The sequence below is a fragment of the Nicotiana tabacum genome, chromosome 12 (genome assembly GCF_000715075.1).
Source record: "Nicotiana tabacum cultivar K326 chromosome 12, ASM71507v2, whole genome shotgun sequence".
Lineage (NCBI taxonomy): Eukaryota > Viridiplantae > Streptophyta > Magnoliopsida > Solanales > Solanaceae > Nicotiana > Nicotiana tabacum.
The window spans coordinates 49,372,594-49,516,772 of record NC_134091.1 but is presented as its reverse complement, the minus strand read 5'-3'; the positions used below and the strand labels follow the sequence as shown (position 1 = coordinate 49,516,772).

The 144,179-nt window shown below is 35.9% G+C and overlaps 9 protein-coding genes and 1 non-coding gene across 15 annotated transcripts; 9 read left to right on the top strand and 1 right to left on the bottom strand.

Annotated features, from left to right (window-relative positions):
* Positions 1 to 29,725: 29,725 nt before the first annotated feature.
* Positions 29,726 to 38,044, top strand: LOC107766754 (uncharacterized protein At2g24330). 2 transcript variants are annotated; one of them, XM_016585595.2, is made up of 6 exons: positions 29,726 to 30,095; positions 31,372 to 31,647; positions 34,007 to 34,151; positions 36,631 to 36,740; positions 36,985 to 37,402; positions 37,499 to 38,044. In XM_016585595.2, exons 2-6 carry the CDS (start codon positions 31,375 to 31,377, stop codon positions 37,765 to 37,767), a joined length of 1,215 nt encoding a protein of 404 aa, XP_016441081.1. In that variant the 5' UTR covers positions 29,726 to 30,095; positions 31,372 to 31,374; the 3' UTR covers positions 37,768 to 38,044. The 2 variants fall into 2 exon arrangements, with proteins under 2 accessions (XP_016441081.1, XP_075082559.1); XM_075226458.1 differs by lacking the exon at positions 29,726 to 30,095 and adding an exon at positions 30,944 to 31,021.
* Positions 38,045 to 41,442: 3,398 nt separating this feature from the next.
* On the top strand, positions 41,443 to 54,179 carry LOC107766753 (vacuolar protein sorting-associated protein 45 homolog). 3 transcript variants are annotated; one of them, XR_001643779.2, is made up of 14 exons: positions 41,443 to 41,673; positions 45,050 to 45,251; positions 45,407 to 45,486; positions 45,711 to 45,938; positions 46,113 to 46,238; positions 46,403 to 46,483; positions 46,572 to 46,713; positions 46,836 to 47,014; positions 48,933 to 49,088; positions 49,691 to 49,798; positions 51,158 to 51,279; positions 53,324 to 53,455; positions 53,717 to 53,827; positions 53,916 to 54,179. XR_001643779.2 is itself a non-coding variant. In XM_016585594.2 (13 exons), the coding sequence occupies exons 1-13, from the start codon at positions 41,584 to 41,586 to the stop codon at positions 53,775 to 53,777; spliced, it is 1,707 nt and encodes a 568-aa protein (XP_016441080.1). In that variant the 5' UTR covers positions 41,443 to 41,583; the 3' UTR covers positions 53,778 to 53,898. The 3 variants fall into 3 exon arrangements, 1 of the variants encoding a protein (XP_016441080.1); XR_001643780.2 differs by having other exon boundaries at positions 53,923 to 54,061; XM_016585594.2 differs by lacking the exon at positions 53,916 to 54,179 and having other exon boundaries at positions 53,717 to 53,898.
* A 1,658-nt stretch (positions 54,180 to 55,837) lies between these two features.
* LOC107766756 (uncharacterized) lies at positions 55,838 to 63,675 on the bottom strand. Its single transcript, XM_016585597.2, has 6 exons — positions 63,645 to 63,675; positions 60,362 to 60,460; positions 60,023 to 60,109; positions 57,502 to 57,550; positions 57,051 to 57,080; positions 55,838 to 56,223 (listed from the first exon to the last, which is right to left on the bottom strand). Exons 1-6 carry the CDS (start codon positions 63,673 to 63,675, stop codon positions 56,199 to 56,201), a joined length of 321 nt encoding a protein of 106 aa, XP_016441083.2. The 3' UTR covers positions 55,838 to 56,198.
* Positions 61,769 to 80,861, top strand: LOC107766751 (protein LAZ1 homolog 1). 3 transcript variants are annotated; one of them, XM_016585590.2, is made up of 10 exons: positions 61,769 to 62,154; positions 62,907 to 62,998; positions 64,340 to 64,861; positions 65,078 to 65,134; positions 65,559 to 65,667; positions 66,037 to 66,221; positions 66,305 to 66,393; positions 66,578 to 66,833; positions 79,853 to 80,098; positions 80,198 to 80,861. In XM_016585590.2, exons 3-10 carry the CDS (start codon positions 64,646 to 64,648, stop codon positions 80,480 to 80,482), a joined length of 1,443 nt encoding a protein of 480 aa, XP_016441076.1. In that variant the 5' UTR covers positions 61,769 to 62,154; positions 62,907 to 62,998; positions 64,340 to 64,645; the 3' UTR covers positions 80,483 to 80,861. The 3 variants fall into 3 exon arrangements, with proteins under 3 accessions (XP_016441076.1, XP_016441073.1, XP_016441075.1); XM_016585587.2 differs by lacking the exon at positions 62,907 to 62,998; XM_016585589.2 differs by lacking the exon at positions 62,907 to 62,998 and having other exon boundaries at positions 61,769 to 62,159.
* Positions 80,862 to 95,298: 14,437 nt separating this feature from the next.
* Positions 95,299 to 95,385, top strand: LOC142167736 (small nucleolar RNA Z221/R21b). Its single transcript, XR_012697822.1, has one exon. It is a non-coding gene; the product is annotated as a small nucleolar RNA Z221/R21b (small nucleolar RNA).
* Positions 95,386 to 105,408: 10,023 nt separating this feature from the next.
* On the top strand, positions 105,409 to 106,818 carry LOC142166867 (pathogen-related protein-like). The gene is made up of 4 exons (XM_075226457.1): positions 105,409 to 105,683; positions 105,787 to 105,919; positions 106,131 to 106,432; positions 106,543 to 106,818. Exons 1-4 carry the CDS (start codon positions 105,549 to 105,551, stop codon positions 106,687 to 106,689), a joined length of 717 nt encoding a protein of 238 aa, XP_075082558.1. The 5' UTR covers positions 105,409 to 105,548; the 3' UTR covers positions 106,690 to 106,818.
* Positions 106,819 to 113,603: 6,785 nt separating this feature from the next.
* On the top strand, positions 113,604 to 115,000 carry LOC142166866 (pathogen-related protein-like). The gene is made up of 4 exons (XM_075226455.1): positions 113,604 to 113,865; positions 113,969 to 114,101; positions 114,313 to 114,614; positions 114,725 to 115,000. The coding sequence occupies exons 1-4, from the start codon at positions 113,731 to 113,733 to the stop codon at positions 114,869 to 114,871; spliced, it is 717 nt and encodes a 238-aa protein (XP_075082556.1). The 5' UTR covers positions 113,604 to 113,730; the 3' UTR covers positions 114,872 to 115,000.
* Positions 115,001 to 121,779: 6,779 nt separating this feature from the next.
* LOC142166865 (pathogen-related protein-like) lies at positions 121,780 to 123,176 on the top strand. Its single transcript, XM_075226454.1, has 4 exons — positions 121,780 to 122,041; positions 122,145 to 122,277; positions 122,489 to 122,790; positions 122,901 to 123,176. Exons 1-4 carry the CDS (start codon positions 121,907 to 121,909, stop codon positions 123,045 to 123,047), a joined length of 717 nt encoding a protein of 238 aa, XP_075082555.1. The 5' UTR covers positions 121,780 to 121,906; the 3' UTR covers positions 123,048 to 123,176.
* Positions 123,177 to 129,955: 6,779 nt separating this feature from the next.
* On the top strand, positions 129,956 to 131,352 carry LOC142161801 (pathogen-related protein-like). Its single transcript, XM_075226453.1, has 4 exons — positions 129,956 to 130,217; positions 130,321 to 130,453; positions 130,665 to 130,966; positions 131,077 to 131,352. The coding sequence occupies exons 1-4, from the start codon at positions 130,083 to 130,085 to the stop codon at positions 131,221 to 131,223; spliced, it is 717 nt and encodes a 238-aa protein (XP_075082554.1). The 5' UTR covers positions 129,956 to 130,082; the 3' UTR covers positions 131,224 to 131,352.
* Positions 131,353 to 138,129: 6,777 nt separating this feature from the next.
* LOC107826026 (pathogen-related protein) lies at positions 138,130 to 139,715 on the top strand. The gene is made up of 4 exons (XM_016652963.2): positions 138,130 to 138,391; positions 138,495 to 138,627; positions 138,839 to 139,140; positions 139,251 to 139,715. The coding sequence occupies exons 1-4, from the start codon at positions 138,257 to 138,259 to the stop codon at positions 139,395 to 139,397; spliced, it is 717 nt and encodes a 238-aa protein (XP_016508449.1). The 5' UTR covers positions 138,130 to 138,256; the 3' UTR covers positions 139,398 to 139,715.
* Positions 139,716 to 144,179: the final 4,464 nt, after the last annotated feature.

The following is a 144,179-nucleotide window of genomic DNA, read 5'->3' as shown; positions in this document are numbered from 1 at the left end:
ACATGCTCCGCGAACGCGACCAGCCCACTGCAAATGCGAAGAGCAAATATCACCTACCACAAAAATCCTCTCCGCGATCGCGTACAACACTAGAACACCAGAATACAGCAGCTCCAAAACAAAAGAAAATGGTCTGAAACCCATCTGAAACACACCCGAGGCCCTCTGGACCTCGTCCAATTACACCACCCAATCTCAAAACATAACATGGATCTATGATTAGCCTCAAATTATAGAAAATAATATCATAACCATGAATCGCACATCAATTAAAGCCTAAGGAACTAATCAAAATTTCCAAATTCAAAACTTACGTCGAACATGCCTAAACAACTCGGAATAACCTCAAATATACATTCACGTCCCAAATGACACAACGGACCTATTACCAACTCCCTAAACCACAATCCGAACATGTTATCATCAAAGTCAACTCTCGGTCAAACCTATCAAACTTCCAAACCTTCAACTTTTCAACTTTTGCCAAATAGAACCAAATCAACCTAGGAAACTCCAAATCCAAATCCGAACATATGCCTGATCACCATATGAAACTATTGGTACCATAAAAATACCATTCAGAGGTCGTCTACATAAAATTTAAATTGTGGTCAACCCTCACAAATTAAGCCTCCACCCAAGGAACTAAGTGTCCCAATTCAATCCAAAACTCCCCTGAAATCAAACCTACTATCACAACAAGTCACATGAACATAAATATTTATAGCATAAAATAGAGGAAACATACCTAAAATACTTAAAACGATCGATCGGGTCGTTAAATTCAACATTCTAACACGACTTTCCCCTTAGAAAAAGCTTCCAAATCACCCAAATCTTGTCAAATATTACTTAAATAAGTCAAAACAAGCTTTAAAAGTATACTAATATAAAAAAAGGTTCGATCTTTAATGTATTTGAAAAAGTCAACCCAGGCCTACATGGTCGAAATCTAATATTAAGATCAAATCCCGATTACCTATTCACCCTCGAGTCTAAATATGTGATTTGTTTAGAGATCTGATCACAATTTGAAGTCTAAATCTCAAATTTACAAAATCCTATATTTCTACCCAAAATCCCTAATTCTACTATATGAAATCTTAGATTTAACAGTGAAAATCCATGAAACAATAATAGAAATTGAACAAAAATAAGTTAAAGTCACTAACCTATAAAGTTGGGAAGAAATTGCTCTCCAAAATCTCCTCTATATGGAGTGTCTCAAAGATGGAATAAAACTAGCTAAGTTCCGAAATCCCAACAATTTACCCACTGCAGATATTGCAATTGCGAACTATGTTCGCAAAAGCGAACAACTGGTCGCAAATTCGAATAGTCCCTAAGCCCCTCTAATATCGCAAATGCAATAAAACCTTTGCATTTGCGAAGAACCAGCCCCTTGCAAATGAGAAGTTGCCCAGCCCCTACCCAGCAACACTCGCATTTGCGAAGAGACTTTCACAAATGCGAGGTCTGCAACAACAGGAAATCCTAATCCTAGCAAATCAATTCGGAACTTATTCGAAATTCATACGAACTTGATCGTAAGTTCAAATCATCAAAAGAACATCTAAAATCAAGAATCAAACACCAAAACTCAAAGAGATTCAAAGTTCATACTTTTAATTTCTAACTTTCACGTCAAACATCAAAATGACCTCGGGTCACCTGGGACCCTAATCAAATATGCGTACAAGTCCAAAATAATCATGCGAACCTACCGGAATCATCAAAATATCAATACGATGTCATTTACCAAAAATATTGAACGTGGTCAACTCTAACCATTTTCAAGTTCAAAATCAAGTTATCTTTAAAAATTCAATTTAGACTTTTCAAAAAATATGGACCACACAAGCAAGTCATAAGTCATCAATAGCGCTATGGAAGGTCTCAAATAATAACAAATGAAGCTAGTACCCAAAACGACCTCTGGGTCGTTATATATATTAACCGGTGAAGATATTAGCGATTCAGTTTCTTGATTTATGGGTTGGAACTGATTAGATTGAGGTTGATGTAGTGCTACGAGACTGGGATCGACTGACTTCAAGACTAGGTTGAGGCAAGGAATTCTCCTTTATGTGAAATGGACCAATATGAGATAGGAGGGGTTGTGATGGTTTTATGACAGAGATAGATCCAGTGTTGTGAGGCTGAGATTGATTGACTTCACGACTAGGTTGAAGCAAGAAATAATCATTTACATGAAGTGGTTCAGTATGAGATAAGAGGACCGTGATGGGATTATGGGAGAAAATTAAACTGGTTGTCGCTCTACGAAAGCTGACTTTCTTTTATATGATTTTCCTCCTTTACTGTAACGACCCAGTCGATCGTTTTGAGTATTTGCATTTCGTTTAGCTATTTAAAGTCTTGAGAAGTATCGTATAATGTATTATGACTTGTGTAAATCGTCGGTTTTGGTTTTTAGGTTATTCAGAATTGATTTGGAAGAATGATTCTCAACTAAGAAGCTTTAAGTTGAAAAAGTTAACCAAGTTTAACTTTTGTGTATTTGACCCCGGATCAGAATTTTGATGGTTCCCTTAGGTCCGGATGGTGATTTTGGACTCAGGCGTATGCCCGGATTTGCATTTGGATATTTCTAAAAGGATTCGGTACTATTTGGCGTAAGTTGGAAATTTGAAAGATTGGAATGTTAATAAGTTTGACTGACAGTTGACTTTGATGATATCTGATTAGGATTGTGGTTTCGGGAATTGGAATAGCTTTTTTTATGTCATTTGGGACTTGTGCGCAAAATTTGAGTTCATTCCGGGTTGATTTAATATGTTTCGGCACGAGTTTTGGAAATTGAAAGATTCAAAGTTCTTTATGTTTGATTTGAGGTGCGATTCGTCGTTTCGATGTTGTAATGCGTGATTTGAGGCCCGGAGTAGGTCCTATTATGGGACTTGTTGGCATATTTGGATGGGGTCCCGAGGGGCTCGGGTGAGTTTTGGATAATTTCCATGTTATTTCATACAGTTGATTTCTAGTGTTTCAGGCCTTATTCGTGATTGCGAAGATTGGGCCGCGATCACGTAGTGTATTATGGGAGTTGGCCTTTTTCCTTCTTCACGTTCGCGACTGTTCTACCGCATTCGCATACCTTTGGAGGCTTGAGCATGTTCGCATTGGTCAGCCCGCGTTCGCGTAGAGTTGAGTTGAGAAGCTGGGGGCTGGAGATTTTCTTCTTCGTGTTCGCATTGGTCTTGTCGCGATCACGTAGTGCAGTTGCACGTGGTATTTTTGGAGGCTGCTAAGTTTGTTCTTCGTGATCGCGAAGAATGTCCCACGATCGCGTAGGGTATTTCTGTCCAGTGATTATAAGTACTTTGTTTTTGGGGGTTTCAGTCATTTTAGCATATTTGGAGCTTGGGAACTCGGATTGAGGCGATTTTTAAATAGATTTTTACCACATGGATTGGGGTAAGTGTTCTACTTATTTATTATTACATTTCATGAATCTATCTTCGTTCTTTGGCAATTGATAGATGATTTCAAAAGAGAAATTGGGGGTTTTTATCTAAAATTTCATAAAGTGAATTTTTGAGTTTTGAGCATCGATTCGGAGTCGGATTTGACTGAAACTAGTATGGTTGGACTCGTAATTGAATAGGTTGTCGAATTTTATGAGCTTTATCAGATTCCTAGGTGCGGGCCCGGGTTTGACTTTTTGGTTGACTTTGGGCTATTGATTAAATAATCTACCTTTATCGATTGGGTTTGTTTCCTTTGGAATTATTTGATGTTCTTAAGTTGCTTTTGGCTAGTTTTGAGCCATTCGAAGGTCAGTATGCACGAGATGGCATTTTTGGAGCATTGTTTGGATTGCTCGATATTGGAATTGGCCTGTTTAAGGTAAGTAACACTTCTAAACTTGGTGTTGAGGGTATGAACCCCTAAATATATGTGTTATGTGTTCGGTGTTGAGGTGACGCACATGCTAGGTGATGGGCCTGTGGGCGTGCACCGTGTGAACTCGGTTGATTCTACGATACTGTGTAGCTACTTAATCTTATTTTTATCCATGAAATTTCTACGTGCTAGAATAATTGAGCTATGATTCATGTTAGAAACCATGTTTAGGCTAGATGTTTATTTTGTTAGGACCCACTGAGGCCATTTCTATTGTTGAGTTATTTGCTTAAATCACATTTACATACTCAGTCATATTCATTCATTTACATATAATATCTCAGTCTCTGTTATCATTTGTTGTCACGTCATGTTGTCATCATTATTTGGGCTATTTGGCATGATTTTTGTGAGCCCGGGAGACTGGAGAGATTAATGACTAAGTTGGGGCCTAATGACCGAATTGTGGGTGATATTGATGGGATCGGGCTGCACGCCGCAGCGAGTGCTATTGATTTATGATGGGATTAAGCTGCACGCCGCAACAGGTATTATTGATTCATGATGGGATCGGGCTGCACACCACAGGAGACACTATTGATTCATGATGGGATCGAGTTGCATGCCGCACCAGGCACTATTGATTAATGATAGGATCAAGATACAAGTTGTAATAGGTTATATTAGTGCTTGGGCAGGATCCGCCCCTCCGGAGTCTGCACACTCACAGTGAGCATAGTTATTATTGATTCATGATGGGATCGGGCTGCACGCCGTAGCAGGTATTGTAGAGTGTTGAGTGATTGAGTGTGCTGAGTGTTTGAGCGTGATGAGTGGGAGTGTGAGACTGTGATATTGAGTACTCTGAGAGTGTGAGTACATGAGTTCATCACTATGACGTATTGCATCTGACATGCATACTTGACATATATGCATAGAGATGTATTTCCTCATGTTACAAAGTTTTTTGACATTTATGACTTCACATGCACATTGACATGTAGGTATAGAGATATACTTTCCTCATACTATCTGACATTGAATCATTTTATCTGTTGTTGAAAGTTTATGGGAAAATCAAGGTTTCTGTGTTACTCATATTTTGGTGAAGGATTTGGGTTTTACTGTTACACTTGAAAAGCATGACTATTTTTCTGTAACTGTGAACTAGCTGAGCATCATATCTCTGAGTTATTTCTTGTACCACTTTTATTATATTGTTATGAACAGTTGTTGGCTATTGGTGTTGGACTCTGACCTTTGTCCCAGCTTGTCATTACTTTCAACCTAAGATTAGGTTTGTTACTTATTGAGTATATGGGGTCGGTTGTACTTATACTACATTTATGCACCTTGCGTGCAGATTTGGATGTTGATGTTGATGTGTATGGTGGGAGATGGCATTGAAGATGTACCTGCATTCAAGTCATAACCGCTTCTTGTTCTTGATAGCTTTGGAATTATTAATCTGTTCATGTATATTTCAAACAGATAATGTATTTATTTCATACCCGCTTTGTAAACTCTAAATCTTATAAGCTCATGATTTTTACTACCAGTCCTTGGAATCCTTTGTATAAAGTTCAGTTATTTCATCACTTATTTTCTCAGTAAATCTCATTTGAATTGGATTATTTCTAATTGGCTTACCTAGCGGGTTGGGTTAGATACCATCACGACTAATTGGTTTTGGGTCGTGACAAGCTGGTATCAAAGCTCTAGGTTCATAGGTTCTACGAGTCATGAGCAAGTGTCTAGTAGAGTCTTGCGGATCGGTATGATGACGTCTATACCTATCTTCGAGAGGCTACAGGATATTTAGGATAATTTCCCATCTTTCTTTCCTTGTCGTGCGAAATTGATTCAGCTTGAAACATAACGCTTTGAATTCAGTCCACTCACTCATATGCGTATGGAGCGCTCGATATCAGCTGTGCATCGACGGCTTGTGATTTCATGGAAGAGGTGCGAGATGTGATTTCTGTGTATTAGTGATGGGCCAGTCTAGAGGACTTTAGGCCAGGTTATAAATGTAGCTTGAGCGCGGGGATTTCGATTGTGTGAGCACGTGCTTTGGGACTTATATGTCTGGTAGTGTCCTTGTGAGTGGAATTTGTGACTCAATGAGGTTGGATGTCCTTGTGAGTGGATGTTTGATTTCTGTATTGATGTGTTATGTAGTCTCGAGTTATGATCGGGTTGAGGTATTCTTTCGTGTTATTTCATCTGTGGAACGAAGTAGATTCTTATGTCTTGTTGATAAAATCAGACTCAGAAAGATTAAGTGATTGCATGATGGTTGTGGCCATGGTAGGGCATAGTGAAATGCCAATTTGAGGCTAAGCATGTGGGTTATCTCCTGTGGGGTGGTCTATGGAGGTGTGATCCTTATGATGTTATGTGGAGGCTTTCTTTTCTACTGATGGATTATATATGTTGCAACTTGAGTTTGGATCGCTTGAAGAAATTGGATTGACGGTTACGAGGATGAATGCGAGCTTAGCAGATGATTTGAGGTGTTGTATGGTTTGTGTTACATGAGCTTATAAAGGATTTAGTTGAATCTCACTGCAGAATTATGGCAGTAATAAAGTATGGTCATTGTGAGTTATCGAGTGTTTTGATCTATGGCTTTGAGCCAAGTGGGGGAGTCTGCTATCGACGAGTTGATTGCACGGTTATGTGTTGTATTGGTTTTGGTCTAAGGCATACTTGTGGATCGGTTATGACTTGCAGATGTTGGTTTTGAGGACAACTTAAGCAAGGAAATTTCTAGATGCATGATGTATTACACTTTATGGGTATATGAGAATCATGGAATGATTAAGTGGTTATTCGTGAAGGATGTAGTGTGCATGGAGTAGGAATTTACTCGGTTGCTTAGAGGTGTGGATTACTTCTTTGGGTGTCATCGTGCTAATGGCGCACAAGTCGTTCGACCCGTTTGGGCGATGTAATTGAGATTTGAGCTGAGTGGATGACACTCGATAAGGTTCTAATGGATTAAGGATTTATATGTGGCAATTGAGAATTTTTCGGACTTATATATGGCTAGAATCTGAGATTTGCATCGGATGGTGTCGGGACCTGCGGTATTTCTATATCATTATGGATTATATATTTCAGTATCAGGAAGGTGAAAGAAACGACTTTAGATTCACATAAGGTCTCTTCAGAGTGGGTGGCTCGGTTGTGGTACTTTTGGGGCGCTTAAGAGGGAATACAACGGCTTATGGGACTTAGGGCGATGTAGTTTTATGCTAGGATATTTTATGGTGAGCTTCGGGTAAGTATCGTGGTGTTCTAGCAAGGGTAAGTGTCAACTTGAGGGTAATCCGAAAGGAACTCGGAGAAATAGGACAACTTGGTAGTAGGTTGGATCAGCACGGTAATGGATATGATCGGTTCTTTGGGTACTTATGATGTGGTGAGTCTCTATAGGTGTTTTGGGGCAATACTCTTGGGGTTTCGTGACCTGCGTGGTTTGGTTGAGTTAGAGAGATTCTGTTCTGATGGCTTGGTTATGTGCAAATAGGCTTCAAAGTGTTCTCGATGATTTCTGCCACAAATTTGAGATAGATATTATCTACAGGTATGAGGGGTATGTTGCGTGTTATAATTTTCTCACAGATAGGATAAAGTGGAAGGTTTCTGACTGATTGGGTATGTATTCTTCTTGTGACTCAGAGTTGTTAACGAGATTCTCGTGCTTATCATATGATGGCATGAGCGCGTCACGTGAGATTGAGATTTGTATGTGCAAGGTCACAATTCATTTTTGAATGGAAGGTCATGAATTCTTAAACAGCATGGACGGTTTTCGATATTTCGATGAATGCTATAACTACTTGGTAATGCTTGAGAGGGTGCACATTTCAGAATGCGCACTGTGTTTTGACTTACTGATGCTTCATTGGTATTGCGGTGCTCGCCTGGTTGATAGACTCATGATGTTCAGATTTTGCTATGTGGCGTGGAAGAATTATAGAAGAATTTCTCATGAGTATGTTTATGTATGAGAGATGTGTTAGTCATTCGAGTGGCTGAGTTGGTCTCAGCTATGGTGATTCGTGTGCTCTATAGACTTGGAGATTGGGAGTTCTTAGAAGCAAATTGTGTCGGGGCTGCGGACTGTGAAGGTGTGGCCAAAGTTATCTAGATGGTGGTATGTGTTATGGTTAGATCATTGTGGACTTTTGAAGGGCTATTTATTCATTTGAGGATGGCCGAAGTTGATTTGGGGGCCCATTAGTATGCCCGATGAGGATGTGTATTCTACACCTTGTCAGATTTGTTGACTCAGCATCATTATTATTGAAAAGTGTGGCATTCGGTTAGAGTTGAGCTTGTTAGTGTTCTGATATATTCTATGTGTTACCATTCTATGCTACGAGGGGTTGTGATTTGTTGGTTATATGCACACATGATGTGGTTCTGCTCGGGCCTTGTAGCGGAATTTAAGCGAGTTGGTTATTGGGGTGTTGAATGGTTGATTGCGCGTTGGTTATGTACTCTCTGGGCGATGGTATATTGTGTTATTTGCTTCACCATGGTTATGGTCATGCACTTCGCGTATTTGATGTCAGGTTGCTTATGGTTGTTAATTTTGAGCATTGGGGCTCGAGGTATTTCATATGGATCGGTGTTTGGATGGGTCACGTATTGCAACGGGGTTATGATGGGATATGATCCTTTGTGATAAATTCGTGTGTTTTGGTCCTACTGTGTGTGATGGGTTCTTAGCATTGCGTTGTGGTGGTACTTGTTGAGCTTGTGGAACGGTTCTCTCATTTGAGTCATTTTTCATTTTTGAGTGCATTTGAATTGTTGTGTATTGGTGCACAGATTGCACGGTTTGTGGCTCTAGGTAGTATTGGTGTGGCATGTCACTAGAGTATCTTGTATTTGATGAGATGACGTCTTTGGGCCTGAAGTGATTGCTATCGAATTTGATTACAGTATGTTTGGAAGAGTAATATTGGAGGTTAACTTAGAAGTTGGGGCTATAGTTCTGGTTAGGCTAGACGGCTCCATGACTTGTTGATCTGATGAGTGGTTATGAGTTTCTGCATGTTTCATTCACCATTTGCAGTATGCGAAGGGTTGGAACAAGGATTTAGTTTATATGAGGTTTGTTACCGGTGTCGCGCTTGTTTTAGGGAAGCTATTGTGGTCAGAAGTTATTGTTGTGAGTATGCGAGTTATATGGTATATCATGTGATTACATCTTGGTTTATGGTTATGACTCGATACATCTTGTTCAGACTTATACAATGTGTAGACATGAGATTCGGGTCTTGTAAGGAATTCTGGATGTTAGAAATTAGGTACCAAGGTTTATGGGTGTAACGACCCAATCGGTCGTTTTGAGTACTATAACCCCGTTCCCCCATTTACTGCTCAATTTGTGCTTTACAGTTTTTATATGACTTGCCGGGGTAATTAGTTTGGGTCCGGTGAGGTTTTGAAATGAATTGAAACACTTAGTTCCAAGGTTTAGAACTTAAGTTGAAAAGGTTGACCGGATGTGAATTTATGTGTAACGACCTCGGAGAATTTTATTTTGCTAAGAAAATTAAGGTTTTATGGTACCGATGTAGATCAATTATTAAAGATGCGCCGATGAATAAAGGAAAATGAGCAGCAGAATCACTCTGCGTTCCGCATAATGGCCGCAGAATGGGCAGAAGTTGGGCAGGTAAGGGTGCAAATTTGCGGTCGATTATGCGATCGCAGAACTATTTTGCGGTGCATTATGCGATCGCAGAACAGGTCTGGGGGCCGCATAGTGACCGCATACCAGGGCAAAAGATGCCCAATTCCGGAGGGCATTTTTGTGACCCATTATGCGGGCCGCATATCAATTCTGCGATCGCATATGCGACCGCAGAGTGTGTTTCGGGGCTTCATTTTTCTGGTTTTATAAACCCGACCCCATTCTTATAAAATACTATTGGGGGTCATTTTGAAAGGTTTCATCTAATAGTTTAGAGAGAGATGAGAACATCTTAGAGAAAGAAAGTGAAGACCAAACCATTTATCCATCAATTCTTATTCAATGTTTGAAGATTTCACAATGATCTTACTAGGGCTTCAAAAAGGTAGGAATTTCTTCCCCCAATTCTTCAATTTCGATTTTTAGGGTAAAAATATGGGAGATTAAGAGTATGATTCTTGGGTGTAAGAGTATCATTTATACATACACGTACCAATAAGGTTTGTGGAAAGATTATTGAGTTCAAATGGGTAAAGATTGGGTTGAAAATGGTAGAAATCTTCAAGGATTTTAATTGGAGATTTGAGGGTCGAGTTGATATCGGAATTTGGTGAAATTTGTATGGTTGGACTCGTGGTTGAATGGGCGTTCATATTTTATAACTTTTGTCGGATTCTGAGACGTGGGACCCATTGGGTGATATTTTAATGCAATTTGGAATTTTTATTGAAAATATAGTATTTTCATATGGAATTAATTCCTATAATTTGAATTGATTGAATCGAATTATTCGAGCCGTTTGGAAGTTGATACGCGCAGAATGAAATTTTTGGAGCATGGTTTAGCTTGCTCGACATTGGATTCGGCTTGTTCGAGGTAAGTAACATCTCTAATCTTGGAGCTGAGGGTATGAACCCTGATTATACGTGCTATGTGAATTGCTTGGAGGTGACGCACATGCTAGGTGATGGGTGTGTGGGCGTGCACCGTAGAAATTGAGACTCGGTTGATTTCGTAAAGCTTTATAGTAAATTAACTTGTATTTCTCCATGTATTTTTATGTGTTAAAGAAAAACTGAGTTGTGACTCATGTTAGAAATCATGCTTGGGCAAATGTTGGTATTATTGGGACCCACTAAGGTCTTTTCTGCTGTCGAATTATTTGTTTAAATTGTAACTTCATACTTAGTTATGGTCATTCATTTCATATCATCTCTCAGTCTCTGTTGCTATTTATTGATTCATCATATCATCATTTTGGGCTGATTTTCATGACATTGTGAGCCCGAGAGACTGGAGATATTGATGACTAAGTGAGGCCGAGGGCCTAATGGTGAGGATATATATGGGATCGGGCTGTGCATCGCAGCATGTTTTATTGATTGATGCCATGATTGGCTTTATATAGTGCTTGGGCTGAAGGAGCCCCTCCGGAGTATGTACACACCCCCAGTGAGCGCAGGTACCTACTGAGTGCGAGTACCGAGTGCGAGTGCCAAGCGATTGGGAGGATTGAGTTATTGTAAGGACTGAGTGACTGTGAGGACTGAGTGAATTGATACTCTGAGAGTATGCATATGAGTTCATCTCTGAGATACATTGCATTGACATGCACACATGACATACAAGCATAGAGATGTATTTTTCTCATGTTGTACGGTATCACGTCATTCATGACTTCTCACACATATTGGCATATGGGCATAGTGATGCATTTCCCACTGGCCATCTGGAAAGGAAATGAAACCATCTTATTTATTATTGAAAGGATTTTTGGGAAAATTATTATTTTCAAACTTACTCATATTTTTGGCAACTTCGGTAAATGACTTGGGTTTTCACTGATACACTTGAAAGGCATAACTATTTTTCAGAAATCATGATTAATCTGAGCATTTTTATCTGTGAGTTACTTCATTTATTCCTTGCTTTATGTTGTTATGAACTGTTGTGGGTTATTGGAGTTGGGCTCTGACCTTTGTTCCATCTCATCACTACTTTCAACCTAATGTTAGGTTTGTTACTTATTGAGTATATGGGGTCGGTTGTACTCATACTACACTTCTGCACCTTGCGTGCAGATATTGGATGCTGATGTTGCTGTGATCGACGGGAGTTGGATTTGAAGACGTACTTGCGTTCTGGTTGTAGCTGCCTATTGTTCATGGCAGCCTTAGATTTATAAAAAAAAATCTGTTTATCTATATTTCGAACATATGATGTATCTATTTCATACCACCTTTGAAATTTTTAATTTTAGAAGCTCATGATTTGTACTACTAGTCCTTGGGGAGTGAATTAGAATATTAATTAAATCGGATTATTGTTATTTGGCTTACCTAGCGGGTGAGGTTAGGTGCCATCATGGCTAGTTGGATTTTGGGTCGTGATAATGGGCTAAGGACGAAGTGAGGATCTCCAGTTATGTTGTGATGTCAAACTTATATGGAATGGGGTGACGTGGGATCACCCCCGGGTATGTTCGTAGTAAGGTTACATGGCGATTTGATGGCTTTGGAATGATTTTGGCACGTTCGAGGACGAACGTATGTTTAAATGGAGGAGCATGTAATGACCCAGCGGTCGTTTTGAGCATTTGTATTCCTTTCAGTTATTTGAAGTCTTAAGCAGCATCGTATGATGTATTATGACTTGTATGAATCGTCGGTTTTGATTTTCATGTTATTTGGAATTGATTTGGAAGAATGATTCTCAACTAAGAAGCTTTAAATTAGAAGAGTTGACCAAGTTTGACTTTTGAGTATTTGACCCCATATTAGAGTTTTGATGGTTCCATTAGGTTCGTATGGTGATTTGGACCCAGGTGTATGCCCAGATTTGTATTTGGATATTTCTAGAAAGTTTCGGCACTAATTAGCGAAAGTTAGAAATTTGAAGATTTGGAATATTCATAAGTTTGACCGAGAGTTGACTTTGACGATATCGGACTCGGATTGTAGTTCTGGGAATTGGAATAGCTTCGTTATGTCATTTGGGACTTGTGCGTAAAATTTGAGTTCATTCCGAGTTGATTTGATATGTTTCGGCACGAGTTTTGGAAGTTGAAAGATTCAAAGTTCTTTATGTTTGATTTGAGGTGCGATTCGTCGTTTCGATGTTGTTATGCATGATTTGAAGCCTCGAATAGGTCCTTATTATGTTATGGGACTTGTTTGTACATTTGGACGGGGTCCCGAGGGGCTCGGGTGAGTTTCAGACGAGTTTCGGATCATTTCCATGTTCTTTCGCACTCCTGATTTCTGGTGTTTCGGGCCTTATTCGCGATCGCGAATATTAGGTCGCGATCGCGTAGTGTATTATGGGAGCTGGCCTTTTTCGTTCTTCGCATTCGCGACTGTTCTACCGCGTTCGCGTACCTTTGGAGGCTTGAGCATCACGTTCGCATAGAGATGAGATAAGAAGTTGGGGGCTGGAGATTTTCTTCTTTGCGTTCGCATTAGTCTTTTCGCGATTGCGTAGTGCAGGTGCATGTGGTCATCGCGTTCGCATGTGATGTTTCGCGAACACGTAGGGTATTTTTGGAGGCTGTTGAGTTTGTTCTTCGCGATCGCACAGAATGTCCCGCGATCGCGAAGGGTATTTCTGTCCAGTGGATTGGCTTGTTCGAGGTAAGTAATATTTCTAAACTAGGTGCTAAGGGTATGAACCCTGAATATATGTATTATATGTTCGGTGTTGAGGTGACGGGCGTGTGGGCGTGCACCGTGTGAAGTATGACTCGGTTGATTCTGCGATACTGTGTAGCTACTTAATATTATTTTTATCCATGAAATTTTTACGTGCTAGAGTAATTGAGTTGTGATCCATGTTAGAAACCGTGTTTAGGCTATATGCTTATTCTATTGGAACCCACTGGGGCCATTTCTGTTGTTGAGTTATTTGCTTAAATCGCATTTATATACTGAGTCATATTCATTCATTTACATATCATATCTCAGTCTCTGTTATCATTTGTTGTCACATCATGTTGTCATCATTATTTGGGTTGTCTGGCATGAGATTTGTGAGCCAGAGAGATTGGAGATTTTGATGACTGGGTTGGGGACTGAGGGCCGGATTGTGAGTGATATTTATGGGATCAGGTTGCACGCCGTAGGGAGTGCTATTGATTTATGATAGAATCGGGTTGCACGTTGTAGCAGGTATTATTGATTCATGATGGGATCGGGATGCACGTCGAAACAGGCACTATTGATTCATGATGGGATCCAGTTGCACACCGCAACAAGCACTATTGATTCATGATGGAAGTTGCACGCCGCAGTAGGTTATATTAGCGCTTGGGCAGGATTTGCCCTTCCGGAGTCTGCACACCCACTGTGAGCGCAGTTACTGTTGATTCATGATGGAATCGGTCTGCGCACCGTAGCAGGTACCGTACAGTGTTGAGTGATTGAGTGTTTGAGCGTGATGAGTGGGAGTGTGAAACTGTGATATTGAGTACTCTAAGAGTGTGAGTACATGAGTTCATCACTGTAACGCATTGCATCTGACATGCATACTTGACATACAAGCATAGATATGTATTTTCTCATGTTACACGATTTTGTGACATTTATGACTTCACATGCACATTGACATGTAGGCATAGAGATGTACTTTCCTCATGTTACACGGTTTTGTGACATTTATGACTTCACATGCACATTGACATGTAGGCATAGAGATGTACTTTCCTCATATTATCTCAGATTGAATCATCTTATCTGTGGTTGAAAGTTTTTAGAGAAAATCAAAGGTTTCTGACTTACTCATATTTTGGTGATTTCGGTGAAGGATTTGGGTTTTACTGTTATACTTGAAAAGCATGACTATTTTTCCGTAACTGTGAACTAGCTGAGCGTCATATCTCTGAGTTATTTCGTGTACCACTTTTATTATATTGTTGTGAGTTGTTGTTGACTATTGGTGTTGGACTCTGACCTTTGTCCCTCCTCGTCACTACTTTCAACTTAAGGTTAGGTTTGTTACTTATTGAGTACATGGGGTCGGTTGTACTCAAACTACACTTTTGCACCTTGCGTGCAGATTTGGATGTTGATGTTTCTGTGTGTGGCGGGAGTTGGCATTGAAGATGTACCTGCATTCCGATGATAGCTTCCTCTCGTTCTTGGTAGCTTTAGAATTATTAATACGTTCATGTATATTTCAAATAAATGATGTATTTATTTCATACCCACTTTGTAAACTCTAAAAGTTTATGATTTGTACTACCAGTCATTGGGAATCCTTTGTATAAAGTTCAGTTATTTCATCACTTATTTTCTTAGTCTCATTTGAATTGGATTGTTGCTAATTGGTTGGGTTAAGTGCTATCACAACTAGTTGTATTTTCGGTCGTGATATTTACCACCGGATCATTCATCTTTTTTAGACCCTACACCTAACATTTGCAAGAAATATATTGTATTGAGGATCTAATAGATGAACAACAAATAAATAACATAGTGATATGGTTCTCCCACAGAGAAAGCATCTTTAAGCTAAGATCACATCAATAAATATATGTTTACAGATATCAAATGAACTACCAAAAGCGTAGAAGTATAAATACCTACTAGAAAGCTGAATACTGAAATTGCAACTCTAATAGAAACAACCAAAAAAAAAAAAAAAACAGTAGTATCCGCATGACAGATTTTGACTATTGTCAGAACCAAATATGTATTGTATATAAACAACAAAAATTGACAAATTAATATTCTCAATCGTCATCTTCATCTTCGTCCTCCTCTTGGGTTTGAAAATGATCTTGTGAATCGTCACTATCAAAAAGCTATTCATCTTCTTCACTTGCTACTTCCTCATCTTCCTCTTCAATTAAATCATATCCATATTCATTGATACTGGTTGAAAACTACTCACATCGACCTCTTCACCATCAACTTGGTTATCTAATCAATTGAGTCATCCCCTATATACTTACATTAACATGTGATTGCTCCTCTTGGTAAGCAACTTCTAGAATATGTGTGGCATCCACAGCTCCCTTGGCAAGCAACTTCTAGTTCTAGAATATGTGTGGCATCCACGGTCAGGGGCGGCTCAACAGATCTCAGAGCCTAAGGCGAAACCATATTCGGAGGCCCTTAATCCAAATATAATCTCACTAGTGAAATTTGGGGAGGGTAGTTTGTACGCAGACCTTACCCCTACCCTGGAGTAGAGAGGTTGTTTCCGATAGACTCTCGGCTCCCTCCCTCTAAGAACTCCTCACCTTGCTCTTGGGGTGACTCGAACTCGCAACCTCTTGGTTGGAAGTGGAGGGTGCTAACCACTAGAGCAACTCACTCTTGTCAAATATATTAATTAATGTGGAAAGAATATTATCATAATGTATAAATTTATTGTATAAAATAACCTCAATCAAATAACAAAAAATATACTGTAATATTTTTTTATTCTAATTATTTATATAAATTATATAATATATAATAGTAACAATAATAATAAAAATTTAAAATAAATTTGGAGCCTTCAAAATTTAGAGCCTAAGGCAATTCCTGTCCATAGCTCCCCTTGGCTTTGTATTTATAACAACCCACCCCAATCAGCTTTTATCTCTTTTATTTTAACGATGATTTGCATAATAAATGTGACTTGTCGTTTCGGAAAAGATGAAAGGATCAAATTTACCATATCTTCCCTTTTTTTGGGCCTCAACAATACCAAATCCGCTATCAACTTTCGTGCCATGTTTAGAGGAACCAAACCAGTCACAATAAAATAAAATTAACTTCATAGTTGATGTTATTATCCATTCTAATACGATAATCTCCTTAAAAAACAAAGGAATGGTCTCACTCAGGGGAATGAGCCTTCATTAAAAAAGAAGTTAAGCAATTGACATCGTATAAGAGTCCATAGTATTCGCTTATAATATCATCTCCAAAAGTCATGTTTATATATACATAGGTGTTGGACAAATGGCTAGTATATTAGGTTTTAATAATAAATGGCTAGTATATCAAGAAATTAATATTTAGAATAATCCCCTAATTACATATGTACCAGTTAGTTTACTAGCTAGTTTGACAATTAATATTGTACTGGCTAGTTTTGACCAATTCAAGGTAAGATAATTAAAATAAAATAATAAAATAAAGAAGTGTAAGTAAAAATAGTTTTTGCAGAATGCGAGTTGGATCAGGCCTCGCATATATTTCGCACACAGGGAGAATTGACCCATTTTGCGTTGCAGCCAGACACTCTTGTGCGCATGAGTGTAATCCCTTTTTGGGGCCTTTTAATAGCCCACTAAAGCATATTTGTAAGTGAGAAATTCAAAAATAGTCGTGGTAATTAAAAAATAGTCACAGTTTCAAAAGTAATTAAAATTTAGCCACTTTTCACGTAAAGATAAATCTGAACCAAAACACTGTTCAAAATCCGGAAAATATTCCAGCATAATATACTGGAGTTTCAGTATAATATACCGGTCCAGCATAATATGCTGGAAGTTCATACACAAGTGATTCAATCTCCGGTATATTATGCTGGAACTTTCCGCATATTGGAGTTCCAGCATAATATGCTGGAAGTTCATACACATGTGCACCAATTTCCAGTATATTATGTTGGACAGGTCCGTGTTGCAGCAAATTAGTGGCTATTTTTCAATGACTTTACAAACGCCGGCTATTTTTGAGTTACTAATCCGAAAACTTACTACCCGTGCTATTTTTACTATTTGTAAATAAAGTGAAAGAAGAAGCTCTCTTCCCAATCCCTGAGGAACACTCTTCCTTTTGAGATATCCAACATTTTCTTCTAACAATTAGAGTATCCCAAGCTTCTTTATAGGTTTCACAACCATAATTAAGCAACGTGTCAAGAACAGAAGGGAAAGAACTGCATTAATCCTATTTAATGTGAAAGTCTCGCATTGGATCCATAACTTTTTATTGTTCATTTGAGTGTGATGGGTGTCAGGAATAGAATCATGAGGAGATCAATTATGACTTTTCATAATGGTAAGAGAGACTTCTTTATAGGTAAGATAATTTGAATATGTTAAATTCAGTAGGCACGAACCCTTTGATGTTGGAAATAGTAGGAGGAGAAACGGGAAGACCTAGACTAGATTGAAGAGTTGCAATGAAATGTGAGGAAGTTCCTTAAAACAAATCTCTTGATACCAAGATGAAGTAGCGGTTTATACCTACTGCATATTTGAATCTATTTTTTTAGAAGTACAACAACCATATAAGCTCTTATAGATAAGTGGAGTACTAAATATCCTAACAAAAGTGGTAAAAACTTGACATAAAAGAGAAAGCATGTATATTAAACTGGAACTAATATTGCTAATGAACTAATTGAATAGTAAGATATATATATATATAAAAGTAATGCGGGTAGTAATGAGATGGTTGTTGGAGTTGAATATGTGTACAAGTCTTGGCATATTTATAGCTGGTACTGGCTATTAGGCAATAACCATATTTTCCTTCTTGTGTCCCTATATCCCGTTTGAAAGTTCTGCATATCTTGATTTTAACATATGCTTATCGATCCCATTATTTGTGAAGAAGTCATTAATATTAACCATTCTTTCCGGTTATAACATCTTTCCTTTACATGGATAAGTATGTTTATCACTCTAAAGGCAAATTAAACACAGACTTATCAAGTGAGGTGGACCAAAAGCTGATAAATCTCAGGTCATCCGTGTCCATCAGGATGTTCTAATTAAAAAGATAAATCATATTTTAAATATATATTCTTCTGTTTCCGGTCATCACCCTTCAACTTCACAAATATTCAAGAAAGTCAGTTAATATAATCTCCATATTTTCCTGGACAAAATGCGAAGTTAACTGAGCCATTTAGAAGAGACAACAAAATAATAATAATGCCTCTAAAAGGAGAGGCTTGAGATAGGTGATATAGACAATATTGACGTCATTTATTAAAATAAATAAGGTGATAATGTCAGGGTTTGAAATAATCCCAATAAGTTACACCCAAAAGTTAGTTTTGTAAAGTTAAAATTTGCTTTGGGATTGTAAAAGAATTGATTGAGGTACATCACTACGTGTATCTAAATTCTTCACTATACAAAGATAAGCTATTTAATTTTCGACGACGCGTATAATTATTTTTAGAGCTAACATTTATAATTCTTATATTTTATCTTCTCCTTCTATTTTTTTTAGCTGAAATATTCAGATTGTTATGATTTGTAAGTGCAATTCTTTTCTTATAAATGCAATCATGATTCACTACATAACTACGAAATATATCATAGTTAAATATAAAAAATTTCTTGGCTAAACACTTTAGCTAAAAAAACTATCGTAGCAAGAAGTAGCGTAACTAAAAGTTAGCTACAAACTTTAGATGATATGTGGCTAAGGACTAATACATATTGGTACAAAAAAAAATTGTATTGTAGATATATTGGTAAACTTTTTTACCACGAAATATATAATTATAGCAAATATATTTTTGCTTTTGACACAACAAATAAACGATGTAGCAATCTTTATATTGTAGCCACAATATATTCTTCTGTGGCAAAAATTTTAATTTATTTGCCACGAAAATTCAACTTTTGTGACTATTTTTATAGTTGAGTCTCGTGGCAATAGTACTTATATTTAGCTACGAGTTGAAAAAAAATTATAGCTGTGAATCCATTCTTTTGCTATGAAATATATAGATTTATAGCTAAAGATTTTTTTCATTTGCTACAAAAAGAAAAAATGTATAGCCATATTCTTGTTACGTGGCAATTATATATAATTAGCTACACATCAATAATTTTATTGCTACAAATTGAAGAATTTGCCACAATCATTGTTAGGCACAAGAATTTTGAAGCTAAGAATCCAAATCATTTAGATTCCAAAATAGGTTCCAAGTTGCACATAATTGTATGTTCAAAATTTCATAACATTTATAATACATAATTCTCTATGTATCGGATCATGTTAGCAATATTTTGCTTGAGATCAAATGCCACACAATCTTCTCCTTTCTTTCCTGCTATTGCTCCAACTGCACCTTATTCTGATCAGTACAATCTTAGCTTGATGATTCCACAATTTGCCTGTCAGTTTTGATAAAGTAAATTAACATTAGGAAATAAAAAATAATTGATCATATATACACTTCATTACTAGATTCAGAATGGTCATATATTTTATAGAAAAGCATTATAGATTACCTTCTCATAAAAAGATTATATATCTCTGTAATGGTTTAATTAGTACTAGTTTTACTAATATCTCCTTAACATGCTTATATGACCAATTTTATGAGATAATAAAACTCCCAATAATCTTAAAACGGATAGTAAAACTCCAAATATTTCATAATACAATTCAATCTTTTGCCCTAGAAGTTTCTTTTAACAAAGCCTTAGCTTAATCAAAGAACAAGCATGTAGTCCTACATTATCATTTCATAGAAGAATTATAGGAAAGGAACCCACAGATATATTAACATGAGCAACAACAGGCGTAGGAAATTCCAATAGAATTCATTCACGTCGATAAAAGAGTAATATCGGTTTAAAAAATCCGTAATCACCTGAAACCACTTAGGAAAAGGATCAAAATTAATTTCATAAAAAATGATTAAAGCATCTCCTGAATCATATTTCAGAAGCTTCAACCATAACGAGATAAAGTCTTTACTATATGAGTACTTATTTTAAAATAAGTGATTAGATATACAAAATTATTCTAAAAACTTATTTAAAAATTATAAAGGATGAAACATACATAAATGTCTCTATGACAATAAAAATTTGAATTTTACATACAAAATAGTTAATATTAAAAAAGAACAACAAAATAAAGTATAAGTTTGGTAAGTTCAAGAAGTCAATTGATAAGCTTTATGGCCATAAGTAACTATGCAAATGATCTATTATTGAAGATTATGGTTTGTACCTTAATATTTGTTATCTGCGAATTAATTTACTTAACTTATATACAATTACTAATTTTTCTATATTTTAGGAGTAATCTAACTTTTATATTTAAAATTCATTTTCCATAAAATTTCTGTCTTTTGGAAAAACTCTTATAATGATTTTTGTAATCAAAGAAAAAATATTTATTTAACTATGAGTTTTTGTTACGACTAATTTATTGTGATTCAAAATAATACTATTGATATGGTAATTTCATGTGCATGACAAAAACTTATAATTTAGTTACGGAAGTTTATTGTCTCTCTCAATTTGTGGTTATACCAAGTTATCATAATAAACACTTGTAACTATTAATCCAACTATTGCCACCATTTTTTATAACTTGAATAAAAAATATTCTTCCAATTCAACATTTGTTTTAAATTATTTATTATGGCTAAATATTACCATAATAACTTCAAATGTGTGATGAGAGCTTATATTTAGCTATGAATTTTATTATGAAAATAAATTTGTAGCTATTGAGCCAGCTATTACTACAAATTTTGTATAGAAGCAAAAATATTCATTTAGTTACTGTTGATTCCGCCAATATTGCTGTATTTGTAAATAATAATTCTGTAAAATATAAGTTAACGTAATGAAACAATAATAAATTCGAGCCCACTGAATTCACAGTGTTTCCTTAAGGAATTTAATCCCCTCCTAGTACCCAAGGTAATGGATTATTTCCTCCCAGGATAGAACGAATAACACACTGGTGTAGCGGTACTTCAAACCCCAGTGTTTCAGCGAACACAAAGTTCGGTAGCAAATCACACTTACAGTTGCTTTGTTTGAAGTTAAAAACAATGCACAACGAATGAGTATAAACTCAGAAAATCGTATGGAAATATATATAGCAGCAAAATGTTGAAGAAGACCAAACGTCCACCCTCCATTGTGGAGCAAGCATTAGCTTATTTGTGGAGCAAGCACATTCATGGTGGGAAGAGCATTAGGCGGCTGCCAAATGGTCAATACACGGATTGGAAAATATCCGTTACAAATGCGGATAATCTTACGTTAAAGCCGAAGCCGAAGCCGAAGCCGTAGACAACGACGACGGCGCGAGACTTGCTTTCTTCTTAACTCTTTAAGAGTTACAAGAACAGCAATTATATATATACCCACCAAAAATGTCTTACTCTTCCAATATGGGACAATGTCTCATTGTCAAGAGGGGAAAACTTAAAATTTTACTCAAAATTTTATTTTCCCTCCATTTTCCATTCACCCTCATTTTAAGAATATTTCATCTTAAAAACAAAACCTCAACAGTTACAAGTTACAACATTTTATTTCAAATAATTTTTGTGGCTAAAACGTTAGTATTGTTATAATAGCTTCAAACACGTGGCAAAAACTTTTGATTAGCTACAAAATTAAATTGTATGGATAAGTTTGTAGCTATTAAGCCACTTATTGCCACAGAGTTTTATAGATTGAAGCAAAAATATCTATTTAGCTATAACATTTTATTTCAATTAATCCTTTGTGGCTATAAGATTGCTATTGCTATAGTAACTTCAAATGTGTGGCAAAAAATATACGATTAGTACGAAGTTTTGTTGTAGCAATAAATTTGTAGCTATTTGGATAATTATTGTCATGATAGTTAGTAACTATAGCAAAAATGGAGAATTAGTTTTGCCAATTTAATTGTGTAGCTAATAAATTTTACGAAATTGTAAATAGCTATAAAATTTTAATTTTTGTGGTAGTTGTTAGGTATTAGCCACGACTTTCATATTTGTAGCTGAGAATTCGTTGCTATAGATGCATAATGTTGTAGTGATTCAAAGCGTTTTACCATTCATGTACAAAGCAATGTAATTTTTTCAATTGAGTATTAATTATATAGAATACACGTGCAATGCGTTTGCTCAAGAACTAGTATATTCTAAAACTTTGAGTCACGGTCTTTCTTTTTAAAATTATTAGGATGCATAATCTTATCGCTATATCAATTACAAGATGGATAGAAATAGGCTATTTTGTTTGCATAATAGTGTAAACTGTCTTTGGTAGATAATACGAGTAAGCTTCAAATTTTGATTTTTTTTTCTTTGTCTTAAGGATATAAATGTTCACACACACACGCGTTGGATTAAGAAAATTAATATACAAACATCATCTGTTTCAAAGGCGAGTTCATTTTCCTCTTTACTTCTTGATATAATGTTCACTTTAAGGGGCGGATTTACCTTATGGGTTAGGGGTACCATGCCACCCGCTCGTTTCGTTAAAATTTTTATTGTGTACATAATATCTCTGTAAAAAAATATATATATGGATAGAGTGGCACCCAAAAGTCATAAAGTGGAAGCGGGTGACATTGGTCCAGCCTTCCCTTTGAAGGCTTTCCTTGGCCTCATGAATGCAAGTTTGATTTCTTGTTGGAGCAGCTCCTTTGATTTTTCCTTTTTTCTACTTATTTAGATTTTCTTTATTTTCAGTTGAGCCATAGGGCCTCACCTCTTTTTCTTCTTTTTCGATTTTTTCCCTCCTTTTCTTCCTTTTATTACTTGCTAAGTCTCTCTTCTTCATTTTTTTAACTTTCAATCCTCATTTTGTTTCTATTAATACACCTTACTTTATGAATAATTATTTTCTATATGTAATTTGAATTGATTTTAATTAGCATATAATTTCTTTATTTTTAATGAAACGATATTAATTTATATATTGGAATATAATTTGAGCAATATCTTCTATTGGGATTTGAAAAAAAAATTAAATGGCTTGATTGATAGTCGTTTTGAGTCGAATATCATAGGTTGAATGTTGAAGGTTTTTCTTTGAAAATAATTGTCATATAACTCAAAAATTAAGATGAAAAAATAAACAAAGAACAATACAAGTAAATTAATCTAGTCAAACAAAGAATATATAGTATAGTTAAGCTACTCTTTAAGCAAATATTTATATTGGATGCGCTCTTTCATGAAATGTTATTTTTCTTTTGTATTTTTATTTAGAATGTGTTTAAATTAAGCGTTAAAAATTTGAACTAAAATCGAACTTATTTGCTTTGTGAATGAAAGGCATATTCAAATTAACCAAAAATTAATCGTCTGGCCCATTATTCCTAATATGTCTTTGTAGCTACTAACATGTATATTGTATGCATAATATTGTGACACCTGCAACCTTCGAATCCGATTCCGCCTCTGGTTCACTTTATTAAAAAATATCTTTTGAACATAATACTACTATGTGTAAAACATTTAGAGCTTCTTTTCAAATATTTTGTGCATAATTTTCCCACATATTATAAAGAGACATTTTCCTCGCCATTATTTTTTATCCTTTCCCAGTGAAAAAACTAAATTAACACATTTAATATGAAAAGTAAGACGTGTAAAATACACTGTAACTAATTGAAAACATTAATTAAAATAAAACGGGCTCTTGGTTTCGAGGTCTAATTTTGGATTAGTCAATCAATTATCCTAGATTTCAATTGTGGGACCAACTAAGGTCAAATATGGAGTGCACGTTGTTCCAATTGATGCACTTGCATGTCCCTGTCCCTTTATAACAATTAAAAAGAACCCAAACGAAAGTTAGGTTAGACCAACCACCTAATACATGGACTGTTATAGGTTTCGGCCGTACGGGCCCTTTGGTACTTTTTAACTTGTATCCGTTTTATTTTTTCATTTGTATTTGTACCTGTTTTTTTGTTAAAAGTATTTTTAAAAGACTATTTTATCATTCTTTAATAAAAGACTATTTTCTCTCCAAGTATATGATATATTGTCTCTGTCTCTCTCCTTCTTCGCGATTTTTGATTATTCTATGAAATAAAACGGTTTTCACTATTGCATTCTGTTTGGTTAGCAACGGTTTCTTCTCCAACAAAATTAAGTATAATCACATGTACTATTTTAATGGTTGCTTTTGTACATTGCATTAACTGTGTATGGGTTTTAATTTAGGATTAGTTTTATGATTTAGCAAATGTATACTGGTTCTGAGTTCTTCAACTGAAGTTACAAGCATCCATTTGCGTATATTTAGTTTGATATCAAACCATATTTTTAGTGTGAAGTGTTAGAAAATGAACAAAAAAAAAAACTTTAGCATGTATAAGTATGAAGTTTAGCAAAAACTCATTAGAAAATTACATACTGCAAGACAAAAACTTATGCATGTTTAGTCTTAAGTTTTAGCAAATGAACTAAAAAACTTCAGCATGTTTAGAACTGAAGTTTCGGATAAAACTCAAGACAAAACTGTAGACCGCAGGATAAAATTTCAGCATATTTCAGTATGAAGTTTTAGTAGATGAACTAAATAACTTTAACATGTATTAGCAATAACTCATTAGATAATTACATACTGCAGGACAAAAACTTAAGCATGTTTAGTCTGAAGTTTTAGCAAATGAACTAAAAAACTTCAGCATGTTTAGACTGAAATTTCGGATAAAACTCATGACACAATTGTAGACCGCACGACAAAATTTTAGCATGTTTTGGTATGAAGTTTTAGCAAATAACCTAAATAATTTTAGCATGCATTAGCAAAAACTCATTAGAAAATTACATATTGCGAGACAAAAACTTAAGAATATTTAGTCTGAAATTTTAGCAAATAAACTAAAATACTTAAGCATTTTAGACTGAAGTTTCGGATAAAACTCATGATAAAATTGTAGACCGCATGACAAAACTTCAATATATTTTGGTACGAAATTTTAACAAATGAACTAAATAACTTCATCATGCATTAGCACGAAATTTTAGCTTCAATGCGAAACTACTTCATGCTATATTAGCATGAAGTTTTAGTTTCAACGTAAACAATTCCATGCTACATTAGCATGAAGTTTTAGCTTTAACGTGAAACAACTTTATGCTACATTAGCATGAAGTTTTAGCTTATATTTGATTAAAACATCAGACTTCAACGTGAAACAACTTTTTTCTATATCCTTCACGTTTTAAATTTGAAGTTTTGAAAAGTTTTTGAAGATCTGTAAGTAAAAACTTCATGTTATATCCGTCAAACAACTTCATGCGTGATACAAGTTTTATATCTTTTGTCAGGGGTATAATTATCATATTATTACGAATTTTTTTGTCAGTTGGCTACCAAATCAATAATTTTTAAAAATAGGGTACTAGTTAAAAAGTGGCGCAAATATAGGGTACGACTGCAAATCTCCTGAAATTATTGGAAAAAATAAAAAATAGCTAGATTTACAATTGGTAATTGAAAAATAGTCACAATTTCAAAAGTAATCGAAATTTAGCCACTTTTTCATGTAAAGATGAAATTTGAACAACAATACCCTTTAAAATCGAGAAATATTCCTGCACAATATGTTGACGTTCGAATTTTTTATATATGAGCTTCCAGCATAATGTGCTGGAGTTCTAACATAATATGCACGAAGTTTATATGCAGAAGCTTCATAATTCAGCATATTATGCTGGATCTTTCCGTGTAATGAAGTTCTAACATAATATGCTAGAAGTTTATACGCACGAACTTTTCGTATTTCAGCAATACAGTAGCTTTTCAATGACTTTGAAAACGCTCGTTATTTTTTGATTATCAATCCGAAAACTGACTAGCCCGTATTATTTTCACAATTATTTGGGTAACGAACTAAAGAAATATACTTTTTAAAGAAGTTTGAAATAATAAACAACAACAACAAATCCAGTATAATCCCATTAGTAGGGTCTAAGAAAGGTATTGTGTACGCAAACCTTACCCTTACCTTGTAAACATAGAGAGGTTGTTTCAAAGACTCCCGGCTCAAGGTGAACGAAAAAGGGGACAAAAATCAACAAGTAATAACAACAACAAGGTAATAAGCTAACTGTAGTGAAAGAAATAACAGATAATAATATAACTATATGAATACGAGAGTACAAGACTTACATTATTACCTTCTGGTACGACCCAAAAATAAGCTCGACTACCTACTAACCTCTTACCCTAATTCTCGACCTCCACGCTCTCCTATCAAGGATCATGTCCTCAGTAAGCTAAATTGCACCATATCCTGCTTAATCACATTTCCCCAATACTTCTTAGGCTTACCTTTACCTCTATTTGGACCCATCAAGGCCAACCTCTCACACCTCCTCGCGGGGCATCTGCACATCTCTTCTTCACATGCCCGAACCATCTCAACCTCACTTCACTCAACTTATCCTCCACCGGAGTCACTCACACCATGTCCTGGATAACTTCATTCTTGATCTTTTCTCTCTTGGGATACTCACACATACATCTTAATATCCTTATCTCTCACACGTTTATTTTATAGGCATCAAAGTTCTTGATTAGCCAACACTCTACCCTATACAATACAGTTGGCATATCCATCACTTTGTAAAATTTGCCTTTAAGTTTAAGTGACACCCTCTTATCATATAAAACACCGGATACAGGCCTCTATTTTATCCACCATGCTCAAATACGATGTGTGATATCCTCGTCAATCTCCCCATTACCCTAGATTATTGATCCAAGTTACTTAAAAAAAATTCTCTCGGGGATGACATATATATCAAGCCTTACATCCCCATCCGCTTCATGAGTCATATCACTGAACTTGCACTCAAAGTATTCTATTTTGGTCTTGATTAACTTCAAACCTTTAGACTCTTGAGTATGTCTCTAAACCTCTACCCTCGTGTTGACATCAATTTTTTGTCTCTTCAAAAAGCACAATGTCATCTGAAATAACATGCATCAAGGCACCCTACTGACTTTGGCGCGTCAGTATGTCTCCTCCTACCATACTAACTCGGGTCTTAGCTCCATCATACATATCCTTAATCACTCTAGTGTATGTTACAGTAACATCGCTGCCTCCAAACTTCTCCATTGAACCTCCTTTGGTACTTTATAGTAAGCTTTATCTGGTTCTCGAAAATCGACACACTTCTCCTCACCCTCGCTTCCACTGTCATCTCCCAAACTTTCATAGTGTGGGTTACCAGCTCGATATCCCTATAGTTGTTGCAATTCTGAATATCACCCTTATTCTTGTACAGTGGAATCATCGTACTCCACCCCCAATCCTCGGACATCTTCGTCGTTCTAAAAATAATATTAAACAACCCAGAAAGCCATTCCAAACTTGCACTACCTACTTTCTTCTAAAATTCTACTGGGTTTTGTCTAGCATGACTACTCTTCCCCAACTCATCTTATGCATAGCCCCCTCAACCTCCTTAATCTTTATACACCTACAATACCCAAAGTCTCGGCCCTCGGAGTTCTCCAAATCACCTAGCATAATATTCATGTCCTCCTCTTCATTCAGAAGTTTGTGGAAGTAGCTCTACTATCTTCGTCTAATATGTGCCTCATCCACCAGTACTTTACCTTCCTTATCTTTGATGCGCTTTATTTGGTCCAGATCATGTGCCTTCCTCTCTCTCACCTTTCTTAGCCTATATAACTTCTTGTCCCCACATTTTTTCTCAAGTTCTTTATATAAACTTCCAAACGTTGTAGTCTTAGCTGCCATAACCACTAATTTTCCCTTTTTCTTAGCCTACTTATACTACTCCTTATTTGTCATCTTCTCTTCCTCGTCTATGCTCTCCACTAGCCTCAGATATGCCGCCTTTTTGGCTTCAATTTTTTTCTTGAACATCTCCATTCCACCACTTGTTCTCTTTGCAATCACCAGAGTACCCCTTCGAAACCCTTAAAACCTCTATAGTCGCTTTCCTAATGCGGTTTGCTGTTGTGGTCCATATGCTACTCGCGTGCCCACTACTCTTCCAGGATCCTATAACTATCAACTTTTTCTCCAACTCATGAGCTTTGTCTTTAGTCAAGCAAAACCCTCTTATTTTTCTTCATCTTAATCTCCAAGTACATATTCAAGAGTTTATGTTGGGTCGTAAGGTTCTCCCTTGGGAAAACCTTGCAATCTGTGCATACTCTCCTATCACATTTCTTGAGAAAAATATAATCATCTAACTTTTGTCCATCGTACTCTATAAGGTGTCCAAATACTCCACATTCTTCTGAAAACTAGAGTTAGCTATCACCAAATCGAAGGCACTAGCGAAATCTAGCAAAGAGGTTCCACCTTCGTTTCTATCTCTAAAATCGAAGCCGTGTCATCTTGATATGACCATTGAAATCTCTTCCTATGAATAACTTCTCGGTATGCGGAATACCTCGCACAATCCCGTCCAAATCCTTCCAAAAGTGCCTCTTGACCTCTTCGTCCAAGCCCGGTTGAGGCACATAAGTGCTAATAATGTTGAAAGTAAGCCTACCCACAACTAGCTTAATGGCCATCAGCCTATCGTTTACCTTCCTAATCTCTACCACCTGCTCTCTGAGTCCCTATCGACCAAAATACCTACCCCATTCTTACTCTTACGCCTCTTGAGTGCCACAACTTAAACACGTCTACATCTCGTGCCTTAGTTCTCATCCATCTAGTTTCCTGGACATAAGATATGTCGATCTTCCTCTTATGGAGTATCTTGATTAACTTAATAGATTTCTCCGTTAAAGTCACTATATTCTAGGACCCAATCCTCAGTCCCAACCGGAAAACATGACCTCACCCCACCATCTATAGCTATAGCCGCTATCCTTAAGGGAAACTTTACACTATCACTAAAGTGAGTATTATTACTAAAGGCTAAACTAAGCTAAGACTAGTGCTATGAATAAACATAAGGCCTAAAATGATAGAATCAAAACTTAAACTACATGCACTAATCAAGCTGAGTACAAATAAATGATCGATAATTTGCACTCTAGTTGGTATTAGCTCCTATACCTATACTCTTGTCTCTTTAATATTTAATATTGGCAAAATTAGTAGCGCATACACAACTGGTATTACAAGTAATGTTAATCTATTATCATAATTCAAGTTCTATGCGATTTTAGTTTGAGGTCGTAGAAGTTCAAAAACTTTATTTCTCGTTCAAATTGATGTTTAGTTGACATTATTTTCAATTAGTGTAAGTATATTTTATGCATAAGCAAACAAAATGTTGTTTACATATATGTATTTACGGAATGTTTTTTTATAGAACCCTTAAAAATTACTTATTGCATTGAGTAAATAATACGAACCTAGGAGAGTAGTACTAATTTTTGTAAAAGACAAATGATATGAACGTGAGAGAGTATTAATTTGGTCTAGAAATCACAATAAAACGTAAATTTCCATGAAAATGAACCCTAAGCCCCTAACATCAATACCGCGTTGGGAACGTACATTGTCTCAAAAATCATAGAAAGGGGCCAGCGAAGCCATAATGGCCATCATTTCACTCGCAAACCACCACCCCTAAATTCAATTTGTCTTCTTTCCTTCTTTTTATTTATGCTTTCCTTCTTCTCGGGGAAAAAAACCTCCTCGATCAGCCGTTTGCTTTCGTAAGTTGCAAAAAACGCCTCTTTTCATCATTCGCAACTCTTTGAATTCGGACATTTCTAGAAACCTCTCTCTCTCTCTCTCTCTCTCTCTCTCTCTCTCTCTCCGTACGGGAAGCAATTAAAGCAATCGATCTGCTTTCGGTGCATCCAGCAATCGATCGGCTCTTATTCAAGGTACGAACTACAAACGTTGCGCGTAATCGCGTGCGCTGCCGTGTCTTTTTGTTGTTATTTTAATTTGGCAATCGGTCGTTGAAGTGATAATTTGTGTTGATTTAGTCTTGGAAATGATGTTTCGATCGAACTAGAATTGTCTAATGTGTTTGATCTTTGAGTTTAATTATTATAATATATTTATTTTCCTATCCCTTGATTTTTGTTTAATTAATTAATTTTGATGCATTTGAAATATGGAAGTGCTAGTTGATCTCTGGAAGTTGTTACATAGTATTATTTAGAATTAGAGTGAACTAAAGTGCTAGTGTGCTTATTGCTTCTGAAGTTGTTCAGCATTTTATTTTTTAATTAAGCAAGATATTTGGTTTATGCATATTTCGGAGTCTGAACTGTACTCAGATGCATAAATTTGAGGTGTATTACTCCTCGTCCAATATTGTACAAAATAATAGAACTCATCCTGTGGCCGCAGAAAAAAATTCAATTGAAATAAAATATAAACAAGCATTTTTGCTATACAATTTTTCTAGTTTCTTATAATAAAAATAGAAAACTATGGAAGTAGAAAATCCGAACTGGTGATACCAGCTAGAAGATTAGTGCTTGCTAGATGACTCGTAGTATATCAGAAACATAACCACTAGAGTTTATTAGAGAACCCCCAGCGTTAGATATTCCATAAAGATAGAGTATTGAAATATTATGGACTCAAACAGAGCATTTACGATACTAGCTAGGGGATTGAGATGTAGTTGTAGTAGTAGTAGTTGTTGTTGTTCTTGTATTATTAAAAAGTTTGCATCGTCAGCTGCTAGAATGGATGGAAAGGAGGTATAAAGGAAGCGAAAAACAACAGTCTTATGGGACGATGCTTAAAAGCAGGGGCGGAGCTAGCCTTGAAGATACGGGTTCGGCCGAACCCAGTAAGGCAGTAACTTCAGTTCAAACTCTATATTTATCTTAAGAAATTCATTTAAGATGTACAAAATACAAATTATCAATTTAGAACCCGGTAACTTAAAAGGATAGAATCCCGAACTTATAAGCCTCAAATCTTGGCTCCGACTCTGCTTAAAAGGCATTTTTTAATCTATAAAGAAAACCAGAAAGTGCATATTTATTGAAGATAAGGGACAATATAGATTTTACTGAACAGTATGGCTACTAAGTAGACATTGTATCATTAGCCTAAATGCTTCTACGAGGCTATTACTTTCTCTCTCACTGCTTTTCTTCTTCAATCATTTGAATATATCTTCTTTTTAACTTGTAGAAAATGGATGCGGAGCCTACAAAAGATCATGATGACGTTGCTGACACTGAACCGGTCACTTCTACGGATAATGAAGCAAAGACCAAAAAGAAGAAAAAGAAGGGATTTTTCTCAAGAATGTGGAATAGTTTATTTAGATCCGGCAAAGATGATTTTGAGAAGAGATTGCAGCACATTTCCAAGGAGGAGGCTGCTGTTATTGCCAGAATAAATAAGCGATCTCAAAATTGGAGAAGGATGAATAGGCATCTCATTATACTTTCTGTACTTTTTGAGGTAATGTTCAAACTTCTAGTGCATGTCCTGATGTAGAAAATTAGAGTGCAGATCTTTTATTCTTATATAGATTTACCTTTTTCTAGGCTTTTGAATTGGTTGGTTTTTTTTCTGTACGTTCATGGTCGTTCGGATTTTGACATACATTCAGTTTGTCCAAACACACTTCACAAATGGTGAGGTCATCGAGTGGAGAGCAGTGGCAATTTCTATTATATGGTTCCCTAACTGGCAAGTTATCTGTGTTTAAGAGGAAATTACTGCATCTTTCTTCTAGTTTTATTGCCACAACACGGTCATACTTCTATATTATATGCATGAAAGTTCTATTGAATGAGCTAGCCTCCTATCCGTGTATAGGAGGAAACTACTGCATCTTTCTTCTAGTTTTATTGCCACAACACGGTCATACTTCTACACTAAATGCATGAAATTTCTATTGAGTGGGCTAGCCCTTATCCTCAGGGGCGGATGCAGCTTGTTGGTACCGGGTTCACATGAACTCAGTTCTTTCGATGCGGAGGATAGTTTTTTAGGTAAAAGTTATTAAAATTACAATAAATACTAGATATGGACCCATAACTTTAAAAGTATAACAGGTTCAATGCTAAGAACCCCTAGAGCTTAAATCCTAGATCTGTCTCTGCTTCTCCTTACAAGGCTACATTATATCTACTCCTTCAGTCCTATTGAAGGAGTAAAAAAATGTTTCCTCCTAATGTCCTAGTATGTTATCAGTCTCATTTCTTTATTCTGATGGTCAATTTGAGCTGTATTTTGGAGTGAAATGGAACATTATTGTTTTGTCTTTTGATAGTTAGATATTTAGTAGTTTACTTTTTGATCAGTGTTATCAAAAGGCAAAAAGCGCAAAAAAGCTCTAAGGTGTGTTGGGGCTTTAAGCGCAAAGCGCAAATAAAGTGTGGGCTTTGAGGAAGAAAGGCGCAAATAGAGTAAAACTACAAATATGTATGTGTAGTCCAAGACTAATATCTTTAAGCATGAATACCAAATATATGGACAAAAAAATTGAAGAGAATTTACAATAAAGTAAAATATCAATTGTTTAGTGTCGCCTCTTCAGGATCACGCTTATTACGCTTATTGGCAAAGAAAAGCATACCTTAGCGCCTTGATGACAACATTGAAGCGCCCGTTAAGCGAGACGAAGCGCTCTACGTGTTTTGAGCCTCGCTTTAGGGCTTAAGTGCGCCTTTGCTAACACTGTTTTTGATAGGTAGCTAGAAATTTAGGAATTACACCAGAATTTCTAGAAGTTATAGATGGCTTTTAACAAAATTTTAACAGAATGTTTTTCCTTTGACAAATAAATATTAAGAGAATGTAATGCATAACTTTGCTGTTTTATGCTGCAGTCTAATTTTATAACTGTGAGCTGGGTACTTAATGGCAGTTGTGATGGAATAAAAAACGATCTAAGTACAGAAATCTAGTTGATGGTTTTTCTTTAATCTAGTTAATTTTTCATTATTATGTTGAGCTTAGGTGAAGAACTATTTAGTTCTCTGACGGGTTATTTGATAATCCTATATGACACTATTATACAGTAAACACATCTGATAAAACATGAGGAAGATGCTGTTACAAATCTGGTTGAATGTCATTCAACTAATTAAAATGATTTGACGTGTAACTGAAAGTTGCAAATATGAGTGGATAAGGGTTTCTTCGAGCTAGAATTTTTATTTTTAGTAGTCAAAGCACACTGATTAGAGAGGGTTGCTCTAGTTGAAAGCGCCCTGCACCTCCAGCCTTGAGGATAATTCGAGTCACCAAAGGAGAAAAAAGCGGGGGAGGGTCATTGTTGACTTCTGGGGAAGGGTTCTGGGGGTAGTGTGGAACTGTATATCTGGTTTACCAAATAAATAAAATGATTTTAAGCATACATCTTTTTAGTTGAATGGGATACTTTCCTTTTGAGTTCCATTGGATGAATTTGACATGATGTAAAGAAGTTACAACATAAATCTTTTTAGTTTATTAGGATACTTCTCATCTGAATTTCAGTTGATGAATATAGCATGATGGTAAACAAGTTAAAGCATCCATCTTTTTAGTTTGTTAGGATGCTTCCCTTTTGAATAATGACAAGTGTATTAGGAACTGGTAAATTTTAATTTACTAAATTAAAATACTCGCGAAATTTTTATTTTTAAAATGAGAAGTTTTACCAGTACTATTCTACAGATCATAAAATTCACACTTGTAATTACTTATGTAGGTGATTATGTAGCTAACCAATAATCAGTGTTCATCCTTTTATGTTATATGTGTTCCAGACTGCTTGAGTTGCTTATTTATCTTATGGGCGTGGTATTGTGGCAATTTCAATTTTCAGGTTATTGCAGTGGGCTATGCTATCATGACTACAAGATCCCTTGAGCTAAACTGGAAAATGAGGGCATTGCGAGTTTTACCAATGTTTCTGTTGCCTGGGTTATCCTTCATTACATATTCAACACTTGGAAGCTTCACAAGGATGTGTAAGTAATTCATGGTTGTTAGCTTACCAAAATTGTCATACTACTCATTTCGTAGTCAAATTGTTATACCTCATGGCTAGGAGATATTGTTTTTCCCATCTTCTTACTTGCTTTGCTTGCTGGTGCTGATTGTGAAATTGGATTTTGATGTTTATGGGCAAAGCTGGGAAAAAACAGAGAGATGACCTGGTTATTTTGTGTATTTTGTGCTCTAAGTTGAAGCTACAGTTCAATGTTCATAACTTATTCTAGCTGCCTTGGGATCCTGCTTTTAGCATTTGTGGGTGCTTTAACTTGGGTAAGAGAATATTTATGTGGTATACATGCTAGAACCAGTATTGTTCAAGTAATATGTTAAGCTCGAAAAATTAATTCCCTGTTGCTTACATATCAGTGTCTAGTATCTTGCCCAAGTAACAAAATTCTGTAAAACGAAGTTTCACAAGAAGGCTATGTTATAAATAACTGTCTAGGTAGGCAAATCTATGCTCATTATAGGGTCAGTTGAAGTTCTGGCTTCTTTAGGTACATTATATTGATTTTCTAGATGGCTAGAAAGAGCTGTTTTTCTTCTTTTTCCCTTTGTCCAATAGATAATGTTGTTTATTGCTTAACTTTCTTGCTTTTATCAGAATTGTTTTTCTGAAATTTGTGTTCTAGACCATGCTTGACCTGTATAGAGGTAGAGGTGATTGGTTGGTATTTAGGGAAGGGATACTTCAACTGAAGTATTTGAGTTGGGTTGAACTCCTGGCTTCATCAGGTATATTTTCATTGATTCGTAATTCGTTGGCTAGGTGGCTGGACAAGTATTGACAAATACACATGCACGCACATGAGAGCGCATTAATATAATATATCTATATTGTATGCTGTGATACATGGATCTTCCACTTACTGTCATCGGCTGGTTGCGATATGACCCCGGAGTGTGTGTAGGATCCGTGCCGGACCTGTCAGTCAAAGGAGGGGTTGTTAACTGAACACAAGGAAGAAGGAAGAAAAAGGAATGAGAGAAAGAAAAAGGGATAGAAGGAAGAGAAGGAAGAAAACAATAGAAAAGAAGGAAAAGGAAAGAACAAGTGAAGAAAACATATTGTTAAATCGCGAAGTGAGGAGCAGTTCTACTGCTGCTGCTGTTGTTGCCGTCAGTTTACAATTCGAAAGCAGTCTTTCGAACATAAAAACAAGGCGCAAGCTAGGGTTTCATTTTCAAAGCTGCTGTTAGGTTTGACTTAATGGGGCAGATTCTTTTTAGTTGTGTTAAATGGTCCAGGGTTAGCCCAAAACCAGAAAACACACTGACTGAATAACTTGTTTTAGAACAACTATATTTTCTTATGTGGGACACTTATACAATTTATTTTCTGCCACAAACAAGATTCATATTCTAGTTATAAACAAGCCCAAGAAGAATAAAGTAAGTTGGAGTAACCTTGGACCACATAGCTCAACTTAAAAAAGAAATAAGTTATATTGAACACCACTGGCCACTTAATAGATAGATTCTAACCACATTGTTAAACAGCAAAAAGATATTTTCAACAATTTTAAGTAAAATGACAATATTTAACATTAATTTGCAGTATCTCCGCTACCACGCCTGTATCCATATCCATATCTCTAAATCGTAAAATTTAAGAGAAAGACGAACCCGACCTGTAGATCCATACCTGTATTGAATACTCACACCTTTGTCCTTGTAACACCGGCTTATATGTATTATTAATACGTTGTGAACTATGTGAAATGCATTGAATTGATATTTCTTATATTTTCTGCGTATGCTTTTGTGTTATCGGATATTGCATTTTTGTGTGGTAAGTGCTAACCCTGTTTTCTGGCCTACAGAAAATATGTCTGATTGGACATTAATTCGGGGGGTATGGACTACTATTTTTGAAGTAGGCATAGTGGTGGAGGAAAGCATGAAAATGAAAACAAACCATGAAGACGCAGAATTGATTGGTAACTTGACCGTAATAGAAAGCTAGTGGCTGTAGAAGCAGATAAAACTATGATTTAAGTTACTTCTAACCAAACTTACTAGTGAAAAGCTTATGTATAATGTCATATGAAGCCCTGATTATTTGGACGAAGCTATAATAGCACATAAGAGCTCATACTTTAGCTTTCTCTGGTTTTTTGTTTTAGTCTCAAGGACATTTACCCAAATGGTTGAGAGTAAATCTGATCTGGCTTTGTGATTATTATGTCAGGATTTCAAACAGCATGGGAATGTCTATGACCCATATTTTTATATCACCTCAAATGATGTTATTGAAAACATCATCTAAAATTTAATATTTTACAGTTTGACGTTGATATTTCCTTTTGGTTTTGGATTCTTCCTATTTGTCTATTCAACCTTGTGGTTTTCACTGAATTTGACATGTCCTCCTTGGTCATGACTCCCTTAAAAGAATAGTGTTTCTTGTCTCTCATTTTTATAGCTTATCCTTTATGTGTGTCCTTGCAGGTGAACGCAAGGACCAGAAAACTTTGGAAAAGCTTCGAGCTGAAAGGCAAGCCAAGATTGATGAACTCAAAGAGAAGACAAATTACTATATAACGCAACAGCTCATTCAGGTGATAGCCATATGCAAGTTTTTGGGCTTATCCAAGTTCTTCACATATTTAATCATGAAGTTGCTGTGATCAAAGAGTTCTTTTGTATTTAAACAAAAAACCATGAAGTTGCACTGTGGAAGACAATTAAAATTTACTCCCTCTTTTGTCCTTGCCTCTATGATCGTTTTCCAAGAACCTTTTCTTGACAAATCCCAAGTGTGAATGACATGCACGATATCTCATTGTTGAATCTTTTGTGTAGAGATATGACCCCGACCCAGCAGCTAAGGCAGCTGCAGCCACTGTGCTTGCATCCAAGCTTGGTGCAGATACTGGCTTGAAATTTCATGTGGGGGATGATACTAACCTTAGTGCCCCTACTGGAAAGAGCAATGATGTAGAGGTTGTGCAATCTACTGGACTGAGAAATAGGAAGCAGGGCAGATCTAGTAGTCCAGAGAGTGCAGTACTAGATCATCATGAAGCAGAAATGCTTCAACATGCACAGCTTGAAGGTTCTGGTACGATGCAGCATCAGCAAACAGTTGTTGAGCATTACAACCCGACAGGTTCCAGCACACAAGATGGAGGATGGCTTGCAAAAATTGCAGCGTTGCTTGTGGGGGAGGATCCAACCCAGTCTTATGCACTCATATGCGGCAATTGCCATATGCACAATGGTAAGAATTAAAGAATTTTAGTGATCATTAAGCCTATGAACTGTGGACTTCACGTAAAGAATGATAAATAAGTAATGGCATTACTATCATTTGCAGGGCTGGCCAGGAAAGAGGACTTCCCTTACATAACGTACTATTGCCCTCATTGCCATGCCCTGAATAAGTCTAAGCAAGTTGATGATCGTGGCTCTGGTACCAGTACCCCTAACCTCGGTTCCACAACTGCTGTGGCTGATATTGATTTGGTCAAACAAGGTATTGGATCCATTCCGGATAACATATCTGCATCAGCAAGTGGCAGTCCAGTAGCAGCTCCAGTGGCAACTGAAGATGAGAACATAGTTTCCAGCGCTTCTAACAGCTAAGAGATGGTGAGTTTTGAATTGAGTCTTGCAGGCGAGTGCTTTTTCTCCCTATGTGTGTAGCGGGTTTTTCTTTTCTTGGTAATGTGTTAACTGTTGTAAACATAGTAGAAAAACATATTTTGTGATTCATACGGCAGCTTCTCGTGGAAACCTTTCTACAGGCGCAATATACCTCAATTTCCTCCATTTTGTATTCTTTTTTTTTGTTTGGGAAATATTTAGGCCATCAGCAGAGCTTTATGAAATTTTGTGACTGCAGCGTTTGCAGTTCCTCTCACGTGTTTTCTCTTCTTGAATCATTTGTCTTGTACCTTTTCCTACATAAGTTGGGATGATACGTTATCCAAGTGATCTTTCTAATTCAAAAGCCTTTCCCACTTCCTTTTTCGCTTGCTTGATTATTTGTTTTTGCCTTTACATATTCTCTTTTCTTAATAATCATTGCCCTTCCATCGGTCTTATTGTTTCTCCTGAGTATGTTGTGCTGTCTAGAATATGTATGATAAATACACAAAACCAAGTAAAGTGTAACAATGCCAAGATAATCTGTTCTTTAAACATACGAGCGAAAACACAATATGTTTCATAACATCGAGAGAATTGTAGTAGACTAGAGTAGTGAATAAGCGACTGTTGTGATTAGAAAATCCTTTGTTGCGACTTTCTTCACAATATCCAATGAGATGTCAAATGAAAAACCTTTGGAAGCATTAAAGCACCTCTTGGCTTACTTTAGTTAGATGAATTCCAATAAAGAATGCCGACTCAAATAGGCTTAATACACGTGTTAAATTTTTGTGTTTCATCGTCGCACCAACTTTTTGGTCAAAACGCCCAATGATATATAAAGACGTCAAATTAAAAATCTTTGGAAGCATGTAGGCATTCTCTTAGCTTACTTTAGCTGGAGCTAACATACTGCACGTCCTTAAGATCAGTGAATGCTTAGGCAATTGGATTTGGTTCTGGAAATGTGTGAAAAAATAAATTTAGAGAAAAATTGTGTCTTTGGGTTACCTTTTAAACCATTTTATTCTGATAGGTTCAGCGGGTGGAGATCCCCTCCAGTGAAATTTGGTCAAGTATTGTTCAATGCAATTGCCGATATATGCCATGTGTACACTCAAATAATTCAAGGTTGGGATTCATTTGGTTATTAAACAAATAAAAATGGTAAGAAAATATTTAACAAAAAAAATATAAGAAAATTTAACACTAACGGCAACCGTTTATATGGCCTGCCATGCCATCTTTCTCACTCTTAAAGCTACACGTAGACACCACCATGATTTCATAGTGAAACCTAAATATATATGTGTTGTTCTCAATTTATTTTTGAAGAATTAACCCAAAAAGCTGTTTATCTAATTTTTTTTAAAACAAAAAATAACCGACGAATGCATAATATATGTATAATTCATTTATAATATATGTATAACTGTGTATAATCAATGTATAATCTATATATACCGGCTAGAAAATCTCAATTTATTTTTGAAGAATTAACCCAAAAAGCTGTTTATCTAATTTTTTTTAAAACAAAAAATAACCGACGAATGCATAATATATGTATAATTCATTTATAATATATGTATAACTGTGTATAATCAATGTATAATCTATATATACCGGCTAGAAAAACGTAAACATTGAATCTGTCGGCAATAATTAACTATAATATATGTCCACTTAATCTTTTAAACAAAAAAATAGTCAGTTAATGTATAATATATATATATATATATATATATATATATATATATATAAATAAATAATCAATGTATAATTTATATATACCGACTAGAAAAATAAAAATTGAATATGATCGGCTTTTTGTATAACAAGCCCTTTATTTTTATTATTATAATTTCTTATTTTTTAAATAGGTCTTTTCATCTTTTCGAAAAGAAATTTGACAACACATTGAAAGACAAGTATCATTTGTTTCATGGTGACACAAAAGCTTTTGATTAATGAGATTCATTTGAGTTGTTTAAATTTCATAATTATTACATAATATTTTATATGTTAATAAATGTGTGCATTAAAAAAAAAAGCAAACTTCATTTAATATCTACATGATGAAGAAGAGAATAAGAAATTCGTGCATGTGCAAAAGTCTTAAAACAAAAAGGTTCATATGCAAATAATAGAAATTAAGTAAATAAAAAATATTTGATAAAAGCAATTACATTAAGAAAATATAATTAATATTACCGTCAGCAGTTACTCGAATATAGTTCTTATAATTATCCTAGACACTATTTATTAGTCAAACATATGGAAAAATACACATGGTGGGCCCATGTGTAGCTTTAAGAGTGAGAAAAATGGCATGGCAGGCCATATAAACTGTTGCCGTTAGTGTTGAATTTTCTTATTATTTTTTGTTAAATATTGTCTTACCATTTTTAGTTGTTTAATAACCAAATGAATCTCAACCTTGAATTATGTGGGTGTACACATGGCATATATGGGCAGTATAGAAAAAAAATAATTTAAGCATTAACTTCATTATAATAAGATGTTTGATCTTTAGTATGAAAACCTGCAATACTAGTATAACCGTTTCTTGTATAAAACTCTACATAATTAATAAACACAATACACGCAATAATCCATGTATTACTAGTACATTGTTTAATTTCTTATATTAAATTCCACATAATTAACATACAAAACTTACACAAGAATCTATGTATTATTTTATATGAAATAATTATATAAAAATTAAACTAGTTCTTGTCTTTAGTATTAAAATATCTATACCATTCCTCTATCATTATTCTTCAGATAACACTCTATATCATAATTTCTACCTAACAAGTCTATAAAGCAAAGTCAAACGATCTCTTACTCCCTCTTTCAATACTATCTTTGAATATGACCTTTTCAAATATTTTTAATTGATCATGATTTATATAATTTGTAAACTTTCTAAATATATATATTATCCTTTATAACAAAGTTAAAAATCAACATCCAAATTCACACAAAAATGTGTTGTTGTACTCCATAATACTATTCAAACTCTTAATTAGTTGGACTTCTCAAGATTTCATAATACTTTACTAGTCAGTCACGAACATAAAGTTTTAATTCTAACTCCCCAACGTTGAGAAAATGACAAAATGGTTCTTTATGTTTGGGTGGGTTTAAAGTGATACTTTAAATATAATTGTGAGCAATTTATGTCCTTTAAGTTTGTTAATGTGTGCACATTTAATCATATTTATCAAACTATCGCCGTTAGATTTAGCGGGAATTGTGAAAGAAAATAAGATTTAACACGAACTAACATTAGGTGCAGCTTTTGCTATTTATGTTTTTTTTTTATATTTCTAGAGTTTAGTATAACTTTTTAAACTTCACTTTTGGAATTTTAGTGAGTTGTTGTTATTGTTGTTATAGTACAATTGTTGTCATTTTAATTTATTTCTAGTGTTTTGTATAGTTTTTACTGTTGCACCTTTTGGCATTTGGCGGATCTTGGTTAATTTTTTTTTCATGGCTCTTGTTAAATCTAATAATTGAAGTTTGCTTAAAATTTGTAGTTAAAAAATAATTACTTTTGGCAAATTTACAGAATCAAAACAGCTCAAAAATATACTGAAGGGGTCACTTTAAACCTACCCCAAACATAAGGGATCATGTTTGCCATTTTGTCCCCAACGTTCTTTCTTCTTTTTTTCCCCAAACTCCAAGGCGTTCTTCAACTCCCTCCAAAGATTAGTTGAGATCTTTTTTTTCTCTTCCTGATTTTCGTCGCAAAAACAAGATCAAATCATCAGCAGAATTTTGGATTTCTAAGAAAAGATGGTATTAGTAGCAGCGGTGAGGGAGTATATCAATCGCATGTTGCAAGACATTTCTGGGATGAAAGTCCTCATTCTTGATTCTCACACGGTTTGTTATTTTCTTTCCATTTTAAAGATAAAATTTTGTTTTTTTCTTTGTTTGTGTGTTGTGTGTTATGTGTGTGTCTTTAATTTAATCTTTTTGGTGTTTATTTCGTTTTATTTAATTGAGATGGGTATGAAGGTTGTTATCTGATCCGATAAATGGGTAAGAATCCAATTTGAAATTTCTGGACTGAGAAAATAAGTTGACTGAGATAACTACTTTAAAAAGTTGCCTTTTTGAGTAATAAGTCTAGTGATCTGACGCCTTTCTTGGTTTGAATTAATGTGTAGTTACAGATTGATATTAAATGGGTAGCTTAATGAAATAATCTTGAGCTCAAAGAATGAAAAAAAGAATTACTGGGAGCTTCAATCAGTCTATCAACAGAGGCAGATACAAGATTTTAACTTTATGGGTTTAGGATCCCACTAAACCTACTGATCATTTGAATACTGGGTTCAAAATTTAACACTTGTACATATTTAGTAGGTTTCTTAACACATATAAATGGTCAGAGCTAAAGCTATTGGGTTCGGCTGAACCTACTTCTTAGATTATACAACTGCCCATGTCTATCAGCCAATCGACTAGTTCTAAGTACCAACTTAGTTGGGCTAGCTATATGAATTCTTTGGATCAAATCTGTATTTATTCAGGTTCATTTCATTTAATACTAAATATTTTGTCTTTTAAGCCAAATTAGGAGTTCTTTAACTAGAGATTCGCTGAATATCATACTTATCCTACAAAGTTATACAAGTCTAGCCAAAATGAAAGGACTCCTTTTTCTTAGTAAGTCCAGCTGATTTCAAGAGATTGTAGGTCTTTTGAGACAATTATCCTCAATATGATTTTAGGTCTATGGGATATCCTTTTAACACCTTCAATCATCTCAACAGACTTTAACTGGAAAGGTTGGACAGGGAAGCCAAGCTCTATGAGCTAACAAGATTGTTATCAATGTGGTCAATGAGCACCCAAGGGTGTGGTCTAGTGGTCAATGAAGTGGGTGAGAACCATGAGGTCTCAGGTTCAAATCCCAGCGGAGGCAAATACTAGGTGATTTCTTCTCATCTATCCAAGACTTGGTGGATAGAGTTACCTGGTACCTGTTGCTGGTGGGAAGTATCCTGTGGAATTAGTCGAGGTGCGCGCAAGCTGGCCCGGACACCACGGTTATCAAAAAAAAAAAATGTGGTCAATGAAACACAAAAGAAAAAAGGAAATGCTCATTGCTCAGGCCACGTTGCGAATTTTATCTTTGAGGGTATGGGTAGATTTGGAGATGCAAACGTAATATTAGTAATTCATAACTCTTTAGTTTTTTTGCTTAGTACGTCCGAAAAGGAGATGATAAAATGAATAGTGTTATCATCGGTTGTTGTAGTGGTGGGGTCTGGAGATATCATTGAAGTGATTGTAGTAAAGCAAAGACGAGAAACCCTTTCTTGTAGGTGGGCTGATGCAGTTGGACAGGGTAATTAGACTTTCGACAATGTTTGCACACCTTATCGTGTTAGTTTGTGCCAGAGTAAGCTTCTGTTTTTGAATTTCATATTGGAGAAGCCGTTTTACTTTCAAAGAGATCTAAGCTGCTGTTTATGAAATCTGAAGATAGAGGATCATGTTCTCTTGATCTTGTTTCTTACTGGAGTAGATTTGAGCATGATTTGGAAGTTCAGAATGATGCATGCCTAAGGCATCAAAAGATACTCTATATAGCTAGAAAGGCATATCAGGAACTTATTTAATTCAGTCACAGCTTGCATTTTTGAAAGGATGGAAGGAGAGGAATTATAGATGTTTTGATGGAAGAAGTTAGACCAAGGAGAGCTTCAAGTTCAAATGCTTATAGTTTTTGGTTTTTGGTGTAACTCGAAGCTCTCATTGATATACATATCTTAATGGATTTTGTTATTTCTCTACATAAGTTGGGGTGTGAGTAGACGTCTGTACTTTAGTATAGATCCAGCAACCATTTGGGGCTAACTTTGTATCTAAAATATGATTACTTATCAAAAAGAAAAATGAATGTGGATCAGATGGCCCATTTGTCTAGTTGTCGAAGTCTTGCCCGATTCATGTGTTTTGAGTGTGTTTTTTATGAACATTGTTTTGAGTGACATGGGACGGAATTCCATAACTGAAATCTTACTGGAGAACTAGTACAGTTTCAAAGTTTTATGATACAGTAGCAGTGAGTGCTCTCTTCAGAACAGTTAAATTAAGAGGCAGCAGGGAACTGACAGTTGCCTAATAGATGAAAACTCGATCAATTCTTTTCTTCTCAGTTCTGTTAGCTTTGTCTTATATGTATTCCCTCTTATGCCTAGCACTAGAGCTGTCAAACGGCCCGGCCCGGTAGTAAGACCGGGCCGGGCTGGGTTGGGATGGGGACCGGACTGTGCCGGGTAGTTTTTAGTACGGGTTAACCGGACTGGTACAACCCGTTATGGTCAAGTCACATGGGAACCAGTTAACCGGACCGGCCCGGGCCGGTTCAATGGCTATTTTTTTAATTTTATTTTATTTTATAAAGTTGACGATTGTTATACAAAATACAAAAAAAATAAATTAAATAAGCCCGGCCCGGTCCATTAGACCCGGAACCTTTCCGGTTAAATTTTGCACTGGGGAAGCTCGGAACCGGTAAACCCGGTAAAAAAATAACCGGAACCGGTCCGGTAACGAAACCGGCCGGTTCCCTTTTCCTCAAGCCCTGACCGGCCCGGCCCGGCCCTTTGACACCTATACCTAGTACTGATGACTTCTTTTCTGGGGAAAGCTGCCTGTTCCAGGAGATATTATGCAACCAACTTTTAATTGCCCTTGGTCCATAGGAAGAAGAAGAATAGAATATGCTTTGCATGTGCAGCAGGGTGGAAGTTAGTTCTCTAGATAAGGGTGTATTAGGTGTGGAATCAGGGTTCTGGAAGACGGTCTGCTTTGGATTTTAAGTTGTTTCCATTTCTCTTTTTTTGTATCAAGTAATGACTTAAGTTGTTTCTGCTTCTAGTTAGATTTTAGCAGTTGGATACATCAGTTTGTGTGGGGTGATATTTTGGAATATAGTCGTCTACGGCATCTATGCACTTTCCGCTTCTACCTATTTGTGCCTTTTCTTTTTGTAGTTAAGTTGGTAAATTATGATCACAAATGATGTAATTCTGTCTTACTATCAAGTAAAAGGTGGCCCAGAATAATAATTAATCTTGTTGGATTCTTGAGATGTTAGGCGTAAGTTTTAAATGATTATATCTGCAAAATTTCTTTTTGTGTTAATGCTATTCTGTGTGGGATTGCACTGGGTTTGTTGTTGGTGTTGTTGTTGCTATTCTGTCATAAATTGTGGTGTTTACTTTTTGTTCTTAATGAGCAGGTTAGTTTTGTTAGTGTTGTGTACTCTCAATCAGAGCTCCTGAAGAAGGAGGTGTTCCTGGTGGAACTGGTAGATTCTATTTCAATGTCCAAGGAATCCATGTCACATCTTAAAGCAGTTTATTTTCTAAGACCAATATCAGAGAATATTCAGCACATGCGGCGTCAACTGGCTAAGCCAAGATTTGGAGAGTATCACCTTTGTAAGTGTATCCTCTATAATTGGACGGCACGGGGAAATCTGCTAATAAATTCAGGCTGTATATTAATATATTTCAGAAGAACATATCAGTGTAAAATGCTGTTGTCCAAAGTTTCTCAAGGATAAAACATTTAATATATCCTTCTTGCTGCACAGTTTTCTCCAATATTTTGAAAGATACTCAACTTCATATGTTAGCCGATTCAGATGAACATGAAGTTGTCCAGCAGTTGCAGGTATGTTTAGAATTAGCATTTTCTACTGTTTTAAGAAATTCTACTGTTAGAATCATGTGCATTTGAAAAAGGATATTGCATAATGTGGAAAAACATTAAGAAATTGTTGCTGATAACATCTTTCTATTGGAGCTCTAAAAATTTGTTGTGGCCTGTAACTTGTTTAAATTGTTTATTGAAACTAGACATTTGCTATGTTACATGATTATTGACGTAATTTGCAGGAATTTTATGCAGATTTTGTTGCGTTGGACCCTTACCATTTCACGTTAAATATGGCCTCAAACCACATGTATATGCTCCCGGCAGTTGTAGATCCATCAGCATTGCAGCAATTTTGTGAACGAGTTGTTGATGGAATTTCTGCAGTTTTCCTGGCGTTAAAGCGAAGGCCTATTATTCGATATTCACGGACATCCGATATTGCGAAAAGAATAGCACATGAAGCTTCTGTAAGCACACCAACTGTTTCTTTCTTTTTCCTCATGTTGTTCTTTGTAGCCTATCAAGTTCTATTATTAGGATTATTACCTCTCTTGCTTGAGGTTGAATGTGTAGTTGATTTCGGATATTTCAGATTGGAAAAGTAAAAAATTGAACACAATTTTCTTCTGTCGATATTGCAGAAGCTGATGTACCAGCAAGAGAGTGGTCTTTTTGATTTCAGGAGAACAGAAGTTTCTCCATTGTTGCTAATAATTGATAGGAGAGATGACCCCGTGACTCCACTGCTTAATCAGTGGACCTATCAGGTATGGCTAGTCTGTAAGTTCTCTGCCCTTGTTATTTCTAACAGTTTGTGCCTCTTCTGTACTTCTGTCATTTCCATAAAATTGTGTGTCCCCCTCTTCTTCAAGTAACGTTAGTGTGTCACTTTTAAAGTAATGCTGCTCATTTGTGCTATGTGCTTTTACAGGCAATGGTTCATGAGTTGATAGGTATTCAAGATAACAAGGTCAACCTGAAAAACGTTGGCAAATTGCCAAAAGATCAACAGGTTAAAAGTTATTTCCTCTTGTATCTAAATACTGCCTTGTTATCTTTTCCAAAATAATTCATTACCTGTTGATTCTTTATGATTTTAGGAGGTTGTACTGTCATCTGAGCAAGATGCATTTTTCAAAGCTAATATGTATGACAACTTCGGAGATATTGGAATGAATATTAAGAAAATGGTGGATGACTTCCAACAAGTGGCAAAGAGTAACCAAAATATCCAGACGATAGGTTTGTATTTGCGAGCTTGTAGCTTAACTTTGGGTTGTACAGCAAGTGTTTCTGTTGCAACTCCGACATGGTATTTTTCTTCTAAAAAGAAGCTTCTGTTCATAAGGCTTGCATTTTTGCAGAGGACATGGCTAAATTTGTCGACAACTACCCGGAATACAGAAAAATGCAAGGCAATGTTTCTAAGCATGTGACACTGGTTACGGAAATGAGCAAGATAGTTGAAGAGCGAAAACTCATGTTGGTTTCACAGACAGAACAAGAATTGGCTTGCAATGGTGGACAAGGGGCAGCATTCGAGGTAGCCTAGTCCTTCAGTATTGAAGCATAACTTTCTTATCAGTTATGGAAAGTAAATGTGGAAAACTAAGTAGAATATAAGGAAATTTTTCGTCTAGTCTTCTTCTCTGTTTTCTACTTTTGGTGGTTATTTGGACTAAGTTTTACATGCTAAATTCCTTTTTTTTGATAAACTAGTTTACATTCTGAAATTCGTTTGATTGCGTTGAAGATGTAACTAAAACCAAGGTCACTCCGTGTTCAAGCAACAACGATTTTCTTTGAGTTCTCCTTTGGAACTTCGTTTGAAATTATTGTTTTAATGAACAGATACTGCTATTGTAAACTAAATCTAAATGAGTTGTTCGTGAGAGGGGAGGAGGGAGGAGGGAAAGAGATACTTATTGTTGCATGTTATCACTTTTGAAACCATTATTACACATGATACGCGCAATCGTGTATAGACAAGTCCTGGATAACAAGAGCTTAGGGTGTATCAAGTAAACTTGCCGCCTAGAAAGATAACCAGCGGTTTGATTCAGTCGTGAGCATATGTGCTCTGAACCGAGGCATGTACACTTCTGAGTTGGTGTGTTTGTTGTGGTAAAGGGTATATTACTGTCATCAATCCTCCTGATCCTCTTGGGTCCCAATTTTTACTTATACAAAAAAAAAAAAAAAAAAGCGGAGAAAAAATGGAGTATCCCTGTCACGTCCCACCCTCTTGGTGAATGGATACGCTAAACTATGAAGCATGGACATGAAATTTAAGGCCACGTATGTGTGTTGGTCATGTCTCAGCTAGCAATGTGCATGAAAATTATATGTTTCTATGTCTCTTATTATTTTTTGTTCACCTATTTGAAAACTTTTAATGATCTAAGAGCTTTTTAAAAGTTCCTCTTGGGTTTATTTACCGTGTTTTTGTTGTTAGGCTATGTGTATTACTTATAAAAAGTGATAATTAATATTACATAAATTATAGCATACTGTCTAATATGTGTTGTGTCATCTTTATGAGTTTAAAATTTTTGGGGTTAATCCCTCCCCCAATCCCCTTTGCTTCATGGGACAACTCTGTTTTTTTAAACTTTCCCCCCTTGGTGACTTGAAATCCAATTTCAACAATTTTGTGTCTCGGATTCGACTCTTGCGTCCCTATCCATGCTGTTAGGTGTTACACATTGATAGTGTCATAAATATAGAGTTGTATTTGCATCTATTTTGTGATTTCCATATATAAAGTGTCTATTCAAGATACAACACATGTGGGATGTATTTGAAATCTACTTTTGAAATTACTAATATGTCAATGAGTTCTTTGGCCATGAACAAAATTGTCGCACAACCTTGTATATTGTTGATTCTGGAAATGATACAAGTTTCTGTACTTCCTGAAAGAAAAGAAGAGGTAACAAATTTGGTTCAATCGCATACTAGATTGTTTAATAAATATTTTCTACCTTTCTTTACTAAAATAAGTCATGTACATCACTGGTATGTTTGGTGGTAATGTTTTCTGATAAGTTTGCTGCATTGATAACTTTACTCTTTTTCCAGTGAGTTCGTGGCTTAAATCTTGACGGAGGTTTAGTGCAAAGTAGTCTGTTGACATTACTAAATATATGCTATTGGTTCCCTGGTTGGAGAGACTTTGTAGAAGCAGGTTCCAAATCATTGAAACATGCTAATTCCATTCAGATATCTGGGAAGCAAACAATACAGTGGGATGACGGCTCTGAAACTGAGCTGATTCTCATGTCAGATGCTCATAATTTAAATTGTATTGACATGTCTGATATTGAGCCACAAATGTTAATTATATCTATATACTGTTTTGACTTGTCTTGTACTTAGCACTAGTGACTATAAGATTTGAAAATCAGTGACGACGATCATTTTGGGTATAATTTCTTTTCTAAATTCTGCTACGTCTACAGGCTGTGACAAATCTATTGAATAATGATAATATCTCTGATATTGACCGCCTGCGCCTCGTAATGCTGTATGCCTTGCGCTATGAGAAGGAGAGTCCTGTTCAACTCATGCAGCTATTCAACAAATTGGCATCTCGGTCGCCCAAGTATAAGCCTGGAGTAAGGAGGATTACTATGATTGTTGCCTTTTTCAGCTTCTTTTTTGTGTTAGTCTTGCTATCTTGCTCTGTTTGCTTTTATTACCTGTATCTTACAAATTGTACTGCCTTTGCCCATTGTTTCTCTCCCTGTGAAAGAGTGAAAACAAGATCATTAGGACCTCACTCGGTGCCTTCTGTAAAGGCCAATTTTTCTTTTAGCTAGCAGTTAATGTGCTTTATTCTCTTTGTTGATTGATCTGATCTGTCTGTGGATGCTCAAAATTATTGCTCCTGATGGTCTTCAAAAATTTTACTTTTGTATTTATTATGTGAAGATTATACAACATTCTTTAAAAGAGAAAAGTAGGTTATTATGTTTAAAAGAGGAAAAACAACAGCATTCTTTACAAACATGGTTATTATGTTTGATATAAGTAGGTAAAAAGTCAGTAGTCTTGTTCAGTTCATGCTTGTTGATTATAGTTTATATGTAGGTATTGGCATCAAATTGTGTTTTCTTCTATTGTTGGATTGATTGTTCATGTGCGCTTGATATTACATTGACAATTTCATTTGACAAATGAAATCATTTTTATTTTGGACTTTGGTTATGGTTTGAAGCTAGTGCAATTCCTTCTAAAGCAAGCAGGAGTTGATAAGAGAACTGGGGACCTGTATGGGAACAGAGATCTCCTGAACATTGCACGTAACATGGCTCGTGGTCTTAAGGTGCGTCTAGGAAGTATAATTCTTTACTTTTTCTCTGTACTATTAACGGAATCCAGAACTTTATATAATCTAGAATCGTAGAAACATCTCAAGCATTCGTATTTGGAAAATGAAAACGTCACTTGAGAGACAATTTTTTTATTCCTTAAGCAATGGATGTATTTTTTTGTTTAATACTTGTATGATGCTTGCAGAGAACTTAAAAGGTCAGTGATAGACCTATTTTTCAATCTTGTAAGTTCATTTTTTTAATTTCACACCAAGTAGGTTTTGTATGTACATCCATTTGTATTACAAGCACACATTAAGCATTCAAGCAATATGCAGAACCTTCTATACAATTAGGAATTTCCTGGTTATACAAAGGTGTAATATAGACAAAAGGCTGCTGTTCTCCGTAATATGCTTCTGTTTGTTTCTAATACTTCTTTGTCCGCCAACTTATTAACATTTCTGCCACTGGTTTTGGGACAACTCTTTATATTTTGAAAACAGTATAACTCCAAGGCAAAACGACAATGTACAGCAGGTGATCAGTGTCCTCGCCATGTTGTTTGCTGAAACAACAACTACTAACGATAATACATCTTCTATTTCTTAAATTGTTTGCTGATGAAACAGCATCACACATTGCACTAAAAGAATCCACCGTGCTTGGAATGCTAGAACTCTCACAATGGTTTGAGCTGAAGCATCTCACAGATGATTTTTCCCAAGTTAAAATATCCTCCTTCCTGCTATGCAGCCTCTGGAAGAACACCACCTCCTCTTTAACTTCCCAATCCTGTAGTCTTTTAAGAGAAGAGATACATATTACATCCCAACTAGCCTGTGACTTTCTCTTTTTAGTAACTCTGCCATTGGTGATTTCCCTTTCTCTTGAACAGAGAATTAAGTTTTGGAAATCATCTTAAATGTGGTATTGCCATACCATACATCAAGGCAGAAACATAGTTACAGATTCGATTACCATTGCCCACCAAAATGCCAATCAACTTTGGAAAACCATGTATATGTTGGTCACGTCCATATTCCTCATAAACGATCTTTGTCCACCTCTTCAATTGACTTGCGCAATTGGTTTCCTCTGATTATAGCGATAGTATCAGCCTAGTCACTCTTGATTAATTAAAACTATGTAACCAAATTAGAATCTAAAACTTCATATTGCTCTAAATAAATACTAAAAAGTTCAGCTACTTCTTAACTAGAAAATTTTAAGAAGTTGAACACAAAATGCTTTTCTGATACTTTCCTTTCCCAGAGTTATTATGCCCCCCTCCCGAAATGATTATTACTATCTTTATCCAACACCTTGTAGATGAGATTTTAATGGCTTACAGTTGATTTTTGTCACAGGGGGTTGAGAATGTGTATACCCAGCATCAACCTCTTCTATTCCAAACCATGGAGAATATCACCAGGGGGAGGTTGAGAGATGTGGACTATCCTTATGTAGGAAATCACTTTCAACAAGCCAGGTCAGTCACTGAGCTGCAATGATATTTCAAATTTTGTTTCAGCCTTTTCTCTAGTTTTAGTGCCCCAAGAGAAAGAGTAAGAGTACTCTAGCCAAAGACTTGTTTTATTTGCAAGACCTTGACAGTTTGACATAAGAAGTGCAACTACTTTCTATAAATAATTCTGGCATGCTCAAACTCTTTCTCGTAGTAAGTGTTTAGTTCCGATACTAAAGTCACAGTCTATGTTGTGATTGAAATTTGTAACCTAGCTATTGTAGCAATCGACAGCTTGATGCAGCAACTGAGGTGCTACTATCTTGATTTTATACGTTTTAAATAGGAATCAATAGATTTTCATTGGTGGTTATGCTAATGCTTTGAAGAATGTTATTTTGGTAAACCAACAATCAGTACCACTTTCCTTTTGACCACTAATTCAGACTTTAAACTAGACTCATGGGATAACTTCAAATTCAGGCAGTTCTCTCTCTTCTGCCCATTCATCCAATTTAATCAAGTTATCTAGGATTTCGGTCTTCCTTTTTCCAATGAGCCAAAGCAATATATATTCCATTCCTTTGGGTTCCTTTTAACTACTGTTGGTGTTTTGGCTAACAAATAATCTAGTTGGCCATCTACTTTATATGATCTGTACTACTTCTGCACCAACTCCAAAAGTCCTTATCTTTCAGCCACCTATTTTGGAACTTGAAGTATGAGCTCTTTTTTCCCACTGTTCACATTGTATACAAGTGCATTATGATTTCAGAAGACCCTAGGGTAAGGCCCATAGTTTTAGAAGCTAGACTTGTCGTCCCATTAAATGGAGGAGGAACTTGTCTATTGTTGACTTCACCCCGAATCTTGCCCCTCTTGTCCGCATAAATTTTCCATCACACAGAGAGTCAATTAACTCCATGTCTTCTACATATTCTGAGAATTGCCGCATGGCTACATTAAGTTTGAATTCAAGGCGTCTCTCCACCTCATGGCTGATTAAATTGAAATCTCACCAATGGTCCTTCATAACAACTTTTGAAGGTAGTGAATTCACGCGACAGCTCAAACCTTCCTTCACTTCTAACGGGCCCATATACTCAGCGAGAATGTGATACAACTGCACTGTTATGGAGTGTACTCCATACACTGCGTCTTTGCATGATCATAGCCTTCTGTACCACCACCACCAACAACAAACCCAGTAGCTTCCCACAAGTGGGGTCTGGGGAGGGTAAGATGTACGCAGCCTTACCCCTACCCCTGGAAGGGCAGAGAGGCTGTTTCTGATAGACCCTCGGCTAGAGAACGACTGAAAAAGAAAAGATAATTGCAACAAGTAGGAATAACTGCAAGATGAAATAAAACATAGTTCACGCATTTATTTGCACTTATTTGTCGTACCAATCCCTGTTCATTGCTCGATTTTGATTTCCTGTAAACAGAAAACATTTGTTTCCCCTTTGTGGACCAGCATTCTCAGAATTCTTTGTTTACTCCTATTCAACCCCCTGAAATGCCAGCTAATTAATTTTACCTTGATTTATCCTTGGTGTTCTTTATGCCGTTGCCTCTTCCTCTATTTTCCCTGTCACGGATGACATGAAACTCTCTTTTTCAATTTCCTTATCCCTTTTTCCTGGGCTTTCTGCCACTTCTTTCCTTGCTTAACATTCTTCTTCATTTAATCTGACATCTGCACCCCTCCCTTCAAGATTCTATTTGATGCAGATGCATGCTGTGTTCCTCCTCCCCTAGGCAAGAGAGTTTCTGGGATGTGTCCCACAGGATCAACTCTGCCAGCGCAGGTCATTCAACTTTGGGACGGTTTCAACCTTTAAAATGTTTACCAAAACCAACTCCAGCTCCTGCTTCGTCCTTTAATATTTATTTTTTGGGGTGTTTTTCTCTTCGTAGTTTTTCAAAACTTTGGTTTCGAAATCAGTTCAACTACACTTGCTAGCCACATTTTAGGGTTGAAGATGAGTTGGAACCTTGACAAAAATATTATGGTGCTTAAACAATTCATGCAGCTAAAACAACCTTTATTGTTTGTCATATACAGGCCACAGGAGGTGGTGATTTTCATTGTTGGTGGGACAACATATGAAGAATCACGTTCAGTTGCTCTGCAGAATTCTACAAATTCCGGGATTCGTTTTATACTCGGTGGTTCTGCCCTTCTAAATTCTAAGAGGTATACTGTCCCCGGCAAATAAAAGACAATGTGCTTCTTGTACAGCCTCTTTTTGTACGAGAAAAACTATATATTATTCGTTTGGCTCAACTCTAACACATTTGGGTCCTGAAGCTTCTTGTTTCTATCAACTTCAGGACATGTTTTTTTTTTTTGGTTATTCCTGTTCTTCTCCCAGCTACATTAAGTTCTGCACAAAGGTTTCTTTAGTCTTATTTATTCAGTTAGCTGATTTCTGTATAATGTGTGGTGGAAATGTAGATTCTTGAAGGACCTTGAAGAAGCCCAGAGAATCGCTCGTACAAGCACCAATATGGTTTGAATTTTGGACTCTACAGTACCTTGTGAAAATCTGAAAATCTACAATGACAGGTAAAGTCCAAGTTACGCTTACGGTCACTATAATAAGCATACAACTTTTCAGCAGTGTGTTGATGATGACACTAGCTTTCGTGTTTAGTCTAAAGGGGGTGTTTGGTTCCGGCAGAAGTACATAAAAGAGCTGCGCGTGCTGATGAAAGTACCATAAATACATTTTGTAATCATCTTCTTTCACAGCCTCCATTTCCTGAGACGGTTTTGAGACCTGCTCATCTGTCTTGCCACTTTTTATCTTCTCTAGATTTGTTGTGTACATGTAATATCCTCATATTCCTGAGATCCTTTTTAGTGTTGTATTCTTGTAGGATTTCTGGGATTCTATGAGAATAATATTCTAGACTTAGAATTATTTGAGCAGCTTTCCTAACTTTTATTTGAAATCACACAAAGCTTTCCTGACGGTAGCTTAGTTGTTGTTGTTGTTGAATGTTTCTTTGTCCTTTGACAGCCTTCTTTATCTTTTGATATATTCTTAAAATTTGCCATACCATTCTCATTGCATGCCATCTTTTCTTAATTAGTCTACCTTGATTTTCTTTTAAAATAATTCTTAATTAGTAAACTGAACTGGGAACACTGTCAGGTTAGATAACATATTCTTGCATCAATCCAAAATAGTGGTAGATACATAAAATTAGTCTGGTAAATTTTGAATTTTTTAAAATTATAAATTTAATTGTTTGCTAATTTTACGAGTGAATTATTGAATTAGAATTCCCTTTTTTGTAGGAACTATAAGAGCTTCATTTTTTCAGAAAATTAGAATTTGTGGACATAAACCTTTGCCTTTCTTTTGGAAATCCAATGATATCACTATGCTTGGAGATATTGTTCAAAATGTCAAAAGTTATGTGACAAATACATTTTCTGAAACTACTAATTTAGGACTATAAGTTACTCTATAGTTAATTTGTCTCGGCTCTTTATATGTAAATTTGCGAGTAAATAATTCTATATAATGATTTAGCTGCGAATACAATTCTTACATTATAAAACCAAACACTTCGTGTCTTATGTGTAATGTAAATGTACATTTAAATATAATACATATCTCAACATTACATTGCCAAGCACAAAAATTAGAAATATGTAAATATCATAGAAACTCGAAAGCAGAAGCATCCAAAAGCTAACTACTTAGGAAGCCAAAGATGAAAAAAGAAAATATCGGAACTTAGTGTTCCCTAACAGGCTAATAAAACTTATAAGATTGTTTACCCGAAAAATGGATATAGTTGAATTTATACGCAGTTCCGAAGATATGTAGTACAACTTAATACAAAATGCTAGGATAAATAAAAGGATGAATATAGGTTGGAGAAAAACGTAATCCAGACGAATCAATTATGAACAGTGAATTTAGGATTTAACAAAATAGAATCAATCTAAGAAACTAGAAAGATCACTCTTGCTTCTAGAGGAAATAATACAGTTTTAGATAGTCTAAATCTCCAAAAAGATGCCCTACAAGAATGATAAACAAGCCCTTTTATAGTGAAGGGGTTTGGCTCCAAGTATAATAAAATAAACATTCAGTGGAAGACCCATGATAAATCAGTTTTTCCATAATTTCTGCCAAGATTCCCCTAGTTGTATTACAACGGCTTTTGTTTGCGAGCTCGATCTTGCTTAGAATCCTCGATTTTGGTTCGAGCTTAATTTCGGCTCGAACTCGTAATCTTGGTTCGAGCCCGATCCTGGTTCGAGCCCTCGGATGGATTCCAGGTCGATGTAGGGTGGTTTTTGGATTATCAGCACGATAGATCTACCCGCGCCATGGTTCGATTCTTGTTCGAGTTTGATTATGATATCGATCTCAACACGGACCGGCCTCCTCGGGCTCTAGGTTAGTTCGTGCCCCTCTTCGGGATCTTACTTCGATACACCACCCTTCGAACCGTACCGGACATACCAAGACTGAAATTCATTTCGACCGTATACAAAGATATATGTCCCACGTGACATTATATTGGATTTAATAAATAAAAAAGTAGAAATACATTGACTAAAATTTGTAGGAGTTCCCATTTTGATGGAATATGGGTGATAATGTTTTAAAACAATTTTTATGCGGATAAATGTTGAAGCAGTCTCTTTACTGCATAGCAAATGGCATAGCTTTTGCATGCAATGAAGTGACCTTCAATACCTATAGTGAATCGGAGAAGCATTTCAATAACTATAATATACTCAAACGGAACACGAGAATGCAACAGTAGAAACAATTGGCAATTGAAATTGTTGCATCACATAAGTATTGTTGCATCACATAAGTAGTGTTCAAGGATGGCTTGATGGTACTGCTTCCTTTTATTTTTTCGTAATCATATCCAAGAAAAAGAGCCCACTTTCTCTGCTAGTGCTACATCAGGATTTGTGATGAAAAACTGGAAAAGATACTCGATTAACCAAAGTTCAAGATTAAATGTAACAACAAATATATAAAATTTCAATGAGTAGGACTGACGATGTATACAACATATATGTAACTGATGCGCTTATATAGTGAACGTAGATTTTAACATGTGATCTAGAAAAAACTACCAATTATTATGTCACTCAACAAACAACGAAAATCATAGTCCTGTATTCAAGTTCTAAAAGAACATGACATACTATTCTAAAACTTTCTGAAGCGCATAAATGCAGGTAAAAAATGAAATGCCATTGATATAGTTAATTTGAGACAAAGCATAAGGCTACACGGCTTATTTTTACATTATTTTACTGGTTTGTAACCAATGCCAGAATGCACCACAAATATATCCTTGCGGTTAAGGTAACAACATGGGGGTTCAAGCTCAACTCACCTCTCTACACATTTATCCTCCTATATTATTTTAGGTACCAAATTTAGTCATTCTTTATAACGATCATGCTGCATAGACTTGCAAGAAATAGAACTCCTCAACTGAAAGTTGTTTTTAGAGACCAAAATAATAAATATCACTACATAACTATGATTTTGAGGTCTATTACATAATCCTATTCTTACTATTTGATATAGCAATTACATTTAGAAGAGCATAATTAAGTTAGCTAAAAGTTTGAATCGCTTGAACTTTTAAAGATTAAGAAGATGAATGGACAACCATTAGTACTCCACACAACTTGTGAGCGAGAAGTCGGGACGCGTAGGTATAAGGCAATGATAAGTTATAATAAAAAATAAATAAATCACCTATGGGAAAATATTTGCGCAAAAAATTACCACCTGCTGTGACATCTCGATTCTACATAGAATCTGCAAAAAGAAGCAAATGTAACTTTCTTCTTTTAAAGTATCATTCAACATTTAAATTCTCAAAGGATAAGCATAATGCTTTGTCTCCTATATGAAAAATCACCCACTTCCAACCTCTAAAGTCCCACCCAAGCAAAAAGAAAAAGAGAAGTCATAGAAAAATATTTACCCCACTTTTCTACATATATAAGTGTCTGTATGTGTGTGTGTGTGAGAGATAGAGAAATAGATAGAGAGAGAAGCTTCACTATTTGACCATGAAAACAAAAACTACTCTATCACTACTTGCTAACTTAAGGATCTTTTACAAGTGCACATTTATTCCAAGAAGTTCATATAGTAAATGCACACATGTACAATTATGCACAAACTTCATTTAACGAATGCACTGCATTATAAAGCAACTCACTTTAATGCTTACCTTCCGCTGCCAAGAAGAAATGCACCATAGACCTGACGTGAGCCTATATCTAGAAATTTCAAATTGCATCAAGAAAATAAAAGTTTTGAATGAACTCTACTTAACAAGTTGTATTAATCCTTCAACATATCGTTCGATTACGAGTTAAAGAGCATACAATTGTATACAGAATTATACAGAAGACTTCAGAAAATCATGACAACTATGTATCAAGCATTGCAGCCATTTTCTACTGTATTTGTGCAGAGGTAATTTTCATGGGCAATCACAGTACTCTCTTAATTAATAAATTCTTAGGGAGATAAGGTTTATGACACTTCATATCAATAAATTCTTCTTTTTATATTAAAAAAAGATTGACATTACAACACCCAAGTTGCTTAATCTTTGAATGGATAGAGATGCTTCGTACAAACACCAAGGTATAGAATAACTCTATATTATAAATTAAAAATAAATGAATTATATAATCCAAAAGAACTTATAACTAAAGTTTTGCTTCAAAAAATTTGTAATTGTCGCCATACTACAACTTACTACCTCAGTGTTAATAGACAGAGGATATCCAAGTCATGAATTATAAAACAAAATATTCATGAAAAGTTAAATATATGCGTAATGAAGTACTACACTTTCAATTACTCTTCTGTGCTTTTAATTTTTGCTTTTTGCCCGTGCAGTTTCCCTATTGTTTTAACCTCATTTTCTTGTCATACACTTATATTATTTCAACTTGATCATTTAAGGCCAAGTGAGACTTTATTTCTTTCCTTTCTACGTGAAAACAAAATATGGAAACAAAAACAGATGTGGAAACAAAAACTTTAATAAAATAAAACCAAAGGAAAAAGAAGGGAGCAGTGTCCCAAGAGTTTGGACTGAAGCTAAAACAACTTTCGATCTTTCCTGCACATCCAATTTGTAGAGGCCTTTTAGATCTCTTCATTTTAATCTTTCTAGTGGCATATTCATGAAACACCAGGAATAGTTAAATAATCTAAAAAATCTTTTTTTTTTCTTTGAGCGAAAATACACAAAATTTGCTTCGATAGAATTTTTATATGACATGCATCCTTTCTATAAGGAGATATCAGACTTGAAATGCAAATTAATCCAACATATGCAAAGAGCTTTGAAACTTCCCCAAAAACATTTGATCCTACACACACCAAAGTGCACACCATCGAGAAAGGGTCATATCTAACGAATGCGAAAATAAAAAAAAAAAAAAAAAAAAAAAAAGATAATCACTCCCAGGAAAATTTGAGGATAACAGATAGCCTCACACTCAACTCCAAAGAAAAACATGAATTTCCACAAGGCTGAAAGCTATTCCCACCCAAAATATTGCATGCCTCGACTTTTAACATAAAGGAAAGACCAAGTATATATGGACACAATGAAATAGTGGATATAACCCTCACGTTTTCCTCATCCATGTTTTCACCCACCTCCATCGTATGAATTTAACCATTCATGCTCCAAGAGGTTCTTGAAAGAAATCTTTGAGTACTATGGTTCATGTACAATTTTAGTTCAATTGCCAATTGCAATCTTTCAAAGTTTCTTTCTGGGAAATTGTAATTCATCTTTTACAGCTTTTGAAATTTATTCACTAATCACAATAAGATTTATTCACTAATCACAATAAGATTTAGACAACTTGACCAGCTCACTTTTAATCACAATAAGATTTATTCACTAACTATGCTGAAAACTCTACTAAAAATATTGCAAACCAAATTCATCAAAATCTAAAGGTCAATGGTCATCACCTCAATGTAAATGCCTGAAAGCTTAGAAAATTAATCTTTCCAATTTAACATGCCACTGCAAATCGACATGTCACTAGGTACGAGAACATTTCATCAAGAATAGAACGAGGGAAGGAAAGGAATCGTGATACCATGGCAGATTGCTCAAGTAAATTCGAGGAGAAACAGCTCATGTGCACTTGTACCCTAGAAATTGAAGCCAGTGTCATGTCTGTTTTGTAGATTATGATGCTGTTTTTTTGACATAATGAATAAGTTTTTGATTGTCAGAGAAATATATTTTCCCTTCTTATTCAGTCAATGTAATTCTTTAAAATACAAAATATAAGTAACTATAAAGATCTCAATTTTGTCATACACATTCATCCATATTCGTTTCTCCCATATTCCGATATGTCTAATATTGTTAGTATTAAAGAAGTCAAGATACCACCAGTACAATAGAGATCTACTAAATACTACTCATCTATGAAAAAGCTACTACTACCACTTATCTATGAGGACTGAATGACCTGCATACTACAAAAGTTAAGAGGCCAATGTACCCAGGTAAAAAATGTTCAATAGCTGATGCAATAAGGAAATAAAGAATGTTCACTAGCTAATGCAATAAGGATCAATACCTACTATGAATGACAAAATGCAGCTAAACTATAGACATGCATGTAGAAATCCAACAACTAAAATGTCTAAAAAGATAAAATAAAAAATATATGCCACCAAAAGAATAGGAAACTAACGTATACCCGGCTTATACATGACTGTGTTTTTCTCCTTTTTCAGCAGCCATCGGCTGTCATCTCCGTCACAAATTATACAATTGTTGAGAATGTCTGAAAGAACAGACGAAAAATGAAACGAAGGTGTTAATTAAAGATTATTCGGAACAAACAGAAAAGATGATTGAAGCTCTAAAAATTAAAACATCACCAGAAAAACAGAGAATTCCCAAAAGGAAAACGAAAAGCCGATAACAAGCAAACAAATAAAAATTACAAGGAAAAACATAGAAATACTAAGCAGAGAAAACTACAATTGAAAACAAAAGCTGAGAGGAAAGGCAGATTGGCAATAGCGAAAAGTACAATATCTCACTAGAAAGAAGCCGGAAGCGGAAGAGGAGAACGGAGAGAATGAGAAGAGGGTATTTGAGAAGGGTATTTGAGATTTACCTTGGAGTTGTTCTGATTTAGTAAATATGCAATATTATAACTCCTTATATTCTCGGTCTTCGTATTCCTATATATATATATATATATATATATATATATATATATATATAACTTTAATCATTTATTTGTTAAAAAATTTTGAGGGTTAATGTTTCTAATTAGGAAATTTAACACATGATTTGAGCAATAATTATTGGGCGAGCCTAGACCCCGAGCATTGGGCATTAGACGTGTTTAGGACACACAGTCAAGCACTTGATATGTAAGCCTCACAGAACCAAGCCCACACGAATCTCAGTACATTTTGATAGTGCCCAACCCTGAGCGAATCCCAAAAAACCCTTTTAAAATAGTAACTGAAGTCAATACATAAATCGCTTCATGAAATATTTATTTCGAATCAATATAATTTCATTACAAAAGAACAAGGCATCACATATCCAATATTCTTAAATTCCAATTCAATCTTTTCACTAAACTAAAAAAGTAAAGAGAATTTGGCATGTAGATACAATTCCATACAACTAATGGCAAGAAATAGCCCCAAGTTATCTAATATTTTAATTTTAAAAAGGCCAATTTAGAGCCCCATCCCCTAAACCCTGTTCTCCCATCTATTCTCTCTCTCTCTCTCTCTCTCCTTGTATCGTCCTCTTCATTTCCCACCCCCTCTCTATCTCTTCTTCTATCTCTCTCAAAAAAAAATCTGGTCTCCAAAATAAAATTTTGTGCTTTATGATGCTTCTCTAGCTTTTACTAAATTCCTTTTTGGAAGGCATTATTGATGCTAGTAAATAAAATAAAATAAAATTATTGACTAAATTTCTTCTTTAATCCCAATATAATTTTAAAAAAAATATACATAATATATATTTATTAAAGTAATATTTAAGAATGTTATGCACGTATAGATAAAAAAATGTGAGTGAAACACACCTATATAGTATATACATTACATCTACGAAAAGTATAAGATTGTTTGATTCGCATAGCTCCTCTCCTACTCTCCTATCTATCATCTATGGAGTCAGCCCCATAATCCTATCGTATTAAAAGAAAATTAAAGCCTAAAGTATCTGTACTGTTTGTTTATTCAATTGGTTGTTCCAAATTTAAAGTGTCGTATTCCTCCTTCATAATTAAGCAATCAAACAACTAGTCAAGTGATAGTTCTTTCAATCCCACAGTCTAAGCATGACGTGTAACCTTAAAACTACCTAATTGCCACGTAGTCATGCTTACGTGGAATGCTACAATCACTTTCCCCATAAAAACGAAAGTATTTCCGCTGTGAAGCTAAAACTACAAACCTTGATCAACATCAACCGTCGGATAAATTAAAAAACAAGCGGACCCGTAAATCAACGGTCAGGTACTTGCCGTGATACCATGATTTGCAGATGAATTGTCACTTTAATCTCATCGGTTTCATAGTCTATTCTCGAATTTCGTTTTTCTCCAACTGCCGAAGCAAAAGCTAAAAATGAAGCATTCCTAACACATGACCAAAATCTATTTACAATTTGCAATACGTAACCTCCTTTTTCACAAACACCTGCCATTCAATCCTGAATATCGTAGGAAAAGTTGTTACATAAATTTGTTCCTTTTACAGCATTGTTCTGGAAACTTTCAAGCACCATATGATCGGTTAAAGCATCAAGTTCTAGCCTCCCTTTTACACCAGTCTTTGTTCACTTTTTAGGGTTCGGTAACTTTCCCCTCTCCTTTTTTTTTCTCTTTTTTTGTATTGTGCATAAATTATTTCTCTTTACAGTTTGTAGACGAACTTTTAAAAAAAAAAATTAACTTATTTGCTTTTATTCGGTTATCTTTTGGATAATTATTGCGAGAAAGCTCAAAGCAGGTGATGGATTTAGTAATTTATTTGTATGATATTCTGTTTTTAATCTATGCTGCTTGTTAGAAAATTAATTGGTGTTTTGAGGTGGTTTCTTTTTCCCTGTAAATTTTAGTTTATGTTATATAAATCAAAAGAGGTGGAATTAACATGTATGCTGATTTGTGAATTAATATGTTGCTCCTTAGTCCTTAGTAGAAAATATATACATTGTTGCGTTGAGGTGGTACTTTTAAAAAAAAAAAATTATTTGAGACAAATCAAAAGAGGTGGTAGGTTTAAGAGTTTATATCTGCAAACGTTTGCTTTTTAATCCATTGCTGCTTTGCAGAAAACAAATTTGTTCCTTTGTTTTTAGGGGGTGGGGGTTATATGGCTCTTTTGGTGATTTGGGATATTTTGGACTATGTTGACACATAGTTAAGTGTATACTGAGCCCTTGAACTGCTTTAAAGGGAACTAAACACATAGCTATTTGTCTGTTATGACTCGATATGTTCTCCAATCCATGCTAAAACTTTGTTGGCTGGGTGGAATAACTTGCTTGGCTACAATAAAGCAAAATATGAAAATTTTGTTTTCCCTGTAAATTTTCAGTGCCAGACCTGTTTCAGAGCACAAGAGGGTTTTATCAATTTCATTTTCTGACCATTCATAATGGGTCGGATTCTGTGTCGGAAAGCATTTAGGTACTCTAGTTTCTGCTTGATACTGGGCATTATACTTTTATGAAGTCTATAATATGGGAAGTGCTGTAGTATACATCTAGCTGGATTTGAATTTTACAGATCATGGATGACTCAAATTTAATTTTCATAATTTAGATGACAGGAAGTTTGATCAAGTAGTATCATTGTACTATCAAGGAAAACCTCTACAGGAAAGGAAAGAAGAACAACTATGTCAATGCAACTTAAGGAGCTCAAAATTAAAGAGAGAAAATTGACATGCTGCTCTCCGAAGCATAGTGACATCTAGTTTACCTTGAGTTTATACCATAGACATCTTTCATTTCTTTCTCTTTTGCTCTTCGGGGAACTTAGGAGAGATGTCTATGCGTGGACAGATAATCTATTTTTTGTCAAGATAGGTGAACCATTGGAGTATTGATAGTTCTTAAGTGCTCGTTTCACTTTGCTTATTGCTGTGTGAATATCAGGTTTAACACAACGGGCGAATTTATAGGGGACATTGTGGGGCACGTGAACCCATTGTCTTTCCGCAAAATTAGATATTTTATGTACATATTTTTTAAAATTGGTATAATATTAACTCTTGGCACACATCCTCCAAGAATGCCGAATGGCACACTTGGTTGAAGGTTGAATTATTTACCAAGAGGAATAGGGATCAACACAGCACCCATGTACTAGAAATCCTAGATCTGCCTCTGGTTTAACAATGCCAGTTGGTACATTTAGGAAAATGATCTCTGCAGACATCTCTAGTATCTGCTTAAATACTAACCTCAAACAAGGGATCTAGGGTTAGTCCATTTTCTTTGTTATGTCTTTATGAGATAAAAGGATTTTCTGAAATCCAAGAGTCTGGTAATGATCCTTCCAAAGCAGAAATAAAGAAAGAGCACAAGTAGTGTCATTTTTAGAACATGCCATGCTCAAAATATTTGCTTTTTACTTTTTTATTGATGTGCCAATATGTGGTTAATACTGGTAATTTGTTACAGTAGGAAAACTCGGTATGCATCTCCATTATCTGCTTAAATACTGAATTTAAACAGTGGATCATGGGTTATTACTTTCTATTTATCATGTCTCTACGAGGTAAGAGGATTTTTAGGAATCTAAAAGTCTGTTACAATATCTAGCAAGACGAAAAATTGAAAAAAGGAGGAACAATTTCCCCTCTCTCTCTAGAGTACACGTCATGCTTAAAATATTCACATACAATGGAGGATGTTCTTCTTTTTTCTATTTCTTTTCTTTTCTTTCCCCCGTATCATTTTATAATGAATATCGTAGTAGTCAGGCATAAGAGTTTTCTTCTTACATTCCAAATGTTTGTGGCAGGGTTCCTGAAGGCAGGACATTGAGAATTTGATCGTCCCCATTCGGCATCAGTGTTTTTATGGGTATGAAGTATTATGCAGGATCCTTCTGATGCCAGCTTTCTAATTCATGGTTCTGGTGGAGATAACTTATTGAGAGACTCAGGCAACCTGCTTTATTAAAGTATTGGAAAGTTCTTCCAGAAAAGAAGCTAAAGTGATTAATTCTCTCTGAGGTGACATGGAAGCATCTGGTTGAGTTTCGAATCATCCTGATTGTAGGCCATATTTCCTGGAGATCCTGAGAAGCAGTGTGTTAAAAAGTGGAATGGGATGGAGGGGAATTTTGGTTCCATTACTATTTTCCATCACTTTGGTCGAATCGTCAAGAAATTCTGAAAAAATGTGGTCGCTGAACCTAGTTTCAGGATCATCTCCACTTTATAGCTGGGCTTTGTACAGTGCTGGTTTTTCCGTACTGGTGGCTATAGTCCTGTCTATGTATCTAATCGTCGAGCATCTAGCTGCATACCATCAGCCTGAGGTTTTTGCTTATACCTGTTCAATCTTCTCGGAGTTTTTTTACTCGCGAACATCATTGATCCTATGGTGTGCTGATCTGTTCATTTCAGTAATAAGTTTGTGGTGCTTGATCGCGTACATGCTTGTGTTGTTATTTTGTACAGATACTTGGTCTTTGTAGCATTGCCTAGTTTCATTGTCTCGGAAAACTGATCTGACCAAATTATTTTTATCACAGGAGCAGAAGTTCTTGATTGGATTAATCTTAATGGTTCCTGTTTATGCACTGGAATCGGTAAGATAACCTTTAGCTTGTCTGCTAGCTTTTTTCTCCAGTTTCTTTGGAAATGGTCTTTGAAGTTCGTTATACACAATTTGAGACGTTGACCAATGGTTGTTGTTGTTATTATTATTATTATTATTATTAAATCTCTTAATTGACAAGGACAGTACTGTAAAGTAGTGCTAAGATAAGAAAATCCAAGTCACTTCAGGTTTTCTCATTTCTGCAATCTGCAATTAGATATCTTAAAACAATGGTATTTTAAGTTAAGCTTGAATTGAGTGCATCCTTCAACATCCTATACATCATACGTCTAATTTTAAGGTATGACCATCACCCTAAATTTACAAATTATTTTGTTGTCGTCCTTTATGTTTATGATTTGGTAAGGCGAGTGGTTCAATGCTTGACCACAGTTCTTGCTTTTACCTGACAGTTCTTATCTCTACTGGACTCGAATGCCGCATTCAACTGTGAGATCATACGTGATTGTTACGAGGCTTTTGCATTATATTGCTTCGAGAGGTATCTGATAGCCTGCTTAGGTATGTCTTCAGACATAGGTTGTTGTCCTCTTCTCCTATTAAGTTGTCCCATGGGAAATGCCCACATTGAAAATTTAAGTGCCTTAATTACAAGCTTCTTGCAAGATCTACTCAGCCATAATTTGATGACAGGCAGTCAATGATAAGGTTCCCTTTGGAGTTTGATAGTGTCACTATATTTGTGTTTATTATTCACATAACCTTTTCCAAATGTTGCTCCATTCATGTTGCTATTGCAACTTGTTTTGCAGTGGGGTTATATGATTGTCTCCCCTCTCAGTGTTTCTCTTACTGGGATAAAATTCTACTAGCTTTGTTTATAAAGTTTCTTTCTTTAAACATAATTCTCATATGCACTACATGAACTAGGTGGAGAGAAAAACACAATCGAATTTATGGAAAGTCAAAGTGTTGTAAGTTCCAGCTTGCCTCTGTTGGATGATGCCTATGCATATGGAGTTGTTGAACACCCTTTTCCATTGAATTGCATAATCAGGGAGTGGCATCTTGGTCCTGACTTTTATCAAGCAGTAAAAATTGGGATAGTGCAATATGTATGTGCCCCTCTTGTAATTTGCCTCTGGATTTGAGAGTTTCGTCAAGCTTCTATGTACTGAATTGAGAATTCTTTTTCCAGATGATACTTAAGATGATATGTGCTTTACTGGCTATGGTTTTTCAATTTTTTGGCATCTATGGTGAAGGCAAATTTGAGTGGAGATATGCGTAAGTCTACCAGGTTTTCCTGTCATACTCCAAAGATATCAGTATTTATTCCACCTGTTTCGTGACTCTTCTACTGTAGATTTCTATCCTAGCCTCTGGATTGATTCTGATTCAATTTATCCACCATATTAGAAATGTCATGAGAGCATAAGCATGTCGTTAATCTGAGTGTTAATTCTTGCAGCTATCCGTATTTGGCAGTTGTTCTTAATTTTAGCCAGACCTGGGCTCTATATTGCCTTGTGCAGTTTTATTCAGTCACCAAGAATAAATTAGCACCGATTAAGCCGTTGGCGAAGTTTCTTGTATTCAAGTCGATTGTATTCTTGACGTGGTGGCAAGGTATAGCTGTTGCCTTTCTTTTGTCATTTGGAGCATTCAAGGGTTCTTTGGCACAATTATTGAAGACACGGATCCAGGACTATATCATCTGTCTTGAGGTCAGTTTTGTTGGACTATATCATCTGTCTTGAGGTCAGTTTTGTTTATGTAATTATCTTTGTAAACTGATCATTGCCTGATTTCTACTTCATGGGCCAGCAGAGGTTCATGAAAAAAAAATGATTAATTTTGCTGTAGAATATGTGCTCTTTTTCAGTTTGCATCAGTGAGCTGCTGGAGCAGTCTGGCTGTGAACTTTTCTGTATTAAAGTGAAGGACATAGTGCTCTTAGGGTGTATAGATTAATTCTTTTGATAAATTGGTATGGCTCTTTATGCCTGTACTCGCTCATATTGAGATGTCCTAGAATTAATTAAAGTGTGGGGAAGGGGAGTGACAAAATTAAATTGAGGACGCCGAAAGCCATATCACTAAACATATTGGGCTTGTACATTTTAATCGCATCATGGAACAGTTTGCTTTGAGCTACTCATAGGTGGTACTTAACTGCTGAAGTTGACATTTGAAGTATAGCTTGTGTGTGATGTAGTACCAAAAGGGAGTAGAAACAGAGAGGAAGAAGAATAGCTACAAAGAGAGAGAATAACTATCACTCTTGTCTTTTAAACAAAGTTATCTCCAACTAAAAAGATAAAACAAGTTTAGACTTTTATTTGACAGAGAGATAATGTCATGTCTAATAGATTAACCCTGTATCTAACTAAAAGAGAAGATCATTTCTATTTTTTTTATTTTTTTTTGATGAAGTAAGAGAATTGTATTAAAGGCATCAAGAAGATGCAAGAAGTACAAAATAGAGATACATAAAGACATAGTCAGCTCTATAGACAAAAACTAGGCTAAAGCTAAAGAGCTGACGAAGTCCAAAAGATTAATAGGACAATTGCCAGGAGCTAAATTCTGCGAACTATATAACCATATAAGACATCTAGCCTTAAGTGCGTATGTTGGAATTGATATCCCATCAAAACATCTGCGATTCCTTTCTGTCCAAACACACCACAAAATACAAGAAGGGATCATCTGCCATACTTTACTGATGGATTTATCAACTTTCCATGAAGACCAGTTTTCATAGGTATCCTTAATGTTCTGAGGCATGACCCAGCTTAAACCAAAGATGGCAAAGAACATACACAAGATATCTGCTGCAACTGGGCAGTGAAGAAAGAGATGCCTGTTGGATTCTGTTGGATTCTGGCTGCTGCAAACACATATAACATCTGTTGGCCAATTGAAAACTTCTTCTGCTGAGATTGTCCTGTGTTAGGCATGCTTCATTTGGGGCTATCCAACTGAAAATGGAGATTTTTGTAGGTAGCTTGGTCTTCCAGATGTATTTCCAAGGCCATCTATCAATGATTTCATTGGTGGAGCAAAAGTGAGTGTAGCCTCCTTTAACGGTGTAAAGGACATCCTTGGAACTCCCCCACCTTATACTGTCAAAAGTATTTTCTTTGACTGAGAGGCCATCCAATTTTGTCAGCAGATTTAGAAGTTGTGGAACCTCCCAGTCCTGCATATCCCTCCTGAAAAGAATGTGCCAACTATTGTCTTGCCAATTATGAGAAATAGTGAAATCTTGATTCTGAGCTATCCGATAAAGGCTAGGAAAGTCAAACATCAAGATGGATCCTTCAAACCATTTATCTTTCCAGAACTTTATGTGATTGCCATTGCCCAATTTAAAGTAGGAGTTCCCGGAAAATTCACTCCAGAGCTTCTTAATGTTCTTCCATGGACTGTTGTGTTGTGGACTTTTGGACTGCTTAGTACACCAATGATTCTCGGATCCATGCTTGGCCTTGACCACCTCTTTCCATAGTGAGTTCTCCTCTTGATTGTATCTCCATAGCCATTTCATCAGCATGCATTTGTTGTGGATGGAAAGATCTCTGATGCCTAGGCCACCCAAATACTTTGGCATGGTGACCTTTGACCACTTGGCTAGATGAAATTTATGAATTTTGCTGCCTCCTTTCCATTTCTAATTTTTTTTTAAACTCAAGATAAATGTAAATAACAATTAAGATGATGATATAGCAATCTCTTGTGGAGTCCTAGGTTACGCCTTGAAGAAATGCAAATCAATTAACTCTTATGACTAGGATCGTGGAAATAAACTTGTTTATGTTGGGAAGGAATTCCTGGAAAATTGATCAGAAAATTCGTCTTGATATACATGGGTGGAAAGAAGAAAAATTTCGACAGTTGTATCAGTATTAGCGACAACATTTCTCTATGATTACCAGCATCATGCAGAGGTCTCTGAAGGAGCGGGAGGAATTTGTCATGTTGATGAAACAAAAGCAACATGTATGATTATTATACTGCCCAATCTTGGTAGATTTATTTGTATTTTGGGTACGAGAAAGAGCCAGACAATTTTCCTGGAGTTTTACTTTTTGAGGTTGGTCAGAATTATCTGGAAAGATACAAAAATTCAAGAATCAAGCAGTGTTTTGAAAAGCGAGCGCTTCGTCGCTTTAAGCGAGAAGCCGTCGCTTTTTCCTAACTGAGGCGACTCGACCAGCAGAAGCGATCGCTTCAGCCAAGAAAGCGCGAAGCGACCCAGAAGCGAGAAGCGCTTCTGTTCAGAGGGGTCATTTTAAAAAAAAAATTTGGGTCTTTGTTTTTATTATATAAAACAGACCCAAAGTGAAAAGACCATTCTTTCTCCTTCCCAACGCTTGCAGCAGCAGCCAGCTAGGGTTTCAACCCCCAGGTAATTTTTCTTCTTTTATTCTTCTCTTCTTTCTTCTTCTTCTCTCCTCTTTTTCAGTTTTTCTCCTCTAGCGCACAGCTAGGGCAGGCGTTGGTTCCCCCCCAATCCTCTTTATTCTTCTTATTTATTAATTTTAATATGTATTTTAGTTTGTAAAATTAATTATTATATATATGTTATATTTTCAGTTTATTTGATTTGTTTAATGTGTATTTCAGTTTATAAAATTAATTATTATATATATGTTATATTTTCAGTTTATTTGATTAATTTTATATGTATTTCAGTTTATAAAATTAATTATTATTATACATGTGTGTTATATTATATTTTCAGTTTATTTGATTTTTTTAATGTGTATTTCAGTTTATAAAATTAATTATTATATATATGTTATATTTTCAGTTTATTTGATTAATTTTATATGTATTTCAGTTTATAAAATTAATTATTATTATACATGTGTGTTATATTTTCAGTTTAGTTTATTTGATTTTTTTAATGTGTATTTTAGTTTATAAAATTAATTATTATATATATGTTATATTTTCAGTTTATTTGATTAATTTTATATGTATTTTCAGTTTATTTGATTATGATTTTCTTATATCTTAATAGGGATTTAAAAATGTCCCAAAGTTCGAAAGAGAAAGACCCGGCTTGGCGATATGGCGATAAAGTTAATGAGAAGAATAATACAATTGTTGTATGCAAGTTTTGTAACAAGATTACATTATGTTTTTTAAGAATTGCGCTTCACTTCAATGAAGCGTGCGCTTCGCTTTTGAAGCGAGGCGAGCCCCTGTCGCTTTTTTGCGCTTCTCGCTCTCAAAAACACTGGAATCAAGGTAGTAACTAATCAGTTGGCTGAGAAGGCTACAAGTTAAAAACATACATAGGTTGCAGCAGAATGATTTGCTGCAAAATAACATTGAAGTCAAAGATGCCATATATGTCAGATGATAATGGTGGTTGAGCTTGAAGCTTTATTCAAACCTAGGAAGGGGAGTAATGCAAATATGTTTGCTGGCTTTGGTAAACATTGAAGAAGAGAGGCTGACTAGCACAAAAGTAGAAGATGGGTGCATAGAATGTGGAGGGTTGCTGCTGGAAAAGAGATGAATCACAAGCAATTCCTTTGTGGGTCATAGATTAAGGAATTATTATGGGTGATGTGTATTGGAACAATCATAAAGTGTCTCTGCGCAGGTGGTTGCTGACTTCTACTAGCAGCCAGTGAATTGAACAGCCAAAACATGTACCAGAAAGGTGAACACCAGAACATGGTGATAATGCTTGGGATTTCTGGAGACTGATGCCATCTAAAAGACTTGGAGCGCACCTTTAGTGGGCATGTATTTGTGTCCGGTGGTCCCCCAAGCCTATCCTATCAGATGTTGTCATTGAAGTTGAGAGAGTAAGAATTCCTATTCAATCGTAATGGAGATACTTATTTAAGAAAAGTTGTTGTAATTCTACTTGAGATAGTGGGCAAGGTGGAAATTCTGGTTCATGCAGAAGAGATATGATATTGAATTAATTCCTCCAACTTAAGGAGTCAATTCTAGCAGAGGCAGATGTTACGTTTCTCAAAGATCAGTGTGCCCGTTATCCATGTCGCTAGGACATGTTTTCGTAAAATGAAATATGTTCAAAATTTGAATTGCAGAACAAGTTTAAGCATTGATCACACCGCATGAGTAGTGGAAGGAGATTTTTGGTAGCAAGAATAAGAGCATTAAACACATTGAAGGCTCATGTAAAGATCTCCAAAACATGGAGATATTATTTAGGCCCAAAAATTAATTGCGACCAGCGAAGCTCTTGGTTGAGAGAAGTCAATCAAGGGCTTAGGACTTCTAAAGGCCCAACGATTCAAGTGTGGGTACATACATCAACATAAATATGATCCTGGATGACCGACACAGATTGATTTAGGGGCTTCTCAAGAGCTCCTTAGAGTCTAGACTACTAATCAGAAATTTTGAAGTCCTAATTCCTCTTGAGAAGACTAGCCAAACATAGGCAGCTAAATAGTAGTCACTGAGCAGCAACAACTTAGAGTAAAAGGAGGCTAATAAAAGCGCAATATCAGTAGTGGAACATGGTAATACCTTAAATTGCGTACATGGTGTACCTACTTTCATTTCCTCGAGGTGAAACCTGATGTCCAAGCCCCTAAATAATTTTTTCGCTTGAATAGTGCTTACATATTGATTTTGATAAGGAAAAATGTCCTTTTCTTCAAAACATGCTGGACATGCTTGATACCTTAGGTTTCTAGTGTTCTGTAACCAACATTATCTTTGTACTATCACAGTATTAGCTTGATACTGTTTTTTCTAATAAAATCTTACCTCATTAAAAAAAAAAAAAAAGAATGTCTGTGGATTGGGTAGACATTGGGGAGCCCAGTTTGAGAGCTTCTATGAAGCACTTGTTGACTTGCCTTATTTGAGAAGATCGAACAAGGTGTTTGGGGAGGAAAAATGATGTGTTGCAGAATTACTTCAACTTTTAGGCGAAAGTGTCTGGGAGCTGAAAAGCTAGAGTTAAATGTGTCCTACAGTAATAGGGCATAAATAAGCAATGATGGTCAAGGCCAATGCAGTGATGAAGATAAGGATACTAAGTTGGAATGCAATGGATTGAGCAGCAGGGCGAAAATAAGCTTATCAGGTCACTCATACTTAATCGGAATTCAGATGCATATTGTTCCCTATCGACAAAAATCGAAGAGTGGGAGGTGAGAAATTTGAGACAGCTCTGACCTAATAGGTAGGTGATGCTTTAGGAGCCAATGGAAAAATGAGGGCATTGTGATCTTTTGAGACAAGAGTCCCTACATTAAAGGATTATAGGCCGATTTGTTTAGAGCGCTTTAATTATATGGGAATGCTTTTGAGTTACCTGCAATTCGTAAAAGGTTGACAAAAGGTAGAGCAAAGATAGTCCTACCTCGCTTGATATGAAAATTAGATATTGAGGAAGACTATGATCATGTTGGTTATTTTTAATGATTATGTTGAAGAAAATGGGACTTTAAGACACAAATGGTCAGGTGGATACAGTTATGTGTCTAGGGTGGTGTTCTTTGTAATTGTTGATGGTCGCTGGATTTCTCTGCACAGAGGGGCTTAAGGCAGGAAAACTTTTCGCTGTTTCTCTTTTTGCTAGTATTGGGAGGGCCTTCTTAAGATGATGTATAAAGTTAAGACTAAAACTAGCATAAGAGGTTTTGTGTTGGGTTACAAATATAGTGGTATTCTATAGTTGATACATTAATAATATGTGGTGCTGAAGAATCCCGGTTGAGATATCAAAGGCTCATTTCGCTAAAAATATTCTAAGCCGTATTAAGTTTACATATCAACATGATGAAAAGTCATGTTCCCTGTTTAAGAGGTATAGGATTACAAGATTGGTGGACAACCTGTTAAGTCGAATTTTTCATCACAACCTACCCTGGAATGCCACTAGAAGTAGGTTATAAAAGTTTGAGAGTAGACTTTCTATCTGGAAGGGAGGGTACTTTTGTATTTGTCTCTTCGTGACAGGGTTGTCCTGATAAATGCAATTTTTGATTTCCTTCCTACATACATGATGACATTACTTCCAATGCTTTCCAAGATAGTTACAATATTGGACATGATCAGAATAGATTTTGTATGGAAGGGGAGTAAAATGAGAACAGATAACCACCTGCTGCAGTGGACAATGCCTAACAAGGTAGAGGGTGGTCTGTGTGAAAAATTTAGGTTTCTGCTCGGATAAGCTAAATTTCTTTCAGTTTTTTTACATCTTTTTCGTTAATTGTTGCGGGCGTATGCTTATCATTCGAAGTCATACATAATGTGCCTGATGTTCTGGACTTGGTCTACCGTCCTTATCCTATTTGTAGTGACTGGGAGACAACTTTGAATAGTATTTCCTGCCTGTTATATGAGTTCATTCGTTAAAGGCAATGGTTATGCACTCCCAAAATATGCATAGAAGTAAAACAATTCATTGGACCAAAAGTTACTTATTGTGCTTCAGAAATGTCACGACCCCAAATCCACTAGTCGTGATGGCACCTAACTCAACCCGTTAGGTAAGCCAACTAGTAACTATCCAATTCCAATGATATTAACAAGGCAAACAAACGATAGTAATTTACTGAATTTTTATACATTTCCCAAGGATTGTTAGTACAAATCATGAGCTTCTAAGAATAGAGTTTACAAAGCTGAAATGAAATAAATACGCAGTATGTTTGAAAGGTACGTAAATAGAGTTTTATAGATCTAAGGCTACCACGAACAAGAGGCAGCTACAACCGGGATGCAGGTACATCTTCAATCCAGCTCCCATCGAACACAGCAATATCAACAACCAACAATATGTACACAAGGTGCAGAAGTGTAGTATGAGTACAACCGACCCCATGTACTCAGTAAGTAACAGACCTAACCTTAGGTTGAAAGCAGTGACGAGCTAACACAAGGTCGGGTTCAATACCAATATCCCACAACAGTTCATAACAGCATAAATACAAGTAATAAAAGAGGTATCTCAGAAGTAAAAATGCTCAACTCGTTCACAGTTCCAGATAATAGTTGGGGTGGGCGTTCGGTCGGTTCGGTTTTAAGAAATTCGGTTCGGTTATTTAGTTTTCGGTTTTATAAAAGTAGTAACCGAAACCGAACTGAAATAAGTTCGGTTCAGTTCGGTTTTCTAATTTCGGTTCGGTTTATTTCGGTTCGGTTTTCGGTTTGAACATTATCATATTGGGCTCTCTCTATGTAATAATTGGACTGACGAATTTGTTGGTTTTGTTTCAAAATTTCGGTAAATTAGACCGAAACCAACCGAAAATTTGTTGGTTTGCTAATAATTCGGTTTTTCGGTTAAACGAACCAAATAAATTAATAACCGAAAACCGAACCGAAAAACTGAAATTTTAAAATTTTAAACCGAAACCGACCAAAAAAACCGAATAATAGAAACCGAAATAAAAATATTTTTGGTTTTGTCTGTTTTCTCGGTTCGGACCGAAATATGCCCACCCCTACATAATAGTCATGCTTTTCAAGTATCTCAGTGAAAAACCCAAATCTTTTACCGAAAATGCCAAAAATACGAGTAAGGTTGAAAACTGTAATTTTTTCAAATATCATTTCCACAATAAATAAGATATTTCATTTTCTTTCCAGATAACAAGTGTAAAATACCTCTCTATGCCCACATATCAATGTGTGTAAAAAGTCATGAATGACGTGATACCGTACAACATGAGAAAAAATGCATCTCTATGCCTGTATGTCATGTGTGCATACCAATGCCATGTATCTCAGAGATGAATCATGTACTCACACTCTCAGAGTACTCAATCTCACTGTCTCACACTTTTCACTCATCATGCTCAACCACTCGGTACTATATATGCCCCATACGGCCCAGGGAAGATTCATCTCGAAATATATACATCACTGACCATCAGTCACTCAGTACCGAGGAAGGCCAATCCGGCTCCATGGAGAAGATCCATCTCCAGGTATATAAATGCTTCGGACAAGATCTATGTCCAGGGAAGATCCATCCCTCAATACAATCAACCATGCTCACTGGGGGTGTACAAACTCCGGAGGGGCTCCTACAGCCCAAGCGCTATAATCCGCACGGACAACTCACGTGATATAATATCAATATCTGGATCCGCACGGACAACTCACGTGCTATAGTATCAATATCCTCACAAACAGGCCCCCGGCCTCACTCAGTCATCAATCTCTCCAGTCTCACTCACGGGCTCACAATGTCATGAAACTAGCCCGACAACAATGATATGATGTATCAATAAATAACAATTGAGACTGAGATATGATATGAATGCATGAATATGACTGAGTACGACATATCAATGAAATCATTGAAATGACAGCAAGGAACGACCACTATGGGTCCCAACAGTATCGGCATAAAGCCTAAACATGATATCTAGCATGATTGACAGCTCACTTACTTTATCGCATGGTGAAAACACGGATATTAACAAAATGGTACTACTATACAGTGCCATGGAAACAACTGAGTCCCAATTCACTTGGTGCACGCCCACACGCCCGTCACCTAGCATGTGTGTCACCTCAATAGCAATCACATAACACGCATTTCGGGGTTTCATACCCTCAGCACTAAGTTTAGAAGAGTTACTTACGTCGAACAAACCAATTCCAATACCGAGCAAGCCAAGCGATGCTCCAAAAATGCCATCCCGCGTGTTCCGACCTCCGAACGGCTCGAAACTAACCAAAAACAACTCAAATACATCAAACAATGCTAAAGGAACCAATCCCGATCGTAAAAGATCAATTCTTGAATCAAAAGCCCGAAATCGGCCAAAAAATCAAACCCGGGCCCGCACCTCGGAACCCGACGAAACTCACAAAATCTGACAACCCATTCAATTACGAGTCCAACCATACTAATTTCATTCAATTCCGACTCCAAATCGATGTTTAAAACTCAATTATTCACTTTAGAAATGTTTTTGATAAAAAACCCCCAATTCTCCAATCAAAATATGGATTCATTAAAAAATAAACTTCTGTGATCATATTAAAATACAAAATTTATAGTTGGATACTGACCCCCATGAAAAGACGAGAAAAACGCCGCGAAAATCATCGCAATCGGAGCTCTAGAACTCAAGATATGCTCAAAATACCAAAAGAACGCAGTCTGATTTTTTTTATACACAGGGATTTTCGCTTTTGCAACAAAAACACCGCACCTGCGCTTTTCCAGCTGTCATTTCTGCTTTTGCGGTCCATTTTTCGCACCTGCGGAGTCGCAGATGCGGACCCAACTTCGCATCTGCGAAACACCAGCACCAACTCTCTTCTCCGACACTAAAATGAGCATAACTCCCTCATACGATGTCCAAATTCGACGATTCTTTTTTTTCTATGGCTCCGTAATTACGATACGGATCTAATGCTTCAATCAAAACAGAAATTAGAGCTCATTTGCTTAATGTGGTACCATTTATGCTTGAAGAAACGACGTCGAAACATCAAAAATGAGCGCAACACAACTCAAACCTATCCGAAACTCACCCAAGCCCCTCGGGACCCGTCCAAACATACCAACAAGTCCCATAGCATAACACGGACTTAATCGAGGCCTCAAAACACACATAACAACATCGAAATGACGAATCTCACCTCAAATCATACTTAAATGAACTTTGAACTTTCAATTCCATAACTCGTGCCGAAATATATCAAATCATCCCGGAATGAACCCAAATTTTGCACACAAGTCCCAAATGACATGACGAAACTATTCCAATTCCCGGAACCACAATCTGAATCCGATATCCTCAAAATCAACTATTGGTCAAACTTATGAACTTTTCAAACCTTCAAATTTTCAATTTTTGCCAACTTGTGTCAAAACCTTCTAGAAACATCCAAATGCAAATCCGGGCATACGCCCGAGTCCAAAATCACCATCCGGACCTAACGGAACCATCAAAACTCCGTTCCGGGGTCTAATTCACAAAAAGTCAAATTTGGTCAACTCTTTCAACTTAAAGCTTCAACAATGAAATTCATTCTCCCAAACCGATTCCGAATAACCTGAAAACCAAAACCGACGATTCACATAAGTCATAATACATCATACGGAGCTACTCATGCCCGTAAACTACCGAGCGAAGTGCAAATGCTCAACACGACCGGTCGGTTCGTTACAAGAACAAACCTTAACTATTCATTGTACAAGTCACCATCTATCCCAATTGAACTTTGAGTTTCCTTACTGTCCATTCCGCAGAGTCCCTTTGCCAACATTTCTCCTCCTTCTCTGTCGTATATGCTCTTCAATGAAATTGAATTTTCTCCATGAAAGATACTTGTTATCAAAATGCAGATGACATTCAGAGTTGGTCTTCTGATTTTGACTTAATAGTGATCTGATCTTGCACCAAAACTACTCTTGAACCTTGCAGTTAGTGGTTCATGAGAGAAGCATAACTTCGCTTTAATGGAATATCAGATCTGAGTTTATATATGGTATCTATATCTCCAGTCGAGTCGATAGATGGGCTGATTAGATCTAACTTCTTATATGCCAAGGTTTTATAAAAGGAGGGTGGCAAATGAAGTTGGGGATTATATATAGGGGCATGGGGTTGCAACGGAGGACAGTGTGGACAGTGTACAGGGAGTGAGACTTGACATGTTCTAAAACGTAGGCTTTAAGCTCAAAAAGAGTGTCGCCTTAATCAGTCCTAAGCAAACTAGATTTTTAGGCTAAGATTCTATTGATCAGATGCATCAACACTACTTAAAGACTTGACATGTCTTTATGTAATTATATTTGCCAACTGCCAAATTAGGTTAATAAATGCCATGCACTGCCTTGGTGGATGAAGCCCACCGTTGTAGTAGGTGCATGCCCAAGGACTTTACAGTGGGTGCCCACAAATTAGTGTAAAATTTTTGATTTTCAAAATTCAAACTTTCCAGCATATATGTGATTTTAATCCATATAATATCAAGTTAGATTATATATTGTTGCTCATTTATATTTAGTTAGGTTCGTTTTTCTTTTTTTTTCTATATTTGTATTTGTGTTATTTTAATTTGTGATGAATTCATAAAACATACAAAGGAAGCATGAACCACAACTACATTGATTGATTGAGGATTATGCGTTACTTATATTAGATATCCAGGCATTGTTGATCGGCGTAACGTGGTCTACTTGTTTGAGAGCCTTAAAGTGTGTATAAGAAACCTTCCTTCTTTCTTGGTATCATATTTTTTCTAGGTTTAAGTACTCTGTTCATTCTAGGTTTAATCACTAAAAATATCATGCCTAGCGCTCCTGCATGATATTTTCAATGATTAAACCTTAGGAAAAATGGGATACCAAGAAAGGAGGATTTTTCCTACACACTTTGAGGCTCCCAAACAAGTAGACCATCTTACGCCAGTCAACAATGCCTGAATATCTTATATAAGTAACGCATAATCCTAAATGAACCTATGTAGCAGCGGTTCATGTTACCCTTGTATATTTTATGAATCAATCGCAAATAAAAAAACACAAATACAAATTAATGAAAAATATGCCTATAAAACTAAATATAAATGAGCTATAATATAAATTTTAACTTGGTAGAATAAGGATTAAGTCACATGTACGCTAGAAAGTGTAAATTTTGGAAATTATATTTTTACAGTATTTTGTGGGCAACCCATCGTAAAGTTATTGGGGGTATCACCTACTACAACAGTAGGCTTCATATACCAAGGCAATGCATGACATTTGTAAACCTAGCAGTTGACAAGTATAATTGTATAAAGATATGCCAAGTCTTTAAAGCATATGATCAATAGAACCCTAGCCTAAAATTAGCTTGCTCGGGAGTGACACTTTTTTTGAGCTTAACACCTGCATTTTAGAACAAAGAAATCTGGGAACCGGGATTCCCTTTAAAGGGCTAGTTAACAATTTTTAATCTTGTGAAGTGTAAGATTATAACACTGGGAGTACAGAAAGTTGAAAATTACCTACCTATAGTAATGATTAGTGCATTTATGCCTTTGCTCTTGTCAGTTGCCATCCCTTGATCTGCTGGCTGAAGTGTTGGTTGTGCAAATTAACAGACAGATGAAGTGAAGGTTGAGATTGATGTGAGTAAAGACCCGGTGATGCCATGATATGGGATAAATCAAAGGTGACTTCTGCATAGTGCCTTTCCGGTGTCGCTACCTTCAAAAACAGCTGAATATATTATGCTCTCAAAATGGAATTGTATATCCCTGATCTGTGTATGATTATGTTTTCCACATTGGAATACTGCAGCTTGGGTTTCTGACATGTGAGTCCATTAGTTTTTCAAATTCCATTGGCAGTATTGAAGCGCTCGAAAAGTATCAAGCCTAGGAATGATACTTGAAATGTTTAACAGCTTAAAGCCACAAATTCTGCTATAAGCTGCCACAAATATCTTCTTAGAACAGAGTAGAGAAAAATGTGTAGTCACTTATGGCAGGAACGTACTCTTCATGTGCCCTGATCATTATTTATGTTTACTGGGTGGAGGTTTTACCATATTTTCTTTCTCATCAGAGCCATTATCTTGGGAGTAATGTTCTATATGGTCTGGCAATCTGTACCAATTTATTTTGCTTTTGCCTGTTATTTCATAGCGAAACCCTTTTGCGAACAATAGAAGTAGCTGGATAAGATCTTTTTGTGATGTTTCAAATTATTTGGTGACCTGATGTTAGACAATTATTTAATACATTATCTAATCTTTTCTTGTAAAAACAGATGGGTATTGCTGCTGTGGTGCATCTTTATGTTTTCCCAGCAGTGCCTTACAAGCGTGGAGAAAGATGTGTCAGGAATGTTGCTGTACTGTCAGATTATGCAGCTCTGGACACCCCACCAGACCCAGAGGAAGTTCAGGACTGTGAAAGGTCTACCCGTATACGCATTTCTCGGCCTGAAGAGAGAGAGAAGCGTTTAAAATTCCACCAGAGTGTTCGTGATGTAGTTGTTGGAAGTGGTGAAATAGTAAGATTTTATTCCTTGATGTCTTCGTTTGTTGTTTTAGGTATTCTTGATTCTCTCTGGCTGTGCAACTGATGTGTTTTCTGATGTCACGTCTTTTAGATAATTGATGATATGAGGTTCACAGTATCTCATGTTGCGGAACCAGTTGAAAGAGGAATTGCTAAAATAAATAGGACTTTTCATCAGATATCAGAAAATGTAAAACGGTATGAAGAGAGGAGGAGGAACTCGAAGGATGACAGTTATCTTGTTCCGCTGAACTCATGGACAAATGAGTTCTCTGAAGTACATGATGATCTCGTTGAAGGGAGTATGAGCGACAGTGGGATGCATGGCAAAAGACCACATCATCAATCTAAAGGGATGTCATCCCTACGGAGATAGTAGACTATTTGATCTAACCTAGAAGCAGAGTGTGGATTTCAACTTCTAACCATATTGTTCATTAACCATACTGTGGACATATTTCCACATTGAGATGATATGGTAGGTAACCTATATTTAGGAGTGCGCGTGAATATTGAGAAGGCACTTGTCTAGGGTTGAAGTACTGTAAAGACTTGAATAGCTGATGATTTTCATGTGTAAAGCTTGGAGGAAAATTTGGGCAATGACATGGTTGAAGCAAAACTGATAAGATAGTTTGTTGCATGATGAGGAAAAACAAAATCATAAGCTACTAAGTTTTGACAGATTTCGAAAAGATGTACGACTGTTAACTTCACTTGTTAATGAATTTTTGCACTATTCTTCTAAATGTTACTTATTTGAGGAGTTGTTTCATGTTGGTGGACTTCTCAACATGGTTCTGTCATCTGTGTTTTGTCAACTTACAAGCGTTTCTGCATGCGGGCATGTTTTTACTTCTTGATTACACCTTTAGGTTCATTTTGTCTTTTAGAATTGACTCAATTTTCCCTATACAAAACGTGTTCATTTAATCTGAATTCTGAAGTCCATATTTTCATAATTAAGATACCCAGAAAAAACTTGCACATCCTCTCAGCTCTCTGTTGTGAATTGGAAACAGTAGAGTAGGATTTATGGAGATGGATATCAAGATACTCTTTGATGAATTCGTAGCATGAGTGCTGATTCTTGCAGAATTTATGCACACTTTTGGAGTCAAATTTGTTGATACAAGTAATTTTCTTGAACTTGTCAAAGGTTTTATCCTGCAATTAGTGCTTGGATTTGGTAAAAGGTGAAGGAGGAGGATCTACTTGAACTTGATAATGCATTTGTAATCTGAATATTAATGCATCTGCTTAATCTATTGTTTCCACTTATTGTCACATTTTAAGATGTCCGTGTAAACCACTAGTGAGATGAGACACTCTTTTAAGTACTTTAAATTGTTCAGTGAGATTAGGTTCCACTCTTTATTGTACATAAACTACTGTTGAGTAGCAATAAATAAATTCACCGGTTACGTGAGATCTAATTATTCGGTTTGCCACTACAAAATTAATGGAATTCACAGCCCTACGATGTGTAATTTATTATGTTCTATTTGAAAGCAAGTTTTACCATGTTTGTGTTCATAGGTGAGGGGACAATTTATTTAACGACCTCTAAAAATTATTTTTAGAGAATAATGATTTTTGTGTTTAATTATTGTGGCAAGAGTTGACGTTTGATCTATTAGCTTGTCTATACGCGTAAATTTGTTTCTTTATAATTTAAAATTGTCTTTTAAATATGCTTAATTGCGCCCAAATTTCGCTGAAATAGGCTTTCTGCCTGCTCACCTTCTGATAGTTTTACATATACACATTTTTATAAAATTTTCTTTTTAAAAATTTGAGCAACTTATCTTTAAAAGTCCTATATTAATTATGCCAAATTACATGTAGTATATGGATAATCTTAAAACGGGAGGGGCTAAAATGTACTTTGGTTCGAAATTAAGTTATACACGGATTGATAATGCATGAATTAGTAGGGATTAGCAATATCTGAATTAGTAATGCATAGATTATTTCTTGTTCGACATTTGATTCATTGCACTAAAATTGGTTGTAGAAGAGAAACAAAGCAAAAGCACAGAAACTTTAGGTAAACAGCCGTACCCGGGGGGAAGTGAATATGGTGAATGAAATAGACATTTTGATGCTATATATATATATATATATGTTCTTTCTTTTGTTCGGTACCCGCATTAAACCGGATTCGATCCGGAAATAACAGTGTAAATATTTTACGTGGTATAAAGTTACCAAATCGATGTATCACTTTATACAAAGATTAATAGAAAAGATAAACCAAACATTATACCTCCTAATTCATGTGACGCTTTTTGCTTTTCGAATTCAAACTTCTTAATTTTGATCATGCATTCGGACATAAAAAAATTTAATTTTTTAAAATAAAATTTACATTAGAAATAACGTAAAAAAATACTATAAGTCATAATAATAATTATAAATTCAAAATCAATTTCTCATAAATTATAACGGAGGAGTATGACTGTTAATTTTTGCTATACATCAAATCGTGGGTCTTATTTCCTTTCAATTTGGGTTTCAGAAGTAGGCGCCTTCTCATTGTCACTTTTTCAACTTTATATATTCGCCACACACAACACAAACAGATCTCAGCTACATATAGAAGCAGTGATGAGATATATATTCTTCTGAGTTTGATAAAGGGATGAGGATTATTTATGCTTATTTATTTTTCCAACTAGAAAATAAAAAATATCTTACCTACACCTCACATAACCAGAATATGACTTCCACTAACTTCTCCCTTTCTTTCTATGTCATCCGATTTGTGAAATTCAGATATAACTGATGATTTATTGTTATATGATAGATTAGTCTTACTCTAACTTCTGAAATTCCAAAATTATTTTTCCAAATGAAGTTTGAAAACAGGTCATTTGAAAATTATTGTTATAACTGATGATTTATTGTTATATGATAGATTAATTAAATGATTTTTCATAAACCAAATGGTTATAATGCAGTTTAGTTTATGAAAATTTAGTGTAGAAAAATTGATTAAATGGTTGTTCATAAATTAAATGATTATAATCAGTTTAGTTTAGGATAATTCTTATTAGAAAAAATTTAGTCTATGAGCAACCATTTAATTAGTTTTCCTAATAAGAATATATGAATTATATTCCATTACTTAGCTAATAATAATCCTAATGGATTATAATTTTAAAAATTAAATGGTTATAATCATTTTATGTTTAATAATAAGAACAACCATATTCTTATTTACAAATTTTAAATGGATAATACAATTACAATAGCCAAGGAATAAAAGGAGAAATAAAAAATACATTTCAGGAAAAATATAAAAAATATAATTAGAATTTTGATTAATAAAATTCATATAGTGTAAATATAACTAAAATTTTATTAATTAAATTTCTCTTATGAAAATTTTAACTATAAAATAAAACTCATAATTCTAATTTGAAAATAAAAAGAGAAAAAACTTAATTTTGTTTTGCATATAATATAAAATAACAGCTATTAAAAATATCAGTAGATTTTTTTAACGAAATAATAAAAGGCTTTTTTTTATACTTTAAAGGAATTCAAAAATTATAATTTTCTAATAAATATTAAATGATTTTAATTACATTGAAAAGTAATTATAAATATTAAAGTATTTATATCTAAATACTTAAACGAAATAATGAAAAGAAATGAAAAAGAAATAGAAAAATAAAATATTATTGGTGGAAGGAATCGAACCTCGGCCAAAATCAACTTTATATCTAACCTTTAACCATTGCACCACCACCCACCACTCTGCTTCTCTTTTTGTGATGACTCAAAATGTTGTCTTTAATTTAAACATTTATTTCTGTATTCTAAGACCTCGAAAAAGCAATATTTCGTAATTTGGGACTTGGGCGTATGCCTGAAATTGAATTCGGAGGTCCCTAGCTCAAATTATCGCCATTTAACGGAAACAAAAAATCTAAAGGTTAAAGATTTCCAAAGTTTGACCGCAGAGTTGACTTTATTGATATCAGACTCGGATTGAGGTTCCAAAAATTATAATAGCTCAATTACGTCATTTATGGCTTGTGTGCCAAATTTGAAGTCATTCCGGATTCATTTAACATGTTTCGGCACGAATTTTGTAAATTGGGAAGTTTGAAATTTATAAGTCCGAATCGAGGTGTAAATTATAATTTTAATGTTATTTGACGTGATTTGAGACCCCGAGTAAGTCTGCGTTATGTTACGAGACTGGTTGGTATAATTGGACGAGATCCCGAGTGGCTCGGGTGAATTTCGGACGTTTTCGGGTCATTTTTATAAAAATTTACATGTCTGGTTCTGGTGCGTCGCACCTGCGCAATTTTGGCCGCAGGTGCGAGGCCACTTCTGCGAAATTTTGGTCGCAGAAGCGACGTGGGCACTGGTCACCTCCTGACCGCTTCTGCGGTGCATTTCGCGCAGGAGCGATGCCGCTTCTGCGGCTGAGAGACCGCAAATACTGAGGTCTCGCTTCTGCGGCTTCCTTCGCGCTTCTCCGCAGTCGCTTCTGCGACGTGAAGGTCCGCAGGTGCGGTCCTCTGTTGGGCAGCCCTGTTCCGCAAATGCGAGCTTTGTCTCGCAAATGCGAGTCCGCAGATGCGAAAATATAGTCCGCATGTGCGAAAATACTGGACAGAACCCATAAAATCGGAAGTTAGCCATTTTTACTCATTTTTGAGTTTTGAGTCTCGGATTTAGGCGATTCCAAAGGGATTTTTCACGATTTCAACTTGGGTAAGTATTCTATATCCGAAAGTGATTACATTTCATAAATCCATGTCAATATTCATCGTTTATTTTGGATTTAGATGGAAGAAATTGGAATTTTTATAAAATCTTCCAAAAATATAAAATGAAAATTTGAAAGCCAATCCGATGTCGGAATTCGATAATTTTTATATGGCTGAACTCGTATTGGAACGGGTGTTCGATTTTCGTGAGTTTTTTCGGTATTCGAGATGTGGGTCCCAATGTGAATTTTTAAAATGAATTTCGGATTTTAATCCAAAAAATTAGTAAATTCATATAGAATCAATTCCTATGATTTGTATTGAGTATATTGAATTTTTTATGACTAGATTTGAGGATTTCGGATAGGAATTCACGAGGCAAAGGTTTATTGGAATCTTGAGTTGATTGCAAAGCGAGGTAAGTATCGTGGTTAACCTTGACTTGAGGGAGTATGACTTATTTGTCTATTTGCTACGTGATTTAATGTGAGGGTACAACGTATATGTGAGGTGACGAGTACTTATGCGTTGTGGTTGAGTCAAAGCATGCGGGTGAAATTTGTTTATTGTGAATAATTACCTATTTAATTAAGATATTCCTGCTTAAGTTTATTATGGATTATTTGGTCATTATTCATGAAATTATTTTTATTTAATTATTGTTGAATATTTTGAAAGGTGAAGTCGGTATTCTGGTATTGAATTGATTGATAAGTATATATCCCCGCATTTAAATACTCTTCCGAATTTATATTATTATTTTCATGGTAAGGAAGAGTGTAAAAGCACGAAGGGTGATGCCGTGCCATTTTCAAAGAGAGTTAAAGCACGAAGGGTGATGCTGTGCCAATTATTATTATTTATTTATCAATTTATGGGAAGAATGAGAGTAAAAACACGAAGGGTGGTGCCATGCCATTTTTATATTATCAGTTGTTCATTTTATTGTTGATGAATTAATTGGCTGCTACGTGACACTTCTCCTGCTGAAATTATTATATTTATTCCCCTTCGCATATTCCCTCCCAAATTTATAAATTGTTATTTATTGTGTTATTGTTATTCGTATTTATATATATATTTGTACATGTTGTTTATGTACGTGTCTTGTCATAGCCTCGTCACTAATTCGTCGAGGTTAGGCTCGACACTTATAGAGTACATGGAGTCGGTTGTACTCATACTACACCCTACACTTCTTGTGCAAATTCTGGAGTTGGTCCCACCAGCGTACCATAGACTTGCTCGAATTCAGCTACCCAGATGAGACTTGAAGTATAACTGCACAACGTCCGCAGTTATGAAGTCCCCTTCTATCTTATCTTAGCTGTGTATTATCTTTTCAATAACTTGATTTTTATTCAAACCTTTATTTGTATTATTCTAGTAGTTTATGCGCTTATGACACTAGATTCGAGGATGTATTTTGATGATTCGGTAGTTAGGGTCTTCCACACTTTATTCCAATAATTGACTTCCGTTTAATTTAACTTGTTTAAAAATGGTAAAGATTATTCCAACGTTGGCTTGCCTAGCAAGTGAAATGTTAGGCGTCATCACGGTCCCGAAGGTGGAAATTTCGGGTCGTGACACTTTTAGTACATTAAATCCGCTTTATCTGCTTTTCCTGCGCCATTTGCATTTCAAGAACAAAGAAAGAGGGACGTTAACGCCACCCGTTAAAAAAAGGGACATACATAATGCATTAAATTAATATGTTATACCTATTTTTGTCTCCCTTTTTTTTCTCGCCATAGTTTAGTCGCTTGAGTCTAATTAGACAATATTTGGGTTGAGGACTCGTGAATAGTAATGTTCTTTATATTAAAGGTATTTTTCCATCTTCTTAGAATTACGTAGACATGCAATATTCAAGTTTGACTTTTCAAGTTTCTTTCCTAAAGTAGTATCATTGGAAGGATTAAAATATTGTTATGACCAATGTGAATACAAGTCAACACATTATTCTTTCTTTATCTTGGCTTTTAAAGCAAATATAAAACCAATAAATCGAAGTTACAATAAGGTATCCGAAGACTCAGATATATTGGGATAGGTTTCTTCATTAGGTTATATAAATAGATGAATAGTTATCATTTTCAGGAACTTACTCTTTTTAATTCAAATTTTATTTTATAATTCAAATACACTTTAGAAATATTTTTGTATTTTTTTAATCATACACATTATACAAAAAGGAAGCTCATTTTTCCGAACTAATTTGATATTTCTTTTATTGATTGTACTAGTCTCAGAATACGCGCGTTGCACTTGTATTTTATATCAATGAATACAAACTTTAAAGAATTACATAGATATTATGCACAAACATGTTTGAATTATCAACAAAAATTATAAAATCCAAATTACTGAAAAAAATCATGAACGTTAATCACATTTATCTAACTCAATAAAAGAAGATCTCTTCTTTAAAAATGCCTTATTATTTGGTCTTTCGTTAGGGTTTGATTTAGATTCTCACGCCATCCTTTTTAGGTAAATTCGATCATTATCATGATAAGAGATGATACTTGCTAATATATGTTGTTACTTCCTTTAACTCAATAGTAATTGGTAATATCAGTTAGCTACATATTTTTAATTTGACATTTGTTCGCGATTACGGGCAATATCTATCCACTAGATAGATTATCGACACTATAAGAAACTACGAAATTCTATGACAACACTTTTAAAAATATTTTATTAATATTTTCTTAAAAAAGAATAGTTTAAATAGCTAATATTTTTAACATTACCAACCTTAAATCTTAAAATTTTAGCAATATTAAAATAATCGTGAGCTTCTGAGAATTTGCTTTAAGTTTTGTCTCTTGGTATTTTGAAGTGAAATATTTCTAATGTCACCTGGATTATCGTTGTTCTGGGTGAAATAACAAATTATAAAATTATAAATTCTTGTGAAAATTAACTTACTCAACTTATATAATTAATCTTATTGTGATTACATTCCTAAATATTAGGATCTCCTATATAGTTTAAATTAAAAATATTTAATAGTCAAAAAGTTAGTTAATTTCTAAATATTAGAAATTACAAATTAAACGATGATTTTGTCCAATGTAAAATTTATTTTTAAACAATAAAAAAGTTAATCAATTCGTTAAAGTTACCTCAAATCATCTGCATATCTCGCATTCATCCTCGTGATAGCTAGGTTAACTGTTACAACCGATCCAAACTCAAACCGCACAAATATACCCCACTGGTAAAAGAGAACTCTCTACAAAACATCATAAGGATCACACAACCTCAGGACACCTCGCAGGAGATAACTCACCTGCTCTGCCTCAAACTGACATCTCTTTATACCCTTCCACAGTCACGACTACTACGCAATCACTTAATCTTCTTGATTCTGAACTCATCAACAGGACATGAGAATCTACTTCGCTCCACAACTAAACAACATGAGAGATCCCTCAACACACCCATAACTGGAGACCATATGCCATATCAAGACAGAAATCAAACACCCAATAGTCCTTGCTACCTCTCAAGTAAACTCTTCTTGTCACATTCGAACAATCCAAACACATCTCGCAGTCACATCATACTCACCGCATAGCCATTTCAACGCTCATCGAACCATAAATTCCTCTCGTAGGGATATTACCGGACATATGAGTCCAAATGTACAAGTTACCACTGAAGCTACCGAGCTCAAACTGCGGTCTAACCATGGCCTCAAGTCCTCAAGACTGGCCCATCACCAAAACACAGAATACACATCTCGAACCTCGTTCATAGAATCACAAGTCGGTGATGCACAGCTGATACCGAGCGCTCATATGTGCATACGAATGCGTGGAAGGAATTCAAAGAGTTACGCTTCAAGCTGAATCAATGCCGCACGATAAGGAAAGAAAGATGGGAAGTATATCCTAAATGTCCTGTAGCCTCTCGAAGATAGGTATGGACGTTATCTTACCGATCCGCAAGACTCTATTAGACACTTGCTCATGACTTGTAGAACCTATGAACCTAGAGCTCTGATACTAACTTGTCACGACCCCAAATCCATTAGTTGTGATGGCACCTAACCCAACCCGCTAGGTAAGCCAATTATCAACTATCCAATTCCAATGAAATTAATAAGGCAATTAATTAAAAGAAGATATATAAAACTAATACATTTCCCTAAGAACTGGTAGTACAAATCATGAGCTTCTAAGAATAGAGTTTACAAAGCGAAAATGAAATATATACATAGTCTGTTTGAAAAGTACATAAACAGAGTTTTATAGATCTAAGGCTACCACGAACAAGAGGCAGCTACAACACACAGGTACATCTTCAGATCCAGCTCCCAACAAACACAATAACATCAGCAGCCAATATCTGCACGCAAGGTGCAGAAGTGTAGTATGAGTACATCGACCTCATGTACTCAATAAGTAACAAACCTAACCTTAGGTTGAAAGTAGTGACGAGCTAACAAAAAGGGTCGGGTACAATACCAATATTCCACCACGGTTCATAACAGCATAGTACAATAACAAAAGAGTATCTCAGAAATAAAAAGCTCAGTTCATTTACAGTTCCAAAAAAAATAGGCATTTCTTTTCAAGTATCTCAGTGAAAACCCAAATCTTTTACCGAAAAAAAAAGGCAAAGTACGAGTAAGTTTGAAAACTGTGATTTTCCCAAATCTCCTTTCAACAAATAGTAAGATGTTTCATTTTCAGATAGCATGAGGAAAGTACTTCTATATCCTACATGTCAAGATACAGGTAAAATCATAAATGTCCCCAAAACCGGGTAGCAGAAGAAAATGCATCTCTATGCATGTAACTCAAGTACGCATGTCAAATGCAATGCATCTCAATGATGATCTCATGTACTCACACTCTCAGAGTACTCAATCTCACTGTCTCGCATTCTCTCTCACTATGCTCAATGCTCAACACACTCAATCATTCAGCGATGTACAATACCTGTTGCGGCGTGCAGCCCAATCCATATATGACCATAAGGCCCATTGCGACGTGCAACCCGATCCACATATATATAGTCGACTGCACTTACTGGGGGTGTGCAGACTCCGAAGGGGCTCCTTCAGCCCAAGCGCTATATTGTTGCGGCGTGCAGCCCGATTCAATATTGTTGTGGCGTGCATCCAGATCCAATATTATTGCGGCGTGCAACCCGATCTAATATTATTGCGGCGTGCAACCCGATCCAATAATATATATATATATATATATATATATATATATATATATATATATATATAGCCCAAAGGCTCGTTGCGGCGTATAACCCGATCCATATAAAATATAATCAATATAATATGCTGCGACGTGCAACCCAATCCAAAAATGCCACTCTTACTCAGGCCCTCGGCCTCACTCAGTCATCAAACTCTCCAGTCTCTTTCACAGGCTCACAATGTCATGAAACTAGCCCGACAACAATGATATGATGTATCAATAAATAATATCTGAGACTGGGATATGGTATGAATGCATGAATATGACTGGGTATGAAATATCAATGAAATCAGTGAGATGACAATAAGAGACGACTACTATAGGTCTAAACAGTATCGGCATAATGCCTAAACATGATATCTAGTATGATTGACAGCTTAACTACTTTATCACATGGTGAAAATATGGATATCAATAAAGTAGGACCATTATACAGTGCCATGGGAACAACAGAGTCCCAATTCACATAGTGCACGCCCACACGCCCGTCACCTAGCATGTGCGTCACCTCAATACCAAATCACATAACACGTATTTTCGGAGTTTCATACCCTCAGCACTAAGATTAGAAGAGTTACTTACCTCGAACAAGCCAATTCTAACACCGAGCAAGCCAATCGATGCTCTAAAATGCCACCCCGCGCGTTTTGACCTCCGAACGGCTCAAAAACTAACGAAAAATAACTCAAATACATCAAACAATGCTAAAGGAACCAATCCTGATCGAAAAGATCAAATCTTGAATCAAAAGTCCAAAATCGGCCAAAAGTCCAACCCGGACCCGCACCTCGGAACCCGGCAAAATTTATAAAATTCAACAACACATTTAATTACGAGTCCAACCATACTAGTTTCACTCAAATCCGACCCCAATTCGATATTCAAAACTCAAAAATTCATATTATGAAACTTTAGGCCAAATCCCCCAATTTTCTCTATAAAATTCACAATTCAATTACCAAAAACAAAAGTAGATTCATGAAATATACCCAAAACTGAGTAGAGCACACTTACTCCAATTCATATGGTGAAAATTACCTCAAGAATCACCTCAAATTGAGCTCCATAGCTCCCAAAATTAAGAAAGAACCAAAGCCCTCGATAATATAGCTTCTGCCCCAGCGATTCCACATTTGCGGACAATTCGTCACATCTGCGACCACCGCTTCTGCAGTAAAAACATCGCTTCTACGAAAATAGCCTTGCCCAGTAAACCCTGCACCCGCGGAACAATTTTCGCTTCTGCGCACTCGCAGGAGCGACTCCTCCTCCTCCTCCGACAGATCGGGGTTCAAGATTCTCACTACCTTGCATAATGTTAAGTGCAACATTATATGCAAAAATATTATCCACCACAATTTTAGATCGATTTAAATTAATCCCATCACCAGTAGAACTTATTAAAAGTTCCTCACTCACTTGAGTCTCGGGTTCATTGATTTCTTCAGGAATCTCAGAACTAATCAGATATTGGGTATCTTCAGGAGATCCCTTCATAATTTTATTTTGATCATTTGTCGATTTTCTTTTTCTAAGATTTCGATCCTTAGAACCCAAAGGTCTACCACGCTTCAGGCGTACTTTAGGTTCACTAGCTCTCATGCTAGTAGATGGTCCTGCTGAGACATCAGTTCGGATAGGCACATTCTCTGCAGGGATATGCGACTTAGTTATCCTTTTCAAATCAGTAAATGCGTCTGACATTTGATTTGCTATATTTTATAAATGAATAATCTTCCGGACCTCCTGATTACATATATGGGTACGTGGATCAAAGTGAGATAATGATGAAATTTTCCATACAATTTCTCTTTTGATTTCCTTTTTCTCTCCCCCTAATTATGGGAATTTTGTTTCATCAAATCGACAATCTGCAAATAGAGCAGTAAATAAATCTCCCGTCAATGGTTCAAGATAGCGAATAATAGAGGGTGATTCAAACCCAATATATATTCATAACCTTCTTTGGGGGCCCATCTTACTGCGTTGTGGTGGTGTTACTGGCACATATACATCACATCCAAAAATTCGTAGATGGGCAATATTTGGTTCATGACCAAAAACTAATTATGACGGAGAATATTTATTATAATGTGTTGGTCTGAGACGGATAAGTGATGCTGCGTGCAAGATATCATGGCCTCAAACAGAAGTGGGCAATTTTATTTTCATAAGTAGTAGTCTTGCTATCAATTCCAGCCATTTAATAAATGACTCTGCAAGGCCATTTTGAGTATGAACATAAGCTACAGAATGTTCAACTTTTATTCCAACTGATACACAGTAATTATCAAAAGTTTGAGATGAGAATTCTCCAGCATTATCAAGGCGAATAGTCTTTAGGATAATCTGGGAATTGTGCCCTTAATCGAATTATTTGGGCTAATAACTTTGCAAATGCCAGGTTGCGAGATGATAGTAGGCACACATGAGACCATCTTAAGATGCATCTATTAGGACCATAAAATATCTAAACAGCCCACTTGGTGGGTGAATAGGTCCACATATATCCCCATGTATACGTTCTAAAAAGGCATGGGACTCAATGCCAACCTTCATTGGTGATGGTCTAGTGATCATTTTGCCTTGATAACAAGCATCACAAGAAAATTCATCATTTGTAAGAATCTTCAGGTTCTTTAATGGATGCCCACTCGAATTTTCAGTAATTCGTCTCATCATTATTGATCCAGGATGGCCCAAACGGCCATGCCAAAGCACAAAAGTATTTGAATCAGTAAACGTCTGGTTTACGATAAAGTATGCTTCAACTGTACTAATCTTTGAATAGTATAAGCCAGGCGATAAAGTTGGTAACTTTACTACAATACATTTCTGGCCAGAAATATTCTTTGTAATACAAAGATATTCCACGTTCATATCATCTATTGTCTTAACATGATACCCATTTCGGCGGATATCTATAAAACTCAACAAGTTTCTTCGGGACTTGGAAGAGAACAATGCACTGTCGATAATAAGTTTTGTTCCCTTAGACAGAAATACAGTAGCTCTTCCGGAGTCTTCAATCAAATTTATATTACCAGAAATTGTTGAAACATTTGCTTTTTCCTTGTGCAAATAAGAAAAGTATTTCTGATCTTTGAATATGGCATGAGTTGTTCCACTATTAATTACACAAATATCTTCGTGATTGGTCTTTGATCCAAACATAATTTGAGGATTATCGATATTCTTCAAAATGACATAAACAAAATAAATATGATAGTAAACATCATTTTCAAAGCATAACTTTTATTTATGTACAACAATTACATAACCATACTATCTACTACAAACAACAAAAATTAAAATATTTACATTTCTACAAATTCACTACCGATCACATGACTTGTTTCTCCTTCCGGGAGTGCAAAATAATCAGCTACACCCAAATGCATGAAGTCTAAATTATCTTCAGAAATAAAATTTGCTTCAGCATTTTTCTCTGTCTTCTTCAGGGAGGCTTGATACAGCTCAACCAGGTGCTTTGGCGTACGGCATGTACGTGACCATCGCCTTTTTCCTCCACATCTATAGCATGCATTTTTTGGCTTTGCTGCTTGCACCGCTTCATGCCTTTGTTCCTTCCTTTTCCACTGTTGGTGGTGAGGAGGGTTCTTTGGTGCATTATTATTACCACGATTAGAGTTTCCTTCCCGACCACGGCCATGACCACGACTGGGGCCACGTCCTCTTCCACGCTTAGCTTGGTGGAAGTTCGTCTCATTCACTTTAGGGAATGGACAAGAACCAGTAGGTCGGCTTTCATGGTTTTTCATTAATAGCCCATTATGTTGCTCGGCTACAAGAAGATGTGAGATAAGTTCAGAATACTTTTTGAATCCCATCTCTCGATATTGCTGCTGCAGGAGCATATTCGAGGTATGAAAAGTGGTGAAAGTTTTCTCCAACACATCATGATCAGTAATATTGTCACCATATAGTTTCAATTGAGAAATAATTCTGAACATAGCAGAATTATACTTACTGATAGATTTAAAATCTTGTAGCCTTAGATGAGTCCAATCATAACGTGCCTGTGGAAGAACGACCATTTTCAGGTGGTCATATCTATCTTTCAAATTATTCCACAATATGACTGGATCTTTAACAGTAAGATATTCCATTTTCAGGCCCTCATCAAGGTGATAGCGTAGGAATACCATTGCTTTGGCACAGTCTTGGTTTGATGCCTGATTTTTATCTTTGATGGTGTCTGCTAGACCCATCGCATCAAGATGAATTTCGGCATCAAGCACCCAAGACATGTAGCTTTTGCCCGATATATCCAGAGCTACAAACTCAAGTTTAGAAAGATTTGACATTATTTAGAAAAAGAAAGTTCGTACCTCTAATACTTTCAAAGTATTTTCTCGAGATGACAGAGTCTCGTGCTGATAACGTGTTATAAAATAAAGACAGTAAAGTAAAGACAAGTATAGAGAGAAACCGATATATTATTCAAACTTCAAAGTTATGTACATAATGAATTGAATTCACCTATATTTATAGAAGAAAGGAAGCTGCTACTGCAAGTTGCTGTGTAAACTGCTTGTAAGCTGCTACTCTAAGATGTTGTGCCAGATATAGATAATCTTCTACCATGAGTAATATTTATCCATAACAGAGTACCGAAAGGATAAACTTCTTCAGGAGACTTATTTCCAATGTAGTACTAAATAGATAAACATATTTACGGCGGAGTCTCATATGGATAAGTTTCTTCAGGAAGCTTATTTACAATGGAGTACTAAATGAACATCCATAGTATAATATATTTATAACAATTTTATCAAAGTTTTCCTAAGGGGGTTACGATATAAATGATGGCTCTAAAAATATTGAAAAAATGATACTGTATAGCCGCTCTCAAAATAATAGGCACAAATATATATTTTTGTATATATATATATATATATATTTGTATGTTATATATAAAAAAGTTAAAAATTTTATATACTTTTATGATTATTTGATATAAATAGTTTCGATCACGGACTAAACATGATCTTTGCGAAATATATTCATCTGGCGTAATTTCCTGAAAAATTATATTCCCAATTTGCTAGGCCCATGACCAAAAGCCCATTATCTACCGATTAGGGTTTTCAACCAGCCACCTTCTAGTTGTCTGCCTTTTAGCTTTATATATTCGCCCATATCCACCCACACAAACATATTTCTCCCTCTCACACACAAACACAGTTTTCATGATTTGATAGGAGCAGTGATGATATATAGAGAAAGTCATGCACCACTCTGATTATAGTGATGTTAAATTTCTCATACCCATATACTCTTCTGAGCTCCTTTCTTTGCCTTTTTTTTTTTTTTTTGATTTTTTGATTTTTTCTAAATTGTTTTTCTATTCTTTTTTACTCAATTACACACATATAGGAGCCATGTGATGCGATCTTTGAAAAGATCAAACCATGATGCGGACCGTACAATAGCCTTAAGCTTCTGGGGATCAACTTTGGTTCCTGATGGCTCCCCTCTATTATTATTTTTCTATAAATATATTCGTTTTATTTTTTGATATTTTGAGTATTTGAATTACTCTCACATTTGAGGGAGAGGGAATGAGTAGTGATCAGTAAAAAAGGATGGAGTGGAAAGGGATGCGATTATGAGAGGTTATTGGAGTGGGAGGTGTCGAAAGATATAGTTATATTTGTTTTCTTTCAATTCAAAGTTGAAAGAATAAAAATAATTTTGTCTTTCCGATACCTCCCATTCCCATGGCTTCCGCTTACTTCGCCCTTGCCTTATTTTGTCATCCGTTTGCAGAGAATAATTAGTTTCTTTTCCTTCTCAAGATTATAATTGTGATAATTGCTGATCTGATATAGTGTATTTCTATATATTGTGTATCAAGAATTGGTTGATGGGGAAAAAGATTGATTGCTGGGGTTTGTTGTTACGATGTACTTTATTTTCTGAAATATATCAGTACGAATTGTATTGATTTTTCATATACTTATCGTATTTATCTTGGTCTGATGCTAAGCTCTAATAATGAAGTTTTCTTGTTTTGAGGCTGCTGCCTACATGTATATGTTGGTTAAATGAGAGACCCTCTTCTGAAAACAAATCTTAGTAGACTTTGCGAGACAACCTTGAGGTACTTTAGAAAGGCAAATCTTAACTTGTAACATGATCAATAGACTACTTTGCGACATGAGTCTTTCAAATTTTCTTATACTACACATAAATATTTTTTTTATCTTAGTTGGCTGAAAAGCATTTGAGGAGCCTTGCAATGTAATCTAATGGAACTGAAGTTGGCCAAAATATGTGTGAAGACAAACTGATATCTTACAAAAGCTGTTAGAAGAATAGCTTACCAAAGCTTTAGAAGTCTGCTGAAGAGCAAAATAAGAGATTGGAGTTGGCACTTGGCCTCAAATTGTATTTATATTTCAAGGCTACGCAAACTGTGCTTAGTCTGTTGCTTTATGCCCTTGTTATAATTATAACCTGTAATAATGAAAGAGTTACAATTGGCACAACTTATTTCCTTTTCTTTACTTTTATTTTCAAAAATCGAAAACCAAACTCTTTTTAATGTACCTTTGTACATGCAATTCTGAAGTTATGAAAACCAAAATGAAATAATTTATGCGAAACCAGACAATAAAATAGTCAAATTTAAAATCCTTTAAGCGAAACCAAACCAAGAAATGGAAAAATCAAATCAAAATCAAATAACTAAAAATATCGGATGCACACGCTTATGCAAAACTATTTGAGAGGTTTCTCCATTAACCTCCACTGTCTCTTTAACGTTTATGGAAAATTAAAGCAAAAAGCTAAAACAGTTAAATAGATTATTTGCCTTTTCTAGTGAGGAATCAACCATAAGTAAATACGGAAATTAAAGGTTGTTGCTTGGGAGGTTTATACAAAGACAAAATAAGTTGTCAACAATTATACAGAAGTACTCATTCTTCGTATTAGTAGCGTTCATGGTGGGAGACAAGATTAATTATGGCTTTCTAAATTTGTAGAGAGAGTACAAGCTGTAAAACAAATATTTCAGAAAACATTCCAAATTTCAGAAAACATTTTTATTTACTAAAGTTTTAGTTGTAGTTGTAAGAAGGAATCGGGTTTGAAATTTGGAAAGTATTATAATATCTAAGTATCTAGTCAGATCATTCGATTTTATCCTTCGAGGACCAACGTAATATATTTTTTCTTGTTCAAAGACGAATTCAAATTTAAAATTCTGACACTTTTTTTTCTTCTTCTCTTTTGATCCTTCTATCTTTTGAATTTACTTGCTAATTATTCGTATTTAATTATCAGTTCACACGAATATGTCCATAAATATTGGAACTAGGTGTAAAGGGTGTGAGAAGTCAGCAACAACTTTCGGAAGGAAAATGTTTAGTTTGTGCGTGTGTTTTTCCCTATATTGCGTATCTGCTTCACCAACAATGACTGTTTTTTTACTTTGCAGAGTTTCATACGCGAAGGATTAGCTTTGAACCCACCCAAACTTAATGGACCATTTTTTGTCATTTTCTTTACAATTTTCGGCCATTCACAAGCTTCAGTATTTCTGTACTCATCTTTTGGACTTCAGAAAAGGGCCAGAATTGCTATGAAGTATTAGAACTGGTATAAAAATATCCTACGTTCACTTATTTGAATAAAAATATAGCTATTGTTATTTTTTTTGGGCTCAACATTACCCTTATTACTAACAAAAAATTCTGAAAAAAAAAATTAATTAATATCCACGTGTCATCGTTCCATTGCCCTAACTTGAAATTCAACTAAAATATAATTAAACTCACTCGTAACTAATCCGAATATTGACCCGCTCCAACTTTAAAATACAACTCTCTCCCTCTCTCTCTCTGCCTTCTTCTCCTCGTTGCTTCTTGGGCGAAATCCACCGACGGATCCGCCGAAAATAGCAACAAACACAGCAACACATCTCACTTGCAAAATGCAAATTATAGATAGATTTTTTTTAAAACTAAACTTAGCATAGTAATCTAATCGAAAAATTGAATCCATGATAACAAAAATGATTTCAAAAGAAGAAAATATATACTAGTGAAGAAATTATCTAAAAAATTGCCAACTAATATTAGTACATCATATGAACCCAGTGTGTATGAAATATGATAATTGCATAATACCCGTTACACAGAGCAGAAAAGCTTACATATGAATAGAACAAATAGTGAAATAAATAAAAAATAGAAATACCCATTATATAAAATAATGAAGAAACCCACCTGAAATTTCAAATAAAAAAAGTACAATAAAGAATACCCATTATATAAATAAAAAGAATATAAACTTTTTGCATAAAGAAAAATATGACACTTCCTTCCATCTTTCACAAAAATTATTCTAATAGAAAACTCAATTTTGGGCATTCATGAATAATCGTAAGCATACACTCGTAAAACAAATGCTCAATAAAATGAAATGGCAAAGAGGCAGAGGTGAGAGAGAGAGATTTATATTTTAAAATTGGGGCAGGTCAATATCCGGGCAGATTGCAGGTGGGTTTAATTATAATTTGGTATAGGGTTTACGTTAGGTCAATGGGATGGTGACACGTGGATATTAACTAAAAAAAAATTTCCAGCATTTTCTATTAGTAATAAGGGTAATGTTAAGTCAAAAAAATACCGGTAAAAAATGTTTTATTCAAATAGGTGGATGAAGGACATTTTTGTACTAAATCCGTTACTTTAGGGACAGTTTTGTCCCTTTTCCATTTGGACTTTTATGAAAATACAGTGTGATATCACGCAATTTCACTTATTAAAATTCCACAAAGAAATTTAAAAATGAAAAAAAGGCATAGCTGATCACTTCTATAAAATCCGTAATTACCAAAGGTCCATGTTTGGTACAGTTCTATAGTGATATCTCACAAAGCAAGCTGAAGGGCAAAAAAGACATGGAGCGAGCTTCAAATACTAAGCTAACTCTGTTGCTTAGCCTTTTCGTTGTTTCTTCTTGTAAGTTCTAACCTCAAATCATCAAAATAACAATCAAATAACAAGAATCATCATCAAAACTCAAGATTTCAACTTGAAACTCAATTTTTATAAATTTTCACATAATGCGTCGAAATGCGCTCGGGTCACCCTACACCCCAGCCAAACATGCGTACAAGTCCAAAAACATAATACTAATCAACCGGAATCGTCAAAACATTGATAAGATGTAGTTTACCAAAATTAATGACCGTGGTTAACTTAAATCTCATCTTAGGCCAAAAATTACATTTTCTTCAAAAATTTACGTAAAAGCTTTTTGGAAAACAACACGGACCACACACGCAAATCGATAAATATCAAATTGGTAAAAAGGTGGGGGTATCTACTTCGTATATCGGACTCGGACTCCCTTGTAACCTTCATATTCGACTGAGCTCTCTATTGCACTTTCACGGAAGGAAAACTTTTCGATCTCAACTTACGAACCTATCGGTCAAGAATAGCCACCGACTCTTTTTCATAGGCTAAATTTTCATCAAGCTGCACCGTGCTGAAGTATTAAACATGCGAACTATCCTCACGATACTTCTGAAGCATGAAAATGTGAAATACCGGTTGTACCCCTGCTAGGCTAGGATGCAATGCAAGCCTATAAGCAACATCCCAAACTCTCTCCAAGATCTCGAACGGGCCAATAAATCTTTGGCTCAACTTGCCCTTCTTTCCAAACAGCATCACGCCCTTCATAGGCGACAGTCGAAAAAGAACCTTCTCACCCACCATGTAAGCCACATCTCGAACCTTTCGGTCCGCATAGCACTTCTTTCTGGACTAAGCTGTACGAAGTCGCTCCTGAATCACCTTAACCTTTTCCATAGTATCAGGGACTAAATTAATGCCCAATAATCTAGCCTCTCCGAGCTCAAACCAACCAATCACATAATGACATCGCCTCCCATATAGGGCCTCGTACAGAGCCATCTGTAGGCGAACTCCGTAGAGGTAAGAACTGGTCGCATGAACCTCCGAAGTCAATAACACAGTATCACGACCCATTTTTTGAACAAGTCGTGACCGACACCCTGTCGCTAAATTTGACCGAGCGAACCATCTGTGCTTATCAAGATTATTATAACCTCAAAATTTTTATGCAACAAGGCAATACTTTAACCAAATACTTTTAATTAATTTGAATATCTAAAATAAACCAACTCCAAAACTTTATTCGTAGTGACTACTGAAATACTACAAAGTTATTATCAAAACACCTGAATGTTAACCCACCGACTTTGTCTATGAAGTCTCTATCGATAAACTGATGCAGTGCTCAGGACATGAGATTTTCTGGCGAGTTCTCCAAGTAAACAAAGAAATAACTAAATAATGATGACTCAAAGGAGTACTTCATGAACAAAAGCGGAGCTCAACAATATACGTGAAAGTGAGGGAAGTCCTAACCTGTAGCCTGCTCGCCTGCAAAATCCTTTTCTACGTTGTACCGCAGACCAACACATGTTCCCAAAAGAGAACGTCAGTACTATCTATTGTACTCAGTGAGTCTCAACAACAGGGGACGAAACTTTAATAAAATACACATTACGAGCAAAGATTCTAAATGCATGGAAAACATAAAGTTTCTAAGAACAATTCTAAAATAATTGCATAATAGCAGTTTATGAATATTCTAAAAGAAATTCTTTTCTATTTCTTTGTTATAAAAAAAAAAATTCACTTTGTACTTCTGAAGTTCCAACTATCCTTATTTATTTCTGTCTTAGTCACCGTGTGATCGGCACGGGTTCGATCCCAACCTGATCGAATAGACCCAATCCACGGGGTACCACTCGCTTCATGGTTATCAACGCTCATGTATCATATCTTAGTCTTGCTAAGTAAATTCTCAACAATGAGACCCTCGGCTTGTGTGCTCCCTACTTTGGTACAAGTAGTTTCAGGAAGTCAATGCCTTGATCAGTACCCTCGGTCTGGACGATGACCCCTTCTTAGAATAGAGGATACTCCCAAAAAAATACGTTAAAAATAAATTATTCTGTGTGACCTTGCTAGGATCTAAATCAACTTCTCAACTTTCTTGACCATTCAAGTCTAAATCTTTTCTGGAACATCCTATACATACTCGCACGAGTATCCTTAAATGTAAAGCATGGCATAAGCATTCAAAAGTATTTCAAACGATTCTTGATTCTTCGTGAATTTTCAACATGAAAATGGCATATAAGAATAATACAAAAATCTGAAAATTTATGCACATATATCAAAACAATATATCTAAACTTTAGTTAGAATAATTCTAAGCTAATAGGTACTCACTTGCTCCAATTAAGTACATATTAACTCTTTTAAGTAATTCATCAAATACCTTATATGCGTGCTTTTGTGAGTTAAACCACTTTAGTAAATGGTTATATCAACTCACCTCAAAACTCCTCGAGCCAATACATAGGCTCCAATCCAATTTATACCCGTTAAATAATCGATTCTACAACAACCAGTGCATTTTAATTAATTTTAAAGTTTCACACCTAAACATGGAATTTACTGTTGATATAGAGAAAGAAGTCTGTGTTAGAGAATCTTCTCTCTCACTATAAAGTATATGTGTATATATACTTTAACAAAGCCGACCTGGACCATTCCACCTTAAGAAGTACCCCATTCTATTAGGTTTCCTGTAGAGCCCTTTTTCGGACTGTCTTGTTTTCAGGCCTCCACAGCCTCAGTAAATTATTTATAACTTCGGAAGATGGTCAAGGTAGCTTGCTATTCAATTCTTACCTACTACTACTACTACTACTGTAGAATAATTGACAATAGAGAATTTTATATACATGCGTTCAAGAATTAATGATTTATAAAGAAACCTAGAACTTACCGTTGCCTGCGTGAGTATTGAGTAGCAAGTCTGCCTCTGTTTCGTGATTCTGTGTTTTGAACATAAAAGCGTTCTGTTTCTTTGTATAAGCCCTTTGTTTAATCCTTTTGCCTTCCACAGCCCTTTATGGGCCAAGGCTTGTCACATGCTTTTTTTTTTTTTTTTTTTTTTTGACTTAACTAGTATTTAATTATATCTACTTTTAATAATGAATAATATTTAAATTATTAATATTCCCTTTATTGTATATTCAATTATTTATAAATAGAGAAGTAACTTAAAAGTCAATCACAAAGATTTAAATCCGTAGTAAGAGTATAATTTTTATGCACTTAAGGCAAGATAAAAAAAATTAAATTTTATATTTAGCGTGTCTTGAAATTTTTATAGATTTGAGGAATGTTATACACATGCACGTAACATGTCCTCCAAGATTTGAATAGTGTGCTTGACTGTCCGTCTTTCTGAGAATAAAAGTGGAATGTGCTTTTGTGGAAGGCCAAACACAGTGTGAAAGGTCCTTTGAGTTATAGTAATAGGTTGAAGGAAACTCTGTATACCAATTAAAAGAAAATTATACCGAAGCTAATTTATAATGCAACAGATAATCGAAATAACTGTTAAATAGGTAAATGTGATCACAGTCAAATGAAAGAGTCGAAGTAATTTAAATCACTGGATAGTAGTTGAGATTAGGATAATCTTTAAGTCTTCGGATTCAATTCATATAAAAAAATCACGAGTCCAACAAACACTTCATAATCAAGGATAATATCCAAAAAGAAAAATTGTTAAAAAGAAAAGAAAGAAAGAAAAGAAGAAAATTCAAACAAGTTGATCTCAGCAGTGACGCTATTGTGAGGACAGAATACCAAAAGGTGATTTTAGGCCAACATTTGTTTTTTGTTAGTCCACCCAACAAAGTATAAGTTATGTCGATACTAGTTTTAATTTTGGGATAACTTATTTTAAGTTAAGTAACCAGATACTAGTTTTAATTTTGGGATAACTTATTTTAAGTTAAGTAACCAAATAAGGAATGAGGCGGTATTAAATTTTTATCTCACGACTATTTTTTATTTATCCCTAGTACCAAATGGCCCTAAGTGAACAAAATGACGGGAATATTTTTCCAATAAAGGGAGTGGCACATGAGAAATTCTGAATTAATCTGAACTTTTGAATTCATCCAAACAAACATGATTTAATTATTTCCTACAAAGATTTTGTAATGAATATATTTCTCATTTAAGAATGAAAAGAAGAACCGCAAGTTGAAGTATTTCTTATTAAACTGACAATGATTATGTTAAAAGATTTATTAAAGAATTTTAAAAAAGAAAGTAAATATAGAAATAAATGTTACGAAATCAAACATGAAAAAATTATCCTCTCTTTCTTTTCATATGCACATTTTGAATCTATAATTGTCTATAAAAATTATGTATACGGTTATCACTTGTCGATTTAGTGGATTGATTCCTTACTTTTCAGAGATTGAAAATTGAATACGAGTTTAGATCTAAGGGTTGAATCAGAGTTATCAGTCGAGCTAGCATGTGGTTGAAGACCCGAAAAATCTCCTATTAGAGAGCCAAAGTAATCAGTGTGCAAACTTAACCGGAAAATCGTACCAAATCGAAAAGTTAAACCAAATCGATTAAAAAATTCGACTAGGTTCGGTTTGATTTGATTTGGTATTGAGGAAAAAAATCCGAACCAAACCGACATATAAATATATAATTTTTTATATATAATTTTAAGACTTTTTATAGAATTTTATTTAAAAAATATCTAAAAATATTTGAGATCCTCTCATAGGATATAATATTTAATAGAACTATAAAATGCATTCATTTTTATTTACTTTAAATAATAGATTATATCACTTTTTTATTATGTGTTATTGAAATGCTTCAATCATCTCTTTGTTCTTTCATATTCATATGTCAAGATTTATTATATGTTTTTCTAATTTGAAGTGGTATTTCGATAATCTAAAATTATATAGAACATATCATTATTTAGGTATCATCTTGATTTTTATGTTTAATTATTAAATTTGGTTAACCCTGAAAGCATACATCAACCAAAAATTATTGGTAGACGACTAAAAAAATAAACTATTTTGTGTTATTAAAAACAATTCTCCCGTAAGATCACTTTAATTGATCATATGTTTGTTATTGTTTTTTTAATTTTAGTAAACATATATTCACTTATCAAAATTTTATCTATAACTTTAATAATGCAAGATTGAAATAATATTCATGTAACAAAAAAACTCGAAAAACCCGAAAAATCCAATAAAACCGAATCAATCCAAACCAATATAATTAATTTGATTTGGTTTTGATAAAATTCGAACCAACACGATCCATGTACACCCCTAGACATGACACCTCACATAATTTAGTCCCAGTTTTTGGACTCATATGTACGTAAGATTCTAATATTTATCAGAATCGTCCAAAAATAGGACTATTCTTAGTGGCCTTAATGGACTAAATTGCAGTAGTACTTTTGATTTATTTATATTTATACGCTCCCCATATTATCGTCCAGCTTACTAAAAATATGTACGTAAGACCCTAAAATTCATCAAAAACATCAAAAAATAGTGTCACTCATAATGGGCCTTAATATATTGACGAAAATTATATGCATTGCAAAATGACCCGGCCCTTTTATGAATTATGATCTGTGTTTTGAGTTGAAAGCTCAAAACCTATTTAATTACACATTTACGACAAAAGAAAAGAAGAAGAATTAGCAAACGGGAAAAATCATACCTCACTTCTATAAATCCATAAAAACGACAGGTCTATTCTTACACTGATATATTAAGCAAGCTAAAGAAAGAAAAAAAATGGAGAAAGCTAAGTTGGGTTTCTTTCTTATCCTTTTTCTTGCTGCTTCTAGTAAGTTCTCAACCTTCTTTTCGTTCGTCCATATTCACACTACATCAATGCATAAAGCAAAGAAATTTACCACGTTTGCTACCATCAGATTAAGGTAACTTCCATAAATACACTAATCAAGCAAAGTAAAAACAGAGAAAAGCATAAATGCATAAAATCATTAGATATTCAAATTAGTTAAGCCAAGTTTAAATTAATTAAGAGACCGTGATAGAAAAGCGAGATTCATAGAGTGCCTCACACCTTCTCCCTAGCCAACATGGATCATTACCCGGTCTTCCTTTTTCGCAGACCATAACTTGAGTCAAAACTTTCCTTAATTAAAGATTAAATAAAAAGCAATCTGAAAACACCAAAAACACTCCATTCAAAGTGGCCACTCCTAAAAAATAATAAAATAGTTCCTTTTCAAATAATATCATTTTAATTGAAAATTTTCTTTCCACACGAAAGGATTTGTGACATTCATAATAGTGGAGTTTCACTATAAGAAGACAAAATAAAATATTGAAAAGTCAATATAGAACTAGTGGAGAAATTTCATTTGGAGATACTTATCAAACCCATACAATATATCCTCCACTGAACAAGACTTGTATTTGGTTTGCTTTTTAATTTGATCATATATAAAACCGGCCTCCCCAGAAAGCTTTCTTTAGTTAGGAACTTAGGATCAAATCAAAATGGCAAGTATAGTAGGAGGAGGAAACAAATACAGAGACTACTTGAGTGAAGAAGAGGTGAAAAACACAAAATGGAGAAATGGTCCTCCTACCTATGATGTTGTTGATAAGCTCTTTGAAGAAGAAAGAACTCATGTATGTTTTCATGTTCTATGTTTTATGTATTTATTTTGGTTTTCTTTAGGTACAAGTGCACTACCACGTATTATAGATATTGTATTTGCCTCTTTATTTTTAGGTATGGTCTGAAGGATCACTTGAAGAGAAAGTGCAGAGGCTATTGAAGACTTGGGAAATGGAAATGGTTCACAAGGAAAATCCTAATGACTTCAAAACTGTTGATCCAAAAAAATTCACAAAGAGTGTTAATGGTATTCTTCTGTCAAAGTTTCTCCAACTGCGATAATTTCATTAATGTGCTACTAAAAACTTCTAAATTTTGTAATATAGGACTTAGACGGATGCAAATAGTCGATCTCACTTGTTTAGGATTGAGACATAATTGCTGTTATTGTTATTATTTATTCTACTAATTGTTTTTTTATTGTTCATGATCATTTGAGAGAATTTTCCCATATATAGGCAGGAAAGGGTTGACAGCAGAAGAAAATGCAAAACTTGGTGGTGGCTATAATACATTCCTACAAACATCATTGCCAGAGAATCTTCGAATCTACAACCCTGACGAGGAAACATTTGAATCATCACAGAAAGTTTTCAGAACCATTTTTGTACGTGGATTTGCGATTGAAATCCTCCATGTTTATTCAGGAACACCAGAAATAGTGTACAAGTTTAGGCATTGGGGTCACATGGAAGGTCCATTTAAAGGACATGCCGCAACTGGTGAACTTGTTGAGCTCTTTGGAATTGGCATTTTTGAAGTACTTAACAAAAACCATCTTCCTTTTTAAATTAATAAGTCCTTTTCTTTATTCTTTTCTAAATTGTATTTTCTGAAATATATAATTCAATGATTATATTGTTGAAACAGTTGGACAAAGAGAGTAACAAGATTGTTAAGGCAGAGTTCTTCTTTGATAGAGGAGAATTGCTTGGACCTCTCGTGAAAGGAGAAAAGAATGGTGAATTCACAAGTGGGATGGAATTGGCTTCTTCAAAATGCCCTTTCATGAAATAAGAGAAAACTAGCAACTTGTGCTTATTCTCAACATAATGACTATCAAAATCCATCCTTTTGCACTTTGAAATATTTGTTGTTCTCGGAAGAGCACTTCTAATTTTAATATTGATTATACTTGGCATCAAATAAGCTTGCTATTTTGTCATATTTGTTTATCTTTTAAGATAAAATTTGAATATTCGAGGTGTTCACTGTATGGGTCAAAATCTGCCTGATAGTATTCGAAATAAGATTACTCAGAAGGAGGGAGTCTCGAGTCTTCATTAGCCGAGCCAAAGAGTCGACAAGAGCCTTGGTCGAGATGACAAAAATGGTCGAGGTTGATCATCACTAATGAAGCGGTAACGATTAGTTTTCGAAATAAGATATTAAAGAAAATATTCTAGCGAATATTCTCTGCAGTTTGTGCGGTTAAGGTTTGTTAGAAATATGTCCTATATATATATATATATATATATATATATATATATATATTGAATAGTAATCAGCAAGACTCACCAGACCTTGTAGACGAGAAATAATGAAGCAAAGAATAGACCAGAACCAATTGCTCAGAACTGTAGAACAATAAAGGAGAAAACCTTGCTAAAATGGTAACTGAAATAGGCTAAGGATTAAGGAAAAGATAATTAAAAAGAAAAAAACCGATTTGCTGCTTTTCTTTTGGCGGAAAGTTGAAAAATACTTAGCTAAAAAAATTACTATGCTTTCAAATAAAATATGGCAGCAACAAAAAACTTACGCAGAGCAACTAAAAGAGTGGGCTAAAAATCCGGAAAAAGTGATTAACAAGAGAAAATTTTGCCGCGTTTGATTTTGGCGGAAAACTGAAAAATAATTAGTTAAGTTTTAGGCCACAACCCACCTATATTGTTGGCAAAAATAAAGTGTATTGCCAACAATACAAATTTATTGTTGCCAATTCTATTTATATTTTAAATTTATTATATTGTCCATAAATATGGCAATAGGAATATAAAACGTTGGTAACAATGAAAAAGTCGTGGCTAAAAGTTCTATGATAATAGCAACAATGTTGTTGTCATTTATTACAATAAGCCAACAATAATTTGTTGCCAATTTTTTTAATTTAAAATTAATTATCTAAACGATAGAATATAGCAACAATATTATAATATTTGCTAACAAGAAAAATTTTGTGTTTAAAAATTATATGATATAGCAACAACTTCATAAAGTTGCTATTTGTTCATTTTTGCCAACAGTACTATAGTTGTTGCTAAAACATTATTGCAAATTCCAAACTTTCTTATAGTGATATATGTCTCATATATATAGGAAGGGGGGCCAATAATGTGAGGCATAGTGATATTTATTTGTAAAAACACACTTTGACAAAAGATTCTCTCTCTCTCTCTTACTAAGATACAAACATCACATCTTCACCAACATTCTTGTCTATATTATTCCATACTTTCCACCAGATCCGAGGATAATTTGAACATTCAAGGATTTGTTAGTCATTCGTCATTGTCAGTAGGAATAACCACCTAGTTCCTCCTTTATTGGGTGAATCACTCCTTCTATTCACTTAAATGACATTTATTATTGTTCGTTGCTATTTAATGCTCTATTATTGCTCACATTACTTGGAATGATTGTTGCACACCATTATTATATTTCTACTAGATGTGTCCAACGTTAGTCATGCTTTCGAAACTCGCATCTAGAAATATTATTGTTAACTATGTTTAACCCCTAAGTACATAAATTTAATTATTTGAGCAAAAGGTTACACTTTTTGGTCTAACAATTTGGCGCAGTCTGTGGGGATTTTCTAGTTAAATTTTTAGTTTCTTCTAGATCTATCACTAACACGGATCACTAACGTAAAAAAAAAAAGCAAGAACAAGATCTCCTTTTTTTGTGTGCACAAATCCCAACATGGCAGGTAACAAGGAAGAAAGGACGGGAATAATAAGTAACCTCCCAACCAACCTCATGAACGTCATCAATGAAAGCTGTGAAATAGCAAATGGAGACGCAATGCCCAATGCCTCCCCTAGGCGAGATAGGTCACCTCCTCCTCACTGTAGCATCACAAAATCTCTTGGTAAGAGAGCCTACACATCTGTGGTGGAGGGGACGCCCCCAGCTATAAAAAAGAACTTGCGTTATACAACCAGCAGACGAGCAGCACAACCAACTCCCTCCTTCTCCAACGATAGGTATTACTCACAATGTCGCTAATAGTGCAGGCAACGACACTCTCGAAACTATTCTAAAAAGGATGGAGGAAATGGAGAATGAGAACAGAGCACTTCGAGACCAAATGAGAGAACACCAAGAAAGCGTCGATCAGATACCGGGCGGCCCTAAGCTTTTGCCGAAGAGAAATGCCGGTAGATTCGACGAGCAACCTTATAGTGATGACGCCTCCCCATATGCCATACCAAAAACCTTTAAAATGTCTCCCTACCTCAGGATATATGATGTCACGACCGACCTTGAAGATCATGTGACTCACTATGTCACCGTCGTGAAAGGCAATGACCTCGCCAAAGAACAAGTATCTTCTATTTTGTTGAAAGAATTTGGTGAAACCCTCACTGGAGGCGTGTTAACATGGTATTCGCAACTACCTGTGCTTTCCATTGAAACTTTCGAAGAGATGGCCAACAAGTTCATAACGGCCCATGCTGGGGCCAAGAAGGGTGAGGTGAGAGTGAACGACATATTTGCTATTAAACAGTATCCGGGAGAGGGATTGAGGGACTTTCTCACCCGGTTCAACCGAGTAAGGATGACCTTGCCGAACGTGTTAGAAGGGATGGCGGTCGCAACCTTCTAGAATGGGCTGAGCCGGGATGGTTCGAGGGCGACTAGAAAGCTATTAAGTCAACTGATAAAGTATCCCCCAACCACTTGGTATGAAATACACAATGCATATTATGTCGAGGTCTAAGCAGATGAGGATGATCTCAATGGATCAACTCAACGACTGACCTCGGTACAGACCGAACCAAGAAAAGATCGAAGAATGATACCAGAAGAGACCTCGCAGCTCTGCGACCTAACAAGAACGACATCAACCGTATAGAAACTTTAGGAACAAGCTGCAGGATCGACCGTAGAAGACCTTGACCCCGTTCAATTAGACCTCAACGGCCATATCAAGAAAGCTTATATCGGCTGGAAACTTCAGGAACCAGCTAAATTCCGTCAATTCTTAACTACTAATGCAGATTTGTTTGCTTTCAGCCATGCAGATATGCCGAGAATCCCAAAGGAAATCGCCACGCATAAACTGAACGTCGACCCATTCCACCTCCAGTGAGACAGGTCAGACGTAAGTTTAACTCCACAGTCAATGACGTCGTACGTGAAGAGGTGAAAAAACTATTGGCGAATGGCTCCATCAGGGAGTCAAAGTACCCCCAGTGGGTCGCCAACGTGGTCATGGTTAGGAAGAAGAATGGGAAATGACAGTTGTGCGTGAATTTCACAGATTTAAACAAAGCATGCCCAAAGGATTCGTTCCCATTACCCCACATCGACCAACTCATCGATGCAACAATCGGGCACGAACTACTGAGATTCTTGGACGTTTATTCAGGTTATAATCAAATCTCATGGAAGAAGAGGATGAGGAAAAACCCACTATCAATCTTTCATCACCCATCAAGGGACGTACTGCTACAGGGTAATGCCCTCTAGGTTAAAGAATGCGGGGGCGACTTACCAAATTTTGGTGACGAGGATGTTCAAGGAACAACTCTGTAAAATGATGGAAGTCTATATAGAAGACATACTGGTCAAGTCCAAAAGGAAAGAAGATCACATCGACCATCTGACAGAAACTTTTGACATACTTAGGTGATACAGAATGAAGCTGAACCCCAAAAAGTGTGTGTTTGGTGTGTCATCAGGAAAGTTTCTAGGTTTCCTAGTATCACAGAGGGGGATCGAAGTCAATCCTGACCAAATCAAAGCCATCGATGGGATACCGGAACACTTGACCACTAAAAAGCGGGTTCAAAGGTTGATTGGCCGGATCGCCGCCCTGTCAAGGTTCATTTCACGATCATCAGAGAGATGGCACAAATTCTTTGCCGTACTCAAGAAGGATAATGGCGTCCAATAAACTTCGGAGTACATCCAAGCCCTGAAGGAATTAAAAGATGACGAGCTAAAAATACAATACAAAATTATGCTCTCTAGTCGAATATAGTATAGAAAATATTGTATCCACAGGGATTGGATTTAAACAGTGTTTTCGTAGCTTCTAGTTTTAATTGCTATCCAAAATGCTCAACAATTTAGAGTTGTGTAATTTAAAACTAAAATTTATTAAAAGTCTAACTATTGGCTAATGACAATTACTACAAGAGTAAGAAAGAAGATATCAAGGGGAGAAAATAGGGGTTGATTGGATAGGTGTAAGATACTTGTTTGAAAATTAACTCTAGTTGATTCACTTCTAAGTTTCAAGTGAGTCTCTCAAATTCACTCTATTATGTTCAAATATTTAGTAGAAACTCCTCTCTCGATTAAATCTCAACCTTACGATATGAACTAAGTTAAGCTTGGTGAAGATATGCAAGAATTCGTAGTGGATTGATCCTTAGGAGAACCTCTTTCGATTATCCTCCTAGTTAGGTCTAAACATTAATCCAACTAGCCTCTTTCCATTACTAACAAGAATCAATGGATTCAACTAATAAAAACACCCAAAACGCTTCAATACATAAAAATAAGTTAATATCCACAAACAATTCTAAACATACCAAATTCATTAATCCCTAAGGAAGAATTACTTCATGGATATGGAGAAATTCATCACAGTTAAGTCTAAATCAAAGAAAAACATAAAACATCCAAACCCTTGTCTTGAGTGAGGATGAATGGTGAAATCCTTATGCTCTTGCTTCTCCCTCTTCTCTTTAGCTTCCTGAGGTCTAAATTATGTCAAAAGTCCTCAAAATACCATTTTTCATGTATATATACCAAGTAGGGTCAGCCCCAAACAAATACACCTTCTCCTACGCAAAATAGGACACTTTTCCCAGATAGGACGTGCACGGACGCGCACCTGGAAGTGTGTTCGCGCACTTGGCCGCGCACTTTTCACCATGTTCTGCCTCATATGCGCGCCCAGTGCGCGACCGCGCACATGGGTGGAGTTCTGTTGAGAATTTGGGAAAACATAAGACATAAAGTTGTATCCCTTTTAAATAGCTTTCCAACGATATATTGTGGAGTCCAAACGGAGTTCCGAGCGAAAGGTTATGTGCATTTTACTGGACACTGCGCTATATGCCTGTTCGATTCTTCGTTTCGTTCCACTATCATCCATTGATCCCTGAACACGATCCCGACTTAATCCTTGGGCTTTTACTCTGACTTCAAATCTCCCTAACTAGCTTGAATTCATTCCATAACATCTACATAGATCAGAATCACTCCTACAAGGCATAAAACACACAATTAGTACAAAATACTAGCGATTAAAGCTCCAACTCAATTAAAGTGCAGTAAATTAGAGTAAAATAAATAATTAAAACATGAGATTATAGCCTACCATCAAAAAAATAAACTATTTTGTGTTATTAAAAACAATTCTCCCGTAAGATCACTTTAATTGATCATATGTTTGTTATTGTTTTTTTAATTTTAGTAAACATATATTCACTTATCAAAATTTTATCTATAACTTTAATAATGCAAGATTGAAATAATATTCATGTAACAAAAAAACTCGAAAAACCCGAAAAATCCAATAAAACCGAATCAATCCAAACCAATATAATTAATTTGATTTGGTTTTGATAAAATTCGAACCAACACGATCCATGTACACCCCTAGACATGACACCTCACATAATTTAGTCCCAGTTTTTGGACTCATATGTACGTAAGATTCTAATATTTATCAGAATCGTCCAAAAATAGGACTATTCTTAGTGGCCTTAATGGACTAAATTGCAGTAGTACTTTTGATTTATTTATATTTATACGCTCCCCATATTATCGTCCAGCTTACTAAAAATATGTACGTAAGACCCTAAAATTCATCAAAAACATCAAAAAATAGTGTCACTCATAATGGGCCTTAATATATTGACGAAAATTATATGCATTGCAAAATGACCCGGCCCTTTTATGAATTATGATCTGTGTTTTGAGTTGAAAGCTCAAAACCTATTTAATTACACATTTACGACAAAAGAAAAGAAGAAGAATTAGCAAACGGGAAAAATCATACCTCACTTCTATAAATCCATAAAAACGACAGGTCTATTCTTACACTGATATATTAAGCAAGCTAAAGAAAGAAAAAAAATGGAGAAAGCTAAGTTGGGTTTCTTTCTTATCCTTTTTCTTGCTGCTTCTAGTAAGTTCTCAACCTTCTTTTCGTTCGTCCATATTCACACTACATCAATGCATAAAGCAAAGAAATTTACCACGTTTGCTACCATCAGATTAAGGTAACTTCCATAAATACACTAATCAAGCAAAGTAAAAACAGAGAAAAGCATAAATGCATAAAATCATTAGATATTCAAATTAGTTAAGCCAAGTTTAAATTAATTAAGAGACCGTGATAGAAAAGCGAGATTCATAGAGTGCCTCACACCTTCTCCCTAGCCAACATGGATCATTACCCGGTCTTCCTTTTTCGCAGACCATAACTTGAGTCAAAACTTTCCTTAATTAAAGATTAAATAAAAAGCAATCTGAAAACACCAAAAACACTCCATTCAAAGTGGCCACTCCTAAAAAATAATAAAATAGTTCCTTTTCAAATAATATCATTTTAATTGAAAATTTTCTTTCCACACGAAAGGATTTGTGACATTCATAATAGTGGAGTTTCACTATAAGAAGACAAAATAAAATATTGAAAAGTCAATATAGAACTAGTGGAGAAATTTCATTTGGAGATACTTATCAAACCCATACAATATATCCTCCACTGAACAAGACTTGTATTTGGTTTGCTTTTTAATTTGATCATATATAAAACCGGCCTCCCCAGAAAGCTTTCTTTAGTTAGGAACTTAGGATCAAATCAAAATGGCAAGTATAGTAGGAGGAGGAAACAAATACAGAGACTACTTGAGTGAAGAAGAGGTGAAAAACACAAAATGGAGAAATGGTCCTCCTACCTATGATGTTGTTGATAAGCTCTTTGAAGAAGAAAGAACTCATGTATGTTTTCATGTTCTATGTTTTATGTATTTATTTTGGTTTTCTTTAGGTACAAGTGCACTACCACGTATTATAGATATTGTATTTGCCTCTTTATTTTTAGGTATGGTCTGAAGGATCACTTGAAGAGAAAGTGCAGAGGCTATTGAAGACTTGGGAAATGGAAATGGTTCACAAGGAAAATCCTAATGACTTCAAAACTGTTGATCCAAAAAAATTCACAAAGAGTGTTAATGGTATTCTTCTGTCAAAGTTTCTCCAACTGCGATAATTTCATTAATGTGCTACTAAAAACTTCTAAATTTTGTAATATAGGACTTAGACGGATGCAAATAGTCGATCTCACTTGTTTAGGATTGAGACATAATTGCTGTTATTGTTATTATTTATTCTACTAATTGTTTTTTTATTGTTCATGATCATTTGAGAGAATTTTCCCATATATAGGCAGGAAAGGGTTGACAGCAGAAGAAAATGCAAAACTTGGTGGTGGCTATAATACATTCCTACAAACATCATTGCCAGAGAATCTTCGAATCTACAACCCTGACGAGGAAACATTTGAATCATCACAGAAAGTTTTCAGAACCATTTTTGTACGTGGATTTGCGATTGAAATCCTCCATGTTTATTCAGGAACACCAGAAATAGTGTACAAGTTTAGGCATTGGGGTCACATGGAAGGTCCATTTAAAGGACATGCCGCAACTGGTGAACTTGTTGAGCTCTTTGGAATTGGCATTTTTGAAGTACTTAACAAAAACCATCTTCCTTTTTAAATTAATAAGTCCTTTTCTTTATTCTTTTCTAAATTGTATTTTCTGAAATATATAATTCAATGATTATATTGTTGAAACAGTTGGACAAAGAGAGTAACAAGATTGTTAAGGCAGAGTTCTTCTTTGATAGAGGAGAATTGCTTGGACCTCTCGTGAAAGGAGAAAAGAATGGTGAATTCACAAGTGGGATGGAATTGGCTTCTTCAAAATGCCCTTTCATGAAATAAGAGAAAACTAGCAACTTGTGCTTATTCTCAACATAATGACTATCAAAATCCATCCTTTTGCACTTTGAAATATTTGTTGTTCTCGGAAGAGCACTTCTAATTTTAATATTGATTATACTTGGCATCAAATAAGCTTGCTATTTTGTCATATTTGTTTATCTTTTAAGATAAAATTTGAATATTCGAGGTGTTCACTGTATGGGTCAAAATCTGCCTGATAGTATTCGAAATAAGATTACTCAGAAGGAGGGAGTCTCGAGTCTTCATTAGCCGAGCCAAAGAGTCGACAAGAGCCTTGGTCGAGATGACAAAAATGGTCGAGGTTGATCATCACTAATGAAGCGGTAACGATTAGTTTTCGAAATAAGATATTAAAGAAAATATTCTAGCGAATATTCTCTGCAGTTTGTGCGGTTAAGGTTTGTTAGAAATATGTCCTATATATATATATATATATATATATATATATATTGAATAGTAATCAGCAAGACTCACCAGACCTTGTAGACGAGAAATAATGAAGCAAAGAATAGACCAGAACCAATTGCTCAGAACTGTAGAACAATAAAGGAGAAAACCTTGCTAAAATGGTAACTGAAATAGGCTAAGGATTAAGGAAAAGATAATTAAAAAGAAAAAAACCGATTTGCTGCTTTTCTTTTGGCGGAAAGTTGAAAAATACTTAGCTAAAAAAATTACTATGCTTTCAAATAAAATATGGCAGCAACAAAAAACTTACGCAGAGCAACTAAAAGAGTGGGCTAAAAATCCGGAAAAAGTGATTAACAAGAGAAAATTTTGCCGCGTTTGATTTTGGCGGAAAACTGAAAAATAATTAGTTAAGTTTTAGGCCACAACCCACCTATATTGTTGGCAAAAATAAAGTGTATTGCCAACAATACAAATTTATTGTTGCCAATTCTATTTATATTTTAAATTTATTATATTGTCCATAAATATGGCAATAGGAATATAAAACGTTGGTAACAATGAAAAAGTCGTGGCTAAAAGTTCTATGATAATAGCAACAATGTTGTTGTCATTTATTACAATAAGCCAACAATAATTTGTTGCCAATTTTTTTAATTTAAAATTAATTATCTAAACGATAGAATATAGCAACAATATTATAATATTTGCTAACAAGAAAAATTTTGTGTTTAAAAATTATATGATATAGCAACAACTTCATAAAGTTGCTATTTGTTCATTTTTGCCGACAGTACTATAGTTGTTGCTAAAACATTATTGCAAATTCCAAACTTTCTTATAGTGATATATGTCTCATATATATAGGAAGGGGGGCCAATAATGTGAGGCATAGTGATATTTATTTGTAAAAACACACTTTGACAAAAGATTCTCTCTCTCTCTCTTACTAAGATACAAACATCACATCTTCACCAACATTCTTGTCTATATTATTCCATACTTTCCACCAGATCCGAGGATAATTTGAACATTCAAGGATTTGTTAGTCATTCGTCATTGTCAGTAGGAATAACCACCTAGTTCCTCCTTTATTGGGTGAATCACTCCTTCTATTCACTTAAATGACATTTATTATTGTTCGTTGCTATTTAATGCTCTATTATTGCTCACATTACTTGGAATGATTGTTGCACACCATTATTATATTTCTACTAGATGTGTCCAACGTTAGTCATGCTTTCGAAACTCGCATCTAGAAATATTATTGTTAACTATGTTTAACCCCTAAGTACATAAATTTAATTATTTGAGCAAAAGGTTACACTTTTTGGTCTAACAATTTGGCGCAGTCTGTGGGGATTTTCTAGTTAAATTTTTAGTTTCTTCTAGATCTATCACTAACACGGATCACTAACGTAAAAAAAAAAAGCAAGAACAAGATCTCCTTTTTTTGTGTGCACAAATCCCAACATGGCAGGTAACAAGGAAGAAAGGACGGGAATAATAAGTAACCTCCCAACCAACCTCATGAACGTCATCAATGAAAGCTGTGAAATAGCAAATGGAGACGCAATGCCCAATGCCTCCCCTAGGCGAGATAGGTCACCTCCTCCTCACTGTAGCATCACAAAATCTCTTGGTAAGAGAGCCTACACATCTGTGGTGGAGGGGACGCCCCCAGCTATAAAAAAGAACTTGCGTTATACAACCAGCAGACGAGCAGCACAACCAACTCCCTCCTTCTCCAACGATAGGTATTACTCACAATGTCGCTAATAGTGCAGGCAACGACACTCTCGAAACTATTCTAAAAAGGATGGAGGAAATGGAGAATGAGAACAGAGCACTTCGAGACCAAATGAGAGAACACCAAGAAAGCGTCGATCAGATACCGGGCGGCCCTAAGCTTTTGCCGAAGAGAAATGCCGGTAGATTCGACGAGCAACCTTATAGTGATGACGCCTCCCCATATGCCATACCAAAAACCTTTAAAATGTCTCCCTACCTCAGGATATATGATGTCACGACCGACCTTGAAGATCATGTGACTCACTATGTCACCGTCGTGAAAGGCAATGACCTCGCCAAAGAACAAGTATCTTCTATTTTGTTGAAAGAATTTGGTGAAACCCTCACTGGAGGCGTGTTAACATGGTATTCGCAACTACCTGTGCTTTCCATTGAAACTTTCGAAGAGATGGCCAACAAGTTCATAACGGCCCATGCTGGGGCCAAGAAGGGTGAGGTGAGAGTGAACGACATATTTGCTATTAAACAGTATCCGGGAGAGGGATTGAGGGACTTTCTCACCCGGTTCAACCGAGTAAGGATGACCTTGCCGAACGTGTTAGAAGGGATGGCGGTCGCAACCTTCTAGAATGGGCTGAGCCGGGATGGTTCGAGGGCGACTAGAAAGCTATTAAGTCAACTGATAAAGTATCCCCCAACCACTTGGTATGAAATACACAATGCATATTATGTCGAGGTCTAAGCAGATGAGGATGATCTCAATGGATCAACTCAACGACTGACCTCGGTACAGACCGAACCAAGAAAAGATCGAAGAATGATACCAGAAGAGACCTCGCAGCTCTGCGACCTAACAAGAACGACATCAACCGTATAGAAACTTTAGGAACAAGCTGCAGGATCGACCGTAGAAGACCTTGACCCCGTTCAATTAGACCTCAACGGCCATATCAAGAAAGCTTATATCGGCTGGAAACTTCAGGAACCAGCTAAATTCCGTCAATTCTTAACTACTAATGCAGATTTGTTTGCTTTCAGCCATGCAGATATGCCGAGAATCCCAAAGGAAATCGCCACGCATAAACTGAACGTCGACCCATTCCACCTCCAGTGAGACAGGTCAGACGTAAGTTTAACTCCACAGTCAATGACGTCGTACGTGAAGAGGTGAAAAAACTATTGGCGAATGGCTCCATCAGGGAGTCAAAGTACCCCCAGTGGGTCGCCAACGTGGTCATGGTTAGGAAGAAGAATGGGAAATGACAGTTGTGCGTGAATTTCACAGATTTAAACAAAGCATGCCCAAAGGATTCGTTCCCATTACCCCACATCGACCAACTCATCGATGCAACAATCGGGCACGAACTACTGAGATTCTTGGACGTTTATTCAGGTTATAATCAAATCTCATGGAAGAAGAGGATGAGGAAAAACCCACTATCAATCTTTCATCACCCATCAAGGGACGTACTGCTACAGGGTAATGCCCTCTAGGTTAAAGAATGCGGGGGCGACTTACCAAATTTTGGTGACGAGGATGTTCAAGGAACAACTCTGTAAAATGATGGAAGTCTATATAGAAGACATACTGGTCAAGTCCAAAAGGAAAGAAGATCACATCGACCATCTGACAGAAACTTTTGACATACTTAGGTGATACAGAATGAAGCTGAACCCCAAAAAGTGTGTGTTTGGTGTGTCATCAGGAAAGTTTCTAGGTTTCCTAGTATCACAGAGGGGGATCGAAGTCAATCCTGACCAAATCAAAGCCATCGATGGGATACCGGAACACTTGACCACTAAAAAGCGGGTTCAAAGGTTGATTGGCCGGATCGCCGCCCTGTCAAGGTTCATTTCACGATCATCAGAGAGATGGCACAAATTCTTTGCCGTACTCAAGAAGGATAATGGCGTCCAATAAACTTCGGAGTACATCCAAGCCCTGAAGGAATTAAAAGATGACGAGCTAAAAATACAATACAAAATTATGCTCTCTAGTCGAATATAGTATAGAAAATATTGTATCCACAGGGATTGGATTTAAACAGTGTTTTCGTAGCTTCTAGTTTTAATTGCTATCCAAAATGCTCAACAATTTAGAGTTGTGTAATTTAAAACTAAAATTTATTAAAAGTCTAACTATTGGCTAATGACAATTACTACAAGAGTAAGAAAGAAGATATCAAGGGGAGAAAATAGGGGTTGATTGGATAGGTGTAAGATACTTGTTTGAAAATTAACTCTAGTTGATTCACTTCTAAGTTTCAAGTGAGTCTCTCAAATTCACTCTATTATGTTCAAATATTTAGTAGAAACTCCTCTCTCGATTAAATCTCAACCTTACGATATGAACTAAGTTAAGCTTGGTGAAGATATGCAAGAATTCGTAGTGGATTGATCCTTAGGAGAACCTCTTTCGATTATCCTCCTAGTTAGGTCTAAACATTAATCCAACTAGCCTCTTTCCATTACTAACAAGAATCAATGGATTCAACTAATAAAAACACCCAAAACGCTTCAATACATAAAAATAAGTTAATATCCACAAACAATTCTAAACATACCAAATTCATTAATCCCTAAGGAAGAATTACTTCATGGATATGGAGAAATTCATCACAGTTAAGTCTAAATCAAAGAAAAACATAAAACATCCAAACCCTTGTCTTGAGTGAGGATGAATGGTGAAATCCTTATGCTCTTGCTTCTCCCTCTTCTCTTTAGCTTCCTGAGGTCTAAATTATGTCAAAAGTCCTCAAAATACCATTTTTCATGTATATATACCAAGTAGGGTCAGCCCCAAACAAATACACCTTCTCCTACGCAAAATAGGACACTTTTCCCAGATAGGACGTGCACGGACGCGCACCTGGAAGTGTGTTCGCGCACTTGGCCGCGCACTTTTCACCATGTTCTGCCTCATATGCGCGCCCAGTGCGCGACCGCGCACATGGGTGGAGTTCTGTTGAGAATTTGGGAAAACATAAGACATAAAGTTGTATCCCTTTTAAATAGCTTTCCAACGATATATTGTGGAGTCCAAACGGAGTTCCGAGCGAAAGGTTATGTGCATTTTACTGGACACTGCGCTATATGCCTGTTCGATTCTTCGTTTCGTTCCACTATCATCCATTGATCCCTGAACACGATCCCGACTTAATCCTTGGGCTTTTACTCTGACTTCAAATCTCCCTAACTAGCTTGAATTCATTCCATAACATCTACATAGATCAGAATCACTCCTACAAGGCATAAAACACACAATTAGTACAAAATACTAGCGATTAAAGCTCCAACTCAATTAAAGTGCAGTAAATTAGAGTAAAATAAATAATTAAAACATGAGATTATAGCCTACCATCAAAAAAATAAACTATTTTGTGTTATTAAAAACAATTCTCCCGTAAGATCACTTTAATTGATCATATGTTTGTTATTGTTTTTTTAATTTTAGTAAACATATATTCACTTATCAAAATTTTATCTATAACTTTAATAATGCAAGATTGAAATAATATTCATGTAACAAAAAAACTCGAAAAACCCGAAAAATCCAATAAAACCGAATCAATCCAAACCAATATAATTAATTTGATTTGGTTTTGATAAAATTCGAACCAACACGATCCATGTACACCCCTAGACATGACACCTCACATAATTTAGTCCCAGTTTTTGGACTCATATGTACGTAAGATTCTAATATTTATCAGAATCGTCCAAAAATAGGACTATTCTTAGTGGCCTTAATGGACTAAATTGCAGTAGTACTTTTGATTTATTTATATTTATACGCTCCCCATATTATCGTCCAGCTTACTAAAAATATGTACGTAAGACCCTAAAATTCATCAAAAACATCAAAAAATAGTGTCACTCATAATGGGCCTTAATATATTGACGAAAATTATATGCATTGCAAAATGACCCGGCCCTTTTATGAATTATGATCTGTGTTTTGAGTTGAAAGCTCAAAACCTATTTAATTACACATTTACGACAAAAGAAAAGAAGAAGAATTAGCAAACGGGAAAAATCATACCTCACTTCTATAAATCCATAAAAACGACAGGTCTATTCTTACACTGATATATTAAGCAAGCTAAAGAAAGAAAAAAAATGGAGAAAGCTAAGTTGGGTTTCTTTCTTATCCTTTTTCTTGCTGCTTCTAGTAAGTTCTCAACCTTCTTTTCGTTCGTCCATATTCACACTACATCAATGCATAAAGCAAAGAAATTTACCACGTTTGCTACCATCAGATTAAGGTAACTTCCATAAATACACTAATCAAGCAAAGTAAAAACAGAGAAAAGCATAAATGCATAAAATCATTAGATATTCAAATTAGTTAAGCCAAGTTTAAATTAATTAAGAGACCGTGATAGAAAAGCGAGATTCATAGAGTGCCTCACACCTTCTCCCTAGCCAACATGGATCATTACCCGGTCTTCCTTTTTCGCAGACCATAACTTGAGTCAAAACTTTCCTTAATTAAAGATTAAATAAAAAGCAATCTGAAAACACCAAAAACACTCCATTCAAAGTGGCCACTCCTAAAAAATAATAAAATAGTTCCTTTTCAAATAATATCATTTTAATTGAAAATTTTCTTTCCACACGAAAGGATTTGTGACATTCATAATAGTGGAGTTTCACTATAAGAAGACAAAATAAAATATTGAAAAGTCAATATAGAACTAGTGGAGAAATTTCATTTGGAGATACTTATCAAACCCATACAATATATCCTCCACTGAACAAGACTTGTATTTGGTTTGCTTTTTAATTTGATCATATATAAAACCGGCCTCCCCAGAAAGCTTTCTTTAGTTAGGAACTTAGGATCAAATCAAAATGGCAAGTATAGTAGGAGGAGGAAACAAATACAGAGACTACTTGAGTGAAGAAGAGGTGAAAAACACAAAATGGAGAAATGGTCCTCCTACCTATGATGTTGTTGATAAGCTCTTTGAAGAAGAAAGAACTCATGTATGTTTTCATGTTCTATGTTTTATGTATTTATTTTGGTTTTCTTTAGGTACAAGTGCACTACCACGTATTATAGATATTGTATTTGCCTCTTTATTTTTAGGTATGGTCTGAAGGATCACTTGAAGAGAAAGTGCAGAGGCTATTGAAGACTTGGGAAATGGAAATGGTTCACAAGGAAAATCCTAATGACTTCAAAACTGTTGATCCAAAAAAATTCACAAAGAGTGTTAATGGTATTCTTCTGTCAAAGTTTCTCCAACTGCGATAATTTCATTAATGTGCTACTAAAAACTTCTAAATTTTGTAATATAGGACTTAGACGGATGCAAATAGTCGATCTCACTTGTTTAGGATTGAGACATAATTGCTGTTATTGTTATTATTTATTCTACTAATTGTTTTTTTATTGTTCATGATCATTTGAGAGAATTTTCCCATATATAGGCAGGAAAGGGTTGACAGCAGAAGAAAATGCAAAACTTGGTGGTGGCTATAATACATTCCTACAAACATCATTGCCAGAGAATCTTCGAATCTACAACCCTGACGAGGAAACATTTGAATCATCACAGAAAGTTTTCAGAACCATTTTTGTACGTGGATTTGCGATTGAAATCCTCCATGTTTATTCAGGAACACCAGAAATAGTGTACAAGTTTAGGCATTGGGGTCACATGGAAGGTCCATTTAAAGGACATGCCGCAACTGGTGAACTTGTTGAGCTCTTTGGAATTGGCATTTTTGAAGTACTTAACAAAAACCATCTTCCTTTTTAAATTAATAAGTCCTTTTCTTTATTCTTTTCTAAATTGTATTTTCTGAAATATATAATTCAATGATTATATTGTTGAAACAGTTGGACAAAGAGAGTAACAAGATTGTTAAGGCAGAGTTCTTCTTTGATAGAGGAGAATTGCTTGGACCTCTCGTGAAAGGAGAAAAGAATGGTGAATTCACAAGTGGGATGGAATTGGCTTCTTCAAAATGCCCTTTCATGAAATAAGAGAAAACTAGCAACTTGTGCTTATTCTCAACATAATGACTATCAAAATCCATCCTTTTGCACTTTGAAATATTTGTTGTTCTCGGAAGAGCACTTCTAATTTTAATATTGATTATACTTGGCATCAAATAAGCTTGCTATTTTGTCATATTTGTTTATCTTTTAAGATAAAATTTGAATATTCGAGGTGTTCACTGTATGGGTCAAAATCTGCCTGATAGTATTCGAAATAAGATTACTCAGAAGGAGGGAGTCTCGAGTCTTCATTAGCCGAGCCAAAGAGTCGACAAGAGCCTTGGTCGAGATGACAAAAATGGTCGAGGTTGATCATCACTAATGAAGCGGTAACGATTAGTTTTCGAAATAAGATATTAAAGAAAATATTCTAGCGAATATTCTCTGCAGTTTGTGCGGTTAAGGTTTGTTAGAAATATGTCCTATATATATATATATATATATATATATATATATTGAATAGTAATCAGCAAGACTCACCAGACCTTGTAGACGAGAAATAATGAAGCAAAGAATAGACCAGAACCAATTGCTCAGAACTGTAGAACAATAAAGGAGAAAACCTTGCTAAAATGGTAACTGAAATAGGCTAAGGATTAAGGAAAAGATAATTAAAAAGAAAAAAACCGATTTGCTGCTTTTCTTTTGGCGGAAAGTTGAAAAATACTTAGCTAAAAAAATTACTATGCTTTCAAATAAAATATGGCAGCAACAAAAAACTTACGCAGAGCAACTAAAAGAGTGGGCTAAAAATCCGGAAAAAGTGATTAACAAGAGAAAATTTTGCCGCGTTTGATTTTGGCGGAAAACTGAAAAATAATTAGTTAAGTTTTAGGCCACAACCCACCTATATTGTTGGCAAAAATAAAGTGTATTGCCAACAATACAAATTTATTGTTGCCAATTCTATTTATATTTTAAATTTATTATATTGTCCATAAATATGGCAATAGGAATATAAAACGTTGGTAACAATGAAAAAGTCGTGGCTAAAAGTTCTATGATAATAGCAACAATGTTGTTGTCATTTATTACAATAAGCCAACAATAATTTGTTGCCAATTTTTTTAATTTAAAATTAATTATCTAAACGATAGAATATAGCAACAATATTATAATATTTGCTAACAAGAAAAATTTTGTGTTTAAAAATTATATGATATAGCAACAACTTCATAAAGTTGCTATTTGTTCATTTTTGCCGACAGTACTATAGTTGTTGCTAAAACATTATTGCAAATTCCAAACTTTCTTATAGTGATATATGTCTCATATATATAGGAAGGGGGGCCAATAATGTGAGGCATAGTGATATTTATTTGTAAAAACACACTTTGACAAAAGATTCTCTCTCTCTCTCTTACTAAGATACAAACATCACATCTTCACCAACATTCTTGTCTATATTATTCCATACTTTCCACCAGATCCGAGGATAATTTGAACATTCAAGGATTTGTTAGTCATTCGTCATTGTCAGTAGGAATAACCACCTAGTTCCTCCTTTATTGGGTGAATCACTCCTTCTATTCACTTAAATGACATTTATTATTGTTCGTTGCTATTTAATGCTCTATTATTGCTCACATTACTTGGAATGATTGTTGCACACCATTATTATATTTCTACTAGATGTGTCCAACGTTAGTCATGCTTTCGAAACTCGCATCTAGAAATATTATTGTTAACTATGTTTAACCCCTAAGTACATAAATTTAATTATTTGAGCAAAAGGTTACACTTTTTGGTCTAACAATTTGGCGCAGTCTGTGGGGATTTTCTAGTTAAATTTTTAGTTTCTTCTAGATCTATCACTAACACGGATCACTAACGTAAAAAAAAAAAGCAAGAACAAGATCTCCTTTTTTTGTGTGCACAAATCCCAACATGGCAGGTAACAAGGAAGAAAGGACGGGAATAATAAGTAACCTCCCAACCAACCTCATGAACGTCATCAATGAAAGCTGTGAAATAGCAAATGGAGACGCAATGCCCAATGCCTCCCCTAGGCGAGATAGGTCACCTCCTCCTCACTGTAGCATCACAAAATCTCTTGGTAAGAGAGCCTACACATCTGTGGTGGAGGGGACGCCCCCAGCTATAAAAAAGAACTTGCGTTATACAACCAGCAGACGAGCAGCACAACCAACTCCCTCCTTCTCCAACGATAGGTATTACTCACAATGTCGCTAATAGTGCAGGCAACGACACTCTCGAAACTATTCTAAAAAGGATGGAGGAAATGGAGAATGAGAACAGAGCACTTCGAGACCAAATGAGAGAACACCAAGAAAGCGTCGATCAGATACCGGGCGGCCCTAAGCTTTTGCCGAAGAGAAATGCCGGTAGATTCGACGAGCAACCTTATAGTGATGACGCCTCCCCATATGCCATACCAAAAACCTTTAAAATGTCTCCCTACCTCAGGATATATGATGTCACGACCGACCTTGAAGATCATGTGACTCACTATGTCACCGTCGTGAAAGGCAATGACCTCGCCAAAGAACAAGTATCTTCTATTTTGTTGAAAGAATTTGGTGAAACCCTCACTGGAGGCGTGTTAACATGGTATTCGCAACTACCTGTGCTTTCCATTGAAACTTTCGAAGAGATGGCCAACAAGTTCATAACGGCCCATGCTGGGGCCAAGAAGGGTGAGGTGAGAGTGAACGACATATTTGCTATTAAACAGTATCCGGGAGAGGGATTGAGGGACTTTCTCACCCGGTTCAACCGAGTAAGGATGACCTTGCCGAACGTGTTAGAAGGGATGGCGGTCGCAACCTTCTAGAATGGGCTGAGCCGGGATGGTTCGAGGGCGACTAGAAAGCTATTAAGTCAACTGATAAAGTATCCCCCAACCACTTGGTATGAAATACACAATGCATATTATGTCGAGGTCTAAGCAGATGAGGATGATCTCAATGGATCAACTCAACGACTGACCTCGGTACAGACCGAACCAAGAAAAGATCGAAGAATGATACCAGAAGAGACCTCGCAGCTCTGCGACCTAACAAGAACGACATCAACCGTATAGAAACTTTAGGAACAAGCTGCAGGATCGACCGTAGAAGACCTTGACCCCGTTCAATTAGACCTCAACGGCCATATCAAGAAAGCTTATATCGGCTGGAAACTTCAGGAACCAGCTAAATTCCGTCAATTCTTAACTACTAATGCAGATTTGTTTGCTTTCAGCCATGCAGATATGCCGAGAATCCCAAAGGAAATCGCCACGCATAAACTGAACGTCGACCCATTCCACCTCCAGTGAGACAGGTCAGACGTAAGTTTAACTCCACAGTCAATGACGTCGTACGTGAAGAGGTGAAAAAACTATTGGCGAATGGCTCCATCAGGGAGTCAAAGTACCCCCAGTGGGTCGCCAACGTGGTCATGGTTAGGAAGAAGAATGGGAAATGACAGTTGTGCGTGAATTTCACAGATTTAAACAAAGCATGCCCAAAGGATTCGTTCCCATTACCCCACATCGACCAACTCATCGATGCAACAATCGGGCACGAACTACTGAGATTCTTGGACGTTTATTCAGGTTATAATCAAATCTCATGGAAGAAGAGGATGAGGAAAAACCCACTATCAATCTTTCATCACCCATCAAGGGACGTACTGCTACAGGGTAATGCCCTCTAGGTTAAAGAATGCGGGGGCGACTTACCAAATTTTGGTGACGAGGATGTTCAAGGAACAACTCTGTAAAATGATGGAAGTCTATATAGAAGACATACTGGTCAAGTCCAAAAGGAAAGAAGATCACATCGACCATCTGACAGAAACTTTTGACATACTTAGGTGATACAGAATGAAGCTGAACCCCAAAAAGTGTGTGTTTGGTGTGTCATCAGGAAAGTTTCTAGGTTTCCTAGTATCACAGAGGGGGATCGAAGTCAATCCTGACCAAATCAAAGCCATCGATGGGATACCGGAACACTTGACCACTAAAAAGCGGGTTCAAAGGTTGATTGGCCGGATCGCCGCCCTGTCAAGGTTCATTTCACGATCATCAGAGAGATGGCACAAATTCTTTGCCGTACTCAAGAAGGATAATGGCGTCCAATAAACTTCGGAGTACATCCAAGCCCTGAAGGAATTAAAAGATGACGAGCTAAAAATACAATACAAAATTATGCTCTCTAGTCGAATATAGTATAGAAAATATTGTATCCACAGGGATTGGATTTAAACAGTGTTTTCGTAGCTTCTAGTTTTAATTGCTATCCAAAATGCTCAACAATTTAGAGTTGTGTAATTTAAAACTAAAATTTATTAAAAGTCTAACTATTGGCTAATGACAATTACTACAAGAGTAAGAAAGAAGATATCAAGGGGAGAAAATAGGGGTTGATTGGATAGGTGTAAGATACTTGTTTGAAAATTAACTCTAGTTGATTCACTTCTAAGTTTCAAGTGAGTCTCTCAAATTCACTCTATTATGTTCAAATATTTAGTAGAAACTCCTCTCTCGATTAAATCTCAACCTTACGATATGAACTAAGTTAAGCTTGGTGAAGATATGCAAGAATTCGTAGTGGATTGATCCTTAGGAGAACCTCTTTCGATTATCCTCCTAGTTAGGTCTAAACATTAATCCAACTAGCCTCTTTCCATTACTAACAAGAATCAATGGATTCAACTAATAAAAACACCCAAAACGCTTCAATACATAAAAATAAGTTAATATCCACAAACAATTCTAAACATACCAAATTCATTAATCCCTAAGGAAGAATTACTTCATGGATATGGAGAAATTCATCACAGTTAAGTCTAAATCAAAGAAAAACATAAAACATCCAAACCCTTGTCTTGAGTGAGGATGAATGGTGAAATCCTTATGCTCTTGCTTCTCCCTCTTCTCTTTAGCTTCCTGAGGTCTAAATTATGTCAAAAGTCCTCAAAATACCATTTTTCATGTATATATACCAAGTAGGGTCAGCCCCAAACAAATACACCTTCTCCTACGCAAAATAGGACACTTTTCCCAGATAGGACGTGCACGGACGCGCACCTGGAAGTGTGTTCGCGCACTTGGCCGCGCACTTTTCACCATGTTCTGCCTCATATGCGCGCCCAGTGCGCGACCGCGCACATGGGTGGAGTTCTGTTGAGAATTTGGGAAAACATAAGACATAAAGTTGTATCCCTTTTAAATAGCTTTCCAACGATATATTGTGGAGTCCAAACGGAGTTCCGAGCGAAAGGTTATGTGCATTTTACTGGACACTGCGCTATATGCCTGTTCGATTCTTCGTTTCGTTCCACTATCATCCATTGATCCCTGAACACGATCCCGACTTAATCCTTGGGCTTTTACTCTGACTTCAAATCTCCCTAACTAGCTTGAATTCATTCCATAACATCTACATAGATCAGAATCACTCCTACAAGGCATAAAACACACAATTAGTACAAAATACTAGCGATTAAAGCTCCAACTCAATTAAAGTGCAGTAAATTAGAGTAAAATAAATAATTAAAACATGAGATTATAGCCTACCATCAAAAAAATAAACTATTTTGTGTTATTAAAAACAATTCTCCCGTAAGATCACTTTAATTGATCATATGTTTGTTATTGTTTTTTTAATTTTAGTAAACATATATTCACTTATCAAAATTTTATCTATAACTTTAATAATGCAAGATTGAAATAATATTCATGTAACAAAAAAACTCGAAAAACCCGAAAAATCCAATAAAACCGAATCAATCCAAACCAATATAATTAATTTGATTTGGTTTTGATAAAATTCGAACCAACACGATCCATGTACACCCCTAGACATGACACCTCACATAATTTAGTCCCAGTTTTTGGACTCATATGTACGTAAGATTCTAATATTTATCAGAATCGTCCAAAAATAGGACTATTCTTAGTGGCCTTAATGGACTAAATTGCAGTAGTACTTTTGATTTATTTATATTTATACGCTCCCCATATTATCGTCCAGCTTACTAAAAATATGTACGTAAGACCCTAAAATTCATCAAAAACATCAAAAAATAGTGTCACTCATAATGGGCCTTAATATATTGACGAAAATTATATGCATTGCAAAATGACCCGGCCCTTTTATGAATTATGATCTGTGTTTTGAGTTGAAAGCTCAAAACCTATTTAATTACACATTTACGACAAAAGAAAAGAAGAAGAATTAGCAAACGGGAAAAATCATACCTCACTTCTATAAATCCATAAAAACGACAGGTCTATTCTTACACTGATATATTAAGCAAGCTAAAGAAAGAAAAAAAATGGAGAAAGCTAAGTTGGGTTTCTTTCTTATCCTTTTTCTTGCTGCTTCTAGTAAGTTCTCAACCTTCTTTTCGTTCGTCCATATTCACACTACATCAATGCATAAAGCAAAGAAATTTACCACGTTTGCTACCATCAGATTAAGGTAACTTCCATAAATACACTAATCAAGCAAAGTAAAAACAGAGAAAAGCATAAATGCATAAAATCATTAGATATTCAAATTAGTTAAGCCAAGTTTAAATTAATTAAGAGACCGTGATAGAAAAGCGAGATTCATAGAGTGCCTCACACCTTCTCCCTAGCCAACATGGATCATTACCCGGTCTTCCTTTTTCGCAGACCATAACTTGAGTCAAAACTTTCCTTAATTAAAGATTAAATAAAAAGCAATCTGAAAACACCAAAAACACTCCATTCAAAGTGGCCACTCCTAAAAAATAATAAAATAGTTCCTTTTCAAATAATATCATTTTAATTGAAAATTTTCTTTCCACACGAAAGGATTTGTGACATTCATAATAGTGGAGTTTCACTATAAGAAGACAAAATAAAATATTGAAAAGTCAATATAGAACTAGTGGAGAAATTTCATTTGGAGATACTTATCAAACCCATACAATATATCCTCCACTGAACAAGACTTGTATTTGGTTTGCTTTTTAATTTGATCATATATAAAACCGGCCTCCCCAGAAAGCTTTCTTTAGTTAGGAACTTAGGATCAAATCAAAATGGCAAGTATAGTAGGAGGAGGAAACAAATACAGAGACTACTTGAGTGAAGAAGAGGTGAAAAACACAAAATGGAGAAATGGTCCTCCTACCTATGATGTTGTTGATAAGCTCTTTGAAGAAGAAAGAACTCATGTATGTTTTCATGTTCTATGTTTTATGTATTTATTTTGGTTTTCTTTAGGTACAAGTGCACTACCACGTATTATAGATATTGTATTTGCCTCTTTATTTTTAGGTATGGTCTGAAGGATCACTTGAAGAGAAAGTGCAGAGGCTATTGAAGACTTGGGAAATGGAAATGGTTCACAAGGAAAATCCTAATGACTTCAAAACTGTTGATCCAAAAAAATTCACAAAGAGTGTTAATGGTATTCTTCTGTCAAAGTTTCTCCAACTGCGATAATTTCATTAATGTGCTACTAAAAACTTCTAAATTTTGTAATATAGGACTTAGACGGATGCAAATAGTCGATCTCACTTGTTTAGGATTGAGACATAATTGCTGTTATTGTTATTATTTATTCTACTAATTGTTTTTTTATTGTTCATGATCATTTGAGAGAATTTTCCCATATATAGGCAGGAAAGGGTTGACAGCAGAAGAAAATGCAAAACTTGGTGGTGGCTATAATACATTCCTACAAACATCATTGCCAGAGAATCTTCGAATCTACAACCCTGACGAGGAAACATTTGAATCATCACAGAAAGTTTTCAGAACCATTTTTGTACGTGGATTTGCGATTGAAATCCTCCATGTTTATTCAGGAACACCAGAAATAGTGTACAAGTTTAGGCATTGGGGTCACATGGAAGGTCCATTTAAAGGACATGCCGCAACTGGTGAACTTGTTGAGCTCTTTGGAATTGGCATTTTTGAAGTACTTAACAAAAACCATCTTCCTTTTTAAATTAATAAGTCCTTTTCTTTATTCTTTTCTAAATTGTATTTTCTGAAATATATAATTCAATGATTATATTGTTGAAACAGTTGGACAAAGAGAGTAACAAGATTGTTAAGGCAGAGTTCTTCTTTGATAGAGGAGAATTGCTTGGACCTCTCGTGAAAGGAGAAAAGAATGGTGAATTCACAAGTGGGATGGAATTGGCTTCTTCAAAATGCCCTTTCATGAAATAAGAGAAAACTAGCAACTTGTGCTTATTCTCAACATAATGACTATCAAAATCCATCCTTTTGCACTTTGAAATATTTGTTGTTCTCGGAAGAGCACTTCTAATTTTAATATTGATTATACTTGGCATCAAATAAGCTTGCTATTTTGTCATATTTGTTTATCTTTTAAGATAAAATTTGAATATTCGAGGTGTTCACTGTATGGGTCAAAATCTGCCTGATAGTATTCGAAATAAGATTACTCAGAAGGAGGGAGTCTCGAGTCTTCATTAGCCGAGCCAAAGAGTCGACAAGAGCCTTGGTCGAGATGACAAAAATGGTCGAGGTTGATCATCACTAATGAAGCGGTAACGATTAGTTTTCGAAATAAGATATTAAAGAAAATATTCTAGCGAATATTCTCTGCAGTTTGTGCGGTTAAGGTTTGTTAGAAATATGTCCTATATATATATATATATATATATATATATATTGAATAGTAATCAGCAAGACTCACCAGACCTTGTAGACGAGAAATAATGAAGCAAAGAATAGACCAGAACCAATTGCTCAGAACTGTAGAACAATAAAGGAGAAAACCTTGCTAAAATGGTAACTGAAATAGGCTAAGGATTAAGGAAAAGATAATTAAAAAGAAAAAAACCGATTTGCTGCTTTTCTTTTGGCGGAAAGTTGAAAAATACTTAGCTAAAAAAATTACTATGCTTTCAAATAAAATATGGCAGCAACAAAAAACTTACGCAGAGCAACTAAAAGAGTGGGCTAAAAATCCGGAAAAAGTGATTAACAAGAGAAAATTTTGCCGCGTTTGATTTTGGCGGAAAACTGAAAAATAATTAGTTAAGTTTTAGGCCACAACCCACCTATATTGTTGGCAAAAATAAAGTGTATTGCCAACAATACAAATTTATTGTTGCCAATTCTATTTATATTTTAAATTTATTATATTGTCCATAAATATGGCAATAGGAATATAAAACGTTGGTAACAATGAAAAAGTCGTGGCTAAAAGTTCTATGATAATAGCAACAATGTTGTTGTCATTTATTACAATAAGCCAACAATAATTTGTTGCCAATTTTTTTAATTTAAAATTAATTATCTAAACGATAGAATATAGCAACAATATTATAATATTTGCTAACAAGAAAAATTTTGTGTTTAAAAATTATATGATATAGCAACAACTTCATAAAGTTGCTATTTGTTCATTTTTGCCGACAGTACTATAGTTGTTGCTAAAACATTATTGCAAATTCCAAACTTTCTTATAGTGATATATGTCTCATATATATAGGAAGGGGGGCCAATAATGTGAGGCATAGTGATATTTATTTGTAAAAACACACTTTGACAAAAGATTCTCTCTCTCTCTCTTACTAAGATACAAACATCACATCTTCACCAACATTCTTGTCTATATTATTCCATACTTTCCACCAGATCCGAGGATAATTTGAACATTCAAGGATTTGTTAGTCATTCGTCATTGTCAGTAGGAATAACCACCTAGTTCCTCCTTTATTGGGTGAATCACTCCTTCTATTCACTTAAATGACATTTATTATTGTTCGTTGCTATTTAATGCTCTATTATTGCTCACATTACTTGGAATGATTGTTGCACACCATTATTATATTTCTACTAGATGTGTCCAACGTTAGTCATGCTTTCGAAACTCGCATCTAGAAATATTATTGTTAACTATGTTTAACCCCTAAGTACATAAATTTAATTATTTGAGCAAAAGGTTACACTTTTTGGTCTAACAATTTGGCGCAGTCTGTGGGGATTTTCTAGTTAAATTTTTAGTTTCTTCTAGATCTATCACTAACACGGATCACTAACGTAAAAAAAAAAAGCAAGAACAAGATCTCCTTTTTTTGTGTGCACAAATCCCAACATGGCAGGTAACAAGGAAGAAAGGACGGGAATAATAAGTAACCTCCCAACCAACCTCATGAACGTCATCAATGAAAGCTGTGAAATAGCAAATGGAGACGCAATGCCCAATGCCTCCCCTAGGCGAGATAGGTCACCTCCTCCTCACTGTAGCATCACAAAATCTCTTGGTAAGAGAGCCTACACATCTGTGGTGGAGGGGACGCCCCCAGCTATAAAAAAGAACTTGCGTTATACAACCAGCAGACGAGCAGCACAACCAACTCCCTCCTTCTCCAACGATAGGTATTACTCACAATGTCGCTAATAGTGCAGGCAACGACACTCTCGAAACTATTCTAAAAAGGATGGAGGAAATGGAGAATGAGAACAGAGCACTTCGAGACCAAATGAGAGAACACCAAGAAAGCGTCGATCAGATACCGGGCGGCCCTAAGCTTTTGCCGAAGAGAAATGCCGGTAGATTCGACGAGCAACCTTATAGTGATGACGCCTCCCCATATGCCATACCAAAAACCTTTAAAATGTCTCCCTACCTCAGGATATATGATGTCACGACCGACCTTGAAGATCATGTGACTCACTATGTCACCGTCGTGAAAGGCAATGACCTCGCCAAAGAACAAGTATCTTCTATTTTGTTGAAAGAATTTGGTGAAACCCTCACTGGAGGCGTGTTAACATGGTATTCGCAACTACCTGTGCTTTCCATTGAAACTTTCGAAGAGATGGCCAACAAGTTCATAACGGCCCATGCTGGGGCCAAGAAGGGTGAGGTGAGAGTGAACGACATATTTGCTATTAAACAGTATCCGGGAGAGGGATTGAGGGACTTTCTCACCCGGTTCAACCGAGTAAGGATGACCTTGCCGAACGTGTTAGAAGGGATGGCGGTCGCAACCTTCTAGAATGGGCTGAGCCGGGATGGTTCGAGGGCGACTAGAAAGCTATTAAGTCAACTGATAAAGTATCCCCCAACCACTTGGTATGAAATACACAATGCATATTATGTCGAGGTCTAAGCAGATGAGGATGATCTCAATGGATCAACTCAACGACTGACCTCGGTACAGACCGAACCAAGAAAAGATCGAAGAATGATACCAGAAGAGACCTCGCAGCTCTGCGACCTAACAAGAACGACATCAACCGTATAGAAACTTTAGGAACAAGCTGCAGGATCGACCGTAGAAGACCTTGACCCCGTTCAATTAGACCTCAACGGCCATATCAAGAAAGCTTATATCGGCTGGAAACTTCAGGAACCAGCTAAATTCCGTCAATTCTTAACTACTAATGCAGATTTGTTTGCTTTCAGCCATGCAGATATGCCGAGAATCCCAAAGGAAATCGCCACGCATAAACTGAACGTCGACCCATTCCACCTCCAGTGAGACAGGTCAGACGTAAGTTTAACTCCACAGTCAATGACGTCGTACGTGAAGAGGTGAAAAAACTATTGGCGAATGGCTCCATCAGGGAGTCAAAGTACCCCCAGTGGGTCGCCAACGTGGTCATGGTTAGGAAGAAGAATGGGAAATGACAGTTGTGCGTGAATTTCACAGATTTAAACAAAGCATGCCCAAAGGATTCGTTCCCATTACCCCACATCGACCAACTCATCGATGCAACAATCGGGCACGAACTACTGAGATTCTTGGACGTTTATTCAGGTTATAATCAAATCTCATGGAAGAAGAGGATGAGGAAAAACCCACTATCAATCTTTCATCACCCATCAAGGGACGTACTGCTACAGGGTAATGCCCTCTAGGTTAAAGAATGCGGGGGCGACTTACCAAATTTTGGTGACGAGGATGTTCAAGGAACAACTCTGTAAAATGATGGAAGTCTATATAGAAGACATACTGGTCAAGTCCAAAAGGAAAGAAGATCACATCGACCATCTGACAGAAACTTTTGACATACTTAGGTGATACAGAATGAAGCTGAACCCCAAAAAGTGTGTGTTTGGTGTGTCATCAGGAAAGTTTCTAGGTTTCCTAGTATCACAGAGGGGGATCGAAGTCAATCCTGACCAAATCAAAGCCATCGATGGGATACCGGAACACTTGACCACTAAAAAGCGGGTTCAAAGGTTGATTGGCCGGATCGCCGCCCTGTCAAGGTTCATTTCACGATCATCAGAGAGATGGCACAAATTCTTTGCCGTACTCAAGAAGGATAATGGCGTCCAATAAACTTCGGAGTACATCCAAGCCCTGAAGGAATTAAAAGATGACGAGCTAAAAATACAATACAAAATTATGCTCTCTAGTCGAATATAGTATAGAAAATATTGTATCCACAGGGATTGGATTTAAACAGTGTTTTCGTAGCTTCTAGTTTTAATTGCTATCCAAAATGCTCAACAATTTAGAGTTGTGTAATTTAAAACTAAAATTTATTAAAAGTCTAACTATTGGCTAATGACAATTACTACAAGAGTAAGAAAGAAGATATCAAGGGGAGAAAATAGGGGTTGATTGGATAGGTGTAAGATACTTGTTTGAAAATTAACTCTAGTTGATTCACTTCTAAGTTTCAAGTGAGTCTCTCAAATTCACTCTATTATGTTCAAATATTTAGTAGAAACTCCTCTCTCGATTAAATCTCAACCTTACGATATGAACTAAGTTAAGCTTGGTGAAGATATGCAAGAATTCGTAGTGGATTGATCCTTAGGAGAACCTCTTTCGATTATCCTCCTAGTTAGGTCTAAACATTAATCCAACTAGCCTCTTTCCATTACTAACAAGAATCAATGGATTCAACTAATAAAAACACCCAAAACGCTTCAATACATAAAAATAAGTTAATATCCACAAACAATTCTAAACATACCAAATTCATTAATCCCTAAGGAAGAATTACTTCATGGATATGGAGAAATTCATCACAGTTAAGTCTAAATCAAAGAAAAACATAAAACATCCAAACCCTTGTCTTGAGTGAGGATGAATGGTGAAATCCTTATGCTCTTGCTTCTCCCTCTTCTCTTTAGCTTCCTGAGGTCTAAATTATGTCAAAAGTCCTCAAAATACCATTTTTCATGTATATATACCAAGTAGGGTCAGCCCCAAACAAATACACCTTCTCCTACGCAAAATAGGACACTTTTCCCAGATAGGACGTGCACGGACGCGCACCTGGAAGTGTGTTCGCGCACTTGGCCGCGCACTTTTCACCATGTTCTGCCTCATATGCGCGCCCAGTGCGCGACCGCGCACATGGGTGGAGTTCTGTTGAGAATTTGGGAAAACATAAGACATAAAGTTGTATCCCTTTTAAATAGCTTTCCAACGATATATTGTGGAGTCCAAACGGAGTTCCGAGCGAAAGGTTATGTGCATTTTACTGGACACTGCGCTATATGCCTGTTCGATTCTTCGTTTCGTTCCACTATCATCCATTGATCCCTGAACACGATCCCGACTTAATCCTTGGGCTTTTACTCTGACTTCAAATCTCCCTAACTAGCTTGAATTCATTCCATAACATCTACATAGATCAGAATCACTCCTACAAGGCATAAAACACACAATTAGTACAAAATACTAGCGATTAAAGCTCCAACTCAATTAAAGTGCAGTAAATTAGAGTAAAATAAATAATTAAAACATGAGATTATAGCCTACCATCAAAAAAATAAACTATTTTGTGTTATTAAAAACAATTCTCCCGTAAGATCACTTTAATTGATCATATGTTTGTTATTGTTTTTTTAATTTTAGTAAACATATATTCACTTATCAAAATTTTATCTATAACTTTAATAATGCAAGATTGAAATAATATTCATGTAACAAAAAAACTCGAAAAACCCGAAAAATCCAATAAAACCGAATCAATCCAAACCAATATAATTAATTTGATTTGGTTTTGATAAAATTCGAACCAACACGATCCATGTACACCCCTAGACATGACACCTCACATAATTTAGTCCCAGTTTTTGGACTCATATGTACGTAAGATTCTAATATTTATCAGAATCGTCCAAAAATAGGACTATTCTTAGTGGCCTTAATGGACTAAATTGCAGTAGTACTTTTGATTTATTTATATTTATACGCTCCCCATATTATCGTCCAGCTTACTAAAAATATGTACGTAAGACCCTAAAATTCATCAAAAACATCAAAAAATAGTGTCACTCATAATGGGCCTTAATATATTGACGAAAATTATATGCATTGCAAAATGACCCGGCCCTTTTATGAATTATGATCTGTGTTTTGAGTTGAAAGCTCAAAACCTATTTAATTACACATTTACGACAAAAGAAAAGAAGAAGAATTAGCAAACGGGAAAAATCATACCTCACTTCTATAAATCCATAAAAACGACAGGTCTATTCTTACACTGATATATTAAGCAAGCTAAAGAAAGAAAAAAAATGGAGAAAGCTAAGTTGGGTTTCTTTCTTATCCTTTTTCTTGCTGCTTCTAGTAAGTTCTCAACCTTCTTTTCGTTCGTCCATATTCACACTACATCAATGCATAAAGCAAAGAAATTTACCACGTTTGCTACCATCAGATTAAGGTAACTTCCATAAATACACTAATCAAGCAAAGTAAAAACAGAGAAAAGCATAAATGCATAAAATCATTAGATATTCAAATTAGTTAAGCCAAGTTTAAATTAATTAAGAGACCGTGATAGAAAAGCGAGATTCATAGAGTGCCTCACACCTTCTCCCTAGCCAACATGGATCATTACCCGGTCTTCCTTTTTCGCAGACCATAACTTGAGTCAAAACTTTCCTTAATTAAAGATTAAATAAAAAGCAATCTGAAAACACCAAAAACACTCCATTCAAAGTGGCCACTCCTAAAAAATAATAAAATAGTTCCTTTTCAAATAATATCATTTTAATTGAAAATTTTCTTTCCACACGAAAGGATTTGTGACATTCATAATAGTGGAGTTTCACTATAAGAAGACAAAATAAAATATTGAAAAGTCAATATAGAACTAGTGGAGAAATTTCATTTGGAGATACTTATCAAACCCATACAATATATCCTCCACTGAACAAGACTTGTATTTGGTTTGCTTTTTAATTTGATCATATATAAAACCGGCCTCCCCAGAAAGCTTTCTTTAGTTAGGAACTTAGGATCAAATCAAAATGGCAAGTATAGTAGGAGGAGGAAACAAATACAGAGACTACTTGAGTGAAGAAGAGGTGAAAAACACAAAATGGAGAAATGGTCCTCCTACCTATGATGTTGTTGATAAGCTCTTTGAAGAAGAAAGAACTCATGTATGTTTTCATGTTCTATGTTTTATGTATTTATTTTGGTTTTCTTTAGGTACAAGTGCACTACCACGTATTATAGATATTGTATTTGCCTCTTTATTTTTAGGTATGGTCTGAAGGATCACTTGAAGAGAAAGTGCAGAGGCTATTGAAGACTTGGGAAATGGAAATGGTTCACAAGGAAAATCCTAATGACTTCAAAACTGTTGATCCAAAAAAATTCACAAAGAGTGTTAATGGTATTCTTCTGTCAAAGTTTCTCCAACTGCGATAATTTCATTAATGTGCTACTAAAAACTTCTAAATTTTGTAATATAGGACTTAGACGGATGCAAATAGTCGATCTCACTTGTTTAGGATTGAGACATAATTGCTGTTATTGTTATTATTTATTCTACTAATTGTTTTTTTATTGTTCATGATCATTTGAGAGAATTTTCCCATATATAGGCAGGAAAGGGTTGACAGCAGAAGAAAATGCAAAACTTGGTGGTGGCTATAATACATTCCTACAAACATCATTGCCAGAGAATCTTCGAATCTACAACCCTGACGAGGAAACATTTGAATCATCACAGAAAGTTTTCAGAACCATTTTTGTACGTGGATTTGCGATTGAAATCCTCCATGTTTATTCAGGAACACCAGAAATAGTGTACAAGTTTAGGCATTGGGGTCACATGGAAGGTCCATTTAAAGGACATGCCGCAACTGGTGAACTTGTTGAGCTCTTTGGAATTGGCATTTTTGAAGTACTTAACAAAAACCATCTTCCTTTTTAAATTAATAAGTCCTTTTCTTTATTCTTTTCTAAATTGTATTTTCTGAAATATATAATTCAATGATTATATTGTTGAAACAGTTGGACAAAGAGAGTAACAAGATTGTTAAGGCAGAGTTCTTCTTTGATAGAGGAGAATTGCTTGGACCTCTCGTGAAAGGAGAAAAGAATGGTGAATTCACAAGTGGGATGGAATTGGCTTCTTCAAAATGCCCTTTCATGAAATAAGAGAAAACTAGCAACTTGGGCTTATTCTCAACATAATGACTATCAAAATCCATCCTTTTGCACTTTGAAATATTTGTTGTTCTCGGAAGAGCACTTCTAATTTTAATTTTGATTATACTTGGCATCAAATAAGCTTGCTATTTTGTCATATTTGTTTATCTTTTAAGATAAAGTTTGAATATTCGAGTTGTTCATTGTATGGGTCGAAATCTGCCTGATAGCATGTGGGTGGAGTTCTGTTAGGAATTTGGGAAAACCTAACATATAAAATTGTATCCCTTTTAAATATCTTTCCAACGATATATTGTTAAGTCCAAACGGAGTTCCGAGCGAAAGGTTATGTGCATTTTACTGGACACTGCGCTATATGCCTGTTCGATTCTTCGTTTCGTTCCACTATCATCCGTTGATCCCTGAACACGATCCCGACTTAATCCTTGGGCTTTTACTCTGACTTCAAATCTCCCTAACTAGCTTGAATTCATTCCATAACATCTACATAGATCAGAATCACTCCTACAAGGCATAAAACACACAATTAGTACAAAATACTAGCGATTAAAGCTCCAACTCAATTAAAGTGCAGTAAATTAGAGTAAAATAAATAATTAAAACATGAGATTATAGCCTACCATCAAAAGCATACTTGTCGTCTCCACCACTGCTTTCAAAACCAGAGCCTGGAGAATGTCTTCTCGTGTATCTCGCTGTATCTGAAGTAGTTGTGAGCGCAGCCCTTGTTCGAGAAAATAAAGGTACGCAATCCCCCATCTATTATATTAGCAAAACATTAGTCGACACCGAGACGAGGTATCCTCACCTCAAAAAGCTGGCCCTGGCCTTAGTCATAGCTTCGCGAAAGCTTAGACCGTATTTCCAGTGCCACCCCGTCTCGGTCGTCACGACCTTCCTCCTGAGAAGCATTTTGCATAAACCTGAGATATCGGGAAGGATGGCCAAATAGGCCATCGAGCTGAGCGAGCACGATATCACATACCAGTCACGAACATCGATAAAGTCACAAGTGTTCGCTGTCTTTGTCGCCGACTTCAGCGCAAAAGTAATGCCCAAAATTGATAGAGAAGCCTCTCAAACTTCCCCCAAAACACAAGACCTCTGGGTCCTATACACTGATGGCACATCCAATGCGTTAGGGGCTGCACTGGGACTCGTACTCGAAGTCCCAACAGGCGAAGTGATTTTTCAGTCCATAAGGTGCCCGGATATGACTAACAACGAGGCCGAGTATGAGGCCATAATCGCAGGTTTGAGACTAGCAATCAAGTACGGGGCAAGACGGTTAAAACTATGATGTGATTCCCAACTCGTAGTCAACCAAGTCACAGGGACTTACCAAATCAAAGAACAAAGATTGCAAAAATATCAGACTAAAATCTGCAAGCTACTGCGCGAGTTCGACGAATGGCAGCTCGACCAAATTCCTCGAGTACAGAATGATGAGGCAGACGGCCTTGCTAAACTGGCCGCAACCACCAAAAACATTGCAACCGGAGACAAGAATGTAGTCCACCTCCTCAATTCATCGCTTGATCAAATTGATGTAAGAACTGTAAGCTTAACTTGGAACTGGTGCAATCGTATTATTACATATTTGCAGGACGACACACTCCCAAATGATAAAAAAGAAGCCAAGAAACTGAGAATGCAAGTAGCCAGGTACAGTATCATCCACATGGACATGTATAAGAGGACTTATGGCGGCCCTCTGGAAAAATTCATGGGCCCAAACCAGACGTGACGCGGCCTTAAAGAGGTCCACGGGGGCCATTGTGGAGCTCACTCCGGCAATCAGGCTCTGGTCATATGCCTCATACGGGCAAGATACTACTGGCCCACCATGAAAAATGAGGCCACAGACTTCCTAAAATATTGCGAGCAAAAGTACGCCCCGATGATTCACCAAGTGGGTGAACACCTCCACTCGATCACCTCACCTTGGTCATTCATCAAATGGGGAATGGACATCGTGGGCCCCCTCCCGGTAGGGCGAGGTAACGTACGATTCCTTTTGGTTTTAACTGACTATTTTTCTAAGTGGGTGGAAGCAGGAGCATTTGCCCAAATACGTGAACATGAAGTGATCTCCTTTATATGGAAAAACATCATATGCCGGTTCGATCTCCCCAAAGAGATCAGATGCGACAACGGACCCCTGTTCACGGGAAAGAAGATCGCCGAGTTTTTTGAGAAATGGCATATCAAAAGGATACTCTCGATGCCATATCACCCCGCGGGCAATGGGCAAGCAGATTCCTCCAACAAGTCGATACTGAACATCATGAAGAAAAAGCTTGAAGACGCCAAGGGACTGTGGCCAGAAATATTACCAGAAGTACTATGGGCCAATCGAACAATGCCAAAGACGAGCACAAGGGAGACGCCTTACTCTTTGGTCTATAGGACCGATACAGTAATATCAGTTGAGGTTGGAGAGCCCACCCTAAGGTACTCTTATGAGAGCGGACCAAGGAACGACGAAAGCAGAAGGCAGAAGCTCGACGAACTTGAGGAATAAAGAGACATGGCCTACATAAAAAATGATCATGCAAAAACAACAAGCAAAACGCTATTATAATAAGAGGACAAAGGTTAGGCCGCTCAAAATCAGGGACTACGTGCTTAAAGCTAAAACACAAGCGAGCAAAGGCCCACAGAAAGGAAAACTAGGAACAAATTGGGACGGCCCATACAAAATCACAGCAAAAGCGAACAAAGGGCCATTCCAACTAGAAATAATGGAAGGAAAGGTACTACTAAACAACTAGAATATTACCCACCTCAAGTACTTCAACTTTTAAGATATAAAGCGTTCCCCAAGTCGTACTCTTTTTTCCTTCACTTGAGTTTTGTCCCAATTAGATTTTCTCAAGGAGGTTTTTAATGAGGCGACGGAGGGAACACTTCAAGTCGAAGTACACAAAGATGGGGCAGGACAACTATTTCATTGCTCGACCTCTCAAGCATTCTCCAAGTCAACCAATGAAGGGACTCAATAGACTGAAACTAGGACTGGAATGCCAGCCACCTCTCGAAAATTTATAAATTTCTCCAAATGTATGACCAAAGCAACAACGCTTAAGGTTTACGATTTAGACAAACTTCGCACTTATCGGAACACCTACCGGCCCTCGGCCATAATTAAAATTAGGTTATGTTCGACCTTGTCGAACTGACGCCTACATGCGCTCGGCCATAATTAAAATTAGGTTATGTTCGACCTCGTCGAACTGACGCCTACTGGACCTCGGCCATAATTAAACTTAGGTTATGTTCGACATTGTTAGAACTAATACCTACCAGTTCTCGACCATAATTAAACTTAAGTTATGTTCGACCTTGTTCGAACTAACACCTATTGGCCCTCGACCATAATTAAAATTAGGTTATGTTCGACCTTGTTCGAACTAACACCTATCGGCCCTCTGCCATAATTAAACTTAGGTTATGTTCGACCTTGTTCGAACTAACACCTACCGGACCTCGGCCATAATTAAACTTAGGTTATGTTTGACCTTGTTCGAACTAACACCTACCGGCCCTCGGCCATAACTAAATTTAGGTTATGTTCGACCTCATTTGAACTAACACCTAACTGGCCCTCGGCCATAATTAAACTTAGGTTATGTTTGACCTTGTTCGAATTAACACCTAAACTGGCCCTCGGCCATAATTAAGTTCGAACAAACGCCCACCAACCTCTGGCCACCATTTGCCATTAAGTGATCACGGTCAGAAAATCAAGGCAATCAAGTGACATAATTAAAAAACATACAAATGTAAAAACGAAATGCAGGAAGAGAATCAGATACAAATAACAAAGTTGGCATTTCATACTTGAAATGTTTTTTACAAAGGCTCATGAAGACGCCACCAACTACACGCAAAATATACAAAAATCAAAAGAGAAAAATATTGGCCACCACCATCACGACCCCCGACATCCCCACCAACTTGGTCCTCAACAGCGTCGCCCCATTGACCTTCAACACCCTCGCCATCGCCGCCTTCGCCCTCAGGATATGCAGCGTCATACCAGGCATTCTACTCGAGCCGGTCTACACCTTCGTCCCCCCCGTCCTCGTAGTCCTCTGGCATAACGGGGTCATACCTGCAAGCGATTCTAGCTTCACGAGCTTTAACACGAGCATCTTCGAGGGCGGTCTTAGAAATAAATCCCGCCGCATGCAAATCTCAAAACACGTCTAACTGGGCCTCGACATAAATACACTCCTCATACAACTCTCGAGGAACATTAGGAAAATCTGAAGTATGGATTGACACTCCTCATGCTGGGCACGCAGTGAAACCACCTGAGCGTGGAGATCATTACACTGGTCTTCGACCCCTTTGCTGACTTCGAGTTCTTCCTCCTTACCTATCAACATCCCTTCAAGGACACTACACTTCTCGATGACCTTCACCAGCTCATCATCCTTCTCCTTCAACTCATCACGAAGGGCCCGCAAGTTACCACCCTTGCCAAAATGTCTGCGAATCTCCCGGTACTTGCCGCGATACTCAAAGTACTTGCGCTCCAACTTCTCAAATATTTTCTTACGCTTCTCCTCTCTTCGAGCGCTCTCAATCTCCAAGATCATGGTCTGCAATCATAAGAAAAAAAAAAGGAAAGCAAAAGTGAGAACGTTTCCGCTAACAAGGGCAAAACACTATAACAAAAGAACAACACTACAGTAAGAAAAACGAAGCCCTAAAATACTCACCATGAGGGCAAGGTCGGCTATTCCCCTTGACAGAGTAATA

Bases quoted from the DNA above. Each gene is read 5' to 3' on its own strand.
- LOC107766754 (XM_075226458.1), top strand. From the start codon at position 30,959: ATGGGACGATGCTTAAAAGCAGGGGCGGAGCTAGCCTTGAAGATACGG. The intron at 34,152-36,630 runs GTAAGTAATTCA...GTGTCCTTGCAG, and splicing joins TGGAAGCTTCACAAGGATGT to GTGAACGCAAGGACCAGAAA. The intron at 36,741-36,984 runs GTGATAGCCATA...TCTTTTGTGTAG, and splicing joins TAACGCAACAGCTCATTCAG to AGATATGACCCCGACCCAGC.
- LOC107766753 (XM_016585594.2), top strand. From the start codon at position 41,584: ATGGTATTAGTAGCAGCGGTGAGGGAGTATATCAATCGCATGTTGCAA. The intron at 45,252-45,406 runs GTAAGTGTATCC...CTTGCTGCACAG, and splicing joins ATTTGGAGAGTATCACCTTT to TTTTCTCCAATATTTTGAAA. The intron at 46,714-46,835 runs GTTTGTATTTGC...GCATTTTTGCAG, and splicing joins CCAAAATATCCAGACGATAG to AGGACATGGCTAAATTTGTC.
- LOC107766756 (XM_016585597.2), bottom strand. From the start codon at position 63,675: ATGGGTGCTGTGTTGATCCCTATTCCTCTTG. The intron at 60,110-60,361 runs GTACTTTTCGCT...CTGTTCTTTCAG, and splicing joins CTTCTTTCTAGTGAGATATT to ACATTCTCAACAATTGTATA. The intron at 57,551-60,022 runs GTATACGTTAGT...TGAAATTTCTAG, and splicing joins CACAGTCATGTATAAGCCGG to ATATAGGCTCACGTCAGGTC.
- LOC107766751 (XM_016585587.2), top strand. From the start codon at position 64,646: ATGGGATGGAGGGGAATTTTGGTTCCATTACTATTTTCCATCACTTTG. The intron at 65,135-65,558 runs GTAAGATAACCT...TTTACCTGACAG, and splicing joins CTGTTTATGCACTGGAATCG to TTCTTATCTCTACTGGACTC. The intron at 66,834-79,852 runs GTCAGTTTTGTT...TTGTAAAAACAG, and splicing joins ACTATATCATCTGTCTTGAG to ATGGGTATTGCTGCTGTGGT.
- LOC142166867 (XM_075226457.1), top strand. From the start codon at position 105,549: ATGGCAAGTATAGTAGGAGGAGGAAACAAATACAGAGACTACTTGAGT. The intron at 105,684-105,786 runs GTATGTTTTCAT...CTTTATTTTTAG, and splicing joins TTGAAGAAGAAAGAACTCAT to GTATGGTCTGAAGGATCACT. The intron at 106,433-106,542 runs GTACTTAACAAA...TTGTTGAAACAG, and splicing joins TTGGAATTGGCATTTTTGAA to TTGGACAAAGAGAGTAACAA.
- LOC142166866 (XM_075226455.1), top strand. From the start codon at position 113,731: ATGGCAAGTATAGTAGGAGGAGGAAACAAATACAGAGACTACTTGAGT. The intron at 113,866-113,968 runs GTATGTTTTCAT...CTTTATTTTTAG, and splicing joins TTGAAGAAGAAAGAACTCAT to GTATGGTCTGAAGGATCACT. The intron at 114,615-114,724 runs GTACTTAACAAA...TTGTTGAAACAG, and splicing joins TTGGAATTGGCATTTTTGAA to TTGGACAAAGAGAGTAACAA.
- LOC142166865 (XM_075226454.1), top strand. From the start codon at position 121,907: ATGGCAAGTATAGTAGGAGGAGGAAACAAATACAGAGACTACTTGAGT. The intron at 122,042-122,144 runs GTATGTTTTCAT...CTTTATTTTTAG, and splicing joins TTGAAGAAGAAAGAACTCAT to GTATGGTCTGAAGGATCACT. The intron at 122,278-122,488 runs GTATTCTTCTGT...TCCCATATATAG, and splicing joins ATTCACAAAGAGTGTTAATG to GCAGGAAAGGGTTGACAGCA.
- LOC142161801 (XM_075226453.1), top strand. From the start codon at position 130,083: ATGGCAAGTATAGTAGGAGGAGGAAACAAATACAGAGACTACTTGAGT. The intron at 130,454-130,664 runs GTATTCTTCTGT...TCCCATATATAG, and splicing joins ATTCACAAAGAGTGTTAATG to GCAGGAAAGGGTTGACAGCA. The intron at 130,967-131,076 runs GTACTTAACAAA...TTGTTGAAACAG, and splicing joins TTGGAATTGGCATTTTTGAA to TTGGACAAAGAGAGTAACAA.
- LOC107826026 (XM_016652963.2), top strand. From the start codon at position 138,257: ATGGCAAGTATAGTAGGAGGAGGAAACAAATACAGAGACTACTTGAGT. The intron at 138,628-138,838 runs GTATTCTTCTGT...TCCCATATATAG, and splicing joins ATTCACAAAGAGTGTTAATG to GCAGGAAAGGGTTGACAGCA. The intron at 139,141-139,250 runs GTACTTAACAAA...TTGTTGAAACAG, and splicing joins TTGGAATTGGCATTTTTGAA to TTGGACAAAGAGAGTAACAA.